The sequence below is a fragment of the Mustela lutreola genome, chromosome 10 (genome assembly GCF_030435805.1).
Source record: "Mustela lutreola isolate mMusLut2 chromosome 10, mMusLut2.pri, whole genome shotgun sequence".
Classification (NCBI taxonomy): domain Eukaryota; kingdom Metazoa; phylum Chordata; class Mammalia; order Carnivora; family Mustelidae; genus Mustela; species Mustela lutreola.
The window spans coordinates 2281170-2423879 of NC_081299.1; the positions used below are offsets into that span (position 1 = coordinate 2281170).

The window sequence follows — 142710 nt, forward strand, 5'->3', positions numbered from 1 at the left end:
TGGCTCGTGGGGGAGGTGTGGGGGCGGGCTTCCCGGAGGGAAGCTCCTGGGAGAGACTTTTCCCTAGGCCCCCCCCCCCCCCCCCCGCATGGCAGCCCCGTGCCCTCCGCCCTCCGAGCCGCTCCACCATGCTCTGACCCCAGGGCCCTCGCCTCAGGCTGCACGGCCTCTCTCTGTACCAGAATGCCAGCCTCTGGGGGCAGCGACTCCCGCCCTCTGCTCTACCCTGGGGCTCACAGCGAGTCCCGGGCATAGCCAAGACCCCATCACCATCAGCAGGCGGCCAGCACTGAGGCGTCCTCGAGGGGGAGCAGCACTGCCCTGCCCAACCCTGGACCCGGGAATGATGCTCAGGCGGAACGGGCCGTGGGCTCCGCGGTCTGCACCTGGCTGGGGGCCAGGCTGCACACGGCTCCCGGTCAAGGCTGCGCCAGCGTCACACGGCCTGGGGGAGACATTTGCTGCCCACATACTAGCTGTGCAGGTGACCGCAGCTCAACACGAGCTCATCCTGCATGAGGGGGGTTAAGTCCCAGGGCTGCCGTCCTTGTAAGAAGAGGGGCTCCTGGACGCACACACAGTGGGGAGAAGGCCACATGAAGACAGGGCCAGAGATTGGGGTGAGGCAGCCGAAAGCCAAGGAAGACCAAGGATCTCCTGGATGCTGAGAGGGGCCTGGGACGGATGATGCCTCAGAGCCTCCAGCAGGAGCCAGTCCCGCCCACAGCCGATGTCAGAGTGCAGCGTCCAGCACTGGGGGAGAATGAGGGCCTGCTGCTGAAGGTATCCCATCCGCAGCGCCTGTTCCCGCAGCCCCCGGGCACGAGTAGACGTCACCTGGGGCTCAGTGGCCGGTTGGGTCTGTTTGCAACAGACGAGAAAGGGCGGAATGGGCACAGATCCTGGCCTTGTGTCCTCAGTCCCAAACCAAGGTGGAGGGTGGACGCAGGCCAAAGAAGTCTGTGCCAGCGCCAGAGTGTCTGAGTCATCCTGGCCCTGGCAGAGTGGCCAGCCTGCAGGGGCACCGACCGCTGTCCCTGACTGTGGGTCGGCACGACTGTGGCAAGAGCCTGCGCTCCTCTGAGTCGGACTGTGGCACTTCCTGTGGCCCAGCTGGGGGCAGGGGGCCGACCTGAGGCTGGGACCCTTCTCTGGGGGCATTTCTGGGAGGGCTTGGAGGGACTTCGGGGATTTTTGTATTCACGTTACGGACAGTTGCTGGACCATCACTCTGTTTCCTATGAGACCCAGCTGAGCTGGGGGTCACGACAATCTTCCTCCTAAATGTGGGGTGAGCTTCCATCTGCCTGTGGCTCCGTCCTTCCTGCAGGTCTGCCTCGGGACGTGGCTGGGGACCCTGGTTTAAAGGAGCAGCCGGGGCCGCAATCAGCCCGTGGCTAGGATGGGAAACTCTCTGGGCCACCATCAGGCCGCGTCCACCTGCGGGGCCGCTGGGCAGGACAGGGATGAGGGGGGATGAGTGGGGAGTGGTCTCCGCGTGGACAGACATTAGGAACGTGTCTCTGCCAGCCCCTGGGAATCCATCGTCATCCCGGGGCCCCTCCGTTCGCCCCCCAACACCACTCTTCCCCTGGTTGCTGATCAGCCTGTGGCCAGGGGTCGCCCACTTGGTCGTGGGACCGGGGCTGGCTGACTGAGTCCACTCCAGAGCCCCGAGGCCGCTGCCCATGGGCAGGGACCCGCGGACACAACCAGCTCTGGAGCCTGGCTTTAGGGTCAAGGGAGCAGGGTGCCCTTGTAACTTAACCCCGGACCCTGGCCTCTGGAGACCTCAGGCTTCTGCCTTGGATCCTGGATGGATATGTGGGAGCCTGGGTTCTCAGGACTGTTTCTGGAGGACCCAGGTCACGGGGACGAGGGAAGTGAAAGTGCGACCATTGGTCACAGATACTGGGGGGCTTCGTGGAAGGACCTGGCTTCCAGGGAGCGCAGATTGGTGTGACTGGCTGGGTGGCCTGGGACGTGTGTGTGCGAGTGTGTTCGGGTGTGTCCCTCTCTAAAACACACACAGAACAATCTGGGCCCGTGGGAAAGCTGCCTGGGATGGGGGAGGCTGTGGGGGAGCCTTGGGGAGGACATGCAGGACCGGAACCTTCCATCGGGACACAGCAGCTCAGGCCTTGCTCGCAGGGCTGGGAATGTGTCCCATGGCTCCCTGCTGCCCTAGCGCCGGCTCTCCTCCGGCTCCCTCCAGCCCTACTCTGCGTGGCCCCACTTGCTCGAGTCGGCGCGGTGTGTCCACAGTCCGGGTTCACGACAGAGGCCTTGACTGGCCCAGACTGGCTATGCACCCACCCCCGGGACCGTCACCTGGAGGGCTGGAGGGCCCTGCATGGAGTGACCTCTGTTGGGAAAGGCCGATTCCCATGGTGTGTGTGTGCCCTGTGCACGTGTGCACGTGTGTGCTTGTGTGTTTGCGTGAGCACGCACATGGCCAAGTGCACACACGTGCAAGTGTGTCTGTGAACATGTGTGTGCGTGTGGGCCCATGCGAATGTGCGTGCATGTACACGGGTTGTGTGCACACGGGTGTGTTTGTGTGTGTGCATGTGAGTTCACGTGTGTGCAGGTCCGTGCATACGTGAGGGGCCTGTGTGCGTGTGTGCACACATACGTGTGTGCACGTGTGTGTGGGCCTGTGTGCATACACACCTGCCGTCCCTTGAACACGATCCTGTGTTGGGCATCTGTTATGTGCGCCCATCGCCCCCTGGTTCACCGTCACGGTGCCTGGGGGAAAGCCCGCTCTTCCTGGACAGAACAAGAAGCCTGGCCCTGAGTGTAGGTTCCTTGCCTCAGGTCCGCAGCTGCCGGCGTAGGGAGGGGCTTCGGCTGCGCTGCCCACGCGGGGGCCTCTTAGGTGCAGGAGACTCATCCGTTAGCTGCAGGGTGGAGAATCTGCGTTTGACGGCAAAGCCAGGACCCTGCGTGGGCGACCCTAGCGCAGCAGGCCAAGCGGATTTCACTGATGTGAGACTCAACAAGGCTCGAGGTCCTGAAGATCACTTTCCAAACCCAGATGCTCACACTGGTCATCAAGAAACAGGGCAGGGGTGCCTTCGCCCCGCAGGGCACGGGATAGGTCCCCCTGGTCTCCGGCCCTCCCTGCCCTCATCCGGCTTTCCCTTGGCTCATTGCCGCACTGTCTGAGACACAGCGAGAAGGAGATTGTGCTGTACGCCAGCAGGGCTGGAAAACCAGGTCTGCCCTGGGGACGGATCTGCGTGTTTTGGTCTGCGTGAGCCAGCCACACTGCGGGAACAGCCGTCCCTGCCTCCTACAGCTTCAACCCAGCAACACTACGTCCCATTCACGTTCGTCTGCCTCCGAGCCGGGCAGCTCCAGGGTCGTTCTCCTCCACAGAATGACGTGGGGCCCAGGCCTCTTCCATGGCTGCTGCATCTCAACACGAGGGGCTCGCGCTTGTCCAGTCAGGGCAAGAGGGAGCCGAGGGTCTTCATCCTAGAAGTGGCCTCGCTCCTGCGCAAAGCCCACTATGGCCTCTAACTGCGAGGCGCCGAGAGACCCAGGGGGCACAGGGTCTTCGGTGACAAGTAGATGCCTTTGCCTCACCATGGGGAGAGCCACCCTCAACTTGGCCTTTGGGTAGAAGGCGTGGTTCTAGACAGAGGAGGGGTGTGCGGGTGCCAGACCCAGCCCTCAGGGAGCGCGACGCCGCCTTCCAGGCTTTCCCAGCAGGGCACGTGAGCGCTAACCGGCTCGTTTCCTGAGGAGCTGACCTAACTTTGCCACTCCGTTCCCTGTTGGAGGATGTCCATGCGGCCAGCAGACCCAGGCGCCATGGCGGGCTGGATGAGAAACCCTCCCGTCCCCTCTGTCGGCCTTTCTCTCGAGGGGCCCGAAGACCAGAAGAGCAGACACACTTCTCGCCTTAACGCCGTGGAGCGGGACAAGGGACCGGCCTGACGCGGTTCCACTTGGACAGGACTGGGGACCTCCCAGGAGGTGCTCCCTGAGCGCAGCCTGTCGGGTGCTGAGAGGCTGGCCAGGAAGGGGAGGAAGGCTTCCCGAAGCTGGGGCTACGCAGCTGGACCGGCAGGATGACGGCCGCGACTGCCCTGTGCTCCCGGGACCCCCACGGCGCCTTGCAGTGAGGAGCATGGAAGACGGGCCCCTCCCCCTTCCGAGAGCCCTGCCCGGAGGAACCGTTATGCTCCAGGCTCTGAGTGTGGGCACCGTTTCTATCTGGAATTGGCAGCAGATGAAAAAATTGTGTGTCACGTTGACCGTGGGCACCACAATTCCTCTCTGGAAGGGAACTGTCTTCTTTCGGGAAAATGCCTTTTTACCAGGGCCATCGGGAGAGGAGAAAGGAAGGGGACTTGGGGTGCGGTGAGAGCAACACCAGAGAAGGGGCTGGTGGGTCAGGAGGTCCTGACGGCTGAGTAAGGGACTCTGCGCTGCCCCAGGGGCTCCGACTTGGAGCCAGGTGTCACCATGACCAGTTCCGGCAGGTGGCCAGGATGCCTGTGTGGCTGAGGTCACCCGTGGGGTCCCCTCCCTCACCTACTCTGGGGACCAGGCTTACGACCCTGAGGGCAGCTGCTTTTCTCTTCCTCAGGGGCTGGGGGCTCCTTGCACACCTGCACAAGGTGTGACCCCCACCCCTGCCAGCCCAGCGTCTTCCTCCTCCCTCCGCAGCGCACACCCCACTCCGGGTTTATTAGGGTTTATTACTGTCACAACACCAAGACGGACGATACTTTGTGGCGATTCAGGGTGGGTACCCGCAGCTCCCAGCTGGTTTGGCTCCAACTGTTTCCCTTTGGAGGCTGGGAGGGGCTGGGAGGGCAGAGCCTGGCTCAGGGCGGGGCAGAGCGGGAAGACTTTAATGGGCGCGTGTCTCCTGACCCAGGATCTGGACCAGGCAGGTGCGGGCAGAGGGAGGCTGCACGAGGGATGGGGGGGAGGGGACGGGGGAGGGGACAGGGGAGGGAAGGGGGGAGCAGAGGGGTAAAGGAGGGGCGAGGGGAGGGGAGGGGGAGGAAGGAAGAAGGGGAGGGGGGAAGGAGCAGGAGGGGGAGGTGGGGGAGGCAGAACCCAAGGGAAGCAGCTGGAAGAGGCAGGAAGCCAGAGCAGGAGACAGGGCCTCGCTTTAGGGTCTGGACAGTTTACGTGGGGGGACGCGGCACGCGCTTGAGTAACCCAGAACACGTCAGTCACACGTCTGGGTTTGCGGTGATCCGCGGATCTCGTCGGCCGCAGGCCCGCACTCCTCGTTACGATTAATTAGGCTAATGCCGGTTTAGTCCACCTTCCCTGCGCGCCACCCCGGGGTACAAACCCAGCGGAGTGGTGGGGCCCGGGACCCGGAGCTCCCCCTCCCCAGCCAGCAGCACACAGCAGAGGGGCCCGCAGGGTTCCCTGAGCAGCCCCTGCCCCAGCTCCCACCCTCCGAGGCCAAGACTTCGTTCCCTCTGCTCCGAGGGAAGGAGGCTCAGCAGGGCTCTCCTTGTCTGTTGGCCGAGGGGCGCTCCAGCCCCCTGTGGGAGGCAACCTGCTCAGCTCAGCCATTCACAGCCTCCGAGGGCACCGGACTAACGTGCAGTTCTGGGGCTCCAGCCGCCAAACCGGGAAATTGCAAAGGAACCTCGGTCCCACGGGGCCCTCGCTGAGCCCGGCAGGGTACTGACCGCACGGTTGCGCACTTTACAAGCTCCCTTTGAGGCAGGACTGTGTGTACCTCCGAGTGTGCACGCCCACGTGTGGCCTCCGCGGAGTGTCCTCCCTGTCCCTTCACACCAGGCCTCCCCGAGAGGGAGGGAGAGAGAAGGCCCGAGGCGCGCTCTCTCCTCCTCTGCGGGCTGTGGGCAGGGGCGGACAGGAGCCAGCTCTGATGGCGGTCAGGGCTTCGGCGGCTGTGGGCCCACTGTGCAGGAGAGACACAGTGTCACCTCCTCTCTGGCCTCCAGGGTGTGGCTTTCTTCCAGCGATATCCACGCCATAGTCCAGAACAGCGGCTGGCCGGCGGGGGAGCAGAGCCTGCTGTGGGGACAGGAGACGTCCTCGATAGAGGGTGACTTTGCACTTCTCGAGGGAAGGGGAGAAACACCGTCCTGGTGGCAGTGGAGATGCCCGGGGTGCATGGGGGGAGCTCTTCAGGGGGGCTCCAGCCTCTGCAAAGGGAGTGACTGAGAAATCACACGAGGAAAGCAAGACTTCTTCTTTTAAATAATTTTATTTTATTTTTCTCATCTTCCAAGATTCATTGTTTAGGCACCACACCCAATGCTCCATGCAATCTGTGCCCTCCTTAATACCCACCACCAGGCCCACTCAACCCCACACCCCGCCCCTCCAAAACCCTCAGTTTGTTTCTCAGAATCCACAGTCTCTCATGGTTCATCTCCCCCTCTGATTTCCCTCAACTCCCTTCTCCTCTCCATCTCCCCATGTCCTCCATGCTATTTGTTATGCTCCACAAATAAGTGAAACCATATGATAATTGACTCTCTCTGCTTGACTTATTTCACTCAGCATCATCTCTTCCAGTCCCATCCATGTTGCTACAAAAGTTGGGTATTCGTCCTTTCTGATGGAGGCATCATACTCCATAGTGTATATGGACCACATCTTCCTCATCCATTCGTCCGTTGAAGGGCATCTTGGTTCTTTCCACAGTTTGGCGACCGTGGCCATTGCTGCTGTGAACATTGGGGGTACAGATGGCCCTTCATTTCATGACATCTGTATCTTTGGGGTAAATACCCAGTAGTGCAATTGCAGGGTCATAGGGAAGCTCTATTTTTAACTTCTTGAGGAATCTCTGCACTGATTTCCGAAGTGCAAGCCTTCTTCCTAAAGGTCACAGGGAGTCAATAGCGGAGAGATGTCTGGACGATCGGGAAGGAGCAGGAGCCAAACGCCCATTTCACCATCGCCTGCCTCCATCATTCATACGCACCGGGCGCTGTTTGAGCCCCGGGTGTGAGACTCCCCGAGCTCACACGCTGGGCAGGAGGCTGGTGGGGCAGAGACAAGTGGGGGACTTGGGGTGGAGAATAGCAGTGGGTTTATGGGGAGGGGGCACCCATGCAATTAGAATGGTTGGGAATGGTGTCCCCAAAATATGGAGGGGGGAGCCAGGCAACAGCATGCACGAGGGGTCCTGACACCTGAGACACGGGCGGGGGGGGGGGCGATTTATAAACTCGGAGCCCACAGTCCTGGAGGCGGAGGGGCTGGTCACTGGCACAACCTTCCTCGGGGCTCAGGAGCCGTTTCCAGGCTCCCCCCGCCCGTCCTTACGCCAAGACCCGGCAATGGCACTACCGGGGTTTTTGATTCTGAAAACCCGTCAGAGGTGCGCGCCAAGACTGGAGGGGCAGGGGACTCACCAGGACGTTTAAAATATCGAAAACTGACGGTGAGACGTCATGGGGCTTCCACGTGGGGTGGCAGCGAGACGTTCTTCACGGGTTTGGAGCATACGAAGCGCGGAGGGACCTTACGATACACTCAGGTTCGCTGCCGTCCTTCGCTCGTCGGGCAGAAGGGCGGTCGTTGCTGGAAGGCGACTCGGGGACCGACGACAGCTGTTACGTCTCAGCGGCAGAACAATGGGTGGTTTTGATTTTCTTCTGTTTCTTTCTGTGTTACTTTATATTTATGTCAATCATATAAAGATACACATTAAAAAAAGAAGTCTGCTCGCAGGCCCTCTCTGTGTCTTCCGGACTATCCTGTGACCCCCATCCTCCAAGGCCAAGCTGAGTTTCCATAAGCCCACGAGCGTCATCTCTAACCCATGAAGATGAGTGTGTGACTCCGGCTGAAAAGGCTCCACACCACCGACTCCTCTCCCCTTTCCCGCTGTCTTCAGGTTGGAACCTGGGCTCCTGGACCCGGTGTTCAGCACCTCTCACTCTCCTGCCTCCTCGTCAGCCGTTTCTCTGGCAGCTTCTCCACAATCCTCTCCTGTGACCTGCCCCTGTGAAGCTCCCAGGTTCTTTCCTGAACCCTCATTTTTGTGCATTCTGCCTCCTCTTCCTGGGAGGCCAACCTTCATGTTTCTTTCTGGGAACTCCTACCCATCCTTCAAAACCTTTTCCAAATATCCCCATGGTGATAGTATCCCTTCTGGTTTGAAGCCCTGGGGCTTCCAGGATAAAGTCCAGATTTCTTCGCATGGTTCCTGTTTGTCCCCTCCCTCATCTTCTGCCCTCCCGCCCCTCCCCCCTTTCCCGCGTCGCCCCCACTGTGTGCCGCACCTCACAGGCGACCCTCCCTGCATCGTTCTCTCTCTTGTCTTTGATGCCACAGTCAGTTCCAGCCTGTGGGAAGGTCAGCGTGCACTGTCGGGCTTGGCACGTGGCCCGGGCTTGCGTGATGTTTCTTCACCAGCTCAAGCGACTTATGGATGGATCCAGCTGGAAGAAATTGTTTAGAATAAGCCCATTACCCTTAATAAATAATTAAGCTGTCAGATGTGAGACACTTAGGAAAAAGCCGGTTCCTCTGCTCAGACTGAACATGCTTGGGACAAAGGTTTGCCACTGGGATGCCAAGATCCTTCCAAACGGCCAATTACATTCAGAGAGGTTTGGCTGATGGAGGCAGGATTTATGTTGCTAGGTAGGGCTGCTGTTTCAGGGGTGGGGGAGTTCTGAGGGGCAGGGGGAGGGGAGGGAGCCCCCAGGGTCACGGCCAGCACCCTGCCGGAAGTAGGAAGCCCTTTGCCCATCAGCTCATCGTGGACACAGGCTTAAGGGCCCAGTCTGTGGTCCAGCTCCTGTTTCTCTGTGGCCTGGAGGGCAGAGGGCAGAGGTGAAGGGTCAGCATCTCCCCAACTGATGAGGCCTCTGGGTTCTTATACCCCAGTGATGCTGGACCCCGGGCTCGACCCAGGATCACTCAAACGACAAACCAACCCAGAGGCACGTCTCTGGTTGCAGGTGACCCACACCGGGTGCTGTGCTGGGAGGCGGCTGTCTGACGTCATGGTTGGGACTGGGGCCTTGGAGGCAGACGGGCCCGGCTCCAAAGCCCAGGTCTTCTGCTCGCTTGCTGCCTGGCTCCTGCGAGTCTGTGTTGTCGGTGGTGACACAGCAGGTGGGCGGCAGTTCAAGGAAGAGCGTCCGCACCATGCCAGGGTCCCAACAAGTAGGTGAGCCTCTCCTCTGCTTTCTTGGGGAGATGTTGGTGGAGCTCCCCGAAATGGCTGCCTCAGGCCGGGAAAACCAGCTTCTGCAGGTGGACCCCTTTAGGGGCTGTGGGGGAAAATGTCCCAGGCCCCCATCTTCTCTCCAGCACCGTGATCCCTGCTTCTGTTGGCCAGGTGGGCTCAAGGTCAGGACAGGCGTGTGGGGGGATCCAAGGTAGAGCTGGGCTTGTGCCACCTGGGGGGACCCACAGACCCATGAACGCTGGGCCGTGGGGGGACGACAAGATGGGGAGACAGACGCCTGATGCCCAGGAGAGCAGGGGTGCATAGGTATCCTGTCGGACAAACCTGATTCACGGCATCTGTTGGCCAGGAACACTTCCCCACTACCCAGTGCTCTCAGGGGCCTGATGGCAATTTGCGTACGTAAATCTCACAGCGTGTGCGGAGTAATTCCACACACATTAGTTCGTTTGAATTTCACGTCTCCTTGACAGAGGGACAACTGTAATACGAATGATCATAATGTTGATTTAATAACAGTGGTAAGGACATGATGACGTGACGGCCGGTGGGGGGCGTTGCTGGGTCCGCATAGATGCCTGTGTCCGGGGTTCTTGTCCCCCACATTTCCGAGGCTGCCGAGTGGGGGCATTGCTCGGGGGCCCCAGCGCCCAGGGCCTGCCTCTGCCCAGACGGTCCAGTGGGTGTCCCTTGTCAGTCCTCGCCGATGAACCTGTGGGGGAAGGTTCGGGGCCCCTGGGACTCTGAGGGCCGCCAGCAGGGCCAGAAGCTGCCCTGACCGGCCGCACCTCTTACCAGGACAGGTACACTGGGCAGGGAGGCTCTCTCGCTCCCAACTTCCGCCACTTTCTGGTGGGAACAAACAAGACAGCGGATGAATTATCTGCTGCCCGCTCTTCATCAATCAGAGGCGTAATGTAGCCGCCAGGCCTCTCACGCGGCAGTGAGAGCAAGGCAATTAACTTGAAAATTGAATTGATGTGCATTGATTTTTTTAATAAAGTTATTGTAATATATTCACTTGTTAGAATCCAGAGCTGAAAATAGACACTTTGTTTCTGATTATGGGGCCAGTCCCTGTAAATCACCGGGGACGGCAGGAGCGAAACCCCTCATTTCACATCATCGTTTCCTATTAGACCCAAAACGCCCATCACGGGGTGATTTTCCTCCTGTTCGGGGGCTCCACACCCTCGCGGCCCCTCGGGGTGAGGGGACAGGGCCTGGGGAGCAGGGCCCAAGGGTGAGGCCGGCTCTGCTGCTGTGGCCGGGTCCCACGGTCCCTGGGCTGTTCGGGTTCTGCTCCGGGATGGGCTGGTGCTGAGCGGGCTGGCGCCCCGTGAGCCCTGAGGTCAGAGGTGCTGAGCAGAGGGGAGGAAGGGGTGGGTAGTGGTGTGTGGCTCATGGGACTCCGGGGACACCGACTCACGTCCCTAATCCCAGAGCCACAGAGGCTTGGCCGACCAGGGAGCCCCCATAGCAGGGTGAGAGGCTGGAGCCCTGAGGGCTCTCAGGTCCCAGCGTGACCTCGGGCAGAGTCTCCTGGCCATTGCAGTCAGCCTCAGTGTCCCCAGGTCCGGGGACGGGAGGCCAGTCTGCCTTTGGGCGGCTCTGCCGGCTAGAAAAGGCTTGCACATTGTGAGTCACGGTCCGGGCACCCCTTCCGTGTTCTGCTACAGGGACGGTGGCCCAGGGAGGTCAGAGACTCCTCCAGAATCACCCTGACCTATGACCTCCAGACCTGAGGGGAAAGCAGGCGTGAAGCCACGGGACCTGCAGGAATTTGCTACAGTGGCCGCTGGAAGCTCGTGGCAAGTGAAAATTGAGGGGGATGGGGTCCCCGAGGAGGGGTGTGGGGTCCCCGAGGAGGGGCATGGGTGCTGCTAGGCAGGATGGGCCAGAGCCTCGGCGGAACCCAGGACTCCTCACCCACGGCTTTATGTGCTCACGCTCCATTTGTCCAGCAGAGAGGCCTGGAGGGGACGCCCGTGGGGGGTGTCAGATGGCGTGGGCGAAGGCTGGTGGGGGTCTGGGGAGCAAGGGAGGGTCCCTCAGGGGCGTGTCTGCGTTGAGGTGCAGAAGCCTGAGGGGAGGGGCCCTCGAGCCTCGTAGGAGGGGTTCTGCTCCTGCGTGTACATAACGGCAGGTGGCAGGGGGTCCTGGTAGTCATTGCGGTGGTAGGGGCGGACCCGGGGGTTCGGGAAGGTGAGAAGCATCTCCTCAGATGGTGTCCAGGGTCCAGGAGCTGCGGGAGTCAAGCGGCGTCTCCAGGTGCGCCTAACCCGTCTCGGCCGAGGGGCTGCTGGGCCAGGAGTCGGGGTCATGCCAGCCCAAGTGGGCAACGTCACAGGTTGGTACCCAGTAGAAAAACTTAAATGCAGAGCAAGAAAAAGGCAGATGGACCCCACGAAGGCCTCCCGATTACCAGAGTGTTCAGCTGCGAGATAGGTGATCAAGGGTGGTCAGCCACGGTCTGTGGCCCCTCGCGCCGGATTCCCGTGTTGACGCCTTCGCCTCTGCCGGGAGCCGCGAGGGTCTGCAGGCCGTGGAGCTGAGGGCTTGGCTGGGGCCAGGGAACCCACAGGACGCTTCCTGGCAGGGGAGGGTCTGAAACAGCACCCCGGAGGGCCAGGGGGACCCTGGCTCTTCCGTCTGCTGAGGACAGAAGCTGGTGCTGACACGTGCTGTTACCCGGCTGCGGTGCGCCCCTCCAAGATGCTGCAAAACCATTCAAGAGAAGACTGTGGCCGGGCTCCATTTATCTTGCTGCAAGTGTCCCCGTTGTTGACACGTGGTGTGGGGGCACGCTCTTAAATGAAAACAAGGCTTTGAGCGAAAAGCCAATTTGTTTACAACAACCTGTGGAGTCGTGAAGAGGGGATTTTGATGAATGGGCAAACACTGTGTGTTCGGAAGCGTTCAATTATGAATGAGCTAATGACACCGGTATGCTGGATGGGGACTGTGGGGACGTCCACACGCCTCCCCCTCCGACGGGGCCCCAGCCCCCTGGTTAGGATAATTAATGAAACCTTGTTCCTGCTCGTTTTCCTGGGCACAAATAATCACCTAATTTCATGATTCTGCCTCCATCAGTGATCAGGGTGTGTCCCGGGGGCTCTCCCGGACGGCAGGTGCAGGAGGGACTTCTAGGCCTGGGGGATGTCTGCTTGTTAAGGGCGCTTGGGCTGGATGTGCCAAGTCTGGGTTTCACGAAGGCTATGGGCGAGCGGGCACTGGCAGGAGGCCTTCCTTCCCGTCTGCAGCAGGGACCTTCGCCGAACTTCGTGGCGGTGCCATGTGGGTACCAGCGTCTGTGGACCCCTCTGTAACTAGCAGACAGAGTTTGGGGATGGGGGAAGGGGGGGAGCCTCAGAGCCCCTTTCCTACAAAGAGGAGGCTCCTCCACCCCCTGCGTCTTGAATGTGGCCAAGGCTCAGAGGGACTGTTGGTTTGTTTTTCTTCACCTGTGGACGTGGGTCAAGTACACCCCAGGGGCACTCCTTCTTCCCCTTAGCCTCCGAGCCCAACAGGAGTCAAGTGTCTTCCTGTTTTAAAATGCACACGGGAACCTGAGCAGCTAATCTGTGCTGGGCGTTTGCTGGGTCTGGCATTGTGCTCTCCGCACCGGGCGATGATGCCCAGAGAGTGACTTGGGGGCAGAGAGAACAGAGTTCATTCTCTCTCCCACTGCCAGTGAGTGTCAGAGCCAGAAGTGGGCGTTCCAAAGCCCGTGCCCTGAGCTGCTTGCTCAGACCACCTGCAGACCAACGGAGGCAGACGCCGGTGCAGAAGAGACAAGCCTCCCTTTTCCCTCTGGGTTGATTCTAGCCCGGGAGAGAGCCTTGTGGGACCCAGCCTTCGTGTCCTCTGCTGAAACGGCAACAAAGTCTTCAAGGCATGTTTTTGTGTCAACTCTGAAGGCCAAAAGCCAGCAGAGGGTGCTCGCATTTCTGTAACTATGTGCACACGTGGCTGCACAGCCAGGTAGTGTACTATGATCGTAGTTTCTTTTCTGTGCAGATTTCTGTTTCCTGCAGTTCTCTTTCTTTTTTCCTCTCATGACTCGTCATTAGCATGACCTTGCTTTCCTTCATCTCCTGCAATATTAACAAGTCTCTGGAATTTCACTTAAAAAAACAAACCCCTTCAAAGTTCCTTCTCCCAGGATCTGTGGGTGGGCTTGACGGCGTCCTAGGACAGCTTCTGCGTTGCCGTTCCGCGGGGAAGACCCCCGCCTCTTGGCCATCAAGTCCTCCTTCCGCTCCCCTCCCCCAGAGACCGCATCCTCTGCTGACCGTTTTCTTAGTCAACGTTCACCTTTAAGTGGATTTAGGTGTACAGAATGGTCGTGAACACGGTACTCAGCGCTCCCACGTACCTCCCTCTCCTTTAGTAACATCAGTGCGCTGTGCTTGTCACAACTAATGAACCAGCACAGATAACGGTATTTCAAACAAAAGTGCATACTTTTCCCCCCCAGATTTCCTCAGTTTTTACATAACGTTCTTCTTCCCTCTTCCAGGACTCCATCCAAGATGCCACATGACATTGAGTCATCGTGTCTCCTCAGGCTTCTCTTGGCAGTGATGGTTTCTCAGACTTCCCTTATTTTTGGTGACCTTGATAATTCTCCAGGGGACTGGTCGGCTATTTCATAGACTGTCCCTCATCGGGATTTGTCTGGGGTTTCTCTCATGGTCAGATTGGGTGATGGGTTTTGGGAGGACGTGCAGGGTCCTTCCCGTCACGTCACGTCAGAGGGCCTGCTGCCAATGTGACTTCCCACCGCAGGTGTGACCTTGACACTGGCCGAAGTCCTCTTGGTCAGACAGTGTCTCTGCCGGAAAGCAACTCCGAGCTGTTAATTTTATTTACATGGTGGTCTACATTATGCTTCCAATTGTCCTTTTGGAAACTGCTTCACCTGGTGGTGTCCACGGGGCAGGGCAGCCTGGAGGTGGCACTGTGACGTGAATTTGACTCCCTCTGGCCCTTTGGTGACCTTCTGCTTTGTGTCTTGTCTTCTTAGGTTGACATTTTATTCCTTCCCCACTGCTTCTTCTGATTGTTTTTTGTTTTTTTTCCAGGACTCTGAGCATTACTCATGTCAGGATGGAGTCAGAGGGCAGTGGCGGGTCCCCTCAGGGAGCACAGCTCCTGCACATTGCAGGGTAATAGGTGACTTCATCCCACTGCTATTAGCCACACGCCGAACGCTGATGTTCCAACCATCTGGCCGCCGGGAGGATAACCGGCTGAGCCAGCAAATACTGTGATTGCAAGAAGGCCCAGCTGGTCCTGCTCAGGAGCTGGAGGCCTGGCACTCCTCCCCGGCCCTGCCGCCGCAGTGAGGTCCCTCTGCATCCCGCGTGTGCTTCCCACAAAGAGCCCCGTTCCCTGCAGGGACACTGGCTGTCTCCCTGAGGACAGAGTGGGACCCCGTGGGGATGTCAGTGTATTTCCTGAACAGTGATCTCACAGGAGCTTTTCCCTACACAGATGGGTGTTTCTTCTTGGTGCTGATCTAACTGAAAATATTAGGAGCTAATGCTACCGAGCCTTACCACATACTTGGCAGATCCCATGGCTGGTGTACCACAGCCCTGGGTGTTTGGAGCTACTTCTTAGCTCCATTGCTAGGGGGAGCCTGAGGCTCACAGGGGTGGTATGTCGTGCCCAGTGTCTATAGTTAGTCACCCATGGGGCCGGCGCTCTAACCTGCTCTGGGGGACTGCTGTGTGCTTGCTGGCACACCTGCGTGTAAGAGTGTGAGAGGGTCCATGCACCGGCCCAGGTCCATCCTGCGTCCATCCTGTGGCACTGTGCCGGCTGGCTTCTGTGGGATGCTCGGAGCCCCTGCACTGTGGAGTGAAGGTGCTGCTGTTCAGCCCTGTGGGGGCTCCGGGACCCAAGGTCAGCCTCAGAGATCAGTGGTTGTGCCGATGGGCTAGGTGCTCACGAGTGTGGCTGTGCTGTCTCCGTGGGTCGGAGCTCCTGGCAGGGTGAGCAAGGATGGGTGCCATGAGAGACTGGGGGCTGCTGCTGAGGCCAGACGGCCAAGGGCAAGGACAGACCCCCCATGGCTGGGCCTCTGGAGTGAGAAGCAGGGCCAGGAGCCAACAACAGTGATAGGTCCCTGTACCTGCCAAGAAAGTGACGTCACCATAGCGAGACGGCACTTCGAGGCTCTGTGTGGAAGGCGGGAGGGAAACGCGGAATGTCGTGAGAGGGTGGCTGGGATCTGCTCGCACGGGCAGACACGGGCGTGCGGCTGTCCAAGGCTCGTGTTACTCATCTGTAAAATGGGCAATAGGAGGTCCTCCCCCGAAGGGGTGGTCACGGGGTCAGTGTGAGGACTGTCCCGGGGCCGGCGGAGGAGGGGAGGGTGAAACCAGGCGCAAAGGCGTGCCGACAGATGGGAAGGCTCAGCCCTGTTCCCTTCTGCTCTGCCTGCCTGGGCGTCTGCCAGCGGATACCTGCCTGTCGGGGCTAGGAAGGGCTGGGCTGGGCGGTGCGCTCTCTGGCTTCCAAGTCCAGCTCCGCATCATGCTCGCCATCTCAAGGGACAGAATCTGGGCAGACAAGGGGGGATCCGCTCTTCACGTTTGCAGTGGACAGGGGTGGGCTCTGGCTGCACCCCGTATTTTATATACACACACAGGACCCTTTCCCTCTGCGTCTCTTATAGCATACACGACAGTGTGCTTTCTGCAGAGAAGGGGCCCTGCTCCCCAGGGCGGTGGTACACGAGGAAGCTTCCCGTGCACTCCGGGAGAGCCAGCGAAGCACTCCTGTGCTCCTCTTAGCACCTCTGTGCCCTGGGCTGGTCCTTGCCTTCGAGAGACGTGCAGTCTGGGAACCACAGGAGGATGACACGTCCCGTCACCAGGCGCTTCTGGGTGGTGCAGTGTCAGCCTGTGGGGCCTCCTGAAGACAGCTCCGAGGTCGTGTTTCTGAGCAGGGCTCTCCCGGTGGTAACCGCTGCTCCCAAGAACGCCGGCAGGGCACGTCGTCACCGCGTGCGGAACCCCCTGCGCCGATCTTAACCAGCCCGGGTGACTCCAACGCGTGAATGAACACAGCGTCTCTCCACCGAAGGAGAGCAAAGTCCTAATGGATTTGTTCTTAAGTTGCACACTGTTGTCGAACATGGGGAAGTGTCAAAGTAATGACCCCTCTACAAATAGTGCACTCTGGCCATTACTTCGGACATGCGTTTGTCCACTAATTGAGACCCTTGGGGGTGGCGAAGGTTGGGTCTTGGTGCAGCGACGGGCGGCAAGTTGTCAGCTGGCCATTGCTCCTTACGTCGCTGGAAGAAGCTGAAGAAATGTCCCCAGTTGTCCTGCCAACACCCAGAGGACAGCAGGACCGAGCAGAATTCCTGTCCACCCTTCCTGATGAGAGACGGGGTCTCCTCCCTGGACCCCAAGGGGAATCGTTCCCAAGGCTCAAAATGTGGGGCAGCTGTCCTGTGTCATTCCGACTGTACTCCATGGCAGATGCTCAGCTGCGTGAGACACCACACTGAGAAGAGAGAGAGAGAGAGAGAGAGAGGAGGGCCCGAGGGCGGGAGGTCGGGAGATCGGGAGGGAGGACAGGCCGTACAAAGGCACTGATCTCATCGCGGAGACGGCCGCCCCCGTGCACTCCCAGGCTTGGGGAAGGGTGGTGTTCACGCTCTGAGTTTTAAGACACAGAGAAGTCCCAGCTTCAGAGCACCCTGATTTCCAGTGCCAGCCACACTTACCCCCACATACGCCCGTGGGACAGAAGACTGGTCGCCCCACCGGGGTGTGAGAGCCCTGAACAGGTGAGTGGCCCCCTTGGATGAGCCCCTCTCTCTTGCTGTGGCAAGGCAGGGAGACCCGAGCCTGCCCCACTCGCACGGCCCCCAAACCAGCAGCTCCTCCCGCGCCCACCTGGTGGCTCCCAGCTTGCTCGGGGCCGAGGACGCTGCGATTGCACTTCATTGTACGAGGATTTTCATGGCCACTGCTCCTGGCAATATGAGGCTGGCAATAAAAATAATTTATTGGAGGGATGTTGATAAAGCCTTGCTTATTGCAAACAGTAAATTAAAGTGAGCACTTCCACCTTTCTTCCCTACCCAGGGAACAATAACCACTCACAGGGAACTCGAAGGGGAAGGGGAACAAGATATAGGACAATCGTTCAACGTCACCCGTCTTACCAGCAACCTCATAAAAATTAAGGAATAATTTTTCAAAGACATAAGGGCTGTAGCGACATGAAAATCAAAACAACCAAATTGTTCCTGCCCGGAGGAGGCGCATGCGGCACGGGAAGGGATTTCTTTTCCCATTTTTAATTTACAAGAACCTTGTAAACTACAAATTAAAGGAGCAGTAGCGATTCCGAAGACTTGATTCATTAAGCCTTTATTTACCCTTAATGCCTCCAAAGGAAAGTAATTTGGTTACTGAACATGAGTTATGGCTCAGAGCTGACATCTTCCCACACAAATCTCCAGGCCTGTTTTAGGGTGAGGCCGCGGTGCTGAGCAGAGGCGGCAGCTAGTAGCAAACATTGGCTCCCCTGTTGGGACGATGATCTGGGAGTGAGCTTCCAGGGGCCGATCCCAGCGGCCCGGCTCCTGCCGCGTTTAGTCCCTAGGCCTGGACGTGGGGATGGCTATGAGGAACACGTGAATCTCCTGCTGGTCAATCTCCTGCTGGTCATATCCTTTTTCCCCGAGAAGCCTGTCATTATCCGTGGCCTGTACTCATAACAGGCAGATAGTAAGAGCCCAATAAATAGCTTTTTATTTTTATTTTTTTAAAGATTTCGTTTGTTTATGTGAGAGAGAGAGACAGACAGAGATAGTGAGAGAGAGCATGAGTGGGGAGTAGAGAGAGGAGCAGGCTTCCGCCAAGCGGGGAGCCCCATGTGGGGCTCGATCCCAAATCCCGAGACCATGCCTGAGCCTAAGGCAGATGCTTAACGGACTGAGGCACCCAGGTGCCCCAAGAAATATCTTTATAAATGAGCGAAAGAGGAAACAAAGGAATGAAGGGACTTCATGCATTCCTCTGGGTACCGGACTTGGGGGTTCATGGGAAGTCTTTGTAGAAATACTACATCACTGCACATGGGAGTTCTTAAAGGTGAGGTCCTGACGCCCTCTGTCCCCTTCGGTTGCCACAGAGCACTTACCGCATGCCAGGCCCTAGCTGGAGAAGAGGTCAGGCCTGGTCCCAGCCCTGTCTGAGCCTATGGTCAGGCGCATGTGGCCTTTCCCCCCTCATCTCTGTGGACCTATCTGGTGGCTTCTGAGGGTGAGGAGGAAGTCAGGACAGTGGAAGGGGGTGAAGTGCCCACCATCGTGCGGACATGTGACGTATCCGTTCTCCACTGCTGGGTAACAAATCACCCTGAACTGAACACACGTGATGGAAGATTCGGAGGTCAAAAGTCCAGGCATGATCAAAAGAAATAAAATCTTGCCATTTGCCACAACGTGGATGGAACTAGAGGGTATTATGCTTAGTAAAATAAGTCAATCGGAGAAAGACGACTCTCCTATGATCTCCCTGATAAGAGAAAGTGGAGATGCAATGTGGAGGTTTGGGGGGTAGGAAAAGAATAAATGAAACAAGATGTGATCGGGAGGGAGACAAACCATAAGAGATTCTTAATCTCACAGAACAAGCTGAAGGTTGCTGGGGGAAGGGGGGATAGGGAGAGGGTGGTTGGGTTATGGACATTGGGGAGGGTATGTGCTATGGTGAGTGCTGAGAAGTGTGTAAACCTGGGGATTCACAGACATGTATCCCTGGGGCTAATAATACATTATATGTTAATTAAAAAAGAAAAAGAAGCCCAGGCATGGGTCAGCTGGCTCCTCTGTTTCAGGGTCTATCACAGGCTGAGATGGAGATGTTGCTCAGGGCTGGTGTCTAATCTGAAGGCTTGACCGAGGAAGGACCCATTTCAGCCTGCTGAGCTGGGGTATCTTTTCTTATCTTCTGCCCTCAGACTGGGACTTACACAATTGGCTCCCCTGGTCCTCAGACCTTCACAGCTGGACTGAACTATACCATCAAATTCCTGGGTCCCCAGCTGGCAGATGGCAGATCACAGTACTTCTTAACCTTCATAATTTCATGAACCAATTCCTTTATATACACATATCTTATCGGTAATTTTTCTTGGTGGAACCCTGATGCAAGAACTCGTCTCTTTCCTCATGGAAACCCCCTTGCCCATGGTTCATCCAGAACCACACCTTATGCAAAGACTTTGCTAACAACCCCTCCTGGTATGAATCTTCTTGCCTGCATTAAGACTCCCTCCCACTGGCTCCCCAAAGGACCTTGGACTCTGCCAGAAGAATGTCAAACAGGAGCAGGTGGAGATCTTCCTAGAAATCCCAATCCCAGAGAGGTACCAACTTTACCTGCTTGTAACAAGGCACTGACCTTGGAAGCACTGCAAGTTTTTAGATTGAACCTAAAACATGAATTGACAATGTTTTTTGGAGAAGATCACATTGCTCAAATAGCTACCCTTGGAATAAATCAAGTGGAGTGAATAGAGAACAAAGTTGAGCTTGGGTTAAATGGTCATGGTGCAGGGTGGATATGAAGGGGTGAACTCTGAGCCCTGAGCTAGGGAGGCAAGGGTTCTTTCCATCTCTGAGCTGGGGAGACTTTGGACTTACTCTGCATCTCTGCTTCTGTTGGCCCATACATCTCTTTCCTTGTCTTCTTGGCATCACTGATGGATTTTATGAATGTTTCCAAAGGTAGGCTCCCAGCTTTAATGGTGTTGGTCCTGGACAGCCTTGCACACCAGGTCATTGTACAGAGGAGGTGTGGGACATGGTTTGAGGAGACATGGAGTGGGAGGGCCATGGGAGTATGGAATCCAATGAAGGTGCTGGCTCCACTTCATGGTGCCACTCTTTCCTCTGGGCCCTGGTGTTCCCACCATAAGGTGGGGTGTGACTAGACCTAAGCCTTGGTCAACTTAGGTCTGTGGATGGGACTGTGGATAGTTCAACTGTGTTCCCCACAAAGATAAGTTGGAGTCCTAACCCCTGTTGTCTGCAAATGTGACCTTGGAAATAAGGTCTTTGTGTCTTTGACACCATGTTAAGATGAGGTGGTACTAATGAGGGCGGGCCAGAATCCAGAATGACTGGGGTCTGTACAAGGAAAGGAGGGACTGCTCTCCACCGAGCACACACATGTGGAGAGGAGAAGGTCATGTGGGACAGACACACAGGAAGAAGCCCATGTGAACACGCAGGCAGAGATTGGGGTGAGGCGCCCATAGGCCAAGGAAACCAAGGGTGACTGGAAACCACCAGAAGAGAGAAGAGGCAGGAAAGACCCTGTCCTAGAGTCTTCCGAGAGACGACACCCCAGCTGACCCCTTGCTTTCAGACTCCTGGTCTCCCAACCACGTGAGGGTAGATTCCTGTTGTTTTAAAGCCCCTAGTCCATGGTCATTTGCTATGGCAGCTCCGCAACACTCCTATGGTGGGGACCCTATCCTGTGACTGTCAGTGGGGGCTGCAGGGGCAGACCCTGGGGGAGAGGAGGAGCTCTATGCCCGGGGGTGACAAGGTGGCACAGATGCCCTCTTCTACCTGCAGCACTGTTCGTGGGAGCCAGGCCAGGAAAAGTGCTAGGGGTCCAACACAAGGACGGAGCCCTCTGCTCCTTGGCCAGATTTGGAGGGACAGCCCAGACAGCTGAGAAATGCTGCACTTCATGTAGGGAGATTGGGTGGGGCTGACTTGACTTTGACTTAGGTGCCCACCCCTCTTTGGGCCTTGGACTCCTTATCCGTGGAGTGGAGGCATTCGTCCAGGTGAGGGAAGGTCTGTAGGCTCTGACCAGCATCCCACCCCAGGCGAGGGGCCTGGCTCAGGAAAGTGTGTTATGTTGACAGTCACAGAGCAGCCCGGGTCCCAGGTGAGCCAGTTTCCGGAGTCCCAGAGATGCTGACTGTTCCTGCTTCCATGCTCCCTCCAGGATAATTCAGACCCTGGTCGGGAATAATTCAGAACTTCTTCAGATCCCAAGTGGTGACCAGACTGTGTGGGTGAGGACATCCAGCTTGGGGAAGAAGGCTGAAGGTGACATTTGGGGAGCTCAGGCAAGAAACAGGTTCCTTAAAAAAATTTGGAATCCTATTTTGGGTTTTACTCCAACCCATCCACTGTGGGCTGCGTCGTCTCCCCATATACATATGTTGAGGTCCTGACCCCCAGATGTGACCCTGTGTGGAGATGAGGGCTTGAGGGAGGCGAATAAGGTAAGATGAGGTTACTGGGTTGGTCCCTAATCTGACAGGACTGACGTCCTAATAAGAGGAGATGGGGACACAGACACACACAGAGGGATGATGGTGTGAACACTCAGGGAGAGGACATTGGTCTGTACGCCAGGGAGAGAGGCCTTCGAGGAACCAGCCCTGCCCATGCCTGGATCTCAGACCTCTAGCCTCCAGGACTGGGAGAGAGAAATCTCTGGTTTAAATGGCCCAGACTGTGGTTCTTTGTTACGGCGGCTGGAGCAGGCCAATATGCCATCCCAGTGGATGCAGGAAACAAAAGACTAAAGCATTAATTTCACTAATTCTGGTCTGTAAGTGAACATGCTCTTTCCTGTTGCGACATCCCATGGTGAGGTGTCCTAGAGGGCTTATCATCACGGTAGGCTCAGGTGCTCTGGGACTAGCCGTGCTCAGGGAAGAGGAAGCCAAGTCGGGTCTGGTCTCCCAGGCCTAACAGGCAAAGGGGTTGAGGCGGTCCGTTCTGCACTGGTCTCATCCTGCCGCAACGCCCCACCTTCCTTCCTGGACCTCTTGGGGAAGGATTGGGTGAGTACCCTGGGCTGCTTCTCACAGTCCTCCCCAACCTGAGCTCAGGGTTGGGTCTGAGCCCCCTCTTCCTCCTCTTGACGGAGCACCTGAGGCAGAGTCTGAGCCCAGGTGCCTTTCTTGCCCATGGATCCGGGCAGCACTGGGTTCTACTCCAGGCTCTGGCAGAGTCAGGTTTCTTTGCTCTGCCTCTGTGTTTCCATCTTTAAAGTGGGAGCAGCAATGCCTTTCCCTGGAAGAACAAATTAGGAGTTAGGGTGCATCTTCATTGGCTAGGACCGCAGTAACAATGCACCACAGGCTGTGGGGCTGCAACAACCGATGTGTGTTTCTGGGTTCTGGAGGCTGGGGTTCTGAGGTCAGAGGGCCCACATGGCCGGGGCCTGGCGGTGGCCGTCTTCCTGGTCTACGAACAGCTGCCTTCTTGCTGTGTCTCATAGGGCAGAGAGACAGCTTCTCTTCTTATAAGGGCATGGATCCTACTCATGAGGGCTCATGAAGGTTAATTTTATGGGTCACCTTGACTGGACTGAGAGGTTCACGGTGATTATTTCTGGCTGTGTCTGTGGGCGTTTCTGGAAGAGATTAGCAAGGGAATCAGCAGACGGGAGAGCTGCTGGTCCTCCCCTGGGTGGGTGGGTGCCACCCAAGCCGTCAAAGACCTGAGAAGAACAAAAATGTGGAGGAAGGGTAAATATTCTTTCTGTTCCTGAGCTGGAATATCCGCTCTCTCCTCTTCTCACACATCATGATGACCTTCAGATCTAGGCTGGGACTTAAATCATTGGCTCTTTTGGGTGTAGAAAAAATGACACCACCTGCTGTTCTGGGTCTCCAGCTTGTGGATGGCTGGTCACGGGATTCTCAGTCTCTGTAATCATGTGAGCCAATACTCTACCCGAAGTACCTTTCTGTCTGTCAGCATCATTCTGTCGGTCTGTTTCTCTAAAGACCTGACTGATGCAAGGACCCTCATGACCAATCACCTCCCAAGGGCCCTGTCTCCAAATAGCATCACGCTGGGATTAGGGCTTCAAAATATGGAATTTGGGGGCACATAAGCATTCATTCCACAGAAGGGGGGGTATGTTTTAATCCCCACAGCACCATGACTATCTGAGGAAACTGGGATTGGAGAGAAGGGGCGGGAACCTGGATTGTGGGGGGCAGTGGAGCCGGAGAGTCATGGGGGAGGCAAGGGTATTACCATGACCTTCATCCCACTGGTTTGTCCATGGATCTTTTTTTTTTTTTTTTAAGATTTTATTTATTTATTTGACAGAGAGAGAGAGAGAGAGAGAGAGAGATTATAAGTAGGCCAAGAGGCAGGTAGAGAGAGGGGGAAGCAGGCTCTCCACTGAACAAGGAGCCCAATGTGGGGCTCGATCCCAGGACCTGGAGATCATGACCTAAGCTGAAGACTGAGGCTTACTGAGCCACCCAGGTGCTCCCTGTCCATGGATCTTGCAGGCCTTATGTCCCTGGACATTGGACTTGTCTTTGGGAGCAGTTGGCAGGTGGAGGAGATCTTAGTCATGGAGGCAGCAGCCCTAGGCAGGGCGGTTACTCCTTTCATAGGGAAGGTCACTGCCCTACAGTTGAGTGAAGTGATGTGTTAAGCCTCCTGATTGGGTGCAATAAATGCCCCCCCCACCACTTCCTTCCTTGGGGGAGAAGTGCATGAAGGGCTCCCTTAGGGAGGGGCTGGGTTTCCAGATCCTGGCAAGCAGCCTTGATCTCAGCCACCTGTCCTCATGCCTCTGCCTTACATGTGATTAAGTTATCCCCCCATTTGTTTTAAAGACTTGTCTGATCACCTATTTACAAGACTTATGGATTTCTCATTACTTCCTTTGATAGGACTCGAGCTGAATTGCTTTCTGCTCACCCCATCTGAGCTCTGCCTATAAAACATAACAGTGATAATGGCCGAGAGAGGAACGGGCCGTGTGGGGATCGGGGCCATGCAGAAGGCACCCGCCCACATGCCTCGTGGATTTATCACAGCCACACGCACAGACTGGTGTGCCTCCCAACAGCTGTCTGTAGATGCTCAGCCCCAGTCCCCCAGGACCGAGTCCAGAAAGACTCAGATGAGAATCCGCCTTTAGGGTCGAGAGAACATCCCTGAGTCCTCCCTCACTTCTGACCCAACAGCAGAGTTCATGGCTCTCTGAGACCACCCTTGCTTCTGACACTAACTGCAGCTTTCAGGGGTCCCTTGGGCTATCCTCAGGTTCAATAATTCATAGAAGGGCTCCCAGAACTATCTGAAGTTGGTTATGGTTTATTACAGCAAAAAAACACAGATTAAAATCAGCCAAAGGAAGAGGATCATGGGATGCAGTCTTGGAAAGTCCCATGTGTGGTGGCTCCGCCATCCTCCCCACTGTGGAGGCACGGGTGGCACTGACTCTTCCTAGCAGAAGTCATGACCACACACACACTGCCCCCCAGGGCAGTCCAGCAGGCTCGGTGTCATCACCTAGACATGGCTGACCACCCACATGGCTGACCTCAGTCTCCAGTCCCCCTAAGGATGAGCTGATTCCACCTGACTGGAAACCCCCACCCTAAATCAACTGGTTACACTATCCAGCATGGCCCCTGGTCCCCAGGTAAACAAGGACACTCCTACCAGACAGGACATTCCATGGGCTTAGAGATCAGGGCCTGAAGGAAAACACGAGACCTCTCTTAAGAAGGGCTGAATTCGGGGTGCCTGGGTGGCTCAGTGGGTTAAGCCTCTGCCTTCAGCTTGGCCAAGAGGGGTCTTGTACAAACAAACCCAAAGGTGCTCCTTATGTTTTCATATAGACATGTGTTTACAGAAGTTGGTGAGCCCTGAGTCAGGATAAAATTCCCACCTGATAGTCAGGATAAAATTCCCACCTCTACACAGAAGAACAATCTTCTTGTAAGCCTTGAAGAACTCCCTGCCCTTATGAAAGGCATGTTGGCTTTTCTCACCCTGGTTGTAGACTACTTCCTGACAACAAAAGCCTAATTTGAATAAATAGTTTAGATTTCTGGGGTGGTCGGTATGGACACGTCTACCTGTAGACTCAAATAGCCAAAAGAAAGGCTAAAGATGCCTAAAGAGTTGGCACCACAATGCTTGGAGTGATGGGTCACCAATGGGAACTTAAAAGGGGCCCTGATTTAGCACAACCCTCTGAGCTAATGTGATGTGAAGCCAACTTGCTGGGGAGACAAGGAGGGAGACAGGGTCCTATTGGCAGATACTCACTCTGAGATCATTGTTCAGTGAGAAGACAATGAATGGATGGGTGGTTCATTGGATGGATGGATGGATGAGTTGGTGGAAAGAATGGATGGGTGGATGGATGGATGGATGGGTGATGGATGATGGATGGATGGATGGATGGATGATGGATGGATGGATGGTTGGATGGATGGTTGGATGGATGGATGGATGGATGGGTGGATGGATGGGTGGTTGGATGGATGGATGGACGTGTGGATGGATAGAAAGATGAATGGAGAGAAGGATGGATGGAGGAGTGATACGGTGTGTGAGCAGTATGATATGTGGGATGCAAACACGGGGTAAGAAGCCCATGCTGTGAGGCCAGCTCTGGCTGGTCAAGGTTTGTGTGAGGATCGGATGAAAACATGCGGGTGAAATGTCCAGCACAACATCTGGTGAAGACAAGGCTCTCACAAAGAAGCAGCTTCCTCTATCCTGTTTTCCCTGCTGGTACTCAGTGCTTATAAGCTCCACCGGGTTGTTATGTCCCATGGTTTGGCCCATGTCCAGGAGATGTGTCCTGCTGTGGGCGGAGTGTGGGGGAGTAAGTCCCCTCCCCAAATACCATGTCTGCTGTGTTTGACCCTTTGCAGACAGACGCTGCATCTGTGTTGAACTTGGGACACTCATTCATTCGACTCCATCCCCTCCTGCAAACATCACAGCTCTTCTTTGTGGCCATGGACCAGACACGGACATCCTCAAGAAGGTGTCCCAGCCATTCAGCTTGGCACGGATGTCCTTTTCTTGGACCTTCATTGCTCTGTGTCAGGGAAATAAGGATCTGGCCCTGGCTCTGGCCCTGAGGCCGTGTTCCGGGTGGGCCTTCCTGCGGCTGTCCCTGACGGATCTATTCATTCTGGAGGGAGAACTGCTCACCATACCCACCTTAGCCCCTTCAGAATCTGCATTCAAGCCCTTGTTCAATGATCCCTTTGTGGGGCTGAAACACCTGCTGGGCTCAGGGTGCCCCACAGTGTCAGATCTTTGGGGGGGGGCAGAGGTGCACAGGTTGGTGAAGGACATGCCTGATGATTGTCCTCATGACCGGCTTCCTGAGCAGTCACAAATGTCGTCCTCTGTCACTGGGGAGAGCGTGGTGTTGGGTGGTGACCATGAGAAGCGTCTCATTGCCCCTACCTGGGGTTTCCCATCCAGGCTCCCACCAGAGCCCCAGTGGAGCGTGAGGCACCTGTGATCACCAATCAATTATTCTTTATTAAGTGTATTTCCTTCATTAGTCATTCCTTTGCTGCTTCATTAGTCTCTTCTCAAGTTTCAGTGGGTTTCAGGCATCATTGACTATGCGATAATTTATTTTATTAGGCAATTTATTTTCTGGGTACATTTTTAAAGGTCAATTAATCAATTTATATGGAGGGGTGAAGATGGGGATCCAAATACACCTGAGACAAAAGTTCCAACACCGACACTTTGGGGGAAGAAGTTGACTTTTCTTTTCTGACTTGGGAGGAATGGGGTTAGGAGAAGCCAGAATGGGGGCATCTTGGGCAGCAAATGGCCTTGAGGCCAGGGAAGGCCAGGTCCCTCACCTCCTTGGAAGGTGGTAGCCACAGCAGGAAGTATAGAGAGGGGAGTCGCCGTGTGGGGGGACCGGAGGGAGACAGCTTGCGGTCCGAGGCTTGAAGCTCGGGTGTCACGGTCCTGGAGCCCGCCTCCTGGAATGAAAGGGATCCCATCCACGAAGCTGAACTCAGACTGCGTGTTTCCCCAGCGCCTCATAAATAATAAATAAAAACACATCATAAATATTTAACAAGCAAGAAACACGCTCCAAGCCAAAAGTAAACTGCCAGAGAATGGTTTCATCTGCTGCATCCAGCAAATTGCCTTTCCGTCCAGATTTCCAAATGTAAACGCTTGGTTGGTTGGTGGCTCTCGTCACTCACGGGGACAGATGCCATCCCTGATCCGCTATCTGACCGCCCAGCTGGTCGTTTCTCGGCAGGCAGGGAACTCGCTGGCTCGTGAGAGCAAAATAATGGGTGTTCTTCACAATCAGGGATTTTCCCAAGCAGATATTTTCCTCCCCAAATGAGTCGCTGAGTGATTAATATTATCACCAGTTGATTGTTACATAATAAATAGCGGCCAGCCACGCGTGCTTACTCCGTGTGGGGAAATCCGTACCTGTGATCTCACTGCATCCTTGCAAGTATAAAGCAGGTCCCACGGCTGTTTTCCCCGAGGACACGGAGCCGAGGGACGATGCCCAGTGCCTCCTTCCGAGGGTGTGAGGACTTGAACCTCGGTCTCTGACTCCCCAGCTCGGCAGTCTCTTACAAGGGGTCATGCTGGAGCTCCTGAGGAATCGCCATGGCGGGGAAGAGGGATGTTTCTCCGGGCTCTGGCTGTGGACCCTCGGCCAATCCTGACAACAGGGCTGGGTCCACGGGGAGCTGGTTGTTTTAGAGAAAAAACAAAACAGAAAACAGTGAAACAACTTTGTTTGCATGTGTTTCATGGAAATCACACTATGTTTATAGTAATTGCTGTGCCTTTCAGGATGGGCACGAGCCACAAGTCTGGGCTGGTTCCCTCCTGCAGAGACGACCAGCACGCTGTTACTCTCAGGTCACCACGTTTTTTAGTAATAGGCATGTTGTTGTTTATGTTTGTAAACATCTGTGCTTCTCCTTTTTCTTTGGGGGGTGGTGTAATCTATTTCCGGTTCCTGAAGACAGATCAATGTTTAAAAGTCGTTATTAAAGGATAAAAGTAGCGATACAAATGAGAACATAAGTCCCACAGCTTAGCAAGACTGAAACAATGTACCTCGTGTGCCACGGACTCCAGTGCAAACACAGCCTGCAGATCTGTGGGTGCTGGGGCAGGGGAGGCTGAGCGAGCGGACTTCCCGAGCCAGAACTTACTGGAATGGAATCTGCTTGCCCGTGTCCCCGGGTGTGATCTCTCGGGAGACTTTCAAATGGTGACATGACATCTTGGAAGCTCTCAGTTCATTTTCAGAAGAGCCAAGGGATTGCTGCGGTCACCAAGGGAGCTAATCTTCACAAACCCTAAATCATGTTTCTTGGCACAAAACTGACAAGCGATACATGACGGAGAGGGCACCAAAGCAATGAAGGTGTCACTCAAACCCGTGCCCCTTAGAGCAGCGAGCAGGGTGTGCCGTGCCATCCCTGTGAAGTTCGAACAACCAGGAAAAGGCACCTGTTAAGCTCAGAGAGGACAGGACGATAAACTGGCCACATCCGTCTGTCCCGTGAGACTCTGGGAACACACAGTGAGTGTGAGCGCTCTGCCTAATGTGTGTGCACGCCAGCACACCTGCTACAGCGTGGTGGGATGGACCACAGGTGGGCTCGGTGTGAACAGCTTTCGGTGTGTAAGCATTTCACACGGAGCGAGAAGAGCTTGGGGACGCCTGGGTCCAGGCTGCAGGAGAAGAAAGTTTGAGTAACTGATGCAGCTCTGGTGACTTGCGATGAAACATCGGAAAGCTGGACGGAGGTCAGCACAGGGCATGTGCATCTGTGGCATCTGCGTGTGAGCACTGGACGGGGTGCCAGGGTCCCTGAGGGCCACGATGGGTCCTGAGCAGAGTCTCTGAGTGGCTCGTGCACAGGGGCGGAGAGCCGCGTATGCAGGAATAGTGATGCGGAGGCCAGGATGCATCTCCAGCCAGGATGGGGAGAGGAAACAACGTTCTGCTCGCCCACGGAGAACCCGAGGGGCCAGTGCTCACGCCGGCATTCGGAGTGAGAGGCGGCTGAAATATCCCTTCATAACTCTTCACGACGTTCATCACACCAGGAAAGGACTGTCACTCCACGGCCAACGGCATGAGTCGACGGCAGAGAATAAGACACGAGGGTTGTCTAAGAAGACGGTTCTGTGGCGGAAGTGCTCCATGCCCCAGATGTCAGTCTTCCCCCCACTCGTGATGATTTTCTTCTCTGGCTGGGGCAGGAAACTGAGGACCTGTTTTGGAAATAGTCAACAGCCCCATCCCGTGTTGTGAGACTGTGAAGGAGTGATCCCAGTCAAGGGCAGCCACCAGCTGCCTCTCTCTTTCCCCCAGGCTGCAACATGTCCGTCCCCAACTGTGGATCACACGCTGTCACGCACAGCTCCAGCACTGACCTGCGGTGAGAAGCTCCTCAGTGCCGGTCTTCGTTGCCTGTGGGTTCCCCGGCTGCCCCCAGCACGGTGGGAAGGAGTGAGAAGAGAGGTCAGCTGGGGTAATGCAGGACAAGTCCGCTCTAGGGGGGAGCCTGCAGGCGCAGACACCGTCTGTCTCAGGGGTCGCTACTGGAAATAGTCTTTAAATGCTCTGCGTTGTTTTCATTTAGAAAGTTTCCTGAACCGTGTAGGTTGGCATTCAAGCCTGAGGCTCACTGCGTCACCTCTGGGTTCCAGAAATCCCTGCTCCGGGGGACTGAAGCCGGGGTTTGTGGGATTTGATGTCACGATTGGCAGAAAGAGCATTTACTGGAGCCAGCCGCGCCAGGCCCTCCACATTCAGTCCAACCTCCTGATACCGTCCTGGGCTGAGCGGCAGCATCTCAGTTTGCAGGTGGAGAAGCCAGATCCCAGGAGGTGACCTGGACAGACACGTAAGCTTGATATGTGGTCCAGTCTGAAGCCACCAATTCCCAAGCCCCCCCCCCCCCAACCCTGGGCAATTTTAGGGTCATGGGACCACCTCCTCCTGAGGAACAAAAACCTTTGCAATCCGTCTCTGCCCTGCTTGGCTCACTGCTCCCTGTAGCATTGGTTGGACTCAGCACTCCATTCTGTGCTCTGAGTTGGACACACATCTTGGTCCCTTTGGTCGGCTGCATTCCACCAGGGCTAGTGCTGGATTAGGGGGACAGCAGGGGTAGCAGGCTTTAGCCCCTGCTGCAATGGAGCCATGGCTTGGTGGAGGAGGCCACCGGGAAGCCCCAGGTATGGATGTTAGCAGGACAGAGGCTGGGCCTCTGCATGAACCAGCTTCTCTCTTGGAGGACCACTCTGCACCCTGCCACCTGCCAGCCCCAGCTCCAGCCCAGATCTCTGCTTGGGGAGTGGCCCTCAGCACAGCAGAACGCATGGGGAGCCCCCATCCCCGGTTCCAGCAGCCAGCCCTGGATCTCTGCACTTTGGGGGATGGGAGGGGCTCCTGGCCTCTGCTCGGATGCTGCTTGTTGGCTCCTTTAACTCGAAAGATCTGGAGAATGAATGTCTCCATCCAGTCTCTGTGCTAAGTGTCCTCCCTGGACTCACAGCTCACTTCAAACCCGACCTGATAAATATATGATCAGGAAAGTCTGCCGACAGGAAGGCTCTGGGGAGCAGCGCGGCCGCGGCCGTGAGAGCTGGCTGCAGGGGGCTCTGCACTCCGCTCCTGTGCTGGGCCGTTCCACCACCGGGAAGCCAGGACATTTATCTTTAATGGGCTCCTGATTTGTACACTGGCAGAGGCTGTGCAGCCACAGGGGAAAGAAATCCTCAAAACAAGCGGTTCCAAAGAAAACCGAGCTGCAGGAGCCTGGGGACTGGTGAGCAGTCCAGGGGGCGTCCTGGCCCCTCCCCATGGAAGCGTCCTCCCCGGGTTTTCTGGAAGGCTTCTGTCTCGAGAAGCCCAGTGCCGCGTTGCCAAGAGGGACTGAGTAATTAGCCCCAATTTATATTAATGGCATTTTAGATTAGTCACAGCTGAGCCTAGCTTCCGTCCTGTGCACTGGGGAACCAGATGTGAAGGGGAAATGCAAGCATATAAATAAAAAAGTGGGTAAGACAAAATAAAAGTGCCAGTTGTGTCCCAGGGAAGGAGTGCAGGAAACAGAGAGGGAGCAGGAGGCAGACGGCTGCCCCGCTCGGGCATCTGGCAGCTCCCAAGGGCCGTTCCTTCTGGCCACTAGGTCAGGATCCCCCGACCTTGACCCCACACCCTGCTCCCGGGTGACTGGTGCACAAGCAGGCAGAACTGCTCTCCGGGAGCCTGGATGGGGGACTGAACGGTGCTTGCCATGGGGCGGCCATGGACGTTAGCTCCCCGCCACGGCCCAGCCTGGACCCCGATTCCACGGCCTTGCAGATCTGCGACCTCAGGGGGTTTCCCCCACTGCCCTCTCCTGGGGGTCCTCTCATTGGACGGGGCGAAGGATGGGGCCGAACTTTGGGCGCTCTGCCTGCTAGAGGCTCGGGAATACAGCTGCACTCCCATGAAGCATGTCTGTGGTCCAGCACCCCCAGGAGCCGTCTGCCCGTCCTCCTGTCCATGGGGCGGGATTTCCCGCGGCCCCGGGGCAGCAGGTGGCACACGCTTCCGGCAAACGTTGTCTCCGCTCTTCGGTGGGGTCCAGCGTCCTCTCTGGCATTTCTGATGCTGACCCCAACCTCAGACCCTCACGGCGCAGTCCGCAGGCCTGGGCAACCAAACAGAGACAAGACCGAGTTTGTGGATATTCATGAACGTGGGGCGGGCGACGGGTAGGAGGGACCTTAGGGGAACAGACGGAAACGCCCCCAAGTAGCCCCCGTCCTGGCCCTGCCCGGCTCCATGCCGAGGGCTCACTCTGCAGGCTCTAACAGTAGTCTCACCCCCGGCAGATCTCTCCGGCCTCCCGAGTGCTCCTGAGCGGGGGAAGGACGCCCGGCCTGGACCGGACGGCTGACCTGTGCTGTCCCCTCTCAGGACAGGCCGCTGCCCGGGGTTCTGGGTTTTACTCCTAAATGGAAGGAGTCCTTCATTACCAGAACCTGGAGAGGATTTCACGGACGTGCTGCCGACCCAACTCTCCCCTGTTTGTTCAATTTCATTAAAAGCGTCCAAACATCTTGCTGCCAGCTTGCTGGGCAGGAGGCCCTCTTCCAGCCTTGTAGGAAGAAGTACAAAGGACAGATGGGAACATTCTGTAAATGCCAGCTTTTGCCCTGCAGACGTTTGCCAGGGAAATTCTGCAGGAGGAGAGCAGGGCTCACCTTTCCACGAGGAGCACTGCTCGGGTCAGGTGACGCGTGGAGACCGCGGCCCAGCCGGACTTGCTGCTCCTCCCCCAAAGCACCTGCCCTCTGAATCCCATACTCTGATGGGGGTTTTGCAGAGGGAGCTTCCCTAACCTCTCTCAAGGACCCCGCTTCACAGACAGGAAAGGGGATGCCTGGAGGTATGGGTGACCTGTCTGGGGTCACCCAGCCAGTCTGGGAGGCTCCGATCCCAGAGGCCACCCTCATAGTGGTATATGATGCTGTGGGCAGCATGGGTGGCCTGGAGAGAGTGGAGTCCATGGGGTGCCTCAAGGAGTGGTACTCCGAGACTGGCCAGGCCTGAGCAGCCCCCCCCCCCCAGCTCAGAACCCATAGGGGTTTCCCCTCTTTTCTCCCCAAACTCCTGCCCTCTGGACCCCACAGCATGCAGAAGCTGCTGGCCGTGACCTTCAGGACAGCTCCAGCTTCTTGAGCACGCTTCAGGTCCCAGCTTGTGCTACCCACTGTCCCCACGCCAGCTCAGCACGGCGAGTCTGACTATCCCCATTCTACAGATGGGCACATCCCAGACCAGCCCAGGAGCAGGTGAGGACCCACAGCTGTAGGAGCCAGGTCTGTTCCTTCGCAGCTTTACCTGATTCCGTGGATTCTGCAGCTTGTCCCCTCCCGGGCTTGAGTCTATGTTCACGTTCCTCCCACGGCCTCTTGGAGCCTCAGTGTAGCATCTGTGAAACGGGGACGAGGAAGCCACTGTGCGGCTTCGGCACACCCGCCAGAGACTGTCACGCAGGACGCACTCAGTCCAGCGGTTGGGGAGCGGATGAGCAGGCTGGCCCAGGCTCCTCGTCCCTCCAAGGCTGAGGGCCAGTCCACTGGGCATAGGAGGTCCTTGAGAAGCAAATCGCAGGCCAAGGGCAAGGCTCCTGGAGGCTCCTGGGTTGACCGTCTCCGCGGTGGGTGCAGTCCGGCTCCCCAAGCCTGAGACACTGCGTCTTCCCGATGAGTGGGAGACAGGCTGGCAGGTTCACGCCTGGCTCCTCCTGGAGCCTCTTGAGCATTCTTAAAACAAGAAAACAAAAAACCTTGAAGGATTCTATTCTTAGCATTGAAAACATATCCATAAATCTGTATCAAGAAACAGAACAGATTAGACTCTCCTGCTTGAGCGAAGTTGGCCTCTGACGGGTTATGCCCGGCATCTGCAACCTCCGAGGCGCGGTTGGGAGCTCAGAAGTTTTAATTTGCTTCTAACTGACACGCGGTTGCCTCCAGGGCCAGCCGCCCATGCGCGCCTGGAGAGAGTCTGGAGGAAACCACTGACCACCACGGAGCCTCGCTGCTGTCTGGAGTCGCAGAATCAGGGAAGCAACACCGAATGCACCAAACCGCGTCCTTGCCTCCATCCTCTCTCTCTGCCTGGCTCTCTCCCTTCCGCTCCGTCTTTCTCTGTCTGTCTGTCTGTCTGTCTCTGTTCTTCCCCTACCAACCAGAAAACCTTTCTTTCTTGCCCATGAGCTTCCCTTTGCTCTTCATAGCAGAGACAGGTGAGGGCGGGGGTCAACCTGCTTCACCCCTCCCTCGGGCAGCAGGGACCCCAGGCATGGAGGCCCCCTCAGCTGGGTGGGGACCGGCTGGGGCTTTTCTCTGGGGTGTGGTTATGTTCACTGGAAACAATCCGATTTACCTGGTCTTGCTTTTCAGCTTTGGTGTCCTGGTACAGGTCAGTGCCTGCTCTGGGGGATGGCTCTGTCCTACCCCTGAGCCACAGACCCTCTCACCCTGGGACAGCTGCCCTGTGCTCCCTGGACTGGACTCGGGTTCTCCAGGCGGTCCTTTTGGCCTGGTTTGCTCCCCTCAATCCCTTTGGGGGTCTTTCCCTGTGCTTGGCCGGTGTTTGCCACTAAGCTAATTCATGAATTTCCCCCAAAGGCTGATGGCTTCTCAGTGTGGGAGCTGATGTCAGTCTTTTGTAAGAGCCTGAATTCATCTCCCTGTTTGCTCCAGCAGCCTTTGATGGTCTCCAGTACTATTTTCCACGGCGTGGACTTCTAACTCCATAATCTGACAGCTGCACGGCAGCCGTGGGATCTAGCCTCACACGGCTCCGCAAATGATGGGAGGCATGACCAAGGGCATTGCCAAGATGCTGAGCACCCCCAGCTCCCCCCCCCCCCCCAGGCTGTCTGTGCTTTTGATGTACAGAGGAGAAGCCGGTTTCTGAAGATCTGATTGAAGTTTGGGCTGTGTCAAAGGTCAGAGGCAGGAACAAACTGATGAAAGCAAACACAATCATGCTGGAATGACTATCTTCAAGAGCCTGGGGGCTGGCTCAGCCAAGGTCAGGAATGCATCATCGCTTCCCTTCAGTGAGGTGGAGGGCCCGGTGCCTGCTGTGCTAATACCCCCGTGCTGACCTTTCCTTTCAATGTGAATTCACGGGACACGGAGGGAGGCTCTCAGAAACAGGAGCCCACTCCTCCTGGGGTCTCTGCTGCAGACACTCACACCTGGAGCCACTCTTGCCCCACGCCAGAGGTGCAGGCAGTCTGGACCCCTCCATGCTCTTGGGGAAGATGCAGAATGAATTTTTCAAAAGCCCCAGAGCCAGTGAACCCAGTGATAGATCACACATAATCACACCCACAAAGTTGAGGGCTTTCATGGCCTCGTACCCCTGGGTTTTGTGGAAGAGAAGTCACGCCGGGATGATGCTGAGGACCCCGGGCACAGAGCCAGCAGCTTCCGGGGCCTTCCTGGGCATCAGACCCTGGACGGGGAGGGGCTCTTCTTTCTGATTTAGGACGAGCACAGCAACCCAACCCTGTTCACTCCAGACTATCTTTCACTCCCCAAATGCCCTTTAGAATATGACCTGGCAATGTTTCCTCAAACGCATGGGTCCTATCTATGTTTTCTGCTGAGAGGCTTTCCCTGCAAGACCCCCAGGGAGCTGGGGGTGCAGAGGGCAGATCCATGGGGAACTGCAGGGCCCGGCAGCTAGAGTCACATGCGGGGCTGTGAGCACATGGCTGGGCGGGTGGCCGCTGGCGGACAGAGGTGGGCTGGCAGAGCCACATGTTCAGGCCAAAGTGGGTTCTCTTCAGACTCCCAGTGCAGTTAGAGAAAACCACCAGGCTCAAGGGGAGTGCAGGAAAAACAACCCCCGGGTGGGGGCTGATGCTCCCCGCACAGTCACGGGTCTGAATAGCAGACCCATGGGGTGGGGTGGTGAGGTTGTGGGGGTGGGGGGGTGGGGGGGTGGGGGTGGATCCGGGCCTCACAGGGGCTTGGCCGCTGTCCGTGGTCCTGCCGCTGTGTCTCCCGGGGAGGGGGACGGGCAGGGGGAGCAGCCTGTCTTCTCCTCCAGGTCTCTCTCAGCTCCTCTTGCCGTGTCTGCCCCACCTCCCTGAGCCTCGATGGCCCCTGCCCCCTCCCTTTGCTCGTGGCTCTTGACTCTGCTTGCACACATTGAGCCTTTGTTGCTTACGAACTCCCAGAGGGCAGGGATCCCACTGACAGTGGTGCTGCCCAGGAGGCCCTGACTGGGAGTCCGAGTGCCAGAACCCAGCTAGGAATTGGCTGGGTGGACTTGGACAGGTAGATGAGCGTTTCAAGTGGGGATTAGGGGCCTGGGAGCAGGATGATTTGTTAAGAATCAGATGACAGGGGCCGTATGGGTGGCTCAGATGGTTAAACCTCTGCCTTTGGTTCAGGTCATGATCTCTGGATTCTGGGATCGAGCCCCGCATTGGGCTCCCAGCTCAGCGGGGAGTCTGCTTCTTCCTCTCCCTCAGCCTCTCCCCCTGCTTGTGCTCGCGCTCTCTCTTTCTCTGTATCTGTCTTAAATGCATAAACAAAATCTTAAAAAAAAAGAATCAGATGACGGTGTTTGTAAGCTGTGAAAGGATGTTTATTAAAGCTTTTTGCATGTGGTTAGACGATACCAAAAAAATCTACTTATTAATTGAACAGTAGCTCATTTTGAAAAGATGATGGACATGTGTATAGCACTTACTCAAAGGGAAAATAATTCTAAGTTTCCAAGTCAGAGGCAGAGTGGAGTCCTAGGGCCAACCTGATGATAGCTACTTTTATTTATTGAGGGCCTATATGTGCTGGGCACTGCCTATGGCTTTATATATTGCAATCATCAAGATAAAGGGTGATTGCGTGTATCATAAATCCAAAATATCACTGGCTCAAGTTCGGAAGAGCCAAAGGGATAGAGAATAAAGAGCTGCCTTGGAGTTCATGATGTCATCAGGGATGCAGGATCCTCTGTATTCCTTCTATGCCACATAAGACTTCCATTCTTAAAGTTACCTCATGAGCCAGGCTGGATGCTGGAGCTCCAGCCATCACATCCTTCTTCTACCAAAGAGAAAGAGAACCTGGGTCAGGGAGGAGAAAAGAGATGCACCTTCTCTTTGATTCGACCCCTAGCAGGCTTTCCTGGAAGTCCTACTAGCTCTTCAACCAGCACAGCTGCAGGTCATGAGAGAAAGGGAAGGAAGCAAGTGGGGCGGTGCATGTCCTTTCAGGGGAAGGGACACACGTGGCTCTTGTCCCTTTGGTCAGCTGGGAAATGCTGTTGTTTGGGGGGGTACATTGCTGCTCCACATGAGATGGGGATCGTGTTTCCAAGGAAGAAGATGAGGGCAGACCTGGAGCAGACCCCTGGGAGCCTCTGCCGTATGGAGAATATCTCATTTAATTCTCAGACAATATGTGCATCAACACATGCATGGGGGCTTTTCCACAGAGGAAACCAAGGATTCGAGGGGCAAAGGGCATTGCCCCAGGCTAAGTCCACCCTGCAGCCTGACCTGGGCCCTCTGCCGTCATCGCCAGCTGGGTGCTTGGCAAGGTCCGTGGTGGGAAGAAGAACATTTATGTCAGCGTCCTTTCTCCTTGAAATGCCCCCTGTCAGGCATCCCCCAGTCTCTGGCTATTCTGGAGCAAAGCAGCAGCGGAGGGCAGGGCTCCCTTTGACAGAAGCGGGGGCTGCAGGGGGAGGGAATGTTGTCCACAGAAAAGATGTCATTGAAGAGACTCTAAGTGCTCCTGCAATGCCTCCATCGGCTGTGACTGGCGACTTCACTTTTGCCAGCAGGGCACAGCCATCTGCTGTTGCACCGGGAGCTGAGGGAGGCTCACTTTCTCCCAGGGCCTTCCTGTGGTGGCACCTGTGCTGACCTGGCAGATCTGTCTGCTCCGTGTGGCTTCAAGTCTTCGGTGATGTCCCCCCTCACTGGGAGGCAGCCGCAGGTCTCTAGTTCTGAGCCAAATGAATGAACACGGATCTGGTCTCCTGTGGTGGCACCGCGGGGTAGGGGCAGCTCTGCCAGCACATGGATGGGTAATGGACAGGCAACAAGAAGTGGTCAGTGGTCTGGACAGTACCATGCAGGAAATTAGTGCTGTCTCCTGAGGCTCAGGGACTCTGCCCCATCGGCTGAAATGGTCCCGTCGCCCAGTGACTGGTGTGGGTCACGAGGACTACGTGATCTGAAGAGGAAGGGGAAGGAATGTGTGGCTCATAAGTTATCTGGGCGCATCCTGGGAAGACCGAGTTGGGAAGGAGTTGGGGGTTTACAAACAGAGAAGTTCTTGGTGTTGGGGGGGGGGGTCCCAGGCTGGCCTTGGGGATGGCTGGGCTCAGTAGCTGTTCTGCCCCAGGTTTAAGCATGACCTTCCTGGGCAAGTGTTCTGGCCACTTGCTCCTTCTCCTGGGCTTCAGGGCCCTTGGTCACTTCCTCCTCTGCGTCCCAGGTGGCCAGGAGAGCAGCTGTCAGCAGGACAAGGCTCCCCTCGGGTCTTGCTTTCTATACCTTGTACCCTCGCTCCGGTACTCAAGTTCTCTCTTTCTGGTGAGTTCCAGTTTGTGCCTGTGCTAATTTCTGGGGCATGTATTTTTTTCCTCCTGGCACTGGGAACACTGGAATGACCTGAACCTGGAGGAGGCCAGGTACCCCCTTCTGGAGCCTGTGCCACTAACAAAAAGAAAGGAAAGCCGAGAACTAGAGAGAAACCAAGTCCCGAAGAGCACCTAGGTTAAGCCATACCTGAAGCAAGACCATCTTGGATTTCTCTGTTACGTCAACTAATGAATTTTCTTTTCACCCAATGGTGTTTGAGTTGTTGTTGTTGTTTTCCTCATCACTTGCCTTGGGAAAGGTGTCAATTAATACAAGGTCAGATTAATGCTAGGAGCCGTGTCTGCTAGTGTGCCCTTATATACACACGTGTATGTTAGAAAGGAATTCAACCCAGGCCTCGTCCATGGAGTGTATAATCCAGTAAGGGAGATCATAACCATGGCAAATAAACAATGACTACTCCTGGTAAGAAAATGTGAAACCCAAGTGGAGACCTCAGGAGTTCCAAGAAAGGGGAAACTGGGAGTTTGGAGCAGCCAAGAAGGCTTTCTGGAAAAGATGGATCTTCTTACCTGGAAGGAGTCGAATTCTCTATATTTTGTTTGAAACCCCAAAGAGACTTCACATGCAGGAGTGGACGTGAATCCTTCAATATTCTAGCGTACTTAGATAATCCCATCTAATTCCCGACTCCAGCATTTTCAAATGAACATTTGTTCCGGCTGGGCAGGAAGAGAGAAGTGTTCTTGGACCATTTCTCTCTTTGTCCCTTTTCAGATCTTTTCCAGGAAAGCCAATTTAAACAATAATGCTCTAGTGAAGCCCTCCTTGGCCTCTTATGAGGCCATATTTTTCCCCTCTGAATTCAGGCCAGGCAAGAAGTTGAATAATGTAAAATATCCCCATGGTTAACCTATATCTGGTAACACAGGAGCTTGTATCAACATCAGTGCAAGGTGAGAGAGATTCATGGTGGCTTCATGTGCAAAAGCCTGTCCCAGACACCTGGAGGATATGTGGGTCAGCACAGCAGGTGACCTAGAGGGCCCTTGGTGGGTTGACGGGGTCTAAACATTGGACGTCTTTGTGCTGCTCAGAGACCAGCCTGCCCTCCAGGCGTTGAAATCATGTTAAACCCTCAGATATGAAGCAGATGTCTTTTAGCATCAGGCTTTCCAGCATATCCTCGGGCAGAGGGAGCCTTGGGAGAAAAACTGTGACCAAACTGGAAGCAATCATACCTCTATCCCAGAGACTTGTTGGAAACAGCGTGTCTTCCTCTAGGACTGTGACCGTGCTGTAGACCGTGCTCAGTTCACTTGGCAGTAATGTGATGGCTTGGAGGGACGACAAGACTGCCACTGACGCTGGGAGCTTCTCGGGCCCACGAAAACAGTGTGGGCAGAAATTCACATTATGAAAGATGCTTCATTTGTCCAAAGATTCCATCCTGTAAACCGTGAATTCCTTGGGTGCGTGGGCATGTCTGTGACAGATGGGACAGGCAGACTAAAATCCTTATAGCAGTAATATTAAATACATCAAGTTAAAGGTCAGGCAGAAGAGAAGGCAGAGCTTTAAAAGTAAGCCAAAGGAAAACAATTCAATAAAAGTGGAAAAGAAGTTGATGAGAAAGTGTACATTAGTTAGTGTGACTATGGGTAGACTGAAGTCCAGATGGGTCAGAGAAGGACCCTGGAAGGGGAGGGGGTTTGTTAACAAAGCCCTCAGGGTGGATCCCAGGAAAACCATCCTGGCATGGGGCAGTGGATTTATGGCAAGTGGGAGGACAGGCGTCTGGGGTAACATCTCATGAGGGTGAGTCTGTCTGGCTAACTAGGAGTGAGACGTGACTCTGGTCCAGCTTTCTGGAGCTTCCTGGGTGGGTCAACCACAGGATGCATGAGGAGGTGCAGAAATACACTGAGTCAAGAGAGAGAAGAGTCAAGAGCTGCTGCTCCAATCTCCTGTGTGAACAGGATCAGTCCCGTTCCAGGGTGTGGGTAATTCTGGGTATAAATGAGTGACAAGGAAGCCGCAGATCATGGGGAGGAGAGCTAGTCATCCTCGGGAGTTTCCAGGGCAGACTGCTAATCCCATTCCTGCAGTCACTCTGGTGACCAGGAATAAGGGAGGACATGCTTCATTGTGAATGGAATGGGTTCCTGAGCCCCTGTTCCTCTCTCTCCCATCCTGACCCTGCTTTGCTGCCCTTTAGTGGCACATGGGGACTCCAAGAATGACCCTAGCAGTTCTCCATAGTCAATTGGTCCAAGAGTGGGTGCCCAACCCATGTTAGGCCATTAAATCCCTTTCCTGGGAACTCTGGATTTGGGAAAGATAGAAATTGGGAGTCTCTCTTTGGGTGGCTGAAGCGGTAACATGTCAAACCCCAGAGCTGTTGGGAACCCAGTTTTTTCCATAAGGGTTGGGAAGCAAAAACAAACAAACAAACAAACAAACAAAAAACCGCAGTCTTCAGGAGGAAAGGAGAGTGAAACAAATGAGCATGGAAGAGCATGTTATATTTTAAGGGATGACCTAAAGCACTCTGGTCCCTGGATCAAGCCGTTCCTGAAGCCTTTCTCTATTCTTGCTCTTCCTACCAACTCTTTCTTAAATTCTGTGAGGTTCCCCCAGATCCCTTCAGAAAACAAAGCTTCGGTGGGTTGGAGTTGGGCTTCTTCCACCAGCCAATTCAGAATGGGAGGAAAGGTGAGGAGATGGACATCTCTGGGGCACACAAAGCTTCCCAGCTGACTCACAATCTCCTCATCTCTGGCCCAAGATGATGCTTTCCTGGTTCCATACCCAACTCCTCTTTGGTTTCAAATGTGGTTCAGTTACCAGGCTTAGAAATCTCAGAAATCTTGTGTTGTGGGAAATGGGATGCTGCACCTGAATTTACAGCTGGATCTACAGAACCTCTGCTTGCTTTTTTTTTTTTTTTTTTTTTTTTTTTTTAAATAACTCTGAATAGGTTCCTTCTGGTGCAGACAAATCCAAGGCACCCCCCTCCCCGCCCCAGTCTGGCAGGCTGGGGCCTGTTGTAGTCCCCCACCCCAGGTAAGTCTTCAAAGGACAGATGAATTGGGAGTAAGAGAACTGTGAGAATTGCAGCTGGGCAGAGGTATTAAGGGGAGGGTTGCAGACACAAGCTGCCTGGGAAAGAACATTTTCAGGGCTGGCGGAGAAGTTTTAAACACACTGGCAAGGGGCAGTAGCCTGGGTGGGAGAGGGAATGGATTAACCTGAACAGCTCCCTCCAGCATGAAATATGCTCAAAACCAGAGTCAGCATTCAGTGGAACTCACGCAGAAAGGTTGGAATAAGCCCCTGGGAAAGACGTTGCTCAGAAAAATCTCCAGCGCCCGGGCCCGTAAGTCTGCCCTTCAGCACCTGGGACAGCGCATGCCCTCTAGCAAATGGGGGAGTGAACCAATTGTGTTTTCATGGATGTCACTGGAGGAAGATGATTGAAATCCTTAACTGTAAGAGATGATGATGGTCCTAAAGAGAATATAGTCTAACTTTTAATTTTATAGATGAGGAAGCTTAGCTGAAATGGGGAAGGTAATTTGCTCTGGGTCATGCTATCAGTGTGCGGTGGGATGGCTTCTAAATTTTCCATGAAGCCTCTGTCTCATTTTGCCAAACTGCATCATCTATCCATTCCCCCATCCCCGCACAATCACAAGCACGGCTGCTCGTTGAGGGAAACAGGATAGCTGTCAAGAGTAAGGATCTGGGCGCTGGTGCTGGTCTGTCAAGTTAAAAGCCCATCATTATCACACGAGTTGAATAAAGCTTCTAGACTGGATCCATCCTTGGTTTTCCTATGTAAAATGAAGGCGTTGTTACCTATCAGGTGGTTGTTCTGGGGATTTACTGAGATGATGTTTGTTGACACCTAGTGGGAAGACAAAGGTCATCTCTGCTTAGGGGTGAGGAAACTGTAGTTCAGAACCTTTCCAACTGTACTCAGCTTGTAAAGGGTCAGAGCTTGGTTTGGAAATGCTCCACAGATCCCAGAGTTCTTGTTAATGTCTTTCAATTTCTCTGCTTTTCTTCTGTTCAGATTGGATAGTTTCTATCAAAATATCTTCATGTTCATTGGCTCTTTCCTCTGCTAACATCATTCTGACATTAACCCTATTCAATGGCTTTTTAAAAAATTATAGTGATTGCATTTTTCAGTTTGTATCTTCTATTTTTTTGCTGAAATAACTTATCTTTCCATCATTTTCAAGGGTGTCCCCTTGCTTGTTAGAGACTTTTTATAGTAGATGCTTTAAATTTTGTCAAATAATTCCAACATCTGTATTATCTTGACGTTAGTGTCTGCTCTGTCTTTTTTCACCAGTGTTAAGATTTCCCTGCTTCTTTGTATGCTGAGTACTTTTGGATTGCATTTGGAACATTTCGAATATTATGTTATGGGTCTCTGTGTCATAATTAAATTCTACGTAGAATGCTGATATTTTTGTTGATTTTGCAGACTATCAACTTATTTATGTCCAGGCCACAAGTTATGACCAGCTCACTAAGGGCTATGGCGGTTGAAATGAAGTTTCATTTTAAAAGTCCTTGCATTGATGTTTGGATCTGTCCTGCCTTGCTGCCCCTCAGTGACCAGCCTGGGACTTAGGAGGTTGTCTATCTCTTAGCTCAGTTCTCAGAGTCTTTTTCTCACCTCGGTTAAGAGTGGATCCACATATGCACAGTTTGGGAAAAGTCCCAGAAGTTTCCCATGTTTCTCCTTCTCTGAAGTATCCCTGATTCTTTCTGATTCTCTGGGGGCTCCCCTTTATGGTTCTGTGGTCATAAATTTAGGGCTTTATTTATCCTCTGTGGCATGTACTTCTTACAACAAATTTTGTTTGGGTCAAATTGTGGGAGGACAAGGAAAGAAAGCATTGGGACCTACTCCACTCTTTTAAGACCACAACTTCCTTAATAGGAGAAAAAGATTCCCCTGCAGGATTTTTGGCCCTTTTGGGTTCTCACTGATGCTGCTGTTGCTGTTGCCACAGTGGGAATGCTTGAAGTTTGGGGTATAAGAATGGAAGAAAGAAAAAAAAATGGGACATTTCCTCTACTGTCTGAATGTTAGAGATCCACGCCTCAAAACAGAGACAGAGAGCTTCTCCTGGAGCTTCTTCTGTTTCCGTCAGTGCTCACTTCCCGGCTGGATGGGGTCTAGATAGGAAGACATGAGAGGAAGACAAAATGGTAAACTCATCCCAGGTTCACGGATACTTTGAACTCTGGTCTCCTCCATCCACCCGATGTTTGTGTTCCAGAGCCTGACAGAGCTACTCCATGTGTTCTGGCAGTGTTTATAGCTACATAAGTGTGAGAGGAAGGGAGGAGTTTGCTTATTTGAGCTTAACCTCAGAACTTGGCTTGGATGTAGGTTTGTGTGTTTCAAAGACCGCTTGTTCTTCTAGGATGCTTTGCCTCTTGGATGTTCCCAGTGCATCCTTGGGATATAGCATCTTCATAGCAGAGGTCCAGAAGCATCCCCAGTGGAATTGTCTTGGACCATCAGGGGCAACCATCAAGGCCTCTGTTATATCAAAAAGCTGGAGTCAATACCTGTCAGTAATAACACTAGACTGGAAATATAGCTCCTGTCCCCAAAACTCACTGTTAGAAGATCACAAGGTAGAGCCACACAGACTTAAACTCTTAGGAGGGAAGAATGTGGGAAAATCCAATTCTTCTGGGCTCACATGACATTGCAGCAGGCCCAGCACCGATGACAAGTCTTCTGCCATCTCAATTTTTCTTCTGGCTACTCCCCTCTGGTCCATTGCATTCTTTTATCACAATTACTCATTCCTTCTTGGGAATGAGTTAGTGTACTTAAGAAGCCATAACAAAGCACCACAGACTAGGTGGCATAGACAACAGAAATTCATTCTCTCAGAATTCTAGTGGCCAGAAGCCCAAGACCAAAGTTTCAGCAATGTTGGCTCCTTCTGAAGACTCTGAGGGAAACTGCTCTAGGCCTCTCTGTTAGGTTCTGGTGATTTGCTGGTAATCTTTGGCAGTCCTTGGCTAATACATGCAACATCCCCTCTCTGCCTTCATGTTTACATGGTTTAAAAATGAAATGAAAAGGTTTCTCTCTGTACATGTATGTCTGTGCCCCAATTCCTGGTTTCCATAAGGACACTAGTCACATTGGTGGCCTACCCCCCAGTAGGAACTCATTTGACCAGCTAATTACCCCTGCAATGACCCTATTTCCAAATTAGGTCACATTTTGAGGTTTTTGGGGTTAGCACTTAAATGTATGAATTTTGAGGGCACCATTAAGCCTGTGATACCTCCTATTCCTTGCCATGCAGGCAAAGTACACTTTCTTATTGCTTTTGACTTTGGGTGTAGTCATGTAATTTGCTTTGGCCAAAGGAAAGTAAGTGGATGTGATACAGTCTTTCCCCACCTACCCCCAGGCAGAAGCTTTAAATGTGCACATGCTCTGTTGCCCATACTCCTGACCTTCACCATGAGAACATAAGGTCCCAGGTTTTGGGGATTCCTTGAGCTTGGGTTCTAGAAAAAAAAATCCACACGTGTAGCCTAGCAGAACCCAGCAAAACCCAGCAGAGCTTAGAAGAACCCAGCGGATCCCAGAAGAGCACAGCAGAACTCAGAAGAACCAAGCAGAGTACAGAAGAGTGCAGAAGAACCTAACAGGACCCAAAAGGACCCAGAAGATTCCATTAGAATCCAACAGAGCCCAGAAGAACCCAGCAGAGCCCAGGAGAACCCAACAGAATCCAGCAGAGCTCAGAAGAACTCAGCAGAATTTTGCAGAGCTCAATAGAACCCAGTAGATCTTGGAAGAACTCAGCAGAACTCAGAAGAATCAAGCAGAGTCCAGAAAAATCCAGAAGAACCTAACATAACCCTGAAGAATCCAGAAGATCCCATTAGAATCCAACAAAGCCCAGGAAAACCCAGCAGAACCCAGCAAAATCCAGCAGAGCTCAGAAGAACCCAGTGGATCCCAGAGGAACTCAGCAGGGCCCAGAGGAACCCAATAGAGCCCAGTGAAGCCTAGTAGAACTCAGAAGAACCCAGAAGAGACCAGAAGAATCCAGCAGAGCCTGTCAGAACCCATCAGAATCAAGCAGAGTCCAGCAGATCTCAGTAGAGGCTAGCAGAACCCAGAAGAACCCAGCAGAGTCCAGAAGAACCCAGAATAGCCCAGAAGAATCAAGCAGAACCCAGCAGAGCCTGGAAGAACCCAGCATAGCCCAGCAGAACCTAGTCAGTATATAACCCTTATGGAAAATGAGGAAGAAAACCACATCTAGTGTAACGCCTTGAGATATTGGAACTGTTTGTTACTGCAACAGAAGCTGACTATTACATTAATTTTCAGCAAAATTAATGGCTGGGGAACCACAGATGTTAGCTGGAAGCTGATATGACAAAAGTACTTAAAAACTCTATCACATATATGAAAAAATTCTGTTATTTTAAAATACTATTACTGCTAATAAGAGCTTAACAGCATCGACTCACTATAATTTGATTAGAGACCCACATGGATTTAGGCATGTGAGACCTGATTTAAATAATGCGTCTGAATTATTCAGAGAAGTTTCTGCATAAGATGCAGGAGGACAGGGAGAGCGTGTTCTGCAAAGTGCCTGCCACAGGCTGGGCTTGCCTGTGGTTCCCAAGGGGTTTCCATCGGGATCTCCACAGGCATTCTGGATGTGAGGTAGGCCAGTGCCCCTGGTTGGTTCAGGATCCTGAGCTGTGACTGTGTCCACCCACATCTTCTCTCCTGACTGCCACCTCTCTGCAGCTTCACTGTTGTTCTCAACTGCTTGGGCAGGTTAGCTCTGGGGCCATTCCAATCCAAACAGGGCTCACCTTCCAGCTCCGTGCCTCCAGGATTGCCTCGGAGAGCCAGCTCTTCGACTCCCAGTGGGGAGAACCATGCAGAGGGTCTTTTCTGGGCCGTGGTAATGGACAGCCAAGTCATGCCTGGCACAGCTCATGGACACTCCATAAAGTTTGGCCAGTGAGTAAAACTAGCTGTCTCATTTGTGTAGCGCTCTCAGGTTTAGGAAGCACAGACGACCACACTCGATACTTTCCAAAATACCACACCTGTGAGTCAGGCCCCAGAATCCCCACGCACAGCGGAGGCAGCGGAGGAGGTGGGTGGGACACCAGGACCTGAACTCAGGCCTTTGGATTCTGAAGCTGTTTTGACCGTGGTATGTGCATGAGCAGACGGAAAGGCCCTGCCCACAGACTGAAATCCCCCATAGCCCACTTGTTGGGATGAACACGCAGAGTGGGAAGACCTAGTCTGGCTACCACTTACCTTTCAGGAGAGTGTGTGACCCCAGCAGAATGGTCACCGCCCTGAGAGGCTAGGGTGCGGTGCCAGGGAACATCAGAAGGATGGAGCTCTACTCGGGGGCAAGCACAGAGGTCAGCTGGCAACCAGCGACTGTTCTCGGGTGCTGGGGACTCTGCCTTCAAGGAAGGTGGCCGGGGGAGCTGGACAGCCCCGGGCAGGGTCTGGACCCCCGTCCCCGTCCTGCACCAGGGAGGCTGACCTGGCTGTGTCCCAACCTGTCTCATTCTGTGAGCCCCTCCCGGCGTCCTGGACGCAGAGGCTGTGGGGCCGCTACTCACCGGTGAGCGGAGCCAGGCTGAGTTATTTCAAGAGCTGGCGGGAGTTTCCAGTGTCTCAGTCTCCAGATGGTCTTGAAATTGTTGATCAAAACTGTCAAATTAGGCCCCAGCCTTGGGGTGGGGGTGGGGGGCAGCTAATTAAGTGGAAGAGCCAGGCCTTTGAAGCTTGCTGTGCCAGACCAATGGAGCAGCCGCTGAGCCAGGGGTTTAAGAGGACGCCCCCCTCTGTGCCTGTGTGTCAGGATGCTTCTGGGCCTTGCAAATCAGGGCCGGTTCCCCGGTGTCTGACCCAAGCTCCATGTCGCAGCTCTCAGGGTGAACTGGAAGACGCGTTTTCAACCTGGACCCGCAGGAAGCGGCTGTGGAGGGCTGCGGGGAACGGCGCCCGTCTCCTCCCCAGCTTTGTTCCCTGCCCTGCGAGCTCTGTGTCCACCGGGGAGGACAGATGTGGGAATCAGGGGTGGGACGGGCAGCAGGAGGTGCTGAACCGAGGGACCCTGCCTGCTGGGGTGAGTCCCAGAGGGGTCCTGAGAGCAGGTGGGGGCTCCCAAGCCTTGGTCTCAAGGAACGAAGAGATGCACGCCTGGGCCCTCCCTGGGGAGAAACAGAGCAGAAACGGAAACCATGCGGTCAGCAGCGGTCCAGCTGAGGGTCCTGCCTGGCTGGCTTGGGGAGCGCAGGAGGGTCGTGAAGGTTTGGGGGCTGCTGGAACAGAGCAGCACAGACGGGGGCATAAAACAACAGAAAATTACTCTCTCCCAGTCCTGGACGCCAGAAGTCTGAGAGGCAGCCATGGCAGGGCTGGTCCCCCTGGAGGATGAGGGGAAAATCCTCCCCACCCCCTCCCCACCCAGGTCCTTCCTGGTGGCCACTGGCGACCCGTGGCTAGCAGACACCTCCACCTTGCCTCCTTTCTGCGTGACGCGTGCGTCTGTGTCCAGCCCTCTTTTGTCCTCCGAGGACACCCACCCTCACCCAACGTGACCTCCGTGATAACTTTATACCAGCAAAGGCCCAATTTCCTGAACAGGGTCGCATTCTGGAAGTTATGGGTGGATGTGAATGGCAGGGGTGGGGGACACTGTTCAACTCAGTACAGGGGGCAAGAAACAGGGGTTCGGCAGGTAATGTGCCACTTGACATGGCCCTAAGGCCTGTGTGTGGGGACTGGAGCCAGGAACTCCCTTTGTCATCTCTCCCCCTCTTGAATCTGAGACTAAACCTGTGGGCCTCCAGGTGGCTCAGGTGGGTGAGGGATGAAACTCTTCTTTCCACCGAGAAGGGCGACAGCCTGCTGGCTAAGTCCTCACCACGCCAGGATGAGTTTGGATCATCTTACCGAGGGCTCTTCTCCGAACCGTCTCAGGGAAGATCAATGACTCATTCTCCAATCAAAGAGGCCCTCATCAGAGAACCACGGTCTGAGCTTTTACGGCTCAGATTAGTGCCCTTCAGCTGTAGAGTCCAAATCAATACATTTCGGGGGCATGAGGGCCTGGAGGGGACCCTACACTGAGGAGACTTTCCAGGAGCCCTCCTTCCCGTGGGCGGGAGGGCGGAGGCGGGACTGGCGGGCGACTGTCAGAGGAGCTGTCTTCAACTTTTAATCGAGAAGGTGTCCAGACCCCTGAGCTTCGCAAGCGGTCAGCTTTCCATTTCTCCGTGAGGTGCGGGCCGACGTTCCCGGGAAGCTCATCTGTTTGGACAGAACAGAGGGGTCTGAGACTAAAACGTCCTGATGCTTCTCAGTGAACTCGGAGGCAGCCACTGACCTTTCTCCGAGCATCGGCGAAGGCCGAGAGCTGAATTCAAGCCACGAACATGCCATGCAGGACATTAACAAGGCCGTTGGCTCACTGGAGACGAATCTCGGTGGCACTTTGCACTTGTGACGACTTGGGAGTGTGGAATGGGCTGGAAACGTGGAAACGAGCCGGGCGTGAGCCAGGCGGAGCAGCTGGCTTTGGTTCCGGATTTGGAGAAACACCAGCATTTTGAGCAGCCCTTGGCATCCCTTGTGGGAGGCATATCCAGCCCAGCACACATTTTGAGGTAGACGCCGTGAATTATTATTTTTCCCAGAACAGGTGACTTCCCTCGGAATCTTTTGGAAGGCAGCTCTGGCTTCTCGCCCTGACGGGGACTCGGACGACTTGGGATCAATTTTCCAGGTGGAAGTGTGTTTCGAGAGCGTGCACGGAGGAGACCCAGGCGAAAGGAGTCGACGTCACGACCCTCTCTGCCCCGCTAATTAGCTGGGTGACCACGGGCAAATTGCTTAACCTTCCCGAGACCCAGACTCACCATCTGTAAAATGTGGCCAGCGACACCAGCTGCTCTCCTGGCCCCAAGTCGCAGCGCTCATGGGAGGCAGCAGGCAAAATCAGCCAGTAAGCGCGGGATGAGAGTGCCCTGCGGTCTCTGGTCTCCTTCATGACCAGTGGTCCATCTACTGGAGGGATACCAGTTCGTCCGCAGTGATGGGGAAGCAGTGGCCAAGTCTCAGGTGCAGGTAAGGAAGTCTAGGAGGGGCAAAGGTGCCGTATCACAGAAAAGCCAAATGGTCACAGCTTGGGTCTCCGTTCACTTAAATTCTCAGGAGAGATAGACCCAAGAATTCTACTTAGCAAACATTTACGGAAGGCGGTCTCTGTGCAATGCACACCGTGGGCACACTGTCTGACCTCACGGATCTCGACAATGCACGTGGGGCAAAGGCCTGGCATGTACCAAGCATGGGGGGCCCCGTTCAGTCTGCAGAGGCCTTTTTCAAGCCGATGCTGCCGGAATCGCCCTCATTTTAGGGGAAAGCGTCAGATATCTCTGGTCAAAGCAAGGAGGCTGAAGAATCAGATTTCCAGAAAGGGCTTGAGAGAAGGGCTGCCCTCCTGCAGTGAGGGAGAAGGGCCGTGTGGGGTCAGCCTGGAGCAGCCTAGGCTGGTTTCCTGCAGCTTTTTCCGGGCCCTGGTGGGAACTCACGAAGGCCCTCCACCTGTTCCTTCTGAGCCAGGAAGTTTCCGGGCTACGGCACAGTGTGTCTGTCCCTTCAGATTCTCTATCTGGGAAGGGGCATTCAGAAGGGGAAGCTGGAGGCCACCTGCTACTGCTTGCGGGGTGGCCAAGACACCATCTGAGCCCAGGGCCCAGCACTGGCTGGCTGTGTGGGCTGGATCAGCTCGTCCAGCCCCTGCTGGAGCCCCAGATGAGCTGGGGCCATGCAGGAGGAGGGGGCAGCCTCTCTTCGGGCCCCTTTCCTGCTCGGTCAAAGCAGGCTCTGAGACATCACTGCTCAGCTTGTTCCCAAGACACAGGAGCTGCTGTGAACGTCAAGGAGCCCCGAAGGTCTGGTGCCTGCTGCTTGGAGCAGGTCTTGAAGGTCTTGGCTGGGCTGCCATTGAGGTGCTGGGCAGAGAGCCTTGTGAAGGCGGCTTTGTTGGAAGAAATGGAGACCACTTGTGCACCTGTCCCTGCTTTCCTCCACGTAGTGTGGGGGTCTGTGGGCTGCAGATAAAGGCTCTCAGCGTCTGGGGTGCCCTGCTCAGGTACAGGGGATGCTGGGCTGCAGGAACCACCCATGTGCCCCCATGAAGCCTCCACAAAATGGAAAATAATGACTTTATATCGTGCCAGGAATCTAAGGGGCTTTCCAGGCCACCGTGTCCCTCGCTAGCTTGTGAGGCCCACAGAGGCAAGGCCAGATCTGCCAGTGTCTGGCACTTAGGAGACTCTCAAAGATGAAAGTGTCCCCAGTGTGACTGTTGGTGTGAGATCGGCAGAGTGCAAAAAGGTTCACGCGTGCTGCAGTCGAGTGAGTTGGAAAACACAGGACAATGTACCACTGAGCACTTTTCTTCCTCAGTGTTTTCTAGAGATTTCCCAATAGGTTGAGAAATGCTGGGCCGGTGAAACCCCTTTAGTTTCTCATTTGTTCATTTAACAAACATTCCCAGAGGATCCCTGGGAGTCAGGTGTGCCCTGGGGGCATAGCTGTGAGGCAGGTAGATGTGGTTCCTGCTCTCCCTCGTGGAGCCGACAGATCTACAGTGTGCACGTACGTGACCCAGCGTAAACTCAGGGGCGGAGGATGCAGCGTGCGGGGTCTCCCAGAGACACACCCTCTGAAGATTAGACATTGGGTTGGGGACCTACCTAGTGAGAAGTTGCCGGCTGTGGGATTGGATCCTGCTGCTGGATCGGATGCCAGCATGGGTAGGAGACGGCCCTGTCCAGCACCGTAGTCTACCGGGACACAGGAGGACTTTCCCCGGAGCAGCTGGAGCTGGAAAACCTTTAGGGCGGGTGCTCCTGGGGAGGGAAAGGTGAGCATGAAGAAGGGAAGGTGAAAGGGGCCGTTCAGGACGAAGAAGGGGGGCGAGGTAGGTGCTGAGGCCAGACATGAGTTTAGGGCCTGCCATGACTGGTTCAGGGCTGGGGTTTTACCTTAGGGGATGGAGACCGCCCCGTCTGGCACCGAGGTCTGTGGCGACCATGTGAGGAACCATTGCAGGGTTTCGAACAGGGAGAGAATGCGATGTGGTTCTGTTCAAAGATTCTTGGCTGCTGGGCGGTGCTGCTCCACCCCCCGGCCCCTCTGCTCTGATGGGCAGTCTTGGCCGTGCTCCGTGGTCAGATCCTGGGTACTTCGGGCTGTGTGTGCACGAGGGCTTTGACCGCCGCCCTTCTCATTCACAGCTTGCCAGCCCGACCTGCTTCCTCCAGCTCCAAGCCTCCCTGGAGAGCCTATGCTTGTGCTGTGTGCAGTGACCAGGAGGGGCTTTTGGGTGTCCTCTCTGTGGGAGAAAGGACAAGAGGGCGGGTGGTAGAAGAGCCTGTGGCTGCTTCTACAGGAGAGCTGCAGTCCCCAGCCTCCCTTGCTGTGAGCACAGGACCGCGTGGCCGAGTCTGCCAATGGGATGTGGATGTGGATATGGGAGGACCCCGTGGGAGCCCTAGCTAGGATGCCAGAGCCTCCGACACCTGAGACATTGTTACAGGGACTGCTGCCTGCTGCGAATTATGTGTTGGTGATCAAGAAACACATTTGGTCGCTGAGCCACAGGCATCTTGGCCCTGTCTGTTACAGTAGCTGCTGAGGACTGTTCTAATACATGTCCAACACCTTCCCCTCAGAAACGGCAAAGAGAGTCAAAGAGGAAGAAGTGGCTGGGCTCACCCCCCTCCCCCCCGAAAGACCAGGAAAGAGCCCTGGCTCCATGGTGTCTGTGGGCTGGAAGGGGTCAGGGTCAGATTTGGCTCTTCCATTTCTTAAACAGGTCACATGTTCACCGAGTGTGGCCCCAGTTAAGGAAGGGGGCGTATCTACCTTGTTCCCTTTGAGTTACATCGGAAAGAAGTTAATGCATAGAAAAATGCTAAGAGCAAAGTGAAAAGAGCCTCCAAATCCTTTTGGGAAAATAGCAGGTATCAGACAGATAACTAGAAGCGCTGTGTAAAGGCACAGGCCTTTGTCATCATGGCAGTGAGCCTTCTTTCCTGCTGCTGGATCGGATGCCAGCATGGGTGGGAGACGGCCCTGTCCAGCACTGTAGTCCACTGGGACACAGGAGGACTTTCCCCGGAGCAGCTGGAGCTGGAAAACCTTTAATCCACTGCTCACAGCTCTGTCAGTCATACTGAGCTGTGACGATGCTGGATCAGTTAGATGCTGGGTACACTTTAGGGCAATATTCCTGTTTTTCATAATTTAAAAAGGCACATTCTTATTTCCTTATTTCCTATTCCTATTGATTTCAGTGAAGTCTCATTAAGCTGCTGAGGTTTTGGGAGGCAGATAGCTCCTGGATTGTCTGTCTCAGCTCTAGGAGACTCTTGGCAGGGGGCGCAAATGCTGCGGTCTGGAGAGCCGTGGTCCCATCTCCCACCCGGATTCAGAAGGGACACCAAAGAGCTCCCACGGATCTCACTGGAGGCTGTAGTTTGAAGATCTCTGACACTCCCACCCAAAGGGAAGACCCGTGGGATGGGAAGCCCCATTCTCTTGTTCCTTTGTCCACTCATGTGGCATGAACCGTGGTCATAGCTGTAGGGCCAGGCCCTGCACAGACACCGGGATGAAGCATGGTCCCCTCCCCCATGGACCTCAGGCTGCTCGGACCTGGATGTGGGGACCTGCGTGGGCAGTTAATCAAGGAGCACTTTGCAGTCATGACAGTTAGAGAGGCTCCCCAAGGGCTTCTGACTGGGTTGTACCTGACCCTGTTTACTAAAGTTGCAAATGGAGACATTTACAAATTATATATTTATTAGTTCTTAAAAAAGAACAATAACATCCCCAACGACATGTGACACAAACACCATGTGGGAAGAGTGATTACGTGTCCCCTCCAACCCTAATAGTGTAAAACATGGTGTGGTTCCACCTCTCAGCAAACCTCTCCAACGTTTGGCTTTAACAGAAGACAGCTGGATTCTCACAATGACTTCTGTGTTCAGCCTGTTGCAATATGTTGTTTTGTTTGAAATATATGAAGAAAATATGGCCTCACAGGGGTATGTGGTGGGAAAATAGAGGGGTGTTTTAAAAGCTTTTATCAGATATTCTGTGATGCTCTACAAATAATTGTGGATCTTCTGCTTTGATGCTGAAATGAAAGCCAGCAAGTGCTTGTTCTTTAAAGCCTGGTTGCAGTGTGGACTCAGAAACTATATCAACAACTTTTTCTTTCCTATGGCATCAAAATACATTCTTTTGGGAGGGTGTTACCACGTGTGATTTTGTAGCATTGCACCCGGGTCATCTGCAAAGTACCATCTCACTGCATTCCGCTCATCTTCCAAATGTCAACACGTCTCATTATTCAAGAAATCATGTTAATTAATATCACCCTCTGCTTCATCCAAAAAGCCTGTGAGTACTGGGAAGCTGTCAAGCTCATGGCGGTGGAGACCGGTCTTCCAGAATTCTAATTCTTGCTCAAAAGACTGAATTTTGTCGTTGGTGACAAATGCTTCCAGTTGTTTCCCTTGGGGTGACAGCCTCACTCTACATATACTGAGTGAGCCTCTGCCAAGCACCCAAGTCTGAATGGCCACAGTTTGGCTCTTAACTGTTCTTTAAAAATGTTGTTTCATAAAAGAAAAAAAAATTGCGAGTTCGGCTCAGGACACCAGTGTTTTTCCCGGCAATGAACGCTCCACCTCGTTTTGGGCATTTGTATTCGACCACAGAGGATATTACAGAGCTGCGAACTGCAGGTTGAGATTTCACAGGATGACTCGTGTCTATGTTCACGCCAGGGCCAGGCCATGCCGCTATAGCAAAGCCCTGCTCGGCCATAGCGGCTGTCACTCCACAGGGCAGGTGGGCTAGAGCTCTGCTCCACGCGGCCACACAGGGATCCAGGCAGGGATCCAGCAGTGCTTCCGGCTTGTGGTTTCACCTTCTGGGGCAAGGAGCCCTCTACTGGTTCTTGATGGGAAACGAGTCCCTTCTGCTCATGGCCCCTTGGCCAGAAAGAGGTTGCCTGGAGTGGGCACTTGTGTCCTTCCCCTGCCTCCCCTCCATGAGGCATTTAGTTCCAAAGAAGCACGGCAGGCAGTGAGCTTGGCTGTTGGGGGCCACGCGGGTTTGGGTATTAACTCTGGGGCCACTGGACCTGTTCTTCTGTGTTTTCTCCCCCTACATTCTGCACTGACTCTGAATGGGGTTTCCTTGTTGTCCAGCTCAAGAGCTTCTGGGGCTAGGGGGCGTGCTGAAGGGGGATGGGAAATTGACCTTTGTGCTTGAAGAGAGGGCCTCCTCCTGCAGGCTTTCTGAAGACCGTTCCAGTGGAAGTTCGAGGTGGAACAGTGTTCTGCTGAGCACAGGCCTCATTCCAGGCTCACCGTGTGTGTTTTCCCAGTCCCTCCACAGCACTGCTAGTGACCTGTCAGCTCCACCAGCTCTGGGGCAGTGTGCTCCCTGAGCTCCCCACTGACTGGAGGAGCTCTGAGCCATTGTGGGGTCATGGAATGAAGCGCAACAAAACACTTTATAATCTGTAAAGCCCAATGTAGATGTGGGGACATGCTGGTATTGTTACCATAAAGGAAGACTGGGGGCAGAGCCTACTGAATCATGTAAGAGTAGGTTGTTGGGCTTTTGTTCATTCACCTAATGACCCTTCTCTCATCTATTTCCTCCTTGGTGCCAAGCACGTCCCCAGGTACTGGCCATCTGGCAGTGAATGAACCAGGCTTGGTCCCTATCTAAGCAGAGCTCTGTCAGGTGGGGTGGCATCCCTAAATGAGCTGTTTCATGGTGATGTATGCCAGAGAGCTGGGAAGAATCCCCAAGGAGCCATCTTCTCCAGGAGCTGGAGGGAGGCAGAGGGCCAACACCCCCTCAATCTTCCCTTTCTACTATGTGATTTCTGGGATGTACAGACAAACGAGGGGTAGAGAAGACGCCCAGAGCTACGGTGTGTCTGTGGTGTTAGGACGTGTGTCTGGCACAGGTGAGGACTCTCAAAGGAAGCCACGGGAATGAGAGGCAGCATTTCAAACCCATTTGTGCAGAAGATGTATTTGGGAGCTATAAGTGCAAGTTTCTAGGACTCATGCCCAGAGGTCCTGATTCTGAAGGGCTGGGTTGGGTCTGGGGGTTTTCACTTCTGACAGGTGCTCTGGGTGGGGCAGGAGGAGCAGGAGAGGCATACTGTGCTGGGAAAAGCTGATCCGGAGCAGTGGTGCATCTTACCTCTTTCTTGGCTGCAGGAATCATAGATGGAAACTTGAGTGTGTCTGAAAGGGGCTCTCTCCTAGTTTCCAGCACTGCCCAGGGGCTTTGTGGTAGGGATTGCAGAAATAGTCTATGGCTTCTGTCTACACACTGGCCTCCTCAGATATTCTGCATTTTGTTTTTCCTGCAAAGCTGGAGTGAGACAGAAGGGCAGGGGAGGTACTGTCTAGAATATGGATGTCTCTTTGTGTCTCAAGTTTCTAATACTCAGTTAAAGATCACCAGTGAAGACAGGCATATGACACCCCAGATTTCCCAGCTCCTTAAGACTTAGCTCTTCAGAAACCCCTTGTTCTCTCCCTCCCACCGCTGGTGACATAGGCAAGCACACAGCAACCATGCAGTAAATGTCTATTGGTAATGAAGAAGGAACCCCAAGCTTTCAAGCATGCACATTGCTACTTAAGAGGCAAGTGCCAACTTGATCTGGTGTTGATGATTGGATGAGGGACTCTGTTCCCATCAACAGTGAGATATGTGCTGGGTGCCCTTATTGTGAACTTTTGCTTTGTCTCAGTATCGCCCATATCTGTCACCGTCTTTTCTTTAAGTTACTTCTGAGCATGTCAAGCTGAGTACAACGCTTTCCTGCTACCTCGAAAGAGGGGAGGCTCAGACCTGTCCTGGGACATGGAGTTGGGGATTCATTTCCAAAAAGGTGGATTTTGTTTTGGGGCCCAAGGGCTGATCTATTCCTTCCAGAATTCTCACTTACTCTTTCTGTTTCTGAAGTATACTGTGGACTAGAGGAGGCTACCCGAGGTGCCTGGAGCTTACGCTCCTGGGGTTGCCCTCCCAGAACACGTGGCCCCGTGGCTTCCTCTGGGAGTCTTTGTGTCGGCTTTCCTTACCAATCCGGCTGCGGCTCACCTCGCTCCCTTGTCCGGGGCCCACTCAGGATGTGGAATGTTAGTAACAAAGATGGGAGTTTCAGCCCAAGAACCAAGAAACCTCTCAGGACTGGTTGGCCTAGAAGATATTTTTTCAGTGCCTTTGGGGTACGAAGCAGGTGCGGAGTGAGAAGATGTGTGACTTATTTATGGCTCTAGAATCTGAAAGAGAGAAACCTTATCCTGTCCTAGGTTTTCAGTCCAAGTGGGAACTGTATTTTTACTTAAGGGGGAAAGTCACAGATTGGAGAAACGTGTTCTGTTTTCCATGGAAGAGGCTTGATTCTCTGCCTACTTTCTTCATGCTTAACATCGCATCCATTTACCCAAGAAACTACATGGTTATTTAATTTATCTTAGTGTTCCTCTCCCTCTTTCTCCAAATTAAAAATGTATAGGCCCACTTTGCTTTCTGGGGCTTCACAGGTATTGAGTTTTACAAATTAAGTGTTTGCAGCGACCCTGCGCCAAGCATGTCTATCGGCGCTATTTTTCCAAAAGCATTTGCTCACTTTGTGTCTCTGGGTCATGTTTTGGTAGCTCTTGCAGTATTTTAAACTTTTTAAATTATTATTGTATTTTTATGGTGACCTGGGATCAGTGATCTTTGATGTCGCTACTGTCATTATTTTGGGACGCCACAAACCACAAACATGCAGGATGGCAAGCGTTACCAATAAATGCTGGGTGTGTCCTCCTGCTCCAGGGACCAGACGTTCCCTGTCTCTCCTTCTCCTCAGGCCTCTCTGGTCCCCGAGACACAGTAATACTGAAATTAGGCCAGTTGATAACCCTACAGCGGCCTCTAAGTATTCAACTGAAAGGAAGAACCCATGTCTCTCACTTTAAATCAAAAGCTAGAAATGCTTCAGCTCAGAGGAAAGCATGTTGAAAACCGAGACAGGCTGAAAGCGAGGCCTCTCGTGCCAAAAGGCCAAGTTGTGCATGCAAAGAAGAGTTCTCGAAGGAAATAAAGAGTGCTACTCCAGCGAACACAGGAGTACGAAAGCAAAACAGCCTCAGTGTTGATAAGGGAAACGTCCCAGTGATCCAGAGAGAAGATCAAATCAGACCCAACGTCCCTTAAGCCAAAAGCATCATCCAGAGCAAGGCCCTCACTCCCCAGGTCTTGAAGGCTGAGAAGAGGGGACGGAGCCACCTCAGAAAGGTCTGAGGTGGCTTCGAGAGGTTAAGGGAAGCCGTGTCCATCACCTGAGAGCATAAGCGGAAGCAGCACGTGCTGGTGCAGGGGCCGAGGCAAGCTCTCCGGAAGCTCCGGCTCAGAGGACTCACGAAGGCAGCGACACCACACAACAAATCGTCACTGTACACAGAACACCTGCCTTCGGAAGGCTGACCCAGCTCTTCCACAGCTAGAGAGAAGTCAGCGCCCGGCTTCAACGCTTCCAAGGACAGGCTGCCTCTTTTGTTGGGGCTAATGCAGCTGGTGACTGGACCTGGACACCAATGCTCATTTACCACTGTACAAGTTCTAGAACTATGCTAGAGGAACCACACTAAATTTACTCTGCCTGTGCTCTATCAATGGAACAACAAAGCCTGGATGACAGCACATCGTTGACAACATGGTTTGCTGAATGTTTTAAGCCCACTGTTGAGACCTACTGCGCAGGGAAAAGATCCCTTCCGAAACAGTACTGTTCATGGACAATGCTTGTGGTCGTGGAGAGCTCTGGTGGAGATGTACAACGAGATTAATGTCATTTCCACGCATGCTAACACAACATCCATCCTGCAGCCCACGGGTCAAGGAGTAATTTCAACTTCCAAGTTACTATTTAAGAAACACATTTCATAAGGCGACAGCTGCCCTAGGTACGAATTCCTCTGACGGATGTGGGCAGAGTCAGTGGAAAACTGGGACGGATTCACCATCTAGATGCCACCGAGAACATTTAATTCATGGGAGGCGGACAAAGCGCCAAGAGCAGGAGTTTGGAAGAAGCAGATTCCCACCCTCAGGGACGAGTCTGAGGGGTCAGGAGGTCACGGCAGACGGGGCCGCAAGAGAGCTAGAGGGGGACGTGGAGCCTGAGCAGGGACGGAACCGCGGCAAGACCGTGCGAAACTGACGGACGAGGAGCTGCTCCTTACGGACGAGCAGGGAAGGCGGCATCTCGAGGGGAGTCTACGGTGCGGATGCCACGAAGGCTGTGGAGTAACAGCGGACGACCGAGGTCCTCACGTGCGCGAGGCGGATAAAGCAGCGGCAGGGGAGAGAGGAAGACTCCAGTGCTGAAGGACGTCGTCCTGCGGGTACAATGCGATCAAACAGCATCGCCTGCTACAGAGCCATTGTTTGTGAAAAGAAGAATCAATCGATGCAGCAAACTTCATTGTTGTCTTATTTTAGGAAATTGCCGTGGCAACCACAGCCTCCAGCAACCACCACCCAGATCCGTCGGCAGCCCTCAAATGGAGGCAAGACCCTCCACCAGCCAGAAGACTCTGATGTGCTGAAAACCCAGTTAGCAGTCCGTAGGAAAAAAGTATTTTTAATGAAGGTACGAGCGTCGTGTTTAAGACAGAATGTTATTGCACGCTTCACAGACAGCGTAGCGCATGCGTAACTTTTGTATGCACTGGGAAACCAAAAAATTCATTCAGCTCGCTTTACTGTGGTGGCCTGGAACCATCCCGCGGCGTCTCCGAGGTCCGCCTTGCCCTGGCTGCTGGACTGAGTCTTGGTGTTTTCGCCGGGATGACCTCTCCAGATCTCAGGAGAGCGGGGCACCCAGGACGCACATCAGTTTTCTGGGAGCCCCCAGATGGAGACTTCCTTTTAGTGTGACGGGTGCTGACTCCGTCAAACCAGGGCCGAAGGTCTCCGTAGTGGCTTCTTGCCGCCCCCCCCCCCTCCTGCTCTCCGTCTGGGACAATCATCCTTCCTAAGTCCTGGTGCCCTGGTGGGGCCCCAGCCGGTGCTACTTTGCGCCACCCTTCGGGGAGAATGTTCTGGGGTTGGCCTCTGACAGCCATGGCGTGGCGTGAACATCCGACTGGCCGTGTGTGAACTGGGGCTCAGGTCTCTGAACCCCCTCGGGAGCATGTCCACGTTTTGCGGCACCGTTTTCCTCTTTTCTGTCAGCGGCTTTGCTAACGAGCAGCCTGTTCTGCCCCGCGCTGTCCAGATGTGGCCTTCAGGCTTCCCCGAGACAGACCAGAGCCTCATGCATTAACTAACAGTGACCCAGGGGCACCCGAGTCCTTTACCTCGCTGAGCAAGGCCTCCGAGTTGCTGAAGGGGCATTAATCCTTATTTTATGTGGGGAAAACAGCAAGGAAAAAAGGTGCGTTTGCAATTTAATGTAACTAAATGTCATTCCACGCCCCCTGTATTGCCTCTCAATTGAAAGCACCGGGGATCCGGCCGAGGGGAGGAAAGCGATTGCATAACCTGACTCATAACCCTCAGCCCCTATTCATCATAAAATCATTTGCAGCACCATAAAATGTGTTAATTTGGGCGGCGGTGATGTATGTCTTTGATTTAGAAGCTGACATTTCTGCCCGGTGGCCGCTCGGCACGGCAGCCCCCGAGAACGGACGGGGGAGAAGGTAATCGTGCTCAGAGGACGGTGAGGCGGGCTTGTTTACTGTGACGCGTTTGCGCTGGTGGCCTTTTGGGGGAGCCTGCAGCAAGGAGGTTCGAGGAGATCCGGGGCACGTCTTGGGGCACCCGGTGCGTGGTGGGGAGATGAGGCGCGGCTCGGCTCAAAGACTGGGGGTGGCGGGTGGGGCGCTGGCCCAATGTCCCTTCTGGTCCCAGAATTCTGCAGTTTGTTTAAAACTCCAAGTGTGGGGACACCTGGGTGGCTCAGTGGGTTAAGGCCTCTCCTTCAGCTCAGGTCATGGTCTCAGGGTCCTGGGATCGAGCCCCGCATCGGGCTCTGTGCTCAGTGGGCAGCCTGCTTCCTCCTCTCTCTCTGCCTGCCTCTCTGCCTGCTTGTGATCTGTCTGTCAAATAAATAAATAATTAACATCTTTAAAAAAATAAAATAAAATAAAATAAAGTTCCAAGTGTGATTGCCCTAAAAGGGAATGAGGTCCTTCATGAGTGTCTATTACCCCAGACACATTTTTTTTTTAATTCAGTACCTACTGTGTGCCAGGGTTGTAGGATGTCCCAGGAGAAGTCACGTGCACAACAGATGGGGCTTCCGCCTGCAGATTCCTTCCCAGCCCTGGAATCCGGCCTTCTTGTCCCGAGCTGTGTCCAGGGCAGACCTGAGGACGAAGGGCACGGGGAGCCTGCGCAGCCCGCCCTGCACCCCCTTGCAGTGCCTGTGGGTAACCAGCCGTCTCTTCCCTTAGTGAGGCTGATGCCGGACACACAGTCAGTGCGTGGGCCTGAACAGGAACACGTGGCCTGGTGGAAGGGCATGGAAGCAGGTGGGGGCGGGATAGGTCGGTGCTGGGACTGCCCAGAGCAAGCCTGGCCGTGCCTGCGTCTCCATCCCCCCCCATCCCTTCTCTGGCTGGCATCCCTCACCACAGGCGTCTTCCTATGGACTCGAAAGGTGAAGAGCCAAGGTTCCGTGGAGCTTCATCTTCTCGTCCCCTGCCCCCCCACCCCATTGTTTATTAAAAACCGAAATGCCGAGCAAATCATTGTTATGAGCGATTAAGTGCCCACCGCGAGCGTCCGCGGAGGGCTCCGCCGGCAAACGGACGGACGCCCGGCTTGGGGCCCAGCTGGTCTCCCTGCTTCTGGGCCCCCGCCCCGCCCGGCCCTGGTCCCGGGACCCCTGTGTGGACGAAGGAAGTGTTTCCGTGTGTCGGTCTCCGGAGAAATGATGCTTTACGGTCTGGGCAACGAGCGTTTTATTTACCCGTATTTCCTCCTCTCCATATGGACGGTTGGTTCATGAGTTCTGTTATTGCAGAATATTATTCCCAGATCTCACTGTGAGGGGAAGCCAGCGGGGGATATTTGCTCGTCACCCCCGCCCCCAGACTCCCTCCCAAATCTCTAAATAAAGTTTGCCGTCGATTCTGAAGGGAGACGTCCGTCAGGCTTCGCCGTGACCGCGAGACGGGGAAGCCTACTTCGCTCCCGTTTGCGGGACACTGGGTCTTCACCTTGTTGCCCCTCAGACGGAGTGACCCGCTGTCCTTGCTGGTGGCCACACGCTTCCGGGAAAGACCCCTCGTGTTTGCCAAGAAGCCTGCTCTCCGGGAAGGTGATTCCTGAGCCGCGGGCTTGGTGGCCCCGGGGGCTCTCCAGCTCCGTCCAGTGATTACGAAATTATCCACAACGTTTACTTAAAGACTTCTCCTTTGGAAAGCGATGTCCATCTACAGGACGTGCGGATGATCCTTCTAAAACCAAGCGTCAAACCCTGTGCGTGTTCTGACAGCATTTCCCCTGACGTTTCAATTTTCAATTTACTTATACACATCGTCTTGCGAGGGTCCAAACTTAAGTCATGTGTGTGATCAGTTAACTTTATTTTAAAGAACAGAGAGATGAGGAAGGGGGCTTGTCCCCGAACATCCAAGATCCGTGACCACTGGAATCATGGAACACTCCGGTCCCAGGCGATCAGTCCCGCAGCTGGAAAGGCGGCTCCCAAGCCTGCTGACAAGTGTCTCCTGCTTAATCTGAAATGCTGCTTTGTAGTGATGCAAACGGGACCCCGAGCGGCTCCGTCTCCTGCTTGACTCTACATCCTCAGCGCGGAGAAGAGGGACGGGTGTGGCGTGGGGGCTCAGAGCCTGTCGAGCGAGGTCTGGCACCGGGGCTCGTCCCCTGCCCGCTCATCTCCTCTGCCAAGAAGAGGTACCCCAGCCCGGAGCCATGACCCACACCATCTCGTCGGCCCCTCCTTCCTGGGATTCTGTTTTGAAATAGAGTGAGGACAGGGGCGAGGTCACATCGTCATCTTGGCCAGCCGAGCGGCTGCTGGGGATTAATGGCAAGCAGACCTGCTCTCTCAAACATCTGCAGATGCGGACACCCCAAGTCTCCACGCTTCCTCGGGGCCAAATGTCTCATTCCACAGTTATCGAGAGCATGCAAAAGTGAATAAATGCGCTCTTCCATTTTCCAGAGTATCAGGGATGCCTCCTGCCCCCAGTCACTTCACTTGTGTTTTGGGAGAGACTCAAAGGCAGGCTGGAGAGTGGGGGAGCTTTCGGGTAGAAAAGAGAAGGGTTTGGTAAGCGCTGTTGGGGGCTAGGGCCTGGGGGAGCTGGGGGTACTACCCAGAATAAGGGTGTCCCTGTGGTTAGTTGGGAGACACATTTGGCTTTCTCTGGTTGGTCTTGAGCTGGAAGCTGGGATGAAAGTTGGGTAAGCTATTAGTTATTCATCGAGCCCTGGCCCCTTTGGGATGATTGTCATGGAAGTTATTTTGTTTCCTGGGCTGCTCCTGGAGATGGCAGTCTGACTTCCTACAGGTCTGACCGGCCGCGGGCTGGCTTTCTGGGCTGGTTACTGTACACAGGCACTGGTTTGCAGGCAGGTGACTGCAGGTCAGGGGTTGGAGTTCTCTTTCTATGTGTGGCCATGGTCCTGATGTATTCAGTCTCTCCACGGGAGGATGGAGACCCAAGGCTTCTGAATCCTGGGGCCTTGGTTTTACCCAGTGGTGGAGAGAATCAAAGGACCGTGGACCGTCTACCCCATGCCTGCTGTGAGTGCCCCCAGCGTCCCTGACCGAGACCCCAGCTCATGACTCGCACACTCAGACCGGAAAGCTCGTACCCACGCCTCACACAGATTGAACCCACAAACTCTTCAGCAAAGTCCGAGTGGTTGTCCACCAAGAACTCAAGCAGATGTGTCCTATACCCATTTGCCAGACTTTACTGGGCACCGGGTTCAGGACAAGGTAAAGGAAAGAAAATCCCATGGAAATCAGAACTCTGAGGGAGTTTCTGGGAGATGGGAAGGTAGTTTGTATTCCCATGTACACACGAAAGAGTGCAAGGTTCCATGGGAAATTCTCACTCCATCAGAACCCAATCCATGACTGGGTGGGCTGTATAGAGGGCCTCCGGGGGTCATTTAGCTGCACCCCCACCTCCTGCCAGGCCCCAGGATTCCTGGAACTTCAGAGCTGGAGGCAAGGCATGGGTGCACCTGTCCAGTGAGGATGGAGAACCCAGGAGCCTCTCCAAGGCTGAGATCTTCTCTGCCGACTGTCCTGGCTGTGTCTCCAAGGGCTGACCCTGCCCAGCTTGACTTGGGGATGAAGCCAGCCAGTTCCCCTCCCCTCCAACAGTCTGCTTTCACCACTGGCATTGACATCATATCTGTAGGACACATTAGGCTCTAGAGAGGTGCTCACATGTTCTATCCATGCTGAGACCTGCCTGTTGAAGGTCCCACAAGGAAGGGGGACACATGGCCTGTGAACGTGCTTGTGTGCGTACACTCATATGTTTGAATGTGTGGCTGTATATACATAGGAATGTGCATGTGTGCGAGCACATGTGTGTCTGAGTTCTTCAGCGATGAGGGGGGATCACAACCCTCATAGCTTCAATCTGAAGTTATGGTACTGACATGGTTCTCAAGTAGAGTTCTTCCTCCTGGGGTTGAGACCTCCTGGGGTATCATCTGGACCCAGCTTCTACTGGCTGTGGCACAGGGTGGAAACTGTCATTGTTACTCTATTTGAGTTTTCACCTCCAGCAAGACAGTCTTCAAGGTCACACACTTAATGTGATTATTCTGAAATACTGAGTCGAGAGACTTATCTTGTCAAAACCCTTGCTACCACAGGTTACTGGAGAAACAAGCCGGATCCATCTCTTGCTCTCCATGAGACCCGAGATGCACCCATGCTGTTTCCACAGTTCATGGTTCAGGGAAATTTATATGCAAGTCCTTTTAGAGAACGTAAAGGTAGCTATTACATAACACTGAGTCGAACTGAGGGAAACGTTGGTGTAATTTAAACATTTAAAGCTGTAATTTAAAAACTTCAACTAAATACTTGGGGCTTACACTAACCACCCGCTGACTCACAGGTCAGTGAGTAGGGCTGAACGAATCGTCAGGAACTGTATAACAGAATGCTTCAGCAGGGAGCCTGTCAGTGACTTGCCCTTCCTCATCTACAACTCAGACTCAGGGAGCTGATTTCTCCCCTCAAATATCTGCGGGTGCAGAGATGAGGCATCGTCCCCTCAGGATCTGGTATCAACAGTATCACTCCTCTTCCATGGGAGTATTTCCTTCTCAAAATAAACCATTTTCTATTGAGCATAGGGTGGAAAATTCATAGCCATTAGCTCTTTTGCCCTATGTGAGGAGCTCGCTGTGTTGAGTGAGAGCCCTGGTGGCCAGGCTGTCCCTGGATTTGGTCTCCTTTCCTTGAAATGCTGAGAGGAGGCCCCTACGCAGCATTCAGGCCACAACCCTCAGGCACTCAGGGAAGGGGGGCCAGTTGGTCCCATCAGTGCAAGAAGAATTCATACAGGACCGATCAATGGAAGTTCTGCTGAAGCCTGGATCTCAGTCAGGCCACTAGCCCGGTGGGTGGCCTAAGGTTAGTTACTAACAAATGTAAGCCCTAGTTTCCTCATTAGTGATCATGTCCCTACTCACAAAATTCTTGTGGGGATAACATGAGCAAATATATATGAAAGCAGTGCCGCCCTTAGCAAATGCCCAGTGAATGTTGGTTTGCTGTCACCACTACCATTGTTACTGTCTCATCACAACCATCATTACCATCATCACCATCACCACCATCACCATCATAGCATCACCACCATCATCATCACCATCATCACCATCACCATCACCACCACCACCATCATCACCATCACCACCATCACCATCACCATCATAGCGTCACCACCATCACCATCATCACCATCACCACCATCACCATCACCACCATCATCATCACCATCATCATCATCACCACCATCACCATCATTGTCATCACCATCACCACCATCATCACCACCATCACCATCACCACCATCACCATCATAGCGTCACCACCACCACCATCATCACCATCACCATCATCACCATCTCCATCATCACCACCATCACCATCACCATCATCACCATCATCACCATCACCATCATCATCATCACCACCATCACCATCATTGTCATCACCATCACCACCATCATCACCACCATCACCATCACCATCACCACCATCACCATCATAGTGTCACCACCACTACCATCATCACCATCACCACCACCACCATCACCATCATCACCATCTCCATCATCACCACCATCATCATCACCATCATCATCATCATCATGACCATCACCATCATCACCGTCATTGCGATGATTTTCATGATTTATCACCTCGTGAAAAGAGGTTTAATCAGCCATAATTATCAGAAATTAAAGAAGGTATAGATGCCCTGATAAATAAAAACAATATTAGGACTATTACTAGGTGCCATTAACATCCCTATTTCATAGAGAAGGAAGGAGAGGCCCAGAGAGACTGTACCCTGCCTAGCATCACACAGAAGAGTTGGAAGTCAACGCTGGGAAATCTTGATCAAGCTCTTAACACTGGGAATGCTTGAGCCCCGGAAGGAGGATAGCTGTAGGGCAGCTACAGACGCGGTTTGAGCACCAGTGAGATGCTTCAATTAAACGGCTCTAAAACATTTCAACCATTGAAATTCTGTGATTTTTATGAACACTGTTTATTCCAGTAACCAATTCCAAAATTGAGAGAGTGAGTTGGGTCAAATATTTTGAAACATGTTCACAGATTAATAAACAAAAACTGGGAGCTCGGGGAGAGATATTTGACTATTAAAAACAGTAAACAGATTCAGTTTTCATCACTGAAATGCTGTGGGGGCCTGAGCCAAGGCCCCGCCTATGTGAACTGCTCATAAAGCAGTTCCCAGGACGCACAGATGACTGGCGGTCGGCAATCGGATTTCGAATGCTTGTCTAAATGTTTCTCATTTGATCCTTCTCTTATTGGAGTGTTGAGAGATGTGACGAGCTGAAACTCCCTTTAGGGCAGCAAACCCCAGGAAAAACATAAAGCAATTCTCAGCCCTGATCCAAGATGAATCCTCCTTCTCCCTCATTATAAAATACCTATTATCTTCCTTTATCTCCAAGCGAGCAGCGTTATTTCAATTTAACAGTGTATGAGAAATGCACCACAATATAATAAAAGGACCAAAGATGCACTATTTAATGTCAGAATGACAGATGCTTCAATTAGGCAGACAGGACTATTTCTCCCCAAAATAGATAAAGATGAAATTTTTATAAGATTGTGCTGTTTGTGTTTATGGTACAGTACTGTTACAAGCTTTCATTACAATATAAATTAAAATAAAAATTCCTATTTCAGTGGAAGCCAACCATCTTGCTAATAATTTTGAAACTCAGAACTGCAGTTCCTCAAAGTGCCTGGTCCCCTCACCTGGGAGGAATGGTCTTCGAGGACTGGAGATACCATCCCGGTGAGAAATCTCGCCCTGACATTTATACGTCCTTTGCCAAGAGAGAAAAGAAGGCATGATGGGAAGTTATCATTTGCCTAGAGATTGTGGAGCTATTTTTTGACATGAAAATTTTCTCCTGCTTGGTCCATATTTAAAGTAGTTAGACAATTAATGGTCAGGGTTGGGGGTATGGTTCAGGGTTGGGGATACGGTTCAGGGTTGGGGGTTTAGAATTCTGCTGTTGCCTTCCCTCATGCTCTCGGCAGGTGGAATCCACTATAGCTCTGCTTACCACCAAGCCGGGACCTGGGAGACTATATGAGTTTGTGCAAAGTTACAGTGTTTCTTTAGTGTCTGCTGACCCATTAGAGCAATTTCCTTAATTGTGATAATCCCAAATGAAACAGAGTTACCAATGACAGCCACACTTCCAGGTGCTAAAGCTTTCTCTCTGATGACTCCTATTTTCTCCATTTTAGGGTTTTACATTCTCTGAACAGTATGAGAGCACATTATATTTTATAATTGGAAAAAAAATGCATCAGCTGTGTGAAAATATTCGGAATTTTACAAACAAATGCCTGGTTCCAGGAAATTGGTGGCTTGAGCTAACACAGAGCTCCTCCTTCTAAAAGCATAAAGAAACATCAGATGAAATTTAACACGTGCAAAAATACACAGTGGCTTTGGCAAGAAAAGCAGAAATATCCTGGGGCCAGAAATTAACACAGACCACGAGTATGTGAGTTGTCGCTGCCCTCAGGAGCTGCAAGTCTGGAAAACAGGGCCGGACCCTGGAGTGTAGAGTTGTAATTTTCACTGAAGGATGGGCAGGGGTGAGGTCTTGGGCACAGCTGGATGTGTAGTGGGGCTCTGACCACCGCACGGGGCATGGCCGTTGAGAGACCCTGCAGGGTCATGATAGGGAGAGGTCAACCTCAGCGCATTGGCCTAGGGAGACACAAGGTCATCGACACCCACATAAGTAGGGCAAGGTAACTGGAAAATTGAAACTCCAACCTTGTTCCTCCTAGAAATTGGAGTCCAAGTTTATATCGGTACCACGATGTTTCATATTTTTTACCGTGTAAATTTGTTTATGACAGAAATTATATATTCTATAGGAAACTTATGAGCCGTGAATTCTGGAAGTTTTCCTCTAGAGTTTTCTTTCTGTTTTGGTTTTGGAGCCCTTGTTTCTGCCGTGACCAGAGGTCCATCACACTCTGGACTCTGGTATGAATTCTGCTTCTCACAAGGACAACGACAAGGACCTCCCTGGGTCCTGCTGCGCAGCACCTGACACCTGACACCTGTCCCAGGTGTTTGATGAGTGACGTTGAGTAGGGAGGAAGATGGATCACTCGGGTTCCTCTGTGTGCCCCTCAGTTCCGTTTCTGGGGCTTTCTCCCAAAGTTTAAGCAGTAGCACACTTGTATTAAACAATTTGAAGAAATGTTAAAACAATTTGAAGAAAGAAATACAGTGGAGAATTCCTTTCGCTCAGTTGACATTAAAAAGAAAAAAAAGAATAGCTGTTTAAGACGCTTTCGCTCGGTGATGTGACCTGCCCCTTTCTCCCCCGTGTGTCTGCAGCTCCCTGACACGGAAGGCGGGGCTGAGGCTCTTAAACAAAGGACTCCTAATAAAGAAGATTTATCATCCTGAAGCTCCTGTTTCGACTGTCAGGCCCACCATCGACAGAGGGGGAGGTGGCTCCAGGTCTCGAAAGCTCTCGTTTCACATGAGCTGCAAAGAGAAAATTAGAACTTTGGGTGAGATGCTAATGGGGTGACATGAAGAGGAACAGAGAGGGTGAGCCGGGGGCAGACGGGGGTGCAGATGGGGGATGCAGACGGGGGGGGGCAGCCCTCAGTGTCAGGAGTCTGGGAACAGAGACGGGAAGCAAGGGCCGTCGCCTGCCCTCCTGCCACACCTGGGTGCCGTCGTGTGAGAGGATGGTGGAGGGTGGGTCAGGAGGGGGGGACCTGTCCCGCAGAGCAGGGGTCCTTTCTCTAGAAAGTGGTTCATCTGGTTGAAGAGTCGCCTCCTCCCTCCATAGGGTATCAAGGGCCAGACACATGGCGACATTCCTCGCTCTACAGAAGCCAGACGCCCAGTTGCTGGCTGGGACCCAGTCTGTGGGAGGTCGGGCCACCCAGCATGGAAGAGATGCACAAGGCTGGCCAGCCAGGTGCCGGGCACAAGCTGCAGGTCAGTGGGCAGCTGGACGCACGAGACTGAGTTGGGCTTGTCAGGGTGGCTCTGTCTCTGCCCTGGGGTGGCCCTGTCGCTCCCAGAGGGCTCCCAGCCCTGACCGGCCCCAGCTGCTGCAGACTCTGCAGGGCAAAACCCGTAACAAGCTCAGTTCACCCCGAATGAGGAGATTCCTGGGATATGGGGCTTTGGGTGTTTAAGCTGGGAAAATCCTGAGTGATGAGCTGGTCATCACGGCGGTGGAGCAGAGGGCAAGCACCTGCGGTCCCATGGGATGGGTGGAAACGTGTCCCTCTTGGAGGGCAGGAGGACAGGAGAGGGGATAAGCGCGGCCCCAGGGTCGCTGGGAGATCTGATCCCTGCACCCTCCTAGCGGGGCCGCCCGTCTCACGGTCACACCATCGCGCTGACTTAGCCCTCAAATACCAATCCAAACTCCGAAAGTGGTTGCTGAAGTGTTTCAAAGGGTGCCAAGCCCCCCTGCAACACACAGAAACTTAGAAATTGCTTCTCTCGCGCTCATTTCTCACACCCGGAGAGCGTCCGCACCCTCCCCCGCCCACGCTGACCTCGGCCCTGTCACGTAGCATCGTAGCATCGCTCAGTCCTTCTGATGTGGCTGAAGCTCCACAGGCAGAGCCCGTTCCAGGACGGCGGGCAGCACACTGGCCAGCAGACCCAGCCAATGTCTTCCGACGCACCGACAGGGACCTGCCCGAGGTCATGTAGCCAGAAGGGGTAGAACCAGGTGTTGCTCACCATTTTCCAGGTGAGAAGCTACCGTCTGCCCCGTGTAGCCCCCAGGTCGGGGAGAAGCGGAGAGATAGTCCAGGTGGAGAGTTTGGCGATTGGCAAAGTCCGGTGCACGGGGACCGAACGCGCCCTACATGGGAGCACATTTGCGCGTCTACAGCCAGACTGAGTGAACGGGACTGTCCTCCATCCCCGGTTGTCCTCAGGGCTGCCAGTGCTGCCAACGGCCTGTGACCTGCTGTGGGCAGGGGTCAGCGGAGCCTGGGGTCAGCCCTCCGCGCTCCTCGTTCAACACTCACCCACGGAGTCTGCTGTCCCACACGGGCTTCTGCCCAGGGTAGGCCTGGCATGACAATTGTCTCCGTAAGCTGCATTAGGGCCCCGACTTGAGTTTGGTGGAGAGGCTGGCTGAGGCACCAGAGGCCCTGACCTCAAGGAGCATCATGGAGTGCAAAGGATGGGCAGCTCGGCCCAGGGAGGGTGGCCTCAGCTGGGGGAAGACCCAGACTGGAGTCTCCTGGCTTGGGAGGAGCGTGGTCTTTGGCTGAGGGCTCTCCTGACTCTGGCGTCTGGCCCGGCGGCGGATGGGCAGGTGGCTTTGAAGGCTGTGCCCATGGCACTCAGCAGCATGCACAGCCGCGTTGCAGAGCTTGGATGCTGAGCTCGTGGTCTGGCCAGCCTGAAGGAGTGACCTTGGCCGAGAGCTCTTCAGAAACTCATGTCCGCCGTGCCCTGTGAGGCAGGAGGAGGGCTGGCCTCCTCGGTTGACTGAGGATCGCAGGACAGTCCGGGAGGGTCCCCGGACCGTGGGGCCTGGAGCCTCCCAGGGCCGTCCACCCGGGGCCCAGGCAGGATGGTGTTTCAGCGTCCCCAGTTATGTGAATGGCAATTTGCCTGCAATGATGTTGTTCAGAAGCGTTTCTGAGCGTCGTCTTCTGCTTTCATTTAACTATGTTTGCCTACGAATCAAATCCAACAGTACCCTCTTTAATTCCTTCTCCCAAATAGCATGGTGCTTAATGTAAACCAATTACTACAATTCTGCTTTCTAAGAAATCAGGAAATGTAATCAGAGAAATGCAATTTGTTTGCTTTTCATGAAATATTACAGTGTGGCAGCGACAGGAGTGGCCTCTGGAATATCAGAAGGGGGGTGTGAGAGAGAGATGTGAGCGGAGCCTCGTGTGCCAAGCGCGTGTCTCTGTGTCTCAGTCCGAGCCGCCCGGGGTAGGGTGTGTGTGTTTACCCAGAAAGCTCTGGAGAGGCCCAAGCTCGTGGGAAGCCTTGGGATGGGGCCTGAGCTCAGGCTCCTCCTTTCTGAAGTAGTTCCTGGAGGACCCATCCAATAGGCTTCAGTTCCCAGACCTTGGGACTGGCGGAGGCTGTGACCTAGTCCGGCCCCTCCTCCGCCCCAGGCCCTGCCCGCAGGAGCTGATTTGGCATAATAATGAGCACTTCGTTTTAATCTCCTTTTTTATTTTAAATGATAATTATTACTTTCTGGGGGAGAGAGGCAAAGGTTCCAGCCTGGAGCAGGGGCCAGGACAGAGTAGCAGCAGAGCTGAGCCTGCGGAGAAGGGATTGGGGGTGGAGCTCTCTCCCAAAGCGCCACAGGTCAGGGGAGCACCCCCCTCCCCAACCCACTCTGGCTGTCAAAGCCCCGGGGATGTTCTCCGGGGCTGACTGAAAACCGTAGCAAGTTCTCCCTTCTGCTCCCCAACTCTGGCTCTGGCTGGCATCTACCTTGTGCCTGTCCCTGTGGGCAGGAGTGGGGTCTGGGACCCCTGAGCAGCTCTGAGACCTCCCCCAGCATCTCTGCTGTTAGGGCCCGGGGGCTGTGGCTGGGGAACGCCTTCACGTTGGTCCTCCGGCTGCAGGCAGGACCAGGGAGTGAGTTCTCTGATCTCTCTCCCTCCCAAACCCCCAGAGCCCCTCTGTGTGGGCGCCAGACAGACCCGCCCGGGGAAGAACCGCGTGATGGGGCTGACCGGTCCTCAGGGGGCGCCGCTGTGAAAGGCAAGCTGGACAGAGCAGGAGCGGACCCCCGACAGCGTCCCTCCCTGCTCCCATCCTGGGTGAGGTATGTGTAACTGTCCTCTGCGAAGCTTGCAACTGCCTTACTGTTCGTGCTTTGCTAGAGGGAAATACAACCTTAGCTTGGTAATAGCCGGGCCTCCACTACCACCGACTGGGGTCTTCTTTAGCACATGAAAGGCCTTTTGAACTTCACCCAGCTCCCCAGCACACAATCAGCCACTCCTCACAACCCCGGGGCAGCCGCTCTTTTTGCCCAAGGGGTCCTGCTCCGGTGCATTAATAAAATCACCTAAATGCACCAATTGTTTCCCGTTGGACCTCACCTACATTTCAAAAGTACATCCTTCGGACCCTGCTAGGTGTCCGGTGCTTGGGAAGCACGAGATCCTCTCTGAGGGGCAGGGTAGGGGTACCAATCCCCAGGGGGCTGCGCCACGGTCCTCAACCCTCAACTTTGTTTCCTGGAAGTAAAATTCACAGAACATACAGATCTTGTTGTAGGGGCACAGCTCCGGGTCATTGGTGAGTGTGGAGGCCGAGAAAAATCAAGGCCATCCCAGCTCAGGTTTAGCCTTAGCATAAGTACAGCATCTTAGCTCCGGCAGCCCTCTCAGACCTCGTGCCCAAGTGATGAAGTTCTTGAACCTAGGTGGGGTTCAGTGGGGTGAGGTTCGGAGCCGACGGCTAAAGAAAGAATTCTTAAGACGTCTCTGGTGCAAAAAGGTGGTTTATTAGAGCACCGGGACAGGACCCGTGGGCAGGCAGAGATGCGGCTGCCCCGGGTTGTGAGGGTCGGCATGTTATATGCCCTGCTGTTGGGGGAAGGTGGGGGTGAAGAGAGGTTTCAGTGGAGTTTTCATATGCTAAAGAGGGCCTACAAGGTGCCAGGATGTTCCAAGGGCTGAACTTGCCCCTACTTTACTTTAGTTCTAAGGACTCCCACCCTGCTTTGGTTCCAGAGAAACCCCCCCCCCCCCAACCCGGCTTTAGTGACAGGAACCCATCAATACCCTTGCTTTAACTAAGCTCGGGGTTCACGTCCCTACTCCGCTGTGCTGGGTATACTTGGGCCCAAGCTTAAGCTTGTCAAATAGCCCTCGCGTGATTGCATCGGTGTTGGCTCCTTGGTGGTCTCTCGGACACGAAAACTCGGGTGCAACAGTGAGTCCCGCATGTTGTGCGAACACAGGCTCTCTAGCTCCCAACCTTTCCCATCACCAAGAAGACATGTGGGTGCGTTGACCTTTCTGCCCTTGAAGGCCTGAATTCGTTCCTTTAGAACGAGGCCTGGCACGTCCTGCCTAAACTGCCCTCCGTGGTTTACACAGTAGATGCTGTTGGGTTGGCTTCGGGAATGCAGGAGGCCCCAAGCCGCCATCTTCCGGCCCCTCCCCCACTTCCTTAACCCTTGAGTCTCCTGCCGAAAGGGTGTAGGTCTAGGACAATCTCCACAGGTAACCGATACTATGCAGGAAACAGGAGTATCAGGACCCCCCACCCCATACCCTCCCATCACCAAATACCTTACCATACAAGGCTGTGAGCCCATGCCCTGCCTTGGCCCCATAAAAGACCCCCCCCCCACTCCTTCCCAGCGCGACGTCCCCCACTCCCCTCTCTGGAGTCTCGGAACCTCGCCCGAGGGTGCCCACCACCTCCTGGCGCGACTTTCCTGGCTCCCCTTCTCCTGAGCCCTGACACTTCCCCGGAGACGCCTTTAATAAATCCAGCCTTGCGCCTGCCTCGCCCGGTGTTGTGTCTACCTCGCCTGCGAAACTTCACAGACGCCTTTACACGTGGCCTGACCCACCCCTCCCCACCTTCCTGTCACATCTCCTTAGAAGCCTCTCATCCAGTTTATAGGCTTTTCTATCCAGAGTCTGGAGATTTCCCTGGGCTGTGCTGTCCAGACTGCAGAGGGGAAGGCCCCCAAATTGGCCATCGACATTTGGGAAAAGCCCCGGGCAAACACAGCGGACACTGTCTGCTGTCTTACCTCCCCATTTGGTTTGATATGACTGTCTGACCTTTGAGTCCCAGATAAAACCTTGCACTCAATCAAACTCAATTTTGAGGTCGACAAACCAGGAACTTCGATTATTTGAAATCACTCTGTTGGCCTCGGGTTGCCTCGGCACCCGTTCTATGCGGTGAAACTATTTATATTTAAAATACTGACAGTCCGTGAAGCTGTGTCCCGTTTTATCTCTTACCCACTGAACAGCCTCTTTGGAATGTGCTGAGACTAACTGCCCGCGGCTCCCCCAAGACCATGCCCTGGGACAGTGGCCAGCGCGCCCCGAGCGGCGGCTTGTCAGGAGCAGGTCTCTGCCTGGGTCATCGGAGGTGTATCACCTTGTGCCTCTGGGGGTGCTGCCGTGGACAGGGAGACTTTGGGAATGACAGCAACAATGAGAGCTTCCCTCGGGCAACAACCTTCCAGGCAGAACCCAGACAGGACCCCAGGGTTTGACTATCCCGTGGCAATAGGTCCACTAGAGGCAGCCACCTCCAATGGGGCCTCCAGAGCCGGGTAAGAGGAGGGACAAAGTCTTCCTGACCCTGACCAGGCCCCAGTGTCACGGTGGTCCCGGGTCTATGGGAGGCCAGTGCGATGGCTCTGCTCCCTGGGTGTCTTCGCCAACCTGAGAGGGTGCTCATCTCCGTGGGTGTCAGTGGGGGGTGCGCGGAGCAGGCCGGGGGCTCTCAGGGTCCTTGCATGAAGCCCGAGGCCCGATGGTGGTCTTTGGCATCAGGGCAACTGATTGGAGGCTCTAACTCAATTGAATCAATTTGAGGCCTTGTCCCTTTGCCCATTTCATGCCCCCACAGGTGGCTCCCCAGGCTGCCACCTCTCAACACTCCCCTGTAGGGGGCTCGTTGGGCTGCCGGGCACCCTGGATGTGGCTGTGTCTGCGTCTCAGCATCTCACTACTCATCTCACTGCAGACAACCCTATGTTTTTTTTTTAAAGATTTTATTTGAGAGAGAGAGAGAGAGGGAGTGGGTGTTAAAGCAGGGGGAGGGGCAGAGGGAGAGGGAGAGAGAGACTCTCAAGCAGACTCCCTGCTGAGTGTGATGTCGGGTGCAGGACCCTGAGATCGTGACCTGAGCCGAAACCAAGAGTTAGACACTCAACCAATGGAGGCGCCCAGACTCCCTGACACCTCCATTCTTGAAACATTCTAGGGGGCCTTCAGGACGTGGCCCTCTCCCAAGGTGGTCCCTCCTAGACTCCTTGTCTCCTATGCAGGCTCACGGGGGCCACCCAGACCCCCAGCCTCAGCCCCTTTCTCTGACCTCCCCTCCTCGGTCTTTCCCTGGGTGACTTCGCTTGGTCCTGTTGTTGCCAGAACAATGGGCCCCCAAAGTGTCCACACCCCAGTCTCTGGAGCACGTGAACATGTGGCCTTAGATGGCAAAGGTACTGCGCAGATGGGAGTGAATTAACAGCCTCGAGATGGGAGACAGTCTTGGAGCATCTGGGTGGCCCAATGTCATCACAAGGGAAGGTCCCAAGGAGGCCAGGGGTGAGAAGGCAGTGGGTCAGGGGAAGGTGCTTTTCTTTGGAAAGGTCTCCCTTGATGATGTTTTTGCAGAGAGGGCTTGGGGGAAGGGCCAATGCTCTCGGCAAAGATCTTTAAAGCAGCTTCAGGGGTGTCACTACCATGGTTCCCGGGCTGGGGGCTACTGCCAGGGACCCCAGCACAGCCGGCACCTGAGGGAGGCTGCGGACAGTGCAGGGAGTGCCGGTGACCACACCGAAGACGGAACAGCAGTGGCATTCGTTGGTGTCTGAAAGGGAGCAGAGAGAAATCAAGTTCACATTTGACATAATTCCACTAAGCATCAGAAGAAATTGGACACTTAAACGTTTCTTACGAGAGCATGAGTACCAGCCTGTTTCAGTTAGGATCCTTCCTAAAGTACGTCCTGGTTTTCATTTATTTTCATTTAAGACAGATTTGATTCCATGTGACAGTGCAGGGAGCCCACAGGAGAGGGATCCTGAGCTCTCTCCTTCCTGGAAAGACAGGTGCTTTGCTTGCTGTGGGCAGCAGGGGACAGCACGGGGGCGGGGGGGTGGGCAGGTGCCCCTCCCTGGAACCAGGTGTGGGTGAACTCAGAGAGGTTCCGGGTGGGGATGGCACTGCTCACGGCCATGCATGTGTAGAGGGGACGTTTTTCTCCGAATACGGATCTCAGTCTCCATAATTCAGGGAAAAAGGAAAGGCTTGGGTGGGCGGGAGTGATAAGAAGATGAGATTGACACTGCGGCCCCTGTGTCAGTCGGGGTTCCCAGGGAAACCGAGCCCATGGAAGCTAGATGTGTACACACACACACACACACACACACACACACACACAAAGAGGGAGATTTATTTCAAGGAATTGATTCACATAACTGTGGGGCTTAGCAAGGGCAGGTCGGCAGGCTGGAGACCCAGGGAGGAGCTGATGATGCAATCTTGAGTCTGAAATCTGCAGTCGGAGGTAGAATTTCTCCCTTGGCGAGGGAAGCTCAGATTTTTCCATCTTACGATCTTCAACGGATTGGGCGAGACCCACCCATCCTTGGAGGGTGATCTACTTTAAAGTCCACAGACTTAAAAGCTAATTCCATCTGAAGACTACCTCCAGAGTCACATCCAGACTGGTGTTCCGCCAAAATCTGGGAACGGTGGCGGAGGCACGTAGATGACAAGTCACCCATCCCGGCCCTCCAGGAGCTTGAGTAAGTAGATATTTTCCCCCTGAACTGCCGGGACCCCAGGGGACCTCCCTCCTCCACTGTCCTGAGTGGGGTGGGGGTACCTCGGAGGGAGCAGGGCGGGCCCAGGGGACCTCAGCTGAGTCCAGAATTAAGTTTTACCTGCCCTTCAGTGATGATAAGACGCGGGAGTCAATATCTATGTTGGGCTTTCCTTTGAAACTGAGGGAACTTTTGGGGAACAGGCCAGGACCTGGATTTCTACCCAGAGCAGCCTGGGGACAGGCTGCACTTTATTTCCCTGCCTGTAGAATGGAGCCACACAGTGGGAGAGATACACATGGAGGGAATGAGGTGCTGGGGGTTGGGGTGGGGCCCTCAGAGAAAGCTCCGGGCTGCCGGTGTCCCTGTCTAACACCACCAAGGGGCTCAGTCTGCCGCCACACGGGGGCACGGCCGGGGACAGTGAGCTGTAGAGGAGGGTAATATTCCCCATCCCCAGGCTTCCAGGAAGCTCTGGGACGCGCGGGCTGCAGAGACGGTCTGCGATTTACGTCTGTGTCTGCACGTCCGTCTAGCTATAGCCGCATCTGTGTCACATCTGTAACTATCTTTTCTCATTATTTTGCAGAGTGGGCCCTCTATCCGATGTGTATTTGCCCACACACATGTGTTTCAGGCAAACTTGAGATAACGCCTAATGACAGTAAACTTCGTGCCCGTGGCAGAGTTGGGCTCCTGAACTTGGTTCTGTTTCTGTGGGTCGAGCTGCCACCTGACTGTGGAGTCTTCAGATGGTCTCCAGGGGTCCAAGAAGGGGCTGGTTGGAGGAGGTGGTACATCAGCCTCTTAATTCTCAATACACGAGCTGCCCCCAGCTTCTAGCGTGATCCGAGTGAGGACCCAGCTTCCCTCCTCACCACCCCTTCCCTCTCCCTTCTCCTCCCAGCGTCCTTGAGGTCTTTGAGCCCGAGAATCTGCCCTTGAAATGGGAGTGGGCGACCGCAGGACATCAGCATAGCAATGACCAGGGGTAGGGAAACACGTCACCATCCCTGAAAGCTCTTCAGGTTGGAAGCGGAGCAGGGGATGCTCCGGCTGTTAACGCCGGGACTGTCCGCAGAGCAGCCGTGAGGCTCGTGGATCCGGGTGAGAATCCCGCCTCTGTGCAGGTGAGCTGCGAGGGCTGTCACCTTGACATGCCCCTTAAGCCTCCATTTCCTTATCAGTAAAATGGGGATGATGACACAGAATTCTGAGTATTAAAGGGGTGACGTACCCAAAGCCTTCAGCTCGGTGCCGAGGACAAGGGCAGCGGGCGGTCTGTGGCTGTCAGTTAAATGGGCAGGACAGTACCTGGGGCGGGCGGGTGAGAAGAGGGATTATATGCCAGGCTTTGTAACTGACGCTGATGACTGGTCATTTTATTCATTTCTTCAGCTTGTCACAGGATGAATTTTCTAAGACTTGGAGCTGTTGGAAGTGGACGGCTGTTTGGGCAGGTGTGAGGGCTCCGTGGCCTCGGCGTCCAGGTGGAAGCTGGCAGACCCGAGGGGCTGGAGGAGGATCACAGGGGAGGTGAGGCAGACTCTGGGCCCCTCTCTGGAGGCTGACCCGTTAGGGCAGCTCCCCGGGAGCTGTCCGCAGGTGCCTGGCCCCCCTCCCAGCGCAGCCATCCTGGCCCGAGTTTCCCACCCCCGGCACAGCCCCTGAGTTCTCCACTGTCACCACCAACAGCACAGCCGAGCTCAGATTTGGGCTCTTTATTTTCAGCCACATTTGGGGCATGGGCTGTGATCATTAAGGCTGAAAATGTCACCCGTTCCAAAGGCAGTGTGGGGCCGTGTGGGTCCTAGAGGGCCTGTGCCTTAACTCTGGGGCGAGACTGGGATCCCAGGCACCCAGGCAGGCTGTGGGTCACATCCCCTTGGGGGTCTCTCCTATGGCTCCCTGAGACAGCCCACATGCAAACAAAGCAGAATAGAAGAAGCCACTGTGGGGCCAGGGGTGGTGTCCGGAGGTATTTCGGGCGGAAGAGGAAGGGCTGGGAGGGGGAAGGTGGCTCCTCCTGCTGCTTTCTTTGAAGCAAGAGAGACAGAACCGTGACGACACTCCTTTCCCCTCAGCATCTTCAGGCGGGCAGAGAGTCTGAGTCGGGGTGTGTGGACGCGCTCCCAGATTTCTGCAGAGAATGCCGAAACCTGACGGGCTGTCCCCGTTCCTGCGGGACGGTAAGCAGTTTCCGGTATCCCGGTGGCCGCTGACATCCTGCCGCGGCTCGCCTCTCCCGGCGTCAGGCCCTTCCCCGCCGTGTTGCTAAGAAGGGCCAGGCTCGCAGCGGCGGAGCTCTGCCTCTGCCCACCTGCTGCGCAGACCCGCGGCACAGAGAGGAGGCTCAGCCCCAACTGTCCCTGCTCCTCCTGCCGATGACTCTCCCTGCTACCTGCGGTCGCCTCTCCCCGGGGTACCCAGGAACCTCGGAGGGGATACGTCCAAGCTGCACCTGTGCCTTCGGGGGTCCCCCAGCTCAGGGACCCACCCAAGACCTCTCCTACCACCATCCACTGTTTGCATCTCTGGGCTATCTATTAATTACCTGAGTTTAGGAACTTTCTGAAAGTTTATGCATGAGATGAAACCCATTCTGTCACCACATTTGCTTGGAAAAACAAAACAAAACAAAACACCCAAGAACACAAAAACAACCTTCCAGCTGTCACGGGAACAACGGCGCGCCCTTCCGTCCCCTCACCATGATTATCCGGTCTTCCTGGGTGGTTCTTTGGTTGTGTCCCACGTGCTCGACAAATGACGTGTTAGCCAAGTTAAATGCATGGGATCCTGCTTCCCCATCAGGCCGTTCCAGGAACAGGCTCTCTGGATGGCTGGAAGCTACGCCGCCCCGAGGGGCACTTATGCCTGCCAGTGCTTGGGGGCCAGAACACTGAGAACCTTCCAAGTTTTTGCAGGTGTTAATGTTTTATATTTAATAAGCTGCAAGGCAGGTTAGCACCAGGTTAAGAGATTCAACAAAAACCTGTCTCTACCAAGACTTTCCAGCTGAATTATTCATGGCCAAAAACTCTTTCTGAAAGTAGATGGCTTGCGTCAACACGGGGCATCTGGGGAGGTTTCCCGTGGCCGTGCTCCCTCGGATGGCGGTGCCCTCCCCCGGACAGTGGAGTCCTCCCCAGGACGGTAGAGTTCTTCCCAAGATGGCCGAGCCCTCTCCGTGCAGCGTGTTTGGGATGGAAGCTGAAGCAACGTGTGTCACTGCTGGTGCACCTCACACTGGGACATGCACAAAAAAGCCAAGAAGTGCGGGGGACACTCCGTTGGGGGCTTTGGGCCTTCCAAGGACAAGAACAGGGCACCCTGGACAGGAGGGACGCCCGCCCTTCAGGTCCTGACACACATCACCCGAGCCTTCGTCCTCCCCACACCCTGAGCTCCGCGGGTGAGGGCAGGCTGGGCAGGAGCTGCAGGGATGGGCGACGCCTGCCGCCCGGAGCCTCCCCTGCACGCACAGAGGCCGCAAGGGAATCAGCCGAGAGCTTCAGCCCTGCTGAGACTTCAGGGTTTTAGTTGTCGGCATGCTCTGCCCCCTCTTTGGCTCCCTCTGTATATGTGGATGGCCTCTTTAGGGATGTTAACTTGCTTTATTCCCTTCTGGACCATCTCTCTGTGCTGCCAGCCCCAGCCAGCTCTCTGACCTTTCTGAGGCATTCCTCAAGCTCTGGGCCAATGCTCCAGCCCTTTAGGGACTCTGCCTGTGCCTGGTGAGAGTTCCTAGCCCAGAGTGTTGCACAGGTTGTACACTGCACTGGGTTGGATGATTCTAGCTCAGCTAGAATCCTTGCTTAGCTCTGAGCTTTGGTAAAGGTTGTGTCTGGGCATCTTTTTCCAAGTGGCATGAAGGCACCCTATAAACCAGCATGGCCCTCTTCATCCTTGAAGATGTCCAAAGTGCCCAGTTTAGTGGTGCACGGCCCAATGTCACCTGCCTGGCAGTCCAGCTATGCTCTTTTCCCTGGTGTCTGTCCAGCTTTGCTGCTTCCTTGGTGGCCGTCCTGCGCTGTGTCTTTCGGGTCTAGCCCTGACTACATTTTCCCGACTCCCATTCAGGCTCCTCTTTCTTCCTGAGTCTCTCTCCACCCTGTTCCAGCGGGACATTTCCTCCAGCTGCTTTCTGGGTGATGTTCGTCTTGCCTTGGCTGACACAGGGCCCTGCCTTCTGTGTGTGCACACGGGCAGCAAAGCCCAGCCAGAACAGCCCTGCCTCACCACAGCCTCCGACCCTGGTGTCCAGCCCCTTCCCTCTGCCCGAGGTTCCAGCCTTCCGGGCTCTTCCGTCCACTCCGCGAGGGAGCCCAGTCCCGTACTTCCCACTTGTAATTACAACCTCAAAATGAAGTCAAGTTGTCCGCAGGCTTCCAGTCCCTAGAATGTTGACACAACCCCAAGAGCGTCAAACTCCGTGCTACTGGTGTCGAGGATGCACTGCGTGGGACTGTGCTCATAGTTCAGTACGGAAGGGAGGCGGCGGGCTGGAGACGGGAGAAGACATCACACTGTCTCTTTCACAGTGGCTTGGGCTGGGGGCTGCCGGGAGACTGGGGTGGGAGCCCGGTGTTCGGTTTCCTCTCCTGGCCTGGGAAAAGTGCTCCGGTATTTCCCTGGTCTCCCAACAGCTTCTTTGTCGGCTCTTATGCTCATTTGCCCTCACCTTCTTCCCAAGGCCATTCCCAGGGCTGCTGGGGGTGTTGGAATCCAGTGTCTTTTCTTCTAGTTAGAAGAGTTAGGGGTCTCTGGGTTTGGGTCTCAGCCCTACCACTGCAGCTGGGTGTAGAGAAATCTCTTTCCAGGACCTCAAGATCTCAGGGACATCAAACCATGGGCAACGCTCCTTACTGTTCGGGCTTCGGACGGTTAACAGAAGCCGTATGCATGGCATCTCTGGAAGTGTGGCAGGAGAGCGGGTGCGGCTCCTGAACAGGGCAGCGGTGGGGCCCCTGGGGCTGCATGGAGTTGGCCAGGTGGGTCCTTCTCTTCCGGGCTGCCAGCTCCTCTGCTGAGGACGTCCTTTCTACACGGTGGTGTTCCGGAGTGATAGCAGCTTCTACGTCAGCCTTCTTACACAATATTTTGTCATTTACCTCTGGCTGGTGGATCTTTGTATTCATTTTCCATACAAGAAAGTACCACCGAGTGGGCGGATGAACCAACAGAAATGTATTGTCTCACGTCTCTGGAGGCTGAAGTCCAAGATCAAGGAGTCAGCAATGTCGGCTTCTCCTGAGACTTCTCTCCTCGGCTTGCCGATGGCCACCCACCTGCTAGGTGTTTGCTCTGAGCATGTGCATTCTCCGTCTCTCTGTAGGTCTCCAAATTTCCTCTCTTCAAAGGACAGTTAGGCTGGATTAGGGTTTACCCATGTAATCTCACTTAACCTCAGTCACCCTTTTAAAGATTTCATCTCCAAATACAGATACATTCTGAAGTGCTGGGAACTAGGATTCAACATATGAATCCTGTGGGAACACAAGTCAGTCCCTGACAATTCCCCTGAACAAGGGACTCCACCTCCCCGGACTTCAGTCTATTCATCTGTAATATGGGGATGATGACTCTGATGATGAAGATGGTGGTGGTGATGATGGTGACGGTGGTGTTGGTGATGGTGATGAAGATGGTGGTCATGGTGATGGTGTGATCATGGAGGTGACGATGGTGACTGTGAGGAAGCTGATGGTGTTGGTGGTGATGACGACACCTGTCCAGTAGCTGTGGTGAGGATTAGAGAAGTTAATGAAGGTGAAGTACAGTAGCCAATGTTATAGATATCTTAGCTGTTATCACTTTTCTTATTATAATGCGTTTCTTAAACAGATAATTACCAAAAATCCCTATGAGCTGGTTTTTGGTCTGTCATAGACCTGAGAGTGAATCATCCAAGAAACTGTTAGTGGCAGACGCCGTGAGACATGACGGATGGCAGCCTGACACCACAGAGGCAAGCAAATAGGATTTAACGGCAGCCTTCACGCCACACTCTCTGTAACCAAACCAGTGCATGTGCACAGAGAACTTCACTCATTTTAAAAAGCTCAATTATTTTCCTGGGTTAGGGAGGCAAGGAAGTGCAACATTTATTTCAGAAAACTTTCTACTCGCACACAACAAACTTTGGGGATCGGAAAGCATGACAGGCAGTTCAAGGAGTGGTATAGGTACAAACCTGCTCCTTCTCAGTGTACTTCGGCCTCTGCCCTGAAACCTCCTGGATCTGCAATTGATTACAAATAAATGAATACATAGTAAAGTGCGCCTCCGCCCGAGAAAGTGGACCTTAATAGTCGAGGCTTTGACAGAAATCAGATCGGTTAGAAAAAAGTCATTTGTGGCAGTCTTTCCTCAAACTGCAGAAATAATTAAGGTCACAGGTAGGATGTTCTCAGAGTTTAGTTTTGTGTTGTATTTTTCCTTCCAGTAATTGTGATTATAAATATACAGCATACCCCCCTTGTGCATAATAGTTGTGTTGTTCTTGGTCCACATGATGGCATTACGTGTATTGCCAACCTTGTGTGAACTTTGCTCACCGGTGAGAGTGGCTCCTGCACATGCTACAGCCCTAGGGGAGCAGGTAACAAGGTGCTTTGGAATCCAGAGTGCAGGCAGGTCCCACAACTCCACGTCAGCTAGTGACCATCTCTTGGTTCTGGAGCCACTCATGGCAGCCTGGGACTAAAATCCTCATGGTCCTGGCCACCAAGTCAGCTTAGAGAGTGCCGGAGGGCAATGCAGAGCAAGTCCTCCGCACTTACATATAAAAACACACACAACACAACACAAAACTTGAAGTCTCCAACGTTTTGATAAAGTGTCAAAAATCCATTAATTTCATAAGAGAAAACCTGACTGGCTAAGCCCATGGAGATGCCATTCCAAGAACTCTGCTACCATCAGGGACGACCTGGATCCAAGCTGCTTTGCCCCAAGTCCCCAGCAAAGGTGCTCTGAAGCTCATGATTGTGCGCTTTCCTTGTACCTTTATAAAGGGCAGGGCTACGCATGGCTCCAAACACCTGAGGGTTGGAAGTGGCTTCTTAGAAGGAACCAGAATGTTCTCCCCCTCTTTTCAAGCCCGAGTTCCATCTGAAAGGCACTCTGGGGAAGGGATGCCTTGCCAAAGAGAAACCTGCTTGTCTACCAGTGCTCTGTGCTCCGGGAGAGAGCCAGCATGCTGCACAGATGTCAGGTAAAGTCATTATTTGCCACCATTGCTGGAGCCAGCTTGTTTCCATCCCTAGAGCCCCAGAGGATGGGATTTCAGCTGTCCCGCACAATTAAGGGGCTGCCTCAGGGGAATTGAGCTAAAGGCGCTGCTCCTCCTTATTCCAAATAAGCAGGTGGGAGAGAAGCCTGGTATCTGTGGGCTGGACGGGGGTCTCTTTGGTGGCCACTGAGAGGTTATCATGCGTCCTCTGGTCCAGACGCCCACCCCTCCACCTTCTCCTGGTCTGGCAGCCCCTCTTCGTGCCAACAGGTGGCAAATAGACTGTGGCACGATTTATCTTTCCTTCAGGTTTGCCAGAACAGGTTTCTCCAGAAACTTCTCCAGGCTTCCGAGATTGCTCCATTAAGTTAAACATCGTTAATCTGGCTCATTTCGCAGCCATTCATTTTAATCATGCAAAGGTCAGCTGTCACTGCACAAATGTTAGACTTAATTTGTTTTCTTGATGCACATCATATCGGTGATAATTTGGACCAATTTTTAGTCATTTGCCAATGGGGAGCTGCAATGGGTAGGATCGCCGACTGGGAAGGTGAGGATTGTAGGTGGGGGAGGGGCCTGATTTGGGGCAGGGGTGCTGATGACAGGGACCCCCAAGAACCTATGCCTCTCAGTCCCCAGACGATGGCTCTGCAGTTGTGGCAACGTGGGTTTGGAGCCAGTAGGCAATTTTGAGACAAATTGCTGTTTTTTTCCTCAATGTGTGACCTCACACGTAAATGAGGCTTTATCCTTCTCTCTTCCTCTTCTTTAGAGCAAGAGTTTGCATTTTGGGAGCTGTTCTCTTACCTTTTTATTTTTTTATTTTTATTTTTATTTTTTTTAAAAGATTTTATTTATTTATTGGACAGACAGAGATCACAGTAGACAGAGAGGCAGGCAGAGAGAGAGAGAGGAAGGGAAGCAGGCTCCCCGCTGAGCAGAGAGCCCGATGCGGGGCTCGATCCCAGGACCCTGGGATTATGACCCGAGCCGAAGACAGAGGCCTCAACCCACTGAGCCCCCCAGGCGCCCCCCTCTTACCTTTTCAGAGTGGAGAGCTGCTATCGGAGGCAGATGGACCCTCCTGACCCCTCCCTGACCTTCTTCTCCCGTCTCCTGTCCCCGCTCATCTATTGTAACTTCACAAGCTGAGTCCTGAAATGGGTAGGTCCTGGCAAGCTTTTGTACTACCCACAAATTTCCCTGAGCTGGTCGAAGACCCCCAGAAAGGCCCTGAAAGCATGGCCAGGCACCGCACGGGAAAGGGAATTCACCTTTGGCATGTGTGTGGCACGGCACCATGTGCTCTTCAGCCCCAAGCCCCCACAGAGGAAAAACAGAATAGTAAGTCAGCACTTGTAAGTACTGTGTGTGTATCTTATAACATCCATACTCATATGTCCACCTGCGGAAGAGTTTGGTGTGGCACCGGGCAGGTAGTGTCAAATGCCAGTGTGTCTTTTTTATACCTCACCCACCTGGTGGTCTGCAGCTCCTTAAACTCAACCTGCCCAGAGCTTGGCTTGTCTTCCCTGAACCTGCTGTCCATACCACCCCTGTCTCCCATTGCCAAGTCATCACTCAGCCATTATGCACCTGTATCTTCTTCTCTAGGTCCCCACCTGGTCCATCTCCAGGCTCCTCCAATGTCTCCCAGCCAACCTTCTCCTCCTCCACTCTACTCTTGCTGTCACAAAGTGGCAAAGGCCCTTTGTGACTCTCACCTGGACTGTGGAGCCCACCCTTTACTGGTTGTTGGTGAAGGGCAGCAGAACAGGCAACCCCAAATATGCCATTTTGGCATAAAGATTAGTTTGAGCTGAAGACAATTGAGAAGAAGCAGATACAGGTAAAGGTCCCTGCCCTCTCTCTGTCTGCCTAGAAGCAGGACATAATCTGTGAACATGTCCCCCTCCCCTCTGTACCGGGAAGGACAGAAGTCAATCACCAGAGACAACGCCAGACCATGATCAGCATCAGAGCATCAGAGACAGCACCAGAGAGGTCTACACAACAGACCTTAAACCACCTGCCTTCCACTCCCCTGTACCCTTGTCTGCCCATAGTTGGCCTCCCTAGACTAAAAACCATCTTTGTTTGCCTTGTCACTTCTCCATAAATGTATCTTTCTATTGCTAAGGCCTTATATAAGCCTGAGTTCTAACCATGCTTTTGAGTTACTCTCTCTGAGAGCTCCCGTGTGTGTGTGTGTGTGTGTGTGTGTGTGTGTGTGTACACAATGCACGTTTTTTTTTTCTTTTAAGATTTTGTTTATTTATTTGACAGACAGAGATCTCAAGTGGGCAGAGAGAGAGAAAGGAGGAAGCAGGCTCCCTGCTGAGCAGAGAGCCCGATGCGGGGCTCGATTCCAGGACCCTGGGATCATGACCTGAGCCGAAGGCAAAGGCTTTAACCCACTGAGGCACCCAGGCGCCCCTGATGCATGTTTTATTAAACTTTCTATTTGTTCCTTTTGTTAGTCTGTCTTTGTCAGTCTAATTTGTGGGGCTCCAGCAATAAAGCTGAGGTGGGAAGGGGAAGATTTTGTTCCTCCCCTACACTGGCATGAGTGCTTGCTTAACCTCTTTCCTCCCACCTGTGTTGTGAGCTCCATGGTGGGAGGAGTCATGGCTGCTTTTGTTTGTCACCATTTCTCCTACACCTGTCATGGTGCCTGGCACATGGCGCACTCTCAATAAATGAACAATAGTCATGAATTAACTAATGATGAAGTGGTTCATTTCTCTGGCTGTATCTCCCTGCCAACCCTTGGTTCTTTCTGCAACAACTACTAGCTGTTCCTAGTGCAGCAATGACCCTCTCTGAACCCTGGCTGGACTGAGAACCATGCCAAGCATCCTGCACACCTCATTCTGACAATTGCTCTGGGTGGTAGGAACTGTGTTGCCCACTTTACAGAGAGGCGAAATATCTTGCTTTAGGGCACCCAGCTCATGTCTATCCTGACCCCAAAGCCCAGCCTTGCAGACACTGGGTCCTCCCCGCTTGACAAATCTGAAGGAGTCTCCACCTAAAGGACTTTTGGTGGCTCTTCAGCATCACATCCCCTTCCCCCTGGAAGTCCAGGTCTCAGCAGGAAATTCAACCTGGCTCAGATTTGCTTGGCTCATCTCATTTCCTCACTTCTTCCACCCTATCCCTGGTGTAGGGCAGCCTCCCTCCAAAAGCCCCCAGACAACTGCTTCTCTCTGCTGGGGCTGGCTCCCTCAGGCTGCTGGAGTTCTCCAATGATGATGGCTCCTCTTGGAGCTGCCTCCCACTTAACTTACCAAATGCCTACTCATCTGTGAGGTAGAGCTCACATGGAACCCTGAAATCTGCCTCTTCTCCCTTCGACCTGACCCTTAGGAAATTGCTCAGGAATGGCTTCAAAGTGGAGGCCTCCATGGCCTTAAAGACCCTGCTTTTTGAAGCAGTGTCTTCATGTAAGCCTTCCTTGTGCCTCTGTCTTTCTCCTCCAGCCAGTTGGTGTTGTTTCTGGTAGATGCAAGGCACTCAGTGAATGTTCAGAGAGTAAGTGAATGAAAGTAAGTGAATGTTCAGAGAGTAAGTGAATTGTAAAGCCAGTGTGCTCACATTTTAACTTAAGAATCAAAGCATTGAGGGTGTGTGACACATGCAGTCCAAGACTAATGCACTAGTGGCAAATATCCTACTAAAGCAAAAACAGCATCTCTTACATTGCTCCAGACAGTGGAGTCACTTCTTTATCTTTGGAAACAGAACCAAGGGAAACAAGATTGTGCAGGATGCTTCTCCTTGCTTCTTCTGGGTTTCTCTGCCCAATATGTAGCAGCACTGGGATCCATCCCAGATGGAGTGCTTACTCTATACAAGACACTGACATCAAGAACAACAGCAAAGGGTCAGGTAAGATAGCTTGGCATTCTGCGCTAGTGAGACTTGATAGCTGTGTGGTCTGGGGCAATGTACTTACCCTCTCTGTGCCTCCTTCTTGGAGATCTATAATAGGCCTTAGCATAGCAAAGGTTTAGGTGAAGCAGAAAGCTGTTGTTTGGGACACTCTGGGTTCCAGAATCTTCTTCATTGTGGGACTTCTCAGAGCTTTTAATGTGCACATTTGTGTTATGAATTTCCAAAAGGAGGATGCTGTAAAATTTTTGCCACAGATCATTTTTATTCAGCAGCATCTCATTTTGGAAAGTTGATCATGACAATGACAAGAGCTAAGGTTTATGGGCTAATGACTGTGTTTGGGGCACCAGCCTAATCACTCACATAGATTGACATGTTCGATCCTCACAGTGACCCTGTGGGGGCTCATGAGACTGATTCTTCCCTCAGGGTTGTGCTGTTTGGCCGCCATGTCTCATGCTGTTCCTGGCTGAGGAGCTTTATGCCGGGCTGGTGTCTTGGACCCAACTTCTTCCTGAGTGTGCAGTCTGAGCCCAGATCCTGTGGTCAGCAGCCTTTTTAGCACCTCTTGGAATGCTTTGTGCTCTTAAAATGGGCCTGGCTGAAACTCAAGGCTATGTCCTCTCTCTTCTTTCTTCCCCAACTCTGCAAACCGTCTTTGTCTTGTCTTTTCTGATCTCAGCGAGGGTGATCTGTATTCATGCCTTGGGGCTGCCAAAACAAAGGACCACAAACCAGGGGCTTTAGACTCATTTGCTCCCAGCTCTGGAGGCCCAAGTCCCAAATCGAGGTATTGACAGGGCCGTGCTTGCTCCGCAGGCTCGAGCAGAGGACCCTTCCTTGCTCTTCCAGATCTTGGTGGTGATTGTCAATCCCGGCTCGTAAATGCATGACTCCAGTCTCTGCTTCATGGTCGCATGGTCCTTTCGGCGTCTGTTTTCACTTCTGTAAGGGCACAGGTCACATTGGATTGGGGCCCCCCGAACAGAGTGTGACCTCATGTTAGCTCGATTACACCTGCAAGGACCCTATTTCCAAATAAGGTCACGTTCATAGGTATGACGGAGTCACCATATCTTTTTAGGGCCACAATCCCACCCACAGCAGGTGTCCTCCTCATAGGTGCTCCGCCTGGAAACCAGCCAACCCTCTATTCCACTCTCCTCATCTTTTGTCCCCGTGCGAGGTCACCCCCTTCCTCCACATCTCCTGGCCCCAGCTCCCTCTCCACCTGCTCCTTGGACCTTCATCCTTCTCCATCTGTGTCCACATGTCCACCTCCATTTCCTGTCTGGTGTTATTTCCGAGGGGAGCCATTTAGAGTTTCTCTGTGTTCAGATGGAGCTCAAAGTTGGGGATGCAAAGGTGAACAAGACTGGGACACGTTCTCCTGAGTTTATCCCCATAGAGGACATGAACAGACACGCCGATAAGTCAACACACCATACAGTGCTGAGCGGTGGCCCTTCGTTGGGGAAGCAAGGCAGGGCAAAGGGAGCGAAGAGATGCTAGTGGAGTGGGAGGCCATGGTAGGGTGTCAGGCAAGCCTGTGTGAGAATGGGGGGTGGTTCTAGGGCAAGGGAGGGCAGCCAGAGGACGGGCCTGGGAGAGGTGGGAGGGGGATGGAGAGGAGACAGGTGGGATCCATGGCCAGGAGGCCTTGGTGAGTTCAGGGCTTCGTCCCGTGTGTTGGGAAGGCACCGTGGTGTGGTAGGACTTGACTCTTACCTGCCAGGAGGAGAGCTGTCCAGCTGCGGTGTGGGAAAGAACAAGAGAGGAGCAACAGTGTGAGCACAGAGGCCTCCAGGGAGGCTCATCTCAACGTCCAGAAGTGTCCTGTGTCCTGTGGCTTGGTGGCTTGGATGAGGCATAGCCGTGTGGGTGGTGGGGAGTAGTTGGAGGGGGGTAACTTCTGGATGTGGGGTGACAGAGGATTTGCCTGTATTCCTAGCTGCCTGTGGTCCCAATTACATGCAGGTTATTGATCTAAGAGATACTGCTACTCCCATTCTACAGATGAGCAAACTGAGACACGAAGAGGGTCTGCTAATGACAGCCTGGAGGTGTCAGGGAATGGAGCGGAAGGTCTTCGGCATCCACCTCCTCCTTCTCCAAGTAGCCTGCTCTGCTGAGCCTTCTGGTTCAACTCCTTCCAGGAAGTTTTGCCCCTTGGGTTTGGGGCAAAGTGGTCCTCCTTCCTGGGGGCATGACCAACATCAGAGGCCATCTGTTAAGCTGCGGCATTCAGATGGCTGATGACAGCAGTGATGAGTGGATACCTTCCCAACCGTTGCTTTCCCGTGGTCACTAACACGGCTAGAATTCCATCCCTTCAGGCCCTTCCCGGAGCCAGGTGGGTTTAGCACAGCTCTCTGAATGCAGCGGGGAATATGCTCTCAACCGCCACTTGGATTCAGCCCAGCAGGTGAACGGTCAAGAATACTCTTCAGCTGTTACCCACTGGGAAGCTAGAAGCCTTGCATTCATAAGAAACTCCTTCCTTTCTTATTGATCACGGTCCTCACCTCCTGGGGACTCTGGGGACCTTCTGGAGGTTGTGGCTTCGTGCTGGATGAGGTATTAGTTTTAGGTGTCCTCTTAGAACAGTGGAGCAGAAGAAAGCAAGATCAATGCAAAGATGTCGCCATAAAATGGAGTGTGGTCTCGCTGGAGGCAGCAAACAATCCCAGTCAAAGAATTTATCTTGCCAACAAACTGGAAGCAAGATCGATTGTGGCCCACTCAGAAGGGAGTCAACTGGCCGGCGTAATTCTTCCACTGGGTTCTCTGTGTGACACCTGCAGAATATGAATTAACCCAAATAGGCAGATGGGGCTGATAAAAAGTCCCTTTTCATGCACCAGGATGACATGAGAATGGCTTTGCTCTTTCCATCCACAGCGATCGAAACCTTTGTAGGGAGGTTGCATCCGATGACTGGCCAGTTGGGCACACCCTGCCCCTTCTCCTGGATGTTCCCACGTTTGACAGCTCTCAGCGTGGTGGATAAAATCAATATCAAATATTTCTGTGCCGGGAAGGGTTTTTGACTTGCAGGGTAAAGGATGTGTAGATGAGTCTCCAGGTGTGAAATGTCAGATGATGGCTTGTTTCCCAGGGCTGGACCAGTGCCATCCATCTCTGTCTCCTCGGGAAGCTAGCTTGCTCCAGAGTGTGGCCCCAGGGCATGGCCAGGAGGGCAGCTCAGGCCCAGCAGGGGGGACCTGGCCCACTCTGGGGCTTTGAGGTGTGTGGCTGTGCTAGCCGCCTGACATTCTGACAGGAATCTTTTGTGAGTCACCGGAGATGGACTCTTTCGAAAGCAACCCATGTATGTTTCCAGTTTGCAAAGCGTCTTGATGCTGCCGGCCTTTAATTAGCTGTGCTGTCACTGGGGACTTGGCACCACCATTTTGCAGGCTGCAAGGGATGGTTTTGAGGGACCAGAAGCGGGAGCAAAGTGTAGTAACTGGCAAGTGTGTTGGAGCTAGAAGAGGCAGTGGGTCGCCTCCTCCAAGCGGTCTTCCATAAATAACTGTCCCCAGCCCAGAGAGGACACAGGAGACAGGAGACAGGGAGGAGCCAAGGTCGCACGAGGAACAAATGACAGAAATGGACTCCTGAACCCTTCCGGGGCTGTGTCCTGAAATGTCTGATGCCGACCCTCAGGACCAGAGGAATGGGGTCATTCCCTGCTCCCTTAAGGGTCCACAGAGGATGGCAGTTCCCAGTAGTGCCAAGAGTGGAGGCCAAGCCCCCTCTCTCCTCCGTTCGCCCCACTACATTTCACTGGACCAGGCAACTAGCAAGGATCTGGAGCAATCACCTGGACCACAAGCCTTTCTGTGTGTGTCTGAAGTGGTATCTTGCGGTTTTGATTTACATTTTCACTAATCTTGTCACATGCTTATTGGCCATTTGTACATCTTCTTCCTAGAAATATCTATTCCTTTGACCATTTTTAATTGGAATATTTATCCTCATTGTTGAGCTGTCAGGGTTCCTGCTACATCTGGATAAAAACCCCTTATCAGATATAGGGTTTGCGAATATTGTCTCCCATGCGAGGAGTTGTCTTTTAACTCCCTCGAGGGTGTCCCTTGAAGCACAGAATTTCAATTTGGCCTATTTTTTCTGGAGGTGAAAGGGTGGCTCCCACCCAGCCCCAGAGGAAAGTCATGCACAGGACTGAAGCGGCCAGGACCCCTGGATGCCAGGGGCGTCCCCGAGAGGCAGAGGGCTGAAGAGACGCGGTGAGGCGGGGCCCAGTAAGAGGGGGGCAGCTCACTCACGCGCCCCGAGGACGGCACAGCTGCTCTCTACCCATCGTTTTATAGGAAACTGTGAAGAAACTTGTCCTTCCCGTTTGGAAAGTTTCGTGTCTCATCATAATCAGTCTCGGCTATCCTGAACAAGCAAACTAACAAGCAAGAGAAAGAGAGAGAGAAGGGGAGGGGGTGGGAGAAAGCTGCAAACTCCGGGCTCACTTGGCTGTCAGCCATCTCCAGAAAATAGTTGGCAAATGATCTTGAGTTTCACATAAATAATTGCAGAAAGTAGCAATCTCTCACGGGAGTCAAGAGGCCCAAATTGTTCCTACTTGTAACTTCTCCTTTAAACAACTTCAAAATGTCACTGCAACGTTCTCGAAGCAGGTGAGCGCTTGGCTGGGGCCCGCGCCTCCGGAGGGTTGAGAAGTAGCTTCTGGGCACTCGCTCCCTCCGTCCCTCCAGCAGGGGAAGGAGCTCTTCCTCCTTCTTCCTTCCCTCTGCATCCCCTCCAGGCACTGACCTCAGCACGAGGTGGTGGTGCTGCTCTCTAAAACCCCCAGGCCCAGGGTCTAAGTGAGCAACGAGGAAGCGTACTCCTGCAGGACTTCTCCAGAAGGGGCCTCATGGTCCCAGACGTACTGACCTGACATGTCCTTTAGGGGAATGTGCCAGGGAGGTTTTCTATTGGGGACACTGCCCCACAGAGGCCACATGGGGTTTGGGTTAACTCTTGAAGGACTTAGATTTGCTTACCTTCACGGAGTTGGCAGATCACCAGGGTCAGGAAGGACGCCCTGGACTGGGGGATGTTGGTGCAGAATGAGGGGGCCTCTGGAACCCCTGCAGCGGCCAATGGGTCTGCCTGCATCTCCGTGCCACCGATCAGGTGGAGGGAGTCCCCTGAGGGCACCCCGAGTACCAAGGCTTTTTTCACTGCTGTGACAATGCCTGTCATGTTTTCCAAACCTCTTTCCTCCATGGTCGGTGTCCTTGTCCTACTGTGGAAGCTTTCTTGCCTTTTAGCTGTAAAAATCTGTCTTTTCCTCTGTCTGTGAGGTCATCTGTGGTCACATCTATCATTAAGTCATAATCACGGCACACCCGATCTTGAGTATATTCTCCCAATCAGGGGATTTATATGAAACCGCAGAGTAGCCTTGACCTAATGTTCCAAAGAGATCTCTGGGATATTACAGATAATCAGGAAGTATTTGTTCTAATGGAGAACTAACACATTCTTGGAGAAATTTCGCATGGGAACTGTAGCACCACCAGAATGGGGGTTGTTTCTGTCTCTCCCCCCTGTCTTTCTTCCCCCCACTAACTTCCGGTGGCAGAGGAGGCATCAAGGGAAGCAGAGGATGGTGGAGAAGGAGCAGCCCCAGCCAGCGGCTGCTGCAAAAGCAACACCATGAGGCCGCTCTGTACGCAGGGAGTCTGCAAGTCTCTCTCCTGGCAGGTGTGGCCTGAGCACCTATGGTGTTCCAGGCACTGGAGATGCATCACGGGAGGCAGGTGTCTTTGCCCCCAAGGAGATCAGTTTCTACTGGAGAAGATAGACAATATCCCAGTTAAATCATCAAACGCACAATAATTCAATGGTAAATGCTAAGGATAGAAACAGAACAGGGAAGGGGAATGGGAAGCATGGGGAGCATCCAGTTTTAGAGAGAGTGACGCCTGAGAAGCTGGTGTTTGAATAAAGATGCAATATTGGAGGGAGGGCAGCATGGGGGTACCTGGTTGGCAGGGGTGTTTCTGGGCACTAGATCATAAGGGTCATGGCCCCACAGAATAAAGAGAGGTCAGAGAGCCTGGGAGGGGTGATGGCCACAGCGTTTGCAGGAGCTGAGGCCAGGGAAGTCATGGGGCAGATTGCAGAAGGCCATCCACAAAGGTCCGTGAGTGAGATGGGACAAGATCTCAGAGGGTGTCCGGACCTGCATCTGTGAGGCTCTTTCTGGCTGCTCTGTTGAGTATAAATCACAGAGGGCATGGGGTAAAGATGCAGGAGGCTGTTATGTAGCCCTGGGGACAGGTAATGTGACTTGGGTCACCAGGCAGCCGTACAGCTGATGAGCAGTGTGTGAATGCTGCATGTATTTTGAAAGTAGAGCCAAAAGGACTTTTTGACCTCCAAGGCGTTGGCTCCAGCACCAGGAGGAACAGAGGTGTTGCTTCCTGGGATGACACAGACCAAAGGATGAGACATTTGGGATGCAGTGCAGATTCGAGGGGCTTCTTAGAAATCTCAAGTGGAGGTGTCCTGTAGGCAGTGGGGGGGTGCGGTGTCTGAGGTCAAGAGTTGGGACAAGACACAGCAGTAGTTTAGGAGCCATCAGTGGATAGATGGGCTTTGAAGGCATGGCAGTGGAAAACCAGTAATAATAGCTAACATTTATTGAATGAATGTGCCTGCCACTGCGTTAATTTGTTTGCATTTATCAACTCATTTAATCATTTCAACCATCCTATATAGTAGGCATTCTCTCTGCTTCCTGTTTTGCAGATAAGGATAATGAGGCATAAGGAGGTTACATGACAAGGTTCTTCAAGCTGGTCACCGTTGGAGCAGGGCTTCCCATCCAGGGAGAGGACTCCTGAGCACTGTGTGGGGCTGAACTATGCTGGCCTCTAGGCTTTTGCTAGAGAAAATCCAGGCTTCTGGCTTTACAGCTGCAAGCAAATGGGTTCTGCTTACAATTTACAGGAGATGGGGTGCCGATTCCTCCCCACTGAGCTTCCAGATGAGAATGCGACCCGGCCGACCACTGATGGCAATCCCTCCCATGCACACAACATATACAATTCTCTTCTCACTGCATGGGCACTTGATACTTGCTCTCAGTGTCTTCCTTCACTATGGTGTTTTGCTTGGGACTGATGGGAGGGAATGTGTCTGTGAGCATGTTTTCTCACGGTAGGTCATAGGCTGGGGGCGAGGGATAGTCCCTGTCAGTGGGATGCTGGAGTGCCTGGCGAGACAGAGAACTTCAGCCGTCCCATCTGAATTTGTCTACATGTGAGCAGCCAGGTATCAGGCTTGGGTGGGGCTCAGCCTTGAATTTGAAGGTTGTGAACTCCCTTGAGTCACTTAAAGAAGGGCCCCTGAATTGTGCTCTGCAAAGGGCAGGACCAGGTCTGCCTCATCCATGGCTGTGGCTCTCGGGCCACCTTCTGTGCTCAGTACGTATTTGTAGAATAAATTCATGAGTGGATGACGGAAGAGCCTCCTGCAGGGCTCACTTCCTTGAACTTTCTCTCCCTGTTAGTGCTCCCACGGCCCACCTCTTGCTCAGGAGACTTTGCATTTCATTTGTAGCTGCTGCACCGGACCTCCCACTCAGGCCCCATGACAAAAAGCGACTTACAGTAACATTTCAGAGCTGAGTGTTTTTGTATTAGTTTTTGTGACTGTGTGACCAATTGCCACCAATTTAGTGGCTTAAAATGATACCTGTTTATTATCTCACAGCTGCTGTGGGTCAGAAGTCTGGGCACAGCAGAGGACTTTGGGTCTTCTGCTCAGGGTTGTGCAGAAAGTACCACTGGTTGTCATCCAGGCTGTGTTCTTATCTGGAGGCTGGACTGTGGAGGGTCTGTAGCCAAGCTCCCACAGGCTATTGGCAAGATGTATTTCCTTGCAGCTGTGGGACCGGGAGCTTGGATTTTTGCTGGCTGTGGCCTGGAAGCTGCCCATCATTCCTAGCCAGGTGGGCATCCCTAATCCAGTGGTTTATTTCATCAAGCCAGCAAGGAAGAATCTCTGGACTTCCAAGGTGGAGTAACTGAGTCGCAGAAGGATATTCTATCACTGCTCCTCTGTTCTACTGGTTAGAAGCCACCCACAGGTCTGTCCACACTCATGGAGAGTGCTTACATGGAGGCGGGTGCCAGGAGGTGAGGATCATTAGGGACCCTGGGAGTCTATTAGCCCTCTGGGAGTTATTGTGGGCCTCATCCTCTTCAGCAAGCTTCACTGCCGTGGAGACTGTGGGGTGGACTCAGCTAGCATCTCTCATCTGTCCACCCTGAGCTGGATGCTTTGGCAGACGAGGCCCCTGTCCTCAGGGACCTACCATCACACAGGGGAGACACATGACACGCAAGTGGGTTGATACATAGAAGAAGTCGTGTCAGCTGGGACAGGACCAGGAGGGGAATAAACAGCTTGGCAGAGACTGTACGGAAGCTGTCCAGAAGAGACTGTTTCTTACGGTAATTGGTGAAAGCTTCTCTAGCAGGTGGCACGTAAGCCATGGGAGTCAGTGCTTGCGGGGACTGTTCTGTGGCGGGAGGAGGTGGACCCGCATCCGTGCACACAATGTTTCTGCCCTTCTACCTCGCCAGTCCTATCACTCAGCCTCAAAGGCAAAGGAAACATCCGAAAAGCCAGTTAACACAATGCTGTCAGTCTCTCACCAGCTGAAAATGTCCTTTCTGCAGCCAGTGGCTGGGCTCCGGGGACATGGCCCAGTGTGGCCCCAGGCTGTGACGCTGCTCACACCTTCACATTTCTCACACATTTCCACATTCAGGCATGTGCCCAGAATCCTCTTCTCTCACAGAAAGTTTCTGCTTAGCACCTTCTGCCTCTCAGAGATTTAAATATATTTATTTTTAAAGATGCCCATAGAAGAACAACCAGGTAGATGAACCCAGCGAGGAGAAGTCAGGTCCTGAGAACATTGCTGAGGGGAGATTTTAAGCCAAGAGCTCTGAGAGCTTACACTGTACCTGGCACGATTGACCACTGACGTTTTGTGTTGCATGTCTTTGCTGTTGGAGAAAGGTGTTTGATCAGCACCTGTTCACCCTTCTGGTGAGGAAGGGCCCTCCTGCCCTAAATGGTATGAGATGGTTGACTCATAATGCCCCATGCTAGACAAATGAAGTCGATAACAACTTGTTAGTCATGTGCACTCACAGCCTAGGAGACGAGGGCCCTGCAGTTGGGACAACCAAAAATGTCCCTTGGGACGTTGGAGATACAATTGTCCCCAGTTGAGAACCAGGGGTCTGTGTTGACCAAATTCCGAAGTCAGAACTTACAGATATTTGAGCTTAGCTATAAGGTGCTTTCAGTGGTTCTCTGCTTTCTGCAGGATGAAAGAAAACCTGCTTATGTTGGCTCTCAGATCTGACCTTGAACTTCATCCTCCATGACCCTTACATGAGTCTTGACCTTACCCAGTCAGTCTGCTCACGGCCCTAAACACATTAGAGCTTTTCTGGCTTCAGACCCTTGCTCCAGGTGGCCCTTTTCATTCAGACCCACCTCTCCTAGCTGCACCCCTCACTGTGGTGCTGGCGACTGTCATGGAGGCTTGCAGACTCCATCAACTCAATGACAGCCCTGCCTTGAATTCAGGGTGTCCATCTAGCCATAGAATATTTAGTCCTGGTGAAATTCTTCTTAATCCATCGAACCCTCAGGGGTCCACCTTCGTGGGATTAGTATTCATTCCATAAGTATTGAGGCCCATTGGGTGTCAAGTATTGTCTTGGAGGATAGAGTCTTGGAACATTGTGGTTGAATGCCTATTTGACTGCCTCCCCCAGTGGCGAGGCCACAAGGTGCTAGAATTCAGGGGCCGGTACATTTTAAATCCCTATATTGTTAGGGCTATGGTAGTTGATCAATAAATACTAGTTGAGTGAGTAATGGCCCATCTTCTGCAAATCTTGGTTATGCTTTCCCCAACCTCTTGGTCCTTTCTGCCTGGGGAGCATTTGAAATTCTCGCCTTCTCCTTTGAAATTCTTCACCTTCTCTGAAATTTGAAGCCCACCATAAAAACCACTTCCTCCACTGCATTTTCTGCAGAATTTCCAAACATCTTTTATTGTATGGCTTTTCCTTGCCAAGCTGAAAACTCCTATGAGAAGGGACATGATGCCGCACATCTTTGTACCTCACCGGTGTGCAGCCCAGAGCTGACCAGGACAGCTGAGGTGGATACAGGTGGCCTCCATACTCCCTTGGCTTTCCTCTGTCATGTGGCCTTGGCCACCTGCTGTCCTTCTCTGGGCCTCAGTATCCTTTCCCTGTTCATCCTTAGAGGAATGGACGGGGTTCTGAAGTAGAGATCCTTTCAGGCTCTGGGATTCGGGGGTTCTGTGTGGGTCCTTGCTCCAAGAAGTTCTTTCTGGCGCCATCCAGTCATTGCAAAGTCTTCTCATGGATTTTTGTGTCACAACAACTGTTATTAAGCTGAGATCCCACTGTGGCTGGGATGGAGATGTTTGCATCTGGACTGGCCATGATGGTGCCAAGCTGGCCTGGAGGCCTTGCTCTGCCAGGCACAGGATTTCTGCCTGAGCTTTATGGAGGGGGAGGTTTTCCATACGCATCCCACAACATCGTAATTGCCTCGGAGCAACCCAGCTGTGCCCTCCTGTAAGCACAGTTAAGTCGCCATTTAGGCTGACCGCCGATAACACATCTAAGTCACACATCTCCTATTGATTATTCTCCTTTATGGCGATGCAAGGCTTTCCTTCTTGTTCTCCTCCCTGTGATTAAAAAGAAGAGTTGCAGGGAGCCTTATTGTTCTTCCCCTAAATCAGTGTTGTCTCTTTATATAAACCAAGGGGGAAAATGGTCCTGGGAATATTCTTATTTGCCACGTTAAGCTGCTCCCCAGGGACACATGCATACAGGCCCTTAGAAGCCGGCTCTCTCTAAAACTTGTTTGCAAGGAGTTTCTGGGGAAAACTTTTTAATAAAGGGCCCACAGAACAAGACCCATTCAATTTTCTCCAATTATACATGGAAAGTAACTTCTGCTCACTCCGTAGGTTTTTTCTTTGCCTTGGGTCTTTTTAGGGCTGGATTTAAATCAAAGCCTGTACTAGAGAAGAAAAGCTTTGCGATCTCTTTGCTGAGGGTGGCTAGCAACAGATTAGAAAGAAATAAAATAATCACACAATATTCAAGCCCTTTATTGGGTCTTCTGCATTAACAATGTGGTTTTTATATTTCTTGTACTGCAGGGATGTTTGAGCGGCCCTTCAGAGCTGAATCATAGTCTTGTTTGTTTACTTCAGACTGAGATTTGAGTTTGGGTGGGATGCAGATCTTCGAAAAACCGAGGCAGCTCCCATTCCCAGAACTGCTCGCACCAGGATACGGATGAGGGAGAGCAAATAAGGCACCTCGGAGCACATTTTAAGGAGGTGCTCACTCTTGGGCCTGAGTAGGTTCGGGCCCTGCCTCCCACACAGTGAGGCGCCATCTTGCCCCACCTCGTCCTGGCCAGACCACTGGCACAGTCTGCCAGACATTTACACACCCAGGAATGGACTCCTGGGGAGTTTGATGGACTCATTAATTCAACCCAACAGCTGAACTGATTTTGCGTAGCCAGATCCGTGGGTTGTGTAGATTACTTGTAATGGGTGGAGAGAAAATGACTTTTTCCTAGTGGATTGTGGGGTATGGGGTGAGACTTAAAATAATCCATCCACGTGTGTTGTGGGCTGAATTATGTCTCAACTAAATTTATATGTTGAAATTCTAACCCCCAGAACCTCAAATGTGACCTTATTTGGAAATAGGGTTGGTGCCGACGTAATTGGTCAAAATGAGGTCGCACTAGAGTAGGGTGGGCCCTGATCCAAATGTCTGGTGTCCCTATTAAAAGGAGAAATTTGAACACACACACACACACACACACACACACACACTGCTATGGGAAGATTGAAGTTCTTCTGTCACAAGCCAAGAAACCACCAGAAGTCCCAAGAGGGGTTGGAACATCCTTTCCTGGAGCCTTCAGAAAGAGTGTGGCCCTGCCAGCACCCTGAACTTGTATTTCCAGACTCCAGAACCATGAGATAATAAATTCCTCTTGTTTAAGCCACTCTGTGTACTTTGTAGTTACTCGTTTTAAAGAGCTACTCAAATGCAGTCATATTTACTCTCATTTGATTCTCCCTTGTTTAGAATCTCTGGAGGGGTTAGATTCAAGCCTGTCCTTCCAGAAGAAGCAGCCCAGCAGTGTGGTGTGCCGCTGGGATGGAGCAGGGCGGGTGGTCCGGGGGGCGCACCTTGCAACATGGCTCCTCAGAAGCCATCAGTCTGGGTCCACACATCACCCCCGCCCGGTTAGCCGTTAAAGGGAAAGGAGTTTGGTTTTCTCCACCAACCACTGGATATTTTTCTCCCCATGATTGTTGGGAAATGCCGACTCAAAGGCAAGGTACGGCACAGAGGGAGCCGCATCCTTGTGCTAATTGCGAGCCAGCGTGTTTACAGAAAGCTGTGTTAGGGAGAATTCTCTAAACCCATCTTTGGGTTTACAGTGCTCAGAAAGCATAATGAGAACATTCAGCAGTGAAAATACCATCCATTTGCATATCTCTCAGGATGCGATAATGTGATTCAGGAAATCCAGTTGCTGATGAATGCCATTGGACGTTCACGCCTGCTTGAGTTGCTCTGTGGTACCTTAAATTGAACATGGTGAGTAGACGTGGGGGATGGTGATCAAAGGTGGGACCCAGAGTCCGTTCTGGAACACAGAAATTACTTCGCGTCCTGGTCAACTGCATTTAGAGGAGCCAGGAAATGATAAATGGAGAGCATCTGTCTACCCTGTTACGCCGGGCCGTTCTGCTGTCGCAAGGACTCAGCAGCGTGGTCCCTGCCCCGTCATACAAGAGTCCTAGTCTGTACCCGCATGTGCCCTTCCTCTATCCACAAGTGAGGTTGAAGCACACCCGGTGTTGCCTTCTGGACATGCTAGGGCCTGTTCTGTGTTGACACTGTCCCTCTCATGCTCCTTAGTGGAAACGACCTCTGGATGCCTCCGAGAACTCCCAGTTCTCTTTCAGGGCTGGTCAGAGGGACAGGCAGACAGATGAGTAGAGGAACAGAGACGACCCAGACACAGCAAGAATAACCAGAGCTCTGGGTGCCAGCCTCTGGGGCAGCTCTGCAGATAATTTAGTTGTGTGCCGAACACATTGATACACCCTTGAAAAATAAACTTTTTCCTTTCCCTAATGAGAGGACAGAGAATCTCAAGACTCAGAAAATCAACACTGGAAAATCTGCCTATGAATACAAGTAAGAAATGATAGCTGTCACTGCATTTCCTGAGCAAGGGCTGCTGGTCCGCCCTGGGCTAAGCTCATTATCTGTGGCATTACTGGGGTCACATCCTCAGGTTAACATCTGTGTAGGTTCTGGGACTGTCCTCGCTACACAGATGGGAAGCGGGCATGTTGCACTGGCATCTGCAGTGACTCGTCCAAGGTCAAACTGCTGGGATGTGATAGAGCAGACATCTGCTGTTGGGTTTGTTTGTACCATCAATACAGTTTGTATTTGTTTCCTGGGTCTGTTGTAACAAATTACCACAAACCAGAGGCTTTAAACAATACAAATTGATTCTTTTACGGTCCAGGAGGCCAGAAGTCTGAGATTCAAACGTTGCAGGGTCTGGGTCCCTCCGAAGGATCTGGGCAAGCGTCCTTCCTGGCCAACTCCAGCTCCTGGTTTGATTTGCTGACAATCCTTGGGGAAGCTTGGCCTGCAGCTGTATCTCTCCCATCACTCCCTCTATTGTCATATGGCCATCTTCCCCTTGTTTGTCTCTCTCTCTAAATTTCTCCTTTTTTGCAAGGACACCATTAAATTTGGGGCCCATCCTAATCCAGTATGACTTTACCTTAAGCAGATTATGTCATCAAAAACCTTTTTCAAATGAGGTTCCATTTACAGGTACCAGGAATTAGGATTTAGGGGGCAGTTCAATCCATGATACTATAATGCTTCTACCACACTTCCCCTTTAGAGGGAAGTTTATTCTGGAATCTCTGCTTGCATTGCTATAAACAGGACCAGCCCACTAAGGTACTCACATGTACCTGTGAGTGTCAGGGATGAGTGATACTTTTATTTTGAAAGATATCTCGTATCAAAACATGACCATGTGTTTTGAAGGACACATTGTAGCAACACATGACATTTCATTTTGAAGGATACAGTATATCAACTTGTAACTGTGTCTTGAAGGATACTTTGTATAAAAATGTGACTGTGTGTTGAAGGATACATTGTATCAACACATGCCTTTTCTTTTTAGATTTTATTTGCTTATTTGAGAGACAGAGAGAGGCAGAGATAGTGACAGAGATAGTAAGAGAGAGCACAAGCAGAGAAGAGAGGGAGGAAGCAGACTCTCTGCTGAGCAGGGAGCCCATTGTGTCTCCATCTGAGGACTCTGGGACCACGACCTGAACCAAAGCTAGATGTTTAACCGACTGAGCCTCCCAGGTGCCCTGACTGTGTATATTGAAGGATATTTTATATCAACTTGTGGACCAGTTGATATAAAACTGCCTTGCTAGTGGACTGTGGGTTGTAGATTTGCTCTGAGCTCAGTTGCCCTCAGTGCACTGACATGTGGCCCCGAAGAAAGACCCGCTCCCAAGAATATGCTCCTGATCACTGCCTTTAAGTGATCCTGAGATGTGGCACCTGCCCCACCACCTGCTCCCACTTCCACCTACCTCAATCTCTGATCCAACCCTATTCACATGGGTACTACTTCCCCAAATCCCCCACACTGAGCAGCTCCTCCAGACTCAGAGAGATGGCAGCCACACCTGGCCAAGTCCATGATGCTGGGAAGCTCTCAGTTTGGAGTGAATGTGGAGACTGGGCTGCTTGGGTGGTGGGTGAGGATAGGCTTGGGAAAGGGCAGTTGGAGCAGGTTTTCCAGGGGGAAGACTTGATTCTACATCTGCCACTTCCTAGCATGTATCTGGGGAGTCTTCAATTGGACCTTGATTTCCTTATGGGGAAGCAGTCCCAACGCCTTGGTCCAACTATTCAGGGTTGCTATGAAAACAAAGGGTATGGAAGTGGATTCCCAAATGACCCTACAAACCAGGGGTTCTCAGCCTGGATGATGGTTAGGATGGAGGCTCTGGTTGCACACAGGCCCACCAGATCCAAGTCTGCCGGCAATGCTGTTGGAAAGAATCCCAGGCAGTTCTAAAAAGCCTCCACGGCTGAGAGCAGCTGTAAATCCCAAAACCTCACGTAGCCACATGGAGACTATCATTCAACACTACGTAAGCAGCAAGGGGCTCTGTCTGCAAAAGGCCTGCGGGCTGGTGGAGCTGGGGGAGAGAAGATACACAGAAGAACAAACCTGGCCTCAGAGACTTATAGGGGGCTGGACAGTGGCTCTCTAGAAAGACATGTCTGCCTCCTCACTCCATCAACCGGTGAGTAACCTTATTTGGAAAAAGTCTCTGAGTTGTAATTAAGGTAATGATCTTAAGAAGAGATCATCTCAGATCATCTGGGGTGGTGCTAAATCCAGGGTCTAATGGTAAAAAAGGTTGAATCAGGTCCCTCCCAAAAGATATGCTGACGCCCTAATCCTCAGGACATCACAGTGTGACCCATTAGGGGACACCCTCATTTCCTTTACGGAAACAAGGTCTCCCTAGAGGTCATTACATCAAAATGGGGCCCTTTGAGTGGGTCCTGATCCAATATGGCTGGTATCCTTAAAAAAAGGGGGCATGTGGACGTGGAGACAGACGGGTGCACGGAGGGAAGGCCAGGGGAAGACACAAGGAGAAGATAGCCAGGCGTCCGGATGGAGGCGTCCACAGGCAGAAGGACGCCGAGGATCGCCAGCGTCCGCCTGAGACGTGAAGAGGCAGGAAGGAGCCTCTCCTCGAACCTGCAGGGGTAGAACAACCCCGCCGACACCGGGTCTCGGGCTCCTGACCTCCAGACTGTGAGAGAATCTGTTTTTGTTGTTGTTAGTCCTGCAGTTTGGGGGGTTTTGCTGGGGTTAGCCCAGGACATTAGCACAGGACCTTTCTCTAGACGGAGACTAATGGGGTCTGGCGGGTCAGTGGCCGGAGCTCAGCTGCTCTGCGCTGCAGGGCCGTGGATCCTAGGCATATTTCTTATTTCTTATCTGTTCTGAACCTCGCTTCCTTCCTTAAAGTGGGGGTGCTGGTGGGAGTCTGTATCAGCCTCCTGGGGCTGCCACCGTAGCTCATAACAAGCTGGGGGACTTGGGGCCACAGAAATCTCTTCTCCCACAGCTCTGGAGGCCGGAGGCCCAAAACACAGGTATGGGCAGGGCTGGCTCGCCCAGGCTCTCAGGAGGAGTTCTGCTCCAGGCAGCCCCCCAACTTCTGGGGCTGCTGACACTCTCTAACATTCCTTGGCTTGTGGGCCTATCGCCCTAATCTCTGCCCCCATCTGCACACGTCTGTTCTTAGCTCTATGTGTCTCTGGGTTTTCTTCGAAAACACCAGTCATATTGGGGTAGGACCCACCCTAATGACTTTGTCCTAACTTGAGGACATCCGCAAAGACCTTACTTCTACGTCAGGCCACATTCCCAGGTACCAGGGTTGGGATGTGAATGTATTTTTCTGGAGATCAGAGTTTTACCCACAGCGGAACCCCTCGTGGGACTGTTCAGAAGGGCTGGGACCAACGCAGGCAGCCCACACAGCTTGTGGCAACGTGGCAGGCTCCCAACTACCCTGCTGCCTTCAGGCCTGGGCACAATCCCCCCCACCCCCAGCCATCCTGGATGCCCCCACCTGGGGCAGCCGTCTGGGCTGGGGGCCCCTACCTGGTCCCCGGGACAGCACTCCTTGCTCCTGCCCGCAGCGCCCAGAGCTCTGCCGGACTCTTCCCTCCCTTTCGCCGTCAGTTGCCTCGCTCTCCAGGGGTCCTCAGCTCGTTCCGGCCTGACCACTGCAATCCAGCTTGTGCCTGGAGACTCCTCGGCCTGTGCTACCCACATAGGAGACCCCATTGCTGGGGTGGTCCTCCCTGAACCCCCGAGTGGCAGGTGTCCCAAGTCCCGCCTCTTGGGGGGTTGGGGGTGTGCCCTGTGCACCTGGGAAGATCGGCAGGATTGGGGTGTTTGGACTGAGAAGCTGGTCATCCTTTGGGACGCAGAGCGCCGTGGGTTAAGTCTGCGCGCGCCGACAGTCGCGAGGCCCCGAGTCCGTGTTTTCCTTAATGTCCGCCCGGGGCGCCGAGCGACCTTTGAGTCAGAAGCGCAGGATGAATATTGTTTCTTGGAACCGCAGCCTCCTCTGACCGCCCTCCTCCCCCATCTGGGAGCCCGGGGGCTGCTCCTGTCTTGGTTCATCTGGGGAAGGCGGTCTGCAGAGAAAGAGTAGATCAGGGGCCCCTGACACGCGAGTGTGTCTTCCTGCAGAGAGAGCACACTTTCACGTTCGTAAGTCTGCAAGGTGGCCTGTGACCCTCAGAGGGCTCAGGAACCACCACAGGCTTAGGAACTGAACAGTCCTGAGTTTTCGTCCTGTGTGAAATAACCAGTGTGTGCTGGCCTGCCCCTAAGAACCAGTGATACGGACCCACAAATAATTAGTAGTTTTCTATTTTGTGTGCCCCCGCTCAGACCTCATCCCTGTATCGGATGGACAGTGTGTCAGCAAGAGACAGGAGGCCCAGGCAGGAGAGGACCACAACCCCTGGGCCCCCCACCCCAGGGCCAGGGGCCAGCTGGGAGTTCCGGCTCAGCACCTTCCCAGCTGGGGTGCCGCATTCCCTTCCTGGGTGTTTGTAACAGAGCCCCGCAAGCAGGGGGCTGACCACAGCTGGAATCCATTCTTTCACAGTCTGGGGGCCTGATGTTGGGGACTAAGGGGTCTGCAGGGCTGGGCTCCCTGGGAAACGTACTGAGGAGCGTCCCTCCTGCCTCTTCCACCTTCCTGTGCTTTGTCTGCTGGCTGACGGGGTTTCTGGGCCTCCGGATGCATCCCCCAACCCTCTGCAGTCAGCTGGCCTTGCCCTGTGCGTCTCTGCTTTCACCGACTGGACTCCCTCCCCCGCCCCATGTGACCTCATGTCACTCATTGCATCTGCTATGGCTCCGTTTCCACCTGAGGTCCCATTCGGAGGCATTGGGGGTTAGGACTCCCTTTTATTTTCGGGGGGGGGGCACAGCCTCACCTGTGCAGTCATCACAGGCAAGTCACTCACCCTCTCTGGGCCCGAATTTCCTCCCATGTAAATGGCAGAACCCACTTCAGAGGACTGTTGTAGGAATAAGAGGGTAAGAGGAGACCAAGCACATCTTACGTGGTGAGTGTCGGGCGGGGGTCGGCCGTTAGCAGCCGCTCCAGACCTGCAGTCCGGGGAGCCCCGGAGTCAAGGGCAGTAGCACAGGGGGCCGGGGGCCGCCGCACAAGTTGTGTTCAAGCTGCTTCACGGAACCTTCCGCCTGCCCTGAAGGAGACGCCGCCACAAGGATGCAGGATGGAAACTCAGCCTCACGCTGAGCAGAGCTGGGGCTGATCCCGCCTGTCCCTCGGATAAGCCAAGCACCAGGAAATGTGTTAATCTTTTAAAGACGTGATTTTTTTTTTTTTTTTTTTTTTTTTTTTGGATCATCTTCCAGAGCCTGAAGTCAGGTGAGGAGGATAAAGACTGCAAGGTCCGAAGTGGTTAAAAGGCCGACAATCCCGCCCCCAAAGCCCCTTGCTGGCTACAAAGCTAGAGATTCTGAGAATTACGTGGTGGGGGCGTGGGCCCGCGTCCTCGGAGGAGAGTGGGGGCCGGCTGCTGTCCTTGCGGCGCTCACCGTTTGACAGTCTCGGAGATGAATTGGGTCTCGTTGGCTCCGAGATTCCACCGAGAACGGGACACATCAAGGTGCCCTTGTGACAAACGCCCAAGGAGCCCCGTGGATGTGTTTATTCTGCAGATAACAAAGGACAAAGAGACTTCTGCTTCTTTCCAGGGCATCCAAATGTGCTAGCGAGAAAGATATTCAAGTGCCCTTTTATCTCCACTATGACGAGAAAAGAGCTTTGGTTTTATTTTCCAAATTCTTTGTCGTTGCTGCTCTTGCTGCAGAAGAGGCCACGCGCGGTGACAGACCTGCGCCTGGAGCCTACGGCCCACGCCAGGCCATCGGCACTGGGCCCGGCTGGCATGTGCGTCCTTCCCCCAAATCGGCTTCTCTCCTGTGTCTGCCCACGCGGGGGACCGCCGCTGCTGGCCTCACAGTGCAGGAGTGACGGTCCGACCTGCTCGGGCCGAGGTCACGTGGGTGGAGGCGAAGCTTCGACCGGAAGCGTGAGCTGCTGGTTCTCGACGCCCCGGTGCTCCTTTGCCACCACGATCCTGGAAGGATCTGTGGATATGGACGGCACCACGAGCGCTGAGCCAGCCCAGGGGGAGGGCGACGACCCCGGAGCCGTGTAGCTGAAACCCAAAGCCGAGTACTGATCTCACAAGGTAACAGCGGCCGCCCGCCTGCCTACCTTCCACGTGAGTTGAACAGCAATCCCTTCAAGGTGTCGGAGTCCCGTCCCTGGACACGGGATCCGCGACCTCCTCTGGCACCGGGGACTTTGCCGATGGGATTAAGTGAAGCATCTTGCCATGAGGGGATTATCCCGGATTATCTCTGTGGCCCAAAGTCATCACAAGGGTGTTTGCAACAGGAAGGCTGGAGGGAGGAGGGAAGGTGTCGGGGAAGCAGGTGTCCCGCGAGCCGCAGGGGCTGTGAGGACCTGACCTGAAGACGGACGGAGGGGCCACGCCAAGGAAGCCGGTGGCCGCTGCAATCTGGAAAAGGCCAGGAAACAGATTCTCTGCTGCAGAGTTCAGATGGAATGCACCCCTGCGGACACTTGATTTGCATCCCCGTAAGACTTCTGACGTCCAGGATTGTCGGGACGAACACACATGTGTTGTTGCAAGCCACTCCGTTCGTGGCCATTTGTTGCCGCAGTGACCGGAAACCCAAGTCCTCCCCCCCCACCCCAGACCGGGGAGGTGTGTGTGAACGCACCGGGGTCTGATTTAACCCACTCCGACTGTGCCGTGCCTCTTCAGGGAGGCATGGGCTAGGATGACCACGGCTGAAACCTCTTTAAAGGGTGACTCCACACTCGCACACGTTAGTGCAGTCAGTTTGCTGATGGGTGGAGCTGAACGGCCACAAGGTCGCACTCATTCTGTTACGACGCACACACACGTTTGGTTGGAGAGGGCCACACTCAGTGGATAATTTGGGAATCAGTCCAGTGGCACCTTATGACCAGGGAGCCTCGTGTCAGGGATGCTTTGGAATTAGAGCAAATTTGGACTCTTTGCTCCCTTACTGAACACTTGTGAAAAGTCCCGGGGGTGGAGACCTCCGTTCCCATGACGCCAAGACTGCAGCCTCCGAAAGCCCAGGGAGCTCTTTTAATGTCATTCCTGCCTTCCACCCTCGAGGCCACCCCTTGCCTTGCTCTGAGGTGACGTTTCTGGGTCTCCGGCCTCCAGAAGCGATACGTGAGGGGCCGACACTGACATGGAGGGCGGGGTTGGCCTTGAGCTTGGAAGCTCGTGAGGGAAGCCGAGCAGGGACCCTGGGGTCAGCGCGGTGCGATCGTGGAGTCTCCCCGTCGGGGCTCCCGCGAAGCGCGGGGCGTCTCCACATCCTGCAGGATTGTCAAGTCTGACAGGCAAAGTCTGGGCTGAATTTGGGGGTCCGCTCCCTTGCTCGTCTCCGCTCAAGTCTGCGAGCCTGTGTTAAGGACAGAGTGGGAAATGCACCCAGCTTTCCCAGACGCCGGCTCAGGGAGGATGTGGACTTTATCACACAGAACTTGCAAGGCCGGCGTTGTCTAATTAAAGGCAAGAGCCCGTCCCTCCCTGAGAGGCGTGTCTGACGGGGAGATGCTGCTGGTGGGCAAGCCCAGGTCTGTCCGGTGACAGACGCCCGCCCCCAGAAGGCCCTGCGACAGCACCACGAAGAAAGCGAGAGGCCCGGCTGGCAAAATCTGTGTTTGCTCCAAAACGGGAGGGTTGGGGGGTCCCGCTCAGCCTTCCTCACTGCAGGGTGAGGCCCATCTGGGAATTTAAGTTGAAAAACAGCTGTGCTTTGCCAATGACCTCAACGACCGGTGGGCCGAGCAGGACAGCTAGCGTCCCCTGGGGCTGGGAGGCTGGGGTTTCCCAGGGTGTAAAGATGCTTTAGGCTGTTCCAGACAATTCCATCCCAACGGGCCTGGAGACTTGCGAGCAGTCCCTGACGACAGACTGCATAAATCGGGGAGTGACCAAAGCACACGTGTCCTCAGCTTGTGGCCAGAGTGTGGCCCGACGCGTCAGTCACCAGAGAGGGCCCTGGCTGAGCCTCAGGAGCCAGGAAACGGGGCACCGGCTGCGCTCACGGGGCTGCGGGCGGGGCGGCTGCCCCGGACGGACGGACTCTTCGTGTCAGGGGCTTCTCGTGGCAGCTCATGCATTTCTCTAATGGAGACGAAAAACCCATGGTGGGCCTGCAGGCTTCTCCGGCTCCGACCGCCCCTTAACGTTTTTTATTATTATCCAACATTTATTTCCAGTTGTGGTAAAACACACACAGTGGAACGTCCCAGGTGTGCAGGTCAGGGGCCGCACGTTGTGGTACAGCCGCAAACCACCTTCAGAACTTGCGTCATGGGCCTGCCTAGGGGTTCAGTCTGTTGAGCGCCTGCCTTCGGCTCAGGTCCTGATCTCAGGGTCCTGGGATCGAGCCCCGCATCAGGCTCTCTGCTCCGCGGGAAGCCTGCTTCCTTCTCTCTCTCTGCTGCTCCCTCTGCTTGTGCGCTCTGTCTCTCTCTCTGACAAATAAATAAAATCTTAAAAAAAAAAAAAAGAGCTTATATCTTGAAAAACTGATCCCGCCCCCTGCTGTAAAGTATTTAAACATCAAACAGTTCAGCTGCCCCTACCTGGCCGGTCAGCAGATGACCGTGGCTTCTCCGGCAGCAGCTGCACATGTTTGGGGAACGTTTCAGCAGACTCTAGCTTCTTACAGATTGCTCCGTGTGGATCTGTTTAAGTCTTTGTTCCTTTATTTCAACTATGACAAAGCACATCATTCTGTAAAATTTCCACAATCTATTTATAGTGTTTGCTAATCTATGAAGTAGGAGAAATTTTATTTTTTCATTTTTGTTTCCATGTGTATTTTCTTGATTACTGATGGAGTCGAATTTAAAAAAAAAATTTTTTTTTTACTTTTTAAGATTTTATTTCTATATTTGACAGAGAGAGGGGGAGAGCATGAGAGGGGAGGCTCAGAGGGAGACGCAGACTCCCCGCTGAGCAGAGAGCCCGACGTGGGGCTTGATCCCAGGACTCTGAGATCATGACGTGAGCCGAAAGCAGAGGCTTCACCCACGGAGCCACCCAGGTGCCTGGTGACCCCAGGCATTTATATCCACTGCAATGTCCATTGGTAGCTCTCCTTTAATGGCAAAAGTTAATTCTATTACAGGATTTCTGGATGTTGAAATGTTCTGATTGCCCAGAGACCTCCTTCTTTGTCAGGAAACATAATCTCTGTCCTTGATTGACTAATGTATTAAAAAATATTTTACTTATATTTTTATGCTTGGAACTGATCTATGGCTTTACTGTTTTGGGGAGTTTTGTTGCCAAGTTTATACCAGTCTTATCTGGTGCGTTGGCTAGTTTTCCCTCCTCTTACAGTCTCCAAAAAACCATATTTATTTTTTTAAATCATAGCATCATTCATTCTTTGCTTTGATGGAAGTTGCCACTCAACCGTCTCCTCTTGGCGTCTGTGGAGTCAGGGAGAGAGATCTCGGATAATTTATTCATTTGTTTAATGGACATTGACTGAATCAGATTTTCTAATAGTCTTTAGACATTTTCTTAAATTTTTTAATGGAAAATTGCCTAAATTTATTGGAAAACCAATGAAACTTTTAGAAGAATAGTAAGAGAATGTAGCTTTATGACTCAGGGTCCGAAATAATTTCTTAAACAAGATATAAAAATGAACAGTAGCTAGAAGGGAGAATCCTGACACATTTGGTCGCATTAAAATGAGGGGCGCCCGTCCAATAGACGACGCCGTGAAGTGAAGATGGAGACTCGAGGGAGTCTGTGTCTAGAGGAAAACAGCAGCGATGCAAGGAACGAAAGAAGTGGTATTAGGAATATAGAAAGCAGGCCATGGGAAGCAAAGAAATGAACTAGAATTTTCCAGACGGGGACACACAGTCCACGCTTCTGGACAGATACCTCAGGCCCCACCTCACTGGAGACGGGGAAGAAGCAAGCTCGGACAGGTCAGCAGGGCCCCCCCACGACCCAGTGCCCCCCCCCCCCCCCACGACTCCGGCCGCCGTGCCTTAGAGAGAGTGCGGAGCCCCGGACACTGGGAAGCAAAGCTCATAGGAGAAGAAACCATCACAGCAGCTTTAGAAATGCAGCTGGCCCTTCTGGTGGGTGAGCACAGAAGCTGTCGACATCTCTGGACCCTTGTCCCTCCAGCAACGTGCCGGAGACAGGCTGAGGGTCCTCGCGGCAGCCCCGTCCAGACCAGAGGGACACTCAGCAGAGCACACGCCCGCCTGCAGGAGAGCACCCACGTCCACGGCCACACGTGTGTGGGAAGGAGAGCCACCCGGCAGGGACATTAATGCAGGGAGCAAGACCCGTCCAGGGCGAGGTGTCCGCCTCCCCCTCACACTCCACGGACAGAGTTTGCCTCCGCAGCGGGGCAGAAGTACCGCATTTCAGAAGGACGTAAAACTCTCAGTCATCAGACAGTGCAAGAGCTTCCTAAATGCCTCGAACAATTGTGATAGAGGCAAGTCAGCGCGAGGGAAGGATTCGGGAAGTGTGTCGTAACGCAGTACCGGAGACCAGGAGGCTTCAACCACAGCAATTCAATCGCACAGAGCTCCGGAGGCTGGAGTCCCACGTCACGGTGCCGGCAGGGTCGTTCCTTCTATCCAGGGACACAGGACACAGAATCGGCTCCACGCCTCGTGCCTCGGTCCTGGTGGTTTGCTCCCATCCTTGCTGCTCCGTGGTTGCAAGCACCACCCGACAGCTGGCCTGAGCTTCACCTGGGGCTCTCCTGGTGCGCGGGTCTGTGTCCTGCTGGACTGACTCACCTTCCTCTGGTGCGACCTTGTCGTGACGAATGACACCTGCAACAACTCTATTTCCAAATACGGTAACATTCTGAGGTCCTCAGGGTTCGGGCTTCCACATGCGAATTTTTGGTGGACAGAACTGCACCCGTAACAGGAAGGCAGCAGGACATACATTGCGGTGGGAAACGGCAGGAATGAGCAAAGCTCTGGAACCCAACGCAACAAGCAACAGCCGAATCCAGCTCCCTTCCAGCTGAATACTATAACCCAGTGGAAGGGTAGGGGGGAGCTCACACCAGAGACCAGACACGGGCGCCGGATTACATACCCTCGTCCAGGGAGAGAAGTGCAGACCAACCGCGACCGTGGCTCGGGGGTCTGGTGCGGGTGGTGAGGGCACAGGGGTGGCGGAGCTACTTCCTGCATCGCCCAGCACGGAGCCCGGGAGTAAGCACGAGGAGGTGTTGGGAGGAGGTGTCCCGTGAACGGAGGAGGCAGGAGCAGAGTGGGAGCAAGACTCGGGACACCCGTCGTGCCGGTGAGGGCCGGAGTGTTCCGGGTGGGCGGGTGGGACAGCCGTGAGCGAGCAGAGGGGCAGGCGGACGGAGGCGGACCCCGTGGCTGCCACAGGGCACGCGCGGGCTGATGAGAGCATCACAGCGAGGGGGACAGCATCAGGGTGGGAGTCCAGAGCGGTTATAAGCAGGTAACTAAGAGTCGAACAGACGTGGGAGTCCATGAGGGACAAGGCAGGGCTCTAGCTCACAGCGAGACGCTGGCTGGGAAGTATGGAGGAAGGTCGCCGTGATCACTGCCCCGCTCCTGTGCGGAAGCTGGGTTTGGGGCAGTCATCAGGGCGTGCTCTTGCGGTAGAGGGACAGTGGTAAGGGTATGTGCGTGGTCCCAGGCTGCTTCCCATCGTGGAGGAAAACAGTATCCACGCAGCGGGGAAGCCAGAAAATACCCCGAAGTGTGATCCGAGTCGGCGTCACCAGCGGGAGCGTGGATGGACCTCGTGAGGCCTCGTCAGGGTTCGCACGACCGCGGCTCGTTAAGCTGCAGGGGCATGCGCCACGCACTCTGTTCCGTGTATGACACGTCATAAGTGACTTTTAAAACACAGGAATAAATGCAATGACACTAACCCCTACCCCCGAACTTTTTTTAAGCGGATAAGGAAACCTAAGCTCAGTGAAGTTTAGACATTTGGCAGGGCTGGGTTTGAACCCGATTCTAGTGGCTGCAGAGCCCACGCTGTCTGTCGCGCCGTAGGGAAGAGCCCAGTTCAAGACAGAGGAGAGGATGGACGGTAAGGAAAACCAGCGGGAACCAGGCTTGTGGAAGGGACTCGTTATCTCTCTTCCTGTCTCCCCTTGCAGGACCCCCGCCGGCCGCCAGGTTCTCTGATGGGCTCAGGAGGACAGTGACACCCAGTCCTGCGGTCACTGGCACATTTCCCAACGTGACCAAAGGGGCTCTAGGATGGGTTTCCCCCGAATTAGGTTAAATTAAAAAGGAACTCCCGACCATTCGGATGAGAAGAGACAAGATCACGCCCCCACCGTCAGCGATGATCATCTCTGGGCCTGGACCATTGGAAGTCCTTCTTCCGATGACACTGGAAAGAGCGGGAAGGAGCTCGCGCTCCCCTGGAAAGTGGGAGTAATTGCGGCTCCCCTACTGGGACATCCATCCAATGGCCAGATGGGCCCACAGCTGTCATGTTTGCCCAGAGTCCTCTCGTCCTTGGACCCACGTGGGCTGGCTGAAAAACACCAGTTCCCCTTCACCGTGCCAGACCTGCGTTGTCTTGGGCTCCGCCGGCTTGCTTCTGCGAACGATCGGAGTTGGATCTGATACATAATTACCTCCTAACCGGCATGTGGCTCCCGTGTTTGGTGCGGTGGACAACTGTCCGGCCATCGTAAGTCGGCTCTGTCTGATGCGCTTTCCTCCGTTCCTCCATTCCCCAGTGAAAGCATACATACACTTAAAAATAAACCCAGGTGTTGGAGGAGATGTTTTGAAACGTTCTCTTGTACCTGACAGCTGTGCTCGCTGCAGAAATTGCAACGATTGTTTTTACCATAATTGTACAACTTTTCCTTGAAGCTTCAAGTATTAACACTTGGGCGTATTGTTGTAGAAACTTAGCAGAGCAGGAATGTGTTACCAGCTCTCCTAAGATATCACCGAGCACTTACGTGGTTCTTGTAAGTCTCTCGGAGTAAAAACAGAGGACCTTCCTCATCAAAATGGAATCCGTGGGTTGAGCAACTTGGTGAAAAACGCTTTTTTCTGAGACACTCATGTCTCTTCACGCCAGCGCCCTGCACCTGTTAGAGAGTGAATCGCTTCTTCTGGTCCGGTGACAGGGTCGAATCGCGGCCCGGCAGTACCACCTGTGCTTCCTTGCGGGGGCGGGGGCGGGGGTGGGGGCGCGTTCACTAACAAGAGGGACTTCATGTGGTGTGGAGGCCTCGCCGGCTTGTGAACAGCCACAGGAAAGGTGATGTTTTCCAGCTCAGCTGTGTTTGTTGGGGTGGGGAAGGGGAGGGGGAGCGGCCTGAGAGCGGCAGGCCGGCTGGCACCTGTCACAGCTGCGCCCTGGTCCCGTCTCCATCAGAGATCTCATGAAGACAGTGGGCCGGCCCGGACCGTCATGTGGAACCAGCGGCCGAGAGCCCCTGGCACGGTGCGTGGCTTCCAGAGGCGTGTTTCGCTTTGTTTTATGCCCACAACCCAGAGGCAAATCATACAAAGGGCTCGCCCTGCGGGGTCGGTCTTCCGTCTGTGTCCCACAGGCTCCAACCGTCCTACGGTTTGCTTCTCGGGTCCAAGGCAGTCGGGGGTGGCGAGGTGGGCAGGCATGCCGACCCTGCTTGTCTGCCCATCCGTCCCCACGAGCCAGCAGGATGCCACAGCCCTCGGCTCTTCTTCTTCAACACGGTCCTAGAGACCCGTCTGCGGCCACACGTCCACAGTCACATCAACATTGGAGCGGCAGCAAGGAGTCCTTTGTGAGGACGCACCATGATCCTTCCGCGATCCTCTGGTCATAGTGATTCAGGCTGTTTCCCGAAGCTTTTGCTGTTACAAGAAGAGTCTTGTGCACACGATGTTTCTGCCCTTGAGTGACTAGAGTCCAAAGGGTAAGCGCCCAGAAGGAAGTTTCCGTCAAAAATGGTACCTGCGCTCTCCATCGACCTGCAGAGAGGTTGTCCCTGGATGGTGACCCGCTTTGCCCAGCGCCTGGCGGGGTGGGAGGGCCGCATCCCCACCCCGTGTGTCCTTGTTCTGGACATTGTCTACCTCATACTGAAAACGCGTTTCTCTGATTGGGAGTGAGGTTAAAGATCTCCACTGCGTTCTTAAGAACCACTTGTGCCGCGTTTTCAATGAGCTTTCATCTCCTGCTTGTGTGGGTGGTTGGTGGTTTTGTTTCGGAGTTTTAGGTGCTCCTTGTGCATTAAAGAAATTAGCTCTTATCTGTGATAGAAACGAAGTCCTGCCCCCTCCTCCCCTCCCTCCCCTGCTTTCCTTCTTTTGTAACATTTGCGGTCCGTGTTTGTCTTTTGACTTTGCTTCTGAGGCTTTTATTTTGCTTTGCAGGAAATTTTTATTTTTACATAACCAAACATTGTACAAACAACCATTTCCTGTTTTCAACCTTTTTGTGTTTACATTTCTGATTCATCTGGAATGTGCAAGGTCGAGATCTAACGTGCCTGTTTTCCTCCCGACGGTTCCTCCCCCATCCCCAGTCCCTACTCTCTCTGGCACTCGGGCCATGCCGGGGGAGCACTGACCGCCCGGTCCTCCCCTGGGCTCGCAGAGCTCAGCTCTCAGATACGACGATGCGGAGGTCCGTGCTGCAGGAGCCAGCTGGCTTTTCTTTGCCCCAGGACGGCATCTCCAGGTCTCCCGTGAGGCTGTGTTGGTTCCCTCTGACGGCCGAGTGTACTCCCTTCTGTGACTGTACCCGTGTGTTCAATTGTTGGCCAGCATTTGGGTGGTTTTTGGCATTTGGCTGTGGTGAATAAAGGTGTGAGAAGCGCTCAGGTCACGTTCTTGTGCGGGCATAGACGTCCACTTCTCTGGCACCAATGCCTGGCAGGGGAACTTGGGGATAGACGGACGCACAGTCAGGTCTTCAAGAACTCGGCAAGCACCGTCCCAGCCCCGCTCTTGCATTTCACGTGCCTGCCGGCGAGGACGGATGTCTGGGCTGCTCTAGGCTCCTGACAGCCTTGGAACTGGAAGGCTTTAAGTCTGGCCGCTGCACGTCCACGGCGGCGTTTCCTCTGCGGTTTTCCTCTGCGGTTCTCCGATGACAAATACGGCTGAGCTGCTTTTTATGTGCCTCTGTGACACCTGCAGTTCTCCATTTACCCAATCCAAAGAAATGGTTTTGCCTTCTCATATTGAGAAGGGTTTAAAAAACATACATGTATACGTGTAGAAATACATATATATTCTGGATTCAAGTTCTTATTTTATACATACTATATACTATATATCATATCATCTTATATATATAAACTATGTATCTGTATCTCTTATTCTATATATGCACCTAGTGTGATTCCCTCGCACCCATCCCTAGATACTGGCTGTCCTTTCACAGCACTTTTTAAAGAGAGGAAGTTTGAATTGGAAAAAGACCAATTGATCATTTTTATCTGCTTTTTTTTTTTTTTTTTACATCTTATATAAAAAAATCGTTGCCTGCCCCAAGGCGAGGAAGATTTTCTTTTATGTTTTGTTCTAAAAGTTTTCTAACAGTAGCTTTACACGGAGTTTAGGATCTACATTAAATTAATGCACATTTTCTTCAGCGTCTGGTATTGCCAGATTTTTAGATTTCAGCCGTTCTCACAAGGGGTGCATGGTGATGTCAGATCGTTGCCTTGTCAGGGGCTCCCCGACGATGTAGACCGTTGAATAGCTTTGCATCTGCTTATTTCCCACTTGCGTATGCTCCTGGGTGAAATACGTGTTCGAATCTTGCCATTCTGAAGCCGAGTGGCTTGTCTCCTCATTGTTGAGCGTAAAGAGTCATTTGTAGGTTTTACATAATGTTCCTTATCAGATAAACCTTTACCGAGTAATTTTTTTTTTTCCCACTCGTGGCTCTGTCCATTGTCAAAAGCATCTTTTGCACAGCAGAATATTTTGTCTTGATAAAGTTCTCGTTATCAAAATATTCTTTCATGGATTTGTTTCTGATGTTGTGTCTAAAAACTCACCACACACATCATGGGAGTGTCAGTAGATTGTCTTTCAAGGAATCAGTCCCTTTTATCTAAACAACCCAACATATGGGCATTGAGTTGTTTGAAGTATTCCTCTGTCACACTTTGACCGTCCATGAGATCAGCAGTGAGGACCCCTGTTTCCTTTCTGACAGTAGTCATTTGGGTCTTCTCTCTCTCTCTCTCTCTCTCTCCCTCTCTCCATTAGCCTGGTTTCCCATATCTGGAAACCTTGCTCAACTCAGTTATACTTTTTTTTTTGTATATTCCTTAGGATTTTCCATCTATAAAGGCATATGATTTGCATATAGGGACATTCAGATGACTTTTAATTTTTTTCTTGCATAAATGCCATGGCCACCATCTCCAGTTGGTATGTTCAGTGGGAAGGGTGAGAATGGACATTCTTGCTTCTGAACTTGTGGGAGAAGCATTCAGTTTTTTACTATTACGTATGTTACTTAATTTTTTTCTTTTTCTTCTTCCTCTTCCTTCTCTGATTCCTATTTCTATTCCTCTCCCCTCCCTCCCCCTCCTCCTCTTGCTTCTTCTTCTTCCTTGTTCCCTTTCTTCAGGGGAGGTAATTTCCTTCTGATTTTCTGAGTGCTTTCAATCAGGAATGGGTATTTTATTTTGTCAAATACTTTTCTATGTTTATTGAGATAAATATATGGGGAGCATATCCTTTCAGTTACTGCCCTGGGGCTTACAACCAACTTAAAACAATCTCGACCTGATTAATATGGCCTTAATTTCAATAGGACACAAAAGCTTTTCTCGATGAGGCTCTATTTCTTCCCCCTTCCTTTGTGCTAAAATTGTCCTACAAATTACATCTTGACATTACAAGCCAGTCAACAAGGTTTGACAATTGTTGTGCTACGGAGTCCTTTTAGATGGGACAGAGAAGAAAAGAGTTATAACAAATACTGTCTATTTTTGTATCACAACCTTATTGGTGCTCCTTGTTTCTTTGGATAGATTTGTGTTACTGTCCCATTCAGCCTGGAGGACTCCCTTAATATATCTTTTAAGGAAAAACTTCTAGAGACAAATTCACTTCATTTTTGGTTAATCTTCGAATTAACAAAATGAATCAATCTCAATTTCTCCTTTTCTGAAGCATCGTTTAGCCTGACACGGAGTTCTCTTTCCTTCAGGACTTTGACTATGTCCTTCCCTTTCCTTCCAGTTTCCCTGCTCTTGACGGGAAGCCAGCTGTGAAAACACCTTGGGTGTGACAGGTGGCCCTGCTCTTGCTACTTTCCAGATTCCTTGTATTTGTTTTTCACCAGTTGGTCCAGGGTGTGTCATGTGGCTCTCTTTGATTTTGTCTACTTGGGAGTTTGATGAACTTTCTGGTGTTTGGATTAACAACTTTCCTCACATTTGGGGATTTTGTTTGCTTGTTTGTCCGTTATTTTCAGATTTTTTTTTCCTTCCCTTTTTGCCTCTGCTGTCTTTCTGGGACTTCTGTTATGGACATGTTGGTATCCCAACATCTTTGTTCCTTTTCTCTATGTTCCTTGGGCAGGATAATCCCAACCAGCCCATCTTCAAGTTTGATGATTCTTTCTTCCGCTCGTTCAAATCTGACATTGAAACCCTTTAGTGAAATTTTCATGTCAGTCACTGTACTTTCGCAACTCCAGAGTTTCTTTCTGGTTCATTCTTATAATGTCTATCTCTGCCTTGATAGTGTGTCTTTCTTTTTTAAGGACTTATTTATTTACTTTTTAGAGAAAGAGAGAAAGCATGAGCTGGGGGAGGGGCAGAGGGAGAAGGAGATAATCCTCAAGCAGACTACCCGCTGAGTGTGGAGCCCAACACGGGCTCCATCTCATGACCCTGAGGTCATGACCTGAGACAAAATCAAGAGTCTGTCGCTTAACTGACTGAACCATGCAGAAATCCTGATATCGTGTCTTTAGTGAAACATCGTTCTCTTACTTTCCTTTAATTCTTTAGTTGGTGTTGCTTTTAGACCTGTAAAAATATTTATAATAACTTAAAATAATATTTATGATAATAATAAAGTCTGTTTAGGAATTCACATCCGGCCTCTCTTAAGTTAAGTCTCTATTGACTGTCTTGGTCCCTATGTATTGGTCATACTTTCCAGCTGTTTTGCATGTCTTCTAACCTTTTGTTGAATATGTGACATTCCAAATAATTAGTGTGACAACTCTGGAAATCAGACCCCCTTCCCCTGCCTTAAGTTCATTTCTGGTACTGTTTGCGTACTGACTTTTTGGGAACCAAATCTGTATTCCTTGTTGTCTGATGCCAGTAAAGTCTCTACTTGATTAGTTTCACAATCAGCTCCTGAATTGACAGAGATTCTTTTAAATGACTCAAATTAGTAAGTCTCATGGTCTTTGCCACGGGGCTTTTATGCATGTGCCGAGGCATGTCTTCAATGCCTGGGCAGGAACTTTCCAATGCTGCCTTAGCCTTTCATTCCTGCCTGTGCAGAGTCTTAGCACCAACTGTCAGTGAGAGAGAAGACCTTATTATTGCTCTCCAGTCACTATCATCACTCCCCAGGGACTACACAACCCTGTACATGCTTGTGGCCTTTTAGATTCCCAGGAATAAGTCAGAACTTTTCAAAACCCTCTGTTCTCATTTCCCAATTTTTTCGTTTAAGTTTTCTCATCGATGTCTTATCAGATCACTTGGTAACACTGTCTCCAGTAGCTGCCATGTTGAACAGCCCCTGGATATAGGGCTGTTATCACTGATTGATGTCTGTATCAGGTCAGATGGAAACAGTGGGAATGGAGATTTTCCAGGGAGCTCACAGGTCAGTTAGTGACCATCCTTTGGGTTTTTGCTTTTTAGGGAGATCCAGACCTATGGTGGCTGTTAAGGCTGCTGGTTTCTACAATTACCATGATTGGGAGGCTGTTGATTTTGAAACTTACCCTGTAGCTGGGGCAAGGGCAAGTTAAAATGCCATGGAACTCACCATTCTTACCAAGATTTAGCTATATTTTTCTTGAATAAATTCTTGCATTGTTAAAAAACTTTGGTAATCTCCATAGTTGTAAAAAACTTGACTTGGGGGGGCACCTGGGTGGCTCAGTGGGTTAAAGCCTCTGCTTTTGGCTCAGGTCATGGTCCCAGGGTCCTGGGATCGAGCCCTGTATCGGGTTCTCTGCTCAGCGGGGAGTCTGCTTCCTCCTCTCTCTCTCTCTCTGCCTGCCTCTCTGCCTGCTTGTGATCTCTGTCTGTCAAATAAATAAATAAAATCTTAAAAAACAAAACAAAACAACAACAAAAAAATTTGACTTGGATAATTTCCCCCCATGTTCTCATTGCTTTTCTGAAGGAGTGGGTTTTTGGAGGTCCTGACTCTGCCATGGCAGATGCAATATTCTATTTCAGGCAGTCTAACACTGAAATCTGTGCTCATACACTGTACATGATGGCTTCTTCTCTAGCGCTGTCTTGATTATTACCATTCCCCAAACTCATAACCATATAACAAAATCTTATCATCGCATTTGTCAGTTAATTCTTCTAGTGTCAGAGGATCAAATCTTCCTGGGAAGGCCCACGGAGATCACAGAGGAAGCTGTTGGAGCCCCAAAGAGCCATAGACAGGCAGTTTAGCCATTTAATTTTTCCGGGGTGAGATTGGTCCTGGTGATTCATTCTGTGCTCTCATTAGAGCAATTATCCAGTTAATTGCTCTGATCTGGATTTGGCCGAGGCAGTCACTGCAGCTGGGGAGCCCCAGAGAACAAGCAGATGGACGTCAAGGAGCATTCTGAAGGAGGCCTGGGTAGGCAGACTGGTCTCTGTGCCCCAAACATGCTGTTCAGCACCAGCTACCCAGTGTTTATTGGTAGGACCGGCTCCTCTGAAATGCCCTTCCTCCTCCTCTCTGCTGCAGTCAGCAAATGAGGAGCACAGGGAAGTTTCAGGAAAGGTGACCTCTGAAACTGGGAAGGAGTAGATACGAGGCTGTTATCTGAGAGGACATCTATCGAGTCCTGGATCATGGCAGGGATATGCAAAGTCACCAAGGTGATGGAATTGTCCCCAGGCCGGCAAGGTTTCACTGGCACCCAACCTTATTGTTAAAGTAGCTAAAAATAGGATGTTTCAATCAGAAATAAGGTAGATAATGTTACAACTGCACAGTCTTGGTTCTTTCCCCTCACTCCCTTAATGATACCCCTCCACTGGGTTCATGGACTTACTTGGCGAACATTTCCCTGATTCCCCAGGAGTGGGACAGACTTGGATTGGAAAAATTATTAGCTTGCTCCATAGCTTCAAGGCAAGGGCTATCATAACAAGGAAGTCAGGTAGATGTCTCTGGAATGCTGGTCAAGATAATGGATCAAAACCAGTGCCATGTCCTGGGAGATGGCTGCCACCCATTCAAAACCTAATGGATGCAGGGATAGCCCCCGTCAGATCCACATCCAGTTCAACAATCCAGTGCATAAAACTCAGCTGGGCCCTGGGAGACACCTGTGGATAGCTGCAGACTTAGTCGAGCAATGGAACTGATTATGCCACTGTGTCAAATTTGAAGAAGGTGGACAGAGACTCAGGAGACATGAGAAGCAGTTTATATCCACATGGGTAGGCCAAAGTACCCCCTTTAATCTTTTCTTAGGGCATCATATTCCCTGCTCTGACATAATCACAGCCCAAATATATGTGTGCAATCTACAAAGCAATGTTCTGTTTCTGCAAAACATCATGTTGGCCCACTCTATCAGTGAGGTCATGTCACTCAAACTAGATGAGTAATTATGGCAAGTATATTGGTGTTCTTAATGAGGTATGTGCACTCTAGAAGGTGAGAGAAAACCCCTCAGAGTTTCAAGGACCCACCACATCAGTGGTATCTTAGGACCCGAGTCATGCAAAGATAGTCCCTGGAAGATAAAGGCTAGATAATTGCAGCTCCCACCTCCCACAAGCAAAGAGAAAGTGCAATGCTTGGTAGGCTTCTTGGGTTGTGGAGGGGACATTCCCCACTTGGGAATGTTTCTTGTATTCCTTTTTGGTGAAAGACAGAAAAAGCAGTCAGCTTTGAGTGGGGTCTGGGGTCAGAAAGGGCTGTAGAGTAGGTCCATACTGCAGTGCCAGCAGCTTGCTACACGGGCCACATGACATGGAAGACCCTGTGAGAGTTGAGTTTTTATGGTGGAAAATACACATGGGGGGACACCTGGGTGGCTCAGTTGGTTAAGCAGCTGCCTTCGGCTCAGGTGATGATCCCAACGTCCTGGGATGGAGTCCCATATCGAGCTCCTTACTCGGCAGGGAGCCTGCTTCTCCCTCTGCCTCTGCCTGCCTCTCTGTCTGCCTGTGCTCACTCGCTCTCTCCCTCTATCTCTGACAAATAAATAAATAAAATCTTAAAAAGAAAAGAAAATACACATGGGGAGTTTGTGGCAATCCCAGTGGAAAAGTCCCTCAGATTCCAGAGTAAGGACATGCTGTCTGCAGTGTGAACATTCTGCTAATGCTTGGATTTTTGCTTATTTTATTCACTACAGGATCCCCAGGGGCTCCAACAGTGTCAGGCATGGAAGAAATGCTCAATGAATGTTTGCTCAAGGAGCTTGAGAATCAGGTGAATGCTTGTCCTTGCCAATGCTGAAGGTCCCATGTTCCAACCTCTGGCTACGTCTTGGTTTTGTTTCTTATTTGATATCATTTTGTATCTTGCTCCCTGACTCCTGGCTCCAGCCCCATGGGTCTCCTACCTATTTTTCAATATACAAATCTTGAAGCTTCCTCCCTCCTTGGGATCCCTTTGCCTGGGACATGTTCTCCTAGATGTCACATGGTTTCTTCCTCACTTCATTTAGGCTCTGCTCCTCAGAGAGGTGGTCCACACACCCTGGCTGAAGGAGAAGATCCGTTACTCCTTGTTCTCCTTTGTCTTTCTAAAGCAAGCCTTACCTCTGATTGTGTGTCTCCTTCTCAGCAAACAAGCTGTGGGTGGCAAGAGTTTGCTTTATTCAATGCAGTTGCCCCAAGTCCTACAAGAGTGCTTGGTACACAGTCAGTACCCAGCAAGTACTTGGCTAGGGATGGTTTAAGAAGTGCTGGATGCAAAAAGCTAAACTCTTCTCTTTCTTGCAAGATTGTTCAGAGTCTTTAGCATGCAAGTATCCTATAACATATGCACAGATGGTATAATGTGTCATAGGGTTTAAGAAGGACAGGCAGTATAAAGAATTTCCAAAACTTCTTTCATTGGAGAAACAATTTGTCATCTCTTAGGGCAGTATACTACAGACTACATTTGGGCAAACTGCACAAAGGTAGTTTTGGTTTAAAAGAGGGACCCTGGTAGGGAGATCCAGCCTGTCATCTTTTCTCTATGCCGTCAACTCTATGACTGTTCCCCATCTGCTCTTCCAAAGCTGACTCCACATGAAGGTCCATCTTGGGGCCTGCTTACCCCAAGACATCTTCCCTAACCTTGTTAATGACCTTGGCATTCTTACCTATCACTATGAATTGACCTTGACACTAAGAAGAGAAGTGAGCCCACAAGCTTGGCTTGTCGAGGGCAGGGACCATGTGTTGCTGTCATTGTGAGACTGATCAAAATGAATTACCTGAGCATCTGCTCCAATGGCTATCCTTCTACCCATTGTGGGAAAACTTTGAGGATCCTTATGAGCTCTTGAGGTCTCAGGGAAAGGGGACTGCATAGTTATATGAGCTGGTTTTAAACCCCATGGGGTTCTGAACAGGAAGTTGGAGGGTAAGGAGCAGCCCTAAGACTGGGAGTGCTGTTAGAAGTGTTTCTCTGGGGTAACCTAAAGCAGAAGCAATCATAGCTAGGGGTCAATGAAAGTATAAATATTTGACTTCACATCCAGAGGGGTCTTAGCTTGGACATTGGAGGGAAGCCAAGCATTGTTGACATGAATTTCAGAATATTGGAACTAAAGAACAGGTGCAAGGAAGCTCAGGATCCAGGTGGACTGGCCCACGGAGACCTTGGGGTCTTAACATCTCCGACTGCTGGCAGCCAGCTCTGTGAGAGGGGTTTCAGGAGGTTTTGAGTGAAAATTGTGTAAACAAACTGATTTCTTGTTGGAAGCTCCAGTGCACAAAAGCTTTCAGCAGCCCCATGGAAGGAGGTGCTTGTCAGTGAAGAGCTCAGACCAGGGTTTTCAAGATTGCATTTGATAAGACTCATAGCAACTCTCCCTTGGTTAAGTTCTCTGGAGAGAAAATGCCTGGCCAATCATCACTGGAGTGATGCTTGTGATTCCCATTATAGATTAACCTGGTGTGGACGGCATTGCAGGGCAAGGCTGTCTGGACATTTCTTACAACTTTAAGTGGATTGGTTGGTAATAGACTTTACTGCTTAAATCCTAATGTCACTGTCACACAGGACTAGCTTTAGGCTCTGTCTTCTTGGGTAACTGGTTTAATTTGTTAAATCTCTGTTCACTTCTGGAATGGGTGTAGGATTAAATGATGTAATGATTATAAGGTACATAGCTCTATTATTACAGTTGTTACCATCATCATCCTCATCACCACCACCATTCCATCATTATTGTCACCATCATCATCACCATCGTCACCATCACCAGTTATCACCACCATCCTCATCACCACCACCACCACCATCCTCATCATCACAATCATTATTAATATCTATTGAGCTCTTGTAATGAGTGTTAATTGAGCAAATAAAATAAATTTTAAATGTTATGGTATAGAAAAAGAAAACCAGAAGTTGGGGATTAACTTTCTTTCAAGAAGTCAAGATTGCCAGAGTTACAAACTAGGCTTAAAAGAATTGGGAGCTAGTTAATTTCTCTTTGTGGAAAAAAACCCCAAACAACAAAAAACCTCAAACAAAAGAGCTACTTGTGTCTCAGACATTCCTTCTGAGATCTTAGTCCTAATCCCTGAAGTATATTCTTTATATATTCCTTTACTGAGAGTATTTTCATAGTCTGCCTTCTCGATTTTTGTTTGTCCGGAAGTATCTGTATCTCACTGGATTCTTCTAGATTGACAGTGGCTTTCTCTCTGCAGCTCTGTCCCGCTGCCGTCATGCTGTCTTCTGGTACCAGCTGGTGCGCAGTTGAGACGTCTGTTATCAACATAGTTGTTCTTCTAAGTAAATTGTCTTTTCTCTTTGACTGCTTTTAAGATCCTTGTCTTGGATGCTTTATGGTTTTGATGGGATTCCCACCCCCTCATTGGGTTGCATTTATATATTTTATTTCTCTTCAACCATTTGTTCAACAGATGGTTGCAATATTTGATGGTCCCTGTTCTGGGACTATGGGATCTGTTATTGAACAAGGCAGGGATCCCAGCCCCATAGTCTTAGGTTCTAGTGGGATATAAACATTGATGTGATAAATTAGGGAATTATATAATGGGAGAAGATGTGTAGGATAAATGGTATGGGGGTGGAGTGATCACAGAATCTAATAAGGGATAAGTGTCATTGAGAAGGTGACATTTGAGCAAAGACTGTAGCTAACTGTACTTAACTATCACATTTGGGCATTGATGCTTGCCTCATAAGGCCCAAAGTGACTGACAATCTCTACTGTCCCCAACACAACACCAGCATGTGCCAGGACCCTATCTTTGGCTGCCTCTTCTTAGCTCTCATGCATTCATTGTACAATATTTTCATTCTTCCTAATCTTGATATGCCCCCAAGATTCTCATCACAGGAGTGGGGTCCTGATGTATGAGCTTTCCCTCTCCCACTCAGGCTTTGAACAATTTCTGGAATAAAATCACTGAAAGAATTGAGGTCAAAATATCACCTCTATTCCTGCTAGAGTCCAGCTTGGAAGAGCAGCTTGGTGGGTGAGCCAAATGGGCACAGTGTCCCATTCAGCTTGGGCTTCCATAATAAGATGACACAGACTGACAGCTTACACAGCAGACACCTGTCTCTCACGGTTCCAGAGCAGGAAGTCTAAGACCAACAACATTTTGTTGTTGGCGAGGACCCTCCTTCTCATTGGAAGATGGCTGTCTTTAAAAATTTTTTTTTAGATTTTGTTTATTTGAGAGAGAGAGAGAGAGAGAGAGAGAGAGAGCATGAGTAGGAGGGAAAGCAGAGGCAGAGGGAGAAGCAGACTCCCCAAAGAGCAGGGAGCCTGATGCGGGGCTCCATCCCAGGACCCCAAGATCATGACCTGAGCTGAAGGCAGACACTTAACTGACTGAGCCCCCCAAGCACCCATGATTGCTATCTTCTTGATGTGTTCTCACATGGTTTTTCCTTGGTGTCTACACAAAGAGAGTGCTCTGGTCTCATCACCTTCTTCGAAGGGCACTAACCCCATCATGGGGGTCCTACCCTTATAACCTCAACTAACTCACATCACCTTCCAAAGGGTTCACCTATAAATACCACCACAAGAGAGTTAAGGCTTCAGCATATGAATGCGCGGGAGGGACACAAACACGTCGTCCATAGTAGCACGTAGCTCTAATCCCGGAAACAGGAAGATTCACCCAGTGGTAGGCGCACTAGATGGTGGAAGATTCTCCATGAGGACACGTGCGCAGGTAAGACTTAGCACTTAGCACACCATGCAGTGGAGAACTCAGGTACTCACCAGGTAGAAGGAGGGGCTGCCATTCTTCCCCAGTTGACTGATCAGACAGGTGAGGAGGAGGAAACATGGAGAGAGACCAGGAAACCACACCACTGAAGTATCCTTCACAGGAAGGAAGCTTCAAGTGTGGCTGGAGACACTCCTCCTTTGCCACCATCATTATTTCGTTATTTAACTGATGCTTGTGGAGACCCAACCTCATGCTTGACTCGGCCTCTGCTTGCCTTCCTTCGTGCATCTGGTCCCTCCTTTTGGATTTAATTTCCTACTTTCGGACAATCTTGTTTAATTATGCAAAGACGGGGCTAGCTTCTGGATTCAACTGTCATGTCGAGAAGCTGGCTGACGGTCTGAGTGTCATTACCTTTCCAGGGCACCTGCCTTTTCTTGCTCATGGCTTTCAGCAGTGTCTTTCTTTGTGTCTTCGGCATTCGGCAGTATCACTACTGTGCACCCAGACAGGGTTTGGACGTGTTTGTGCTTCTTGGGATCTGTGCTCCCTGAATCCAAGGGGTCAATGCTTCCATTTATTCTGGAAAATTCACTGCCTTGTATTTTTCTCTCCCTCCTCCCCCTTCTGCCCCTTTTCTGGGAAGTGTGGACATTTGCTGGGCCCCTTTCCTGCTATCCCCCGGATCTCTTAACTATTTTTAAAAAGTTCTTTAAACCCAGTCATTCAAATTTCAGTGATTTATTTGGCTCACGTTGAAATGCATCTGTTGTGTGTGTGTGTGTGTGGTGCCCTGGCGTGTGTGTGTGTGTGCGCGCGCGCCCTGGTGTGTGTGTGTGTGTGGTGCCCCGCCTTCCGCGCAGCTCAGGTCCCTTCCTCTGTGTCTCTCTGTCACTGTCACGCCCTCCTTTCCCGCACACTCTCCAGCCAGCGCCAGTGCCTCGCTTCCCTTGACTTGCTGGACAAGTGTTGTCCCACGGGAGGACTGTCCTCGCCTTTCCCAGCAGCAGCAGCAGCGGCGGCGGCACTCCCGCAGGGCGTCCAGGCTTCCAGACTCGCTGTTTCTTCTTTGTGTTTCATCCACTTGCACAGGACAGACCTAGATGCCTGTTCCCTGCAGTCTGGGCCCCTCGCTGTAGGAACCCCCCCCGGACAGCAGGCACCCCACGTCATCCCCCGTGGTGGCTCTGGAGTGCCCTACATCTCCAGCGAGGGAGCTGGATGGACGCCTGAGAGCAGAGCGTACTCCCCACCCCCAACCTTGGTCTCCCAGGAGAGCTTGCCTGGGTCTGCCCTTGACCGGCTTTTGGGCTGTTGCCCGTGGTGCACGGCGTCCTCGTGGATTCTGGCTGGAGCTCATGCTCTTCTTTGACAAAGCCCCTCCCCAGGGAGCCAGATGGTGGAGGGGCTTGGTGCACAGCTCTGGAGCCAGACAGCGGTGTGTAGGTCCTGGCTCTGCTGTGCACTAGCTGTGTGACCTTGGGGAAATTATTTGTCCTTTCTGTGTCCTGTTTGCTCATCTGTAGAACAAGAAGGACAGCGGGGGCTTTGTGCAGGGGTGGTGGAGACGCACACTGGCCTGGGTAGTGCTCTAGGAGCGGAGTGGGCAGTACGCTGACCTGCACGGCTGTCACCGGTAGGACCCCCTCGTGGCTGGTGAGGGGTGTCCTTCCGGGGCCTTTGAGCCTCTGCTTCCTGCACGACACGTGTCTGTGTCTGATCCTGTCTCAGCCTGGATGTTCCTGGACCACACAGGTTGCAAGACTGTACCCGGGTGGTCCTCGAGGGCAACCGTGGTGGAAATCTGCGGACACCGCGCCCACAGAGCCCAGGCCGCCACACAGTGGCCCCAGCACCCTGCGTTGGGAGGCTGCTTTTGTAGAGCTTAACTTTCTTCCGAGTCCCTCCAGGAGGGTCTGCACCTCCAAACCCTGCCTGTGGGGTCCACAGCCTCGTCCCTGTCCTGTGCTGGTGACGTGTTCTTTCTCCAGCACACAGGCACACACGTGTGCAAAAGCACGCACACACTCTCATGTGCACACCCAGGGGCTCCCCTTCCGCTCCTCAGTCTCTGGCTCTGCTCCGCCCCGGGGCTCTCCCTCACCCCTGGTGAGCTTGTCTGCACGTCTGAAGTCTGTTTGCGCGTCCCGCCATGCTCTGGGAACCCCAGCGGGAGGGTTTGGGGTTAGTCTGTCGCATTCCCAGAGGTGAAGTGTGGGTGGCTTTGCTCACACTCTGCCTACTGTTCTCCGCACTGTGCTTTTGCCTTCCAGGAGGCGCCTCAGGGACCCTTGGCGGAGCTGCCCCGCACCCGCCTCGCCGTTTTGGGGGCTGCGAGCTGTTCCTGGGCCTTAGTCCACGCGGTTTCCTGTGGACGCCCTTCAGTATTTTCCCAAGTTTTCGATGTCATAAACAATGACGCAGCAAAACTCAGTACATGTCTGCGCAGGCATCCCAGGAGTTTCTCTGCGGTAGAGACAGAACTGGGTGAAATGGTGTTTAATCTGAGAGCGTGGCCAGGGTCCTCCAGACGACGTCAGCTCACGCTGTCCCTGGGGATGTGTGAGCAAACGTGCTTCCCTCCCACTGCGCACCGACGGCTTACCATCAGTCTTGTTTGCCCTGGGGTGATAATGAGCCGAGAAAGACAGTCTGGGCAGGGGCAGGGCGAGGCAGCGGTCCAGTTGGGTAACTGTCCTGAGGGTTGTGTGCAGGGAGTGAGGGAGACACCGGGGGCAGGGCACTTCAGAAAGGAAGCAGCAAACCCAGGAGTCCTGGGGCGGGAGGGCGGCTGGGGCAGAGAGAGGAAGGGAAGGGGAGTTTGAGGAATGGCGGGGACACATACGCTGCGGCTTGGGGTCTCCGTGCAGAGACCGGATGTGATTCTGAGGGAGGCAGGCAGCCGTCAGCGGCTTTGGAACCAAGATGGGGCAACACTGGCTTTTGACTTAGGGTCATTGTGGCTGCTGTGCTGAGGAGAATCTGCTAGGGTCCTGGGCAGAGCTGGGGGAACCAGTGAGAAAGTTCTGGGGGAACCAGGAGGCAGGTGGTAGACCAGGAGGGAAGCAGCAGAAGTCATCAGAAGTGTCCAAGTGGCATCTATTTTGAAGGTAGAGCCAACAGGATTTGCTGAGAGACTTGTGTGCATGCGTGTGTGCATGTGTCAGATGCGTGGACAGCCGGGTGGATGGATGGATGGATGGATGGACACACAGGTGAGAGACAGAGACAGATCACTGATAGACAGACAGATGGAAAAGCGCCTAAGAGGCAGAGGGAAAGGGAGAGAGAGGAAGGCCGGGACCTGCGAAGTTTGGGGCACGTGTAACTCGGTGGGTGGGGTGAGGTTGGACGAGATGAGGAAGAAAATGAGAAGCCGGCTTGGGGGGGGGGCATCCGTCAGCTCGGCCCCCACACAGACACCACAGATGGGGGCCTAAACACAGACACTGATTCCTCCAAGTGCTGGAGGCTGCGAGTTCTGGATCCCGGTGCTGGCGGATCCGGGGTGGGGAGAGCCTGCCCCGGGCTTGCAGAGGTCCCCTTCTTGCGCTCACATGGCCTTTCCTCCGTGCGTGAAGTGAGGCAGAGAGAGACAGAGAGAGGGACTCTGGGGTCCCCTCCTCTTGGAAGGACTCCAGTCCTGCTGGATCAGGGCCACCCGCATGACCTCATTGAACCTTAATGACCTCCGAATACGGGCACCCTGGGGGTTAGACCTTCAACATGGGAATTTTGGAAAGAACACAGTTCAGTCCATAGCCGGGGAAAATCAAGTTTATTTTTGATAATGTTCAGTTTGAGGCGCTCACCAGACCACCAGGCTGAACGTTGAGCGGGGCCGCTGGATGTAAGGGTCTGGAGTTCTGGTGGGGGCGACGGTGTGAATTCAGCTGCAGATCGCACGACCTCAGTGGTTGAATCCACGGAGAGACCCAGCCCGTGGCCCGCGGCACGCAGACCGTTGGGTGGGCGTTCCTGGCTCAGGGCTGTTGGACGTGGGGTTGCCTGTGCGTAGAACTTGAAGGCCCCCTTTCTTCTTGGGCCTCTGGGGATCCTATGTTCCTGACTGCCGGGCCACGCGTGGTGCACGGTCCTGCCTTTCACCAGGCACCTCTTGGGGCCGGGGCCGAAGGACTTCAGGCTGGTTACCTTTGTCTTCAGCTGCAACGGGTGTGGGCCAGGACACTCCCCGAAGTGACCACGTCTGCTTGCTATCCTAACTCGAGCTCCCCTTTTGAAAAGATGCTGGCGATGGAGGACAGAGTTGGGGATGTTTGGCGGATGCCCCTTCCCACTCACCTGGACGGGTGGACCGGGGTAGGACACGGAGGCAGCAGGGGTGGGGGACAGGGCGCCACAGGACAGGGACCGCTGGCCACTGTGCCCACCTTCTCAGACAAATGGGCTGCCACTTGGGGACCCGGGAATCTGCTCCACGATGTCTCGGTCTCAGTCTCAGCTACTGGCATTGTGAACGAGGCAACCCCTTGTCCCGGGGCCATCCTGGGCGTCATAGGACCCTCAGCAATCTCCCTGGCCTATACCCACGAGATGCCCACTTCCAGTCACGATGATCAGAACCGTCTCCAGCCACACCCCCAGGGGGAACCACTGTGGGGACCACTCAGGTTCCCAAAGACCAGAACGCCACAGCTCTGCGAGGTGGAACCTCTCCGGACAGCTTTCTCAGCATCTGGGGCCAACCGGGGTCGTCGTCCCGAAGCCGAGGCCCTCTCCTGCTTCCTGGCGGCTTCTTTCGCTGTAAGTCACACTGTCTGCGTCCCCAATGACGCAAAGCAAACGCGGTAATCACGGCTTAATAAAAATTAAAATAGTTTACTCTCAACAAATAATTACCTTGCCATCGAGGCAAGAGAGACAACTTCTGGCCCACGCCCAGCCCGTATTTAGCAGCTGACGACCGAGTCGATGGCAGTCATATTTTAATATGAATTATTTGTACACAGCTTGAGGATTTCATCCAACGAGAACCGTCAAACCGGAGAGGCTTAAAAACAGGATCTCTCAGCATAACGAACCAGCCAAGGGGACAGGCTCCGAAACAAGACATTGCGAACACTTAGGCTGGGCCGCTGGGGACAGAGCGGGCTGTGAGGCAATTGGTGGGGGACCCGTGCAGCCCACCAGCCCTGGCTTCAGGTGATTCGATGGTGCTTTTCCTCACCGTTAGCCTCAAGCCCTGCTGTCGCCGCCGAGGGCTTGAATCTTGATCGGATTCAAGCAGACCGACAGGACACCCTCCCTGGGATGCTTCTCCGGAAACACCCGCGAGCTCCGTGTGCTCAGCCTCTGAGAGAGCACAGGGGTTGGGGGGGGAGGGCGTCCGTTTTAGACCAGCAGTCTGGGTGGGCTGGCGGGGCCTCGGGGCCGGGACAGAGGGACGGCTCCTCCAGATGCTCAGCAGCCGTGTTTCTTCCCACAGGAAGATGCATCACTCGCATCCCTTGTGGTTTCCAGAAAACACGAAGCAGGAGAGCTGGTCTTGGTGAACTATTAGCTGAGCATTTACTACGTGCCCAGGAGGGTGCTAGATCTGACCCGCCCCTCGGAGACGCAGGTCGCCCAGCAAGGGCCCGTCGGGTGGGGCCGGGCTCGCCTCCAGCTGTCCTTCCCGAGACGCACGCCTCTCTCTGAGCCTCATGGGTTCACCTGTAACGTGGATGAATCACCGTCCCCCACCGCTCTCTGCTCCCTCCCAGACCTCTGGCAGCCTCTTGTCGGCCGAGCTGGTCAGAGCCAGAAGCACAGGAGGCTGGGAGCTGGGACCTTCAGGGCCGGCTCCCAGGACAGAATTGCACCGTGGGCATTGGTGACTATCAAGCCCACTCCCGGGCAGGGCGAGCGCAGTGACCAGACGCGGTGGGGCGCCCAGCACAGAAGACTGGCCACCGGGACTCTGCATAGTCTTGTGAGGCAGCCACACTCCTCATGGAAGCCAGGGATGCCCCATTCCTGCCCTCACTGCTCAGTGGGGAAAGGCGAGAAACAGGTCCTTGCATTGGTCTGGACTTGGGGAGCAGCGGCAGGGAGAGACGGCGACGTGTGGAAAGAATCTGGAGAAGCAGAACACGTCGTGTCTACACAGGAAAGCTTTATACTGTTCTGCGTTTCACGCCACCGTCTCCTCCCTCCCAGGTGCACACCACCTCCCGTTTCCAGCGGGCGGCTGGGAGGAGCATCCTTGACAAGCACGCGGCCTGGAGCCTGCCCAGGCCCCCACTGGCTCGTGGGCGTCCAGGCGTCCTGGCGCCGGAGGGTTTGCCCTCCACAGCTTGTAGCCAGGACCTCAGGTTAGGGATACTGGGTTTTTCTTCTTTAGTCTTGCAGCTCCCAGTGGGTAAATTTGCCAGCCCTGCCCGTCGGGGACCTCAGGGGCACGTCGGGAGGTCTTTTGCACTGGGCGGGGGCACCTTCAGCGACAAGGGATTAAAACCAGCTTCAAGGACCGGGAGCTCCAGCCCACCCACCACACTGACCAGAACCCGCGGGGAGGCTGGGTTTGGCTCTGGCTTCCACGGGAGCTCCATCACCCTCACAAATGCTTGGGAAACAGAGCAGGCAGACGGGGGACCAGGAGCCAACATCTCAACTCATGGGGTAACTTCCAGGGCCGTCCTGTGCTGCCGGGGTGGGAGAGATCGGCTTCAGATCTCAGCCCCCTGCACGAAGGCTCCAGGCTGGGGGTGACGCCATGGAAAGAGCCGAGGCAGGGGGCACGCTGAGAGGGTCACCACCTGGCGTCCGGGGGACTGCAGGCCGCTGCTGGAGAATGTGCAGATCCCGGGGGACAGATGAGCAACAGAGACACTGGGAGCAGCAGAGGGAACCTTCTAGAAACTCAGCGGGGGCGTGGCCCACGTGCCTAGCACTCTGCTCCTCCCAACACGTGTCACTCACACTCTCTCCTGCTCCTAGTGGGTGATGCTCTCACAGCCTCATCCCTGTGGCTGGCAGCGTCCCTTTCCTCAAGCCTGTGTCTCTTCTGTGTGCTCCTTTCTCCTCAAAAACTGAATTAACGTAGGAAAATTCTACCAGGGAAGCTTGCGCGCGATGGTTCTCCCACTGAGGGGGGCGGGAGGAGCCCACAGGCCCCTTCTCCGCCTCATCACCAGGCCGGTCTCTTGCCAAGTGCCCGTTGCTGCCTGGGAGGCTTGGCCGCGAGCAGCTTTTACTTCCGTCCTGGAGGCCTCATGGGCCAGTGCCGACCGACGCAGCTCAGATTTGCTTTCCCCCTATTACTTCTGTCGCTCGGGTTCTTCAGAATAGAGGAGAAGGGACCGGAAGGAAAGCAGGACAGCGAAGGGAATCCGTAACTAGAAGCGGAGAAGCCGGCGTCCCGGGGTCCCGGCCTCCTCACCTGGGAACGGCTTTCAGTGGGTGACGGTCACGGGTCTCCTAATTCCAGGGCCCTGGGATTCGGGGTTATCTGCTCTGTTGCAGCTGGACTGGGGCTCGGTCCGGCATCTTCCTCGATGAAAAGCGTTCGTTCCAGGAGGACAAGAGCCGTGGCTCCGTTGAATTTGCCTCCACATCGATGGCGTGGAAACCGGCTGTGGGTACAAGCATTTGGTGGTTGAATCATTATTTTCAATCAGAGCTTGTCGGGCTGTTAGTGTCTCCGGGGTGTAGGTATGGTCCAGTTAGGTCCATTACTGAGACACAACCCAAAGTAACTGAACTGTAAATGTTTTCCGTTAGTGCGTAGCTGGAGAGTGAGTGCTTGGAAATCCAACAGGAGTTTTATTTTCTGCTGAAATGCATCATGGGGAATGAGGAACCTCACGGTCCTCTGAGAGGAGCCCACAGAACTGGGGGCCGGGGTCTGTTAGGGACAGCTGCCCTGCTTCCCCGCGTCCCAAGAACTGGGGGTTTGAACAGCTACAGTGAGACGCCATGGGACAGTGGTGCCTTGGGGACCTCTGGGGTCCTCCTGGGTCTTCCTGGCACCAACCACATGTGCATTTGCATCCTGACACAAGGCCAGGGGTATTCTCAGGCAAGGACTTCTTGTGACTCCTGGCTCCTAACAGTGGGTGGTCAGGATGGCTCTTGCCTCCGGTGCTGGTTCATCAGGGCTCAGCGCGCTCTGACTGGCCCTCACCTTCCCAGCCCTGCGTCCTGGTGTTGGAATCCTTCTAAGCTGCGCCGCACACGTACACAGGGGCTGCTGTGGCTCTTGGAGCCACACCTTCCCCGTCCTGGTGTGGAGAAGAACGATGCTCCCCCAGCGCCCCCAGCAGCACCCTCAGGAGCGAGAGAGGCTCTGCCTTACCACGGTCATCAGCGGCGTGAGGATGGGACCTGTGGTGGGCCACACTGGTCTGGTGGGACTCTGGAGCCCTCCAGTAGCATGGCTGGGAGTAGAGGACAGGGCCCTCCTGGGGTTGTCAGGGTTTGCGGAAATGTCGAGTGCGCCGGGCTGCTCTCCCCGCTCCCGCGACCGACAAGATGGGTCAGCTGCTCGTGCCTCCTAAACTCTTCCTTCTGTTGCAAATGAACAGTGTGAGGGAAAGCATCTGTCTGGACTTGGCCCACAGGCCCTGCCCAGGATGGGTCTCACGGTCCCTGGTGAGGTGGGGAGCGGCCTTGCTGGAGAGGAGCCGTGGTCCAAAGTGTGCTGGGCCGTAGCTGTCTCCATGCCAGCGATGTGAGCCGATGCTGGCGGCCCAGAGCTCTCAGCACAGGGCTGGAGAGGGGGCGCAGGACACACAGAGGGAGAAGGGAAGGTTTCTCCTCGGGGCCCTTGGCTGTGTCCCCGGGGGGTCCATGGTCTCAGCTGGAGGTCCTCTGCCAGGGGCCATTTCCCGGTTCATAATCCCTCGGTGGCTCCCTCCATCATGGTTCTCCCTTCTTTCCTTCTCGTATGATTTAGAACACTGCTCTACCCCAGGGCTCTGGTTGTTTGGGGGTGGGTGGTGAGTGACAGCCTTTGCTAGCCATCTATCTATCCTAACAGTGGACTCCTAGCAATTCAACAGCCCCGCATAATTGCAAAGAGCATCAGAGCCTCCAAGGCAGGCCAGTAGCAAACCACGCCCCCTCCCTGTGCTTCTGCTCCCTCCCTAACCTGGGAGGGTGCTGGGGAGGGACTTCTTGGACAAGGCATCCCCAAGAAAGGGCAGACACCCCCTTGGGGGCACATCGCCAGGAGCAAATTCCTCCCTTGCTTAGTGCAGAGAGCCCTCAAGTTCAGGCCTGGAGACTCTCAGGCAGGGGGTTGCATTTTCCCAAAGTGTGTTTGCAGCCAGCCCTGCACTCATGATGCTGGGGGGGTACTCCCCTCACCCCCCAGCTCATGCCGTGCCCTGCCCACATTATCATCACAGATTTGTGTGCCTGTGTGTGTGTTAAAGTCAGTAGTGAGTTTTCCAGGGCCACTTGACAAGAAGATCAACATTATGGCTCCTTGAAGATGTCCATATCTTCTCTGTTCCTAAGCACTGCTCTCTGTCTAGTTAGACCTGGAGCCATTGGCTCCGGCACTCCCCTCCCCAAACCCCTCCAGGGACATGAGAAAGTGAGCTGCCTCCCAGACAGCAGGGGTTTCTGTCTTGTTTTTGCTGCCAGCTCCCCGCCCAGAGAAGGGCCTGCCCCTGGGCCTTCCAGTAAATGCTTGTTGAACAAATGGGTCTGGTGTAGCCCCTTCTGCCCTGTGCCTTCCTCGCTTCCTGCCTGGTTCAGCCCTAGTCCAGGGAATGGGCTCCTGCCTCTGGACTCTCCTGCTTATTCAGGAATATTAAGGATAATATTCCATTTTTGTTCCATATTACTTCCTGAAGATACCAAGCCACCAGCCTGAGGTCCTGTGACGGCTCCATCTCAACATTCTTGGAGACCTCTGCAGCCTCCCAAAGGGTAGGGTTTCTCACTGTCTGCACCTTGGAAGTAAATAGGATCTGTTGCTTGTGATGTGAGGCCAGAACTTACCCTCCTTCCTGGGGGGAAGCTGGGCCAGGGCAGTCAAATACAAATGTGCGTCCATCGTTTGCAGGAGTCAAGTGTGCTGTTAGAGACCGGCTATATCCACACAGAGACAAAGGAGGCTTTTCTTGTTACATGTGGACCTGGGCAGCCTGAAAAGCATTATTCTTGTTTATTATCATGCCAGGCTGAGCTAAGGGCATGTGCAGTGAACAGGTGCAGGTCAGGGATCACCTTGTTGAGCTCTGATGTAGGGTGGGTGATGCTGGCAAACCATGGGCCGTGATGTGAGTCCCCGAGAGGTATGCGATGGGAGATGGGACCTCCTACATGCAAAGGCACGAGAGGGCAGACAATAATTGGGCATTTTTGGAAATGTTTCCCTGAGGCTGGAGGGGCTGGGACATGAGAGCAGGTTACTCGCCACACCCCAGGCAGCTTTGATGATGCCCTACCCTGCACATCAAAAAGCAGCATTCCTTAGCAAGCTTTGCCTGGTCCCCATAGACAGACGGACTTCCCCTGGCATTTCTCTATTTTCCGTCTCATTTTGACCTTTGTTCCTACTCTGCAGCTCCTTTTCTAGCTTAGGGGGAAACATAGATTGTTTATTTTAGATCTTTCCTCATTACAGTATAAGAATTTAAAATGATAACTCTCTGCCCTTAGCATTGGTTAGCTGGGTAACTCAAATTCTGGTATATTTTCATTATCATTAAATTCTAAATATTTAAAATTTTTTCCTCAGTTTGCTTTGACCCACAGTTGTTTAACTTCTAAATATTTAGGCTTAGGCTAGATTTCTTACTGAATTTATTTCTAATTCAGTTCTTTTGTGGACAGAGAATCATTTTTCCATGATTTTTAGACCTGTTAAATTTATTTAAAGTAATTAAAATTTATTTATGGCTCAGCATAAGGTTTATCTTGTTAAACATTTAAAAAAGTATATATTCTGTAGTTGTTGGGAATAGCATTCTGTAAATATTAATTATTAATGGTCAATAGAGTTGTTCTGATTATCTTTGTCATTACTAAATTCTTTCTTTAGCTATACTCACAATTGATGAGGAGGTGACTTTATAATATATTATTGTTAAATTGATTTCTTCCATTATTTTTATTAATTTGTTCCTTGTGGATTTTGAAACTCTGATAATAGGCACATACATACTTGTGATGGCTATGTCTTCCTGATGGAATGACCCTTTTATCATTATGAAATGTCCTCCACTATCCTGACATTACTCTTTTGGAAGAATATTGTTTTAAAGACTTTTTATGATATTTATATAGCCACTTCTGCCTTTTTATACATATTTATTGCAAAATCTATCTTTTTTCTACTTATTTTCCACTATGTCCCTTTTCATGATCATGTTTTTTAGACAGCATATAGTTGAGCCTTGCTTTTTTTTTTTTTTTTTAACTGTTCTGAAGTTCACTGCTTTGCAAATACTGTGTTTAGTCCATTCGCATTTAATGTAATCATTGATATGGTAGAATTTAGGTTTGCCAATGTTATTTATTTATTTTTGTCCCCTTTTTGTTCTTCTGTTCCAGCTTTTCTGTCTTTCTTATTTGAATATTTCTAGAATTCCATTATAATGTACCTACTGAGCTTTTAGATGTTGTTTCTTGCTGTTTTTTTTTTTTAAAGGTGTTGCTCTAGGAGTTAGAATATACATATTTAAATTTTGAAGTCTACTTAAAGCTGACATTTTATGACTTCATGAGGGATGTGGAAATGTTGCAACTTTGTAAATGAATTTGCTATTCCTTACCACCCTTAATGCTATAGTCCCTAAAAACACACATCAATGTACATTAGAAACTCCAAAAGACAATGTTGAGTTTTTGCCTAAACAGTCATATATATTTAAAAAAATTTGGAGGAAACAATAGTCTTTTATACTTACCTCGCTATTTACTACTTGTCATCTTCTTTATTTCTTCCCGAAGAGCCAGATTTATCCTTGGCATTGTTTTCCTTTCATTCAGCTTGACAACTTCCTTTATTATTTTCGTAGAGCAGGTATACTGGCAGTGAATTCTGTTTCTTTATTTTTATTTAAAAATGTTTTTATTTCCTTTTTAATTTTTGAAGGATATTTTCTGTGTCTATACAGATATTCTCTGTTGACAGGTTCCCCCCCCCCCCCCACTGAATTTTAAAGATGTTTTTCCACTGTCAAATAGAAAAACTACATTGATTCTGGCCAGACACCTTCAGTTATTAAAATTATTTTTCCCATGTATGTAACTTATCATTTGTCTCTGATTGCTTCTAAGATTTCTGCTTCATCTGTGCTTTTCAGCAGTTTGATTATTATGTGCCTAGGAATGGCATTCTTTGTATTTATCTGTGGTTTGCTAAACCTCTTGAAAATGTACATTTATGTTTTTCACCAAATTTAGGAAGTTAGCCATTATTTCTTCAAATATTTTTCTAACTCATTCTTTCTCTTGTCTCTAATGATATTCTAAAGTCAGTCTCCAAGGCACTGTTCATTTACTTTCTAATATTTTTCTCTTTATTCTTTAGATTGGATAATTTCTATTGATCTATTTTCAGCTTCATTGACTTTTTTTTATTGATCATTTCCATTCTGTTATTAAACCCATCCATTAAGTTTTTATTTCACATATTCTAATTTTCAATTCTAAAATTTCCATTTGATTTGTTTTTATATATTGGCTTCTCTGCTGAGAGTTCCTATTTTTTCAGTTGTCATCAGAACCTCTACTTTACCTCCTGGAGCACAGATACAAAGCCTGCTTTTTAGTCCTTGTCTGTTCTTTCAACATCTGAGTCATCATGGAGCTGGTCTCTGTTGATTATCTTTTTACTTGAGAATGAGTCCCACTTTCCTGGTTTTCTTGTATGTTAGGTAATTTTGGACAGTATCCTGGACATCATGAATACTGTGCTGAGACTGGTTTCTGTTATAGTTCACAAGAAGTATGGTGGTTTAGGTGCCATTAACTTGGATAGACTCAAAGCACAAACACTTTCACCTAAAGGTAGTAGTAGTTTTGACCTCAGGTCAGTCCTTTGTTTCACTGTTTCTTCTTCAGCTGGGTTATTTCTGGTTTGCAGCCTGCCTGGCAGTTTAAAGACTGGTCAGAGACCCAGCATTTACATGTAGAATTAAGGGGTCCCGTTGTCTTGCTGTATTCCTTATGAGTTTCCCTACTCACTCACCAGCACCTGTGACCACCCTGGCCTTTCCTTTTCCTGGACAGAGGGGTGGTGGGTTTTCTAGCAGAGGTTTAGCTCACTGCACATTGTTGGAATTAGTACAAAGATGAGGGACTCACCATGTACTGGTTCCTTCTTCCAAGTTCAGGCTCTCTTCTAAAATTTTCCTGCATTTGTTCATTTTCTTCAGGCTTCATGTAATCTTTCTTTCTTTCTTTTTTTTTTTTTTTAATACCTTATAATTATTTTCTGTGGAATGGTTGGTCTACAGGGAGCTTACTCTATGGTTCAACCTCAATAAATATTTATTTCTCTTGTTTTATTTTTATTTATGTAGTTTTGGTATTAGTTTTGTCTTTGGGGAGACAAGCTCTAAATCTGCCAGGTTTGGAATGGGGCTGGGAAGGGGAGAGGGTTGGGAAGGATAATGTGGGAATGTGAGGAAGTGGGAAGTGCTGGTTGGGTGACACCTGAGTCCGTGCTTTCAACTCAGCAACTTGGAATTTTTTGCGATCCTATATACGGACATCCCAAGTAAGATTTTATTATGAAACTGTTATTGACTAAAATATATTCCAAATCCATTTGTCTAAATATTCTCCAGATTCTGAAGCCCTGAGAAACTTGACTGGTTTCAAGGGGCTTTAGTCATACTGTGTTAGAACCCCGGTTCCTGAGCCAGACTGACCTTTATTTGAATCCCACATTGCCACATACTGGTTGCATAGCCTGGGGCTTGTGCTTGAATATATGCCTCCATTTCTTCATCTTTAAGATGGGGATAATCGTACCCCCTTATGGGATGGTATGAAAATCTGGGGAGATGGTGAATATTTAGGCTTTGGCAACTGCTTGACTTATGGTGTGTGTCCTGAACTGAATGTTTGTGTCCCCCAAATTCATATATTGAAGCCTTAACCCTTGATTTGATAGTATTTGGAGTTGGAGCCTTTGGGTGGGGCCCTCATGAGCGGATTAGTGCTCTTACAAGAAGAGACACCAGAGCATTCTCTCAGCCATATGAGCAAACAGTGAGAAGGCTGCTCTCTGTGAGCCAGGAAGGGGTCCTCACCAGGATTTGACCATCCTGGCACTCTGATCTTACACTTCCAGGCTCTGGAACTCTGAGAAATAAATGTCTATTGTTTAAACCACTCAGTCCGTGCTCTTTTGTTATGGCAGTCTGAGCGGGCTAAGATAGTGTGTGTGCTATTGGCCAGTATTAGTCATCATTGTATATGTAGATGTTTCTGTGTAAAGGCATTGGAGGGTTTGGTGACTTTCTAGAGAGAGCATAGGAAGGGCCCCTCAGCAATTTCACAGAGAAGTTTGTGTCTTTACAATATTGATGAACCTTTGGTCGGGAGCTCAGGGAACCTAAGTTCTTCACTCATCAGAGATGTGGCAGCTGCCACTTGGTCACTTTAGTATAGACAATCATAGGTTCCATTAGCGATAGCTCCTAGTTTCCCAGGATGGACTTGTCAGGAAATTTGTCTCTCCAGTAAGTCACCTCCCAGGCTGCAGCATAAAGAAAATCTGGATTTAGAATACCAGGGTGTGAGGGGGCATATCATGGACAAAAAGACTTCTCGTATGTCCCAGTCCAAAGAACTAGCTTTCTTTTAATGCCCTTGAAACAGACCAGTGTTAAGGATTTGAGCATTTTAGGGAAAATGTCTAACCCAAGTCTGCTGCCCTGTTGTTGAGACAGGGTATATTTGGAAGTGACAAGGGTGCTGTGCTGAATCTGCCTTCTTGAGAAAGCTCTGGTGGAAATGCAGCAGGAGAGGGTGTTGGGAGGTCAGGAGGAAAGAGATGCCCTTGTCAGGTTGGCTGCTTGTCCAGGTCCAGCCGTGTTGCAAGGTCGTCATCAAATGTGATTTTCCAAGTGCCACCTCATTGCTGCCGGCACAAATGAGACCCAGAAATTATTGGAAATCTATATGAAAGTCTTGTCCTATGTCAGGCTCTTTCCTTTCCCTCCTCCTAGCAAAGGAAAGCTAACTGGACAGGGAGCAGGGAAAATGTTTTGCTTTGGCTCAAACCTTTAAATCATTTGTAGCTAGAGGCTTGTCCTCATTTGCAAAGCAGGATTTAAACTTTGTGTGGGTGAAGATGGGCTGTGTGGGGAGGAGGGGAAGTCAGCCTTTAAGTTTAGCCCCAAGGGACCTCCCACCAATTGAAGCTAACCCCAGGTAGTCCATGCTCTAACTTACCCTTATGATTTTCATTTTTGTTTACTCTATATGCATAGAGATTTTTTCCTCCAGACTCAAAAGGGGAAATTTGCTGAATTTCAAGTCTGAGTTAACCCCCCTTTGTCCACAGGGATCTAGGATCTGCAACCTCTTCGTAGAGAGAAGGCAAAGTCTGATTAAGATCTGTCTGCAATAACAAAGATCTCTGATAAGTATTTTTTGTTTGTTTTAATAAAAATCAGCCTTTTCTTGGCAAGACCAAGACAAGTGAGATACTCTTTGCAAAGTTAAAGTCCTCCACTTGCCCTCCCTGTGCCCCGTGCTTGCATGAGGGGTGACTGTGAGGCTCTTACTGACCCTTATTGTCATTGCTCAATTTACAACCACAGAAGCAGGGCTTGGTGTCTGTCCCTCTGTGGACTGTCTGGGGAACGGAATTTCAGGGTCCAAACAGAGGCAAGATCTTGGTCTGTTCTACACAGTTTGAGAATGTCCAGCTCCTGGGCAAGCAGGAACTTAAGGAAAAGAGACAAATGTAGCCCCTGGGATATCTTAGACAAATGGGTTCTCAGGAAGGGC

At 52.6% G+C, this 142710-nt stretch overlaps 1 long non-coding RNA gene across 1 annotated transcript in view; it reads left to right on the forward strand.

Moving 5' to 3' along the window:
* The window catches only part of LOC131810074 (uncharacterized), a 9125-nt gene extending 651 nt beyond the window's left edge, over positions 1 to 8474 (forward strand). Inside the window, exons 2-3 of the long non-coding RNA XR_009345397.1 lie at positions 7699 to 7987; positions 8305 to 8474. This is a non-coding gene — a long non-coding RNA (uncharacterized LOC131810074). The remainder of the gene's footprint in view (positions 1 to 7698; positions 7988 to 8304) is intronic.
* The last annotated feature ends 134236 nt before the right edge of the window (positions 8475 to 142710 follow it).